We start from the raw sequence: 144179 nt of genomic DNA on the forward strand, positions 1-144179 counted from the left end.
CATTAAACTGCTCTTACATGTCTTTGTTGTGCCATTCTGCATAATAAGTACTATATTTTGCTAATAGTACTTCTGTACTTTTACTTAAGTAACATTTTGAATTTAGGACTTTTACCTGTAATGGATTATTTTTAGACTGGTATTTCTACTTTTACAGTACTTAAGTAAAGTATCTGAGTACTTCTGTAGGTACTGTAGTCCATGTACAACAGTCACCATAGAGCCCAGAGAGGGTGAGAAGGGAGTGTTGTGTGTTACTACATTTGTACTTTTGCTGCTACAGTATTCTGCTGTTACTATTGCTATTGTGACTATAAACAACTGGACTGTAGTACTAGTACTACACTACTACTTTACTAGTACTAATACCGCTATTGCTAGTAGTGCTGGTGGTACTACTAGGGGAGTAGTAGGAGGAGATGACCTGTGCTGGGGAGGTTCCTACTTTGCCAGTTTCTGTTTTTTTTTTTTTCTTTCTTCTTTCTCTTCCTAGATTAGAGAGGAAAAGACGTGACGCCAGCAGTCGCTCCAGCCTCTGTGGCTGCTCTCTGCCTCGCCGGACACATAGCTGAGAGTTCATTTGTTTTTGTAATTCGTTTGTTAGCTCCTATACAACAGTGATTGTTAATGAGCAAAGACTACTGCTGATAATCCCCAACACTGCCTGGATCCACCCTGTACAGTAGTTTTTACTTTTTTTATATTTTATGAGTAGACCTTAGACCTATATTTCCAGTTTGTGCGTCTATCATCAGCAGGTTGCTTTCAGTTTCCATACATCTATTACTGTTTAATCAGAGGTCTTTTGTTTTCTAATAGTTTTCTTTTTCCTGCACAGAGGATGTTGTTATCTGGGTGTTCTTTCCTGTAGTTTGTAGAGCAGGTTGTGTTTGAGGTTTAGAATCGATGTGAGAAGAAAAAACTGATGTCAAGATCCAACGCTGCCTAAAAAAACATTCCCTACTTTTTCTACTGACTGGGGAGGACGCTGGGTTGGTGGATTTATTCTTCCCCTCCCTGGATGTGACACTTGGAGCCATGCTGCTGCTTCTTCTTATTCTGCTCTGCCTGCAAACTTCACTGCAAGAACAGGTAACACACCTCCTACTCTGTTACACTGAGATAATGTTTCATCTGTTTAATCTCTTTAGAGCTTTAAATTATAATTTGACATGCTCACAGTGACAATGCTAACATGCCGAGCAGCTGATATTGACCTGGTTTGTCATCATCTTAGTTCAGCCTGCTAACATTTTCTAATTAGCACAAAACACAAAGTACAGCTGAAGTTGATGGGAATGTTATTAGATTTGCACGTTTTTGGTCGTAAACCAAAGTTTTGGGCAAAACAAATCAAGGGAAAACAAAGTCAAGGGATCACCAAAGAATTTCGAATATCCTCTTGAATATCTGTACCATAGAAATAGAATGAAATTAGAACAAGCATTCCCATCCAAATCAGCATGGCAGGGTAATCAGAGCGGCATCCATTTTTATGCGTTACAATTCCATTGCAAAAAACTGTGACCGTTGTAGCAGGATAACTTTCACATAAACATTCGTATAAACCAACTTGTGGAAACTCGCGGAGTCACCGAGGCGAAATATTGCGACCAATAATCAGTCGAGAAGTACGAAGCATGAAGAGGCATCTTTTGTGCACTATGTCCGTTGGCTTGCTGCTAGAGAGGAGGATTGCCGGATTAAATTTTTTTCATATTTCTATTGGTAAGTCATCAAGAAAACAGGGTTCTCAAACTAGTGACTGTGACACACTTTACGTCCGCCGATGACGTGCGTTTTCACCATAACAACTAACAACAATCTCTTGAACTGACCATGGCAAACAGTTCAATGTCCGTTCTACTCACATTCTATTTCTATGGTCTGAACCAAATTTCATGGCAAATGTATCCAATAGTTGTCAAAATATTTCACTCAAAACCAAATGCATCAACCTGCTCTCTGCGCTAGATGAATGGTCAGGGGATCACTAAAGTCAGTAGGATTCATCCTCTGGAAACCATGAAAATATGTATAAAATATTGTGCCAATCCATCAAGTAGATGTCAACCGTGAATAAGTGAAAACTTTGACCTGCTGATGGTGCTAGAGGAAACCTCAGGGGATCACTAAATTCAGACGGCCAGATGTACGTACATTTGCGAATGTAGCGTTATCTGCGCCGTGACCAACCCGCAGAAAGCGCACGCTGTGATACTTCAGCTTACGTCGTATTTACCAAACCTGCAGTTCATTGGGTAATCAGCACATTTCTCCGCCCACTATACCGTAAATTGCGCTGTAGCAAAGTGTTAAGTACTATGATATGGCTGAGTGCAGACTGCGATATTCCCACTGCCGATGCTATGACTATGTTTGAAATGATCCTGATGCCAATATTTGTAATGTAGCGAGGAGTTTAACAACTGCTGGAATGGAATGTGAACGCTGAGTCGGAGATTCAATGTCATCTTTGATTTTTTCCAGTAACTGTAATGTTGCATGGCTGCTTAATCTGTAACGCTTAATGACTTTGTGTTCACTCAACTGAAAAAGCTGCCATTTCACCAGGAGGCATATGCGGGGAAACCCGCTTCCAGGTTTACACCTGCTTTCAAGAGGTGGAGAATTTTCACCGCAAAAATTTCACGGGCGATTTTCGTACACACCGCGGAATACATAATTAGGCGCACTTTACGCTTCCCCTCCCATCTCTTTATGGGAAACTCCCACTTTCCCCTTCACCCTCCCGTGAATGCATATGCATGACACGGAAAACAGCGACAGGCAGTCTGCGCTTTTCTAAATCTCCATGGTTTAAAAACACGGTTGTGATTGGGGAAGTTTATGTCTAGTGACGTGGGAGCACGGTCTGAGATCACAATGCTATGGTAATCGCATGATAGAACGTTCGACAGCAGTCTGTCATCTATAAGAAAAAAATCTATTCGAGAAAAGGTGCGGTGGACATGTGAGAAGAAAGAATTCAGGGAATTTACGCCTCCATGGGTCAGACATGCCCAGCTCTTCTGCAAAAGACGCTATCAGCTTGCAGACTTCGTAAGGGAATGCGGTCTATGGGAAGATCTGTCCAAATCAGCGTTCCCCCAATGATAATATGGTGTGTATCAATATTAGGAATAGAAGTAAAAATCTTTGACCTAAATTGTTCATCATCCCAATTTGGTGCATAGATGCTAGCTAGTACGACTTTGATGTGACAGAGTGTCCCTGATACAATAATAAACCGGCCATTTAAATCTGCAATAACATCATCTGCTTCAAATGGAATATTATTTTGGATCAAAATGGCAGCACCCCTGGCTCTTGCACCAAATTTGGAGTGATATACTTGGCTAAACCTCCTCCTTTTGATGCACATAATCTCACCACTATGTAATTGGGTCTCTTGCAGAAATACTATATCTCCTTTCAAATATTGGAGGAGAGAAATAATCTTGTTTATTTTAGTAGGTTGGTTTGCCCCCTTGACATTCCATGATATGAAGAAAATGTTATTCATTGTTTGTCTAGTTTCCATTAAGGCAAAGGTGGGTTAAGATTATACAGTGTAATATATATGAGTAATATGCTTGACAAAAAAAGGAAAAACAGACAGGTGTTTGTAAATAAAAGGAGAAAAGACATTAGAAATGTAGGTTAGATTGAAATTACATATATGAAATTAAGTATATATCAACGAAGCATCACACAGAAAAGAAAATAGCCTATCTGAAAACGCATCAGAGAAAAACGCATGCCAGGAAGAGAAAAAAAAAAAAGGAGTAGAGATAAGAGTAACATGAGTAGCAAATCGCCTGTTGTAGGGATCAGTCACCAGTCGCCATCGAAGATCCGGATTTCTGGTATGATGCCAAAAACTGCTGAGCTTCCTTCACTGAAAAGAGGCGCCGTCTCTCCCCGTCATCGGCCTTGATGAACAGTCGCGCTGGATACAGTAGTGACGGCTTGAGCTTGAGATTGAACAGCTGACCCATGACTTGTTTGTACTCAGCTCGTTGGTCCATCACTTCAGGACAGTAATCATCGTATAGGTACACTGACTTGCCATCATATTTTAGGTCGTCTCGCTTCTTGCGGACAGCACGAATTACCATATCCTTGGTCTGAAATTTGTGGAAGCAAATTATCACTCAGGTTATCACACACCTCAGCCGGTCGGGGTCTCAGTGCACGATGAACCCTATCAAGCTCCGGGGGAGAAGCCAGCACATCTTTGCCCAGTAAATCCACCAGGAGATTAGAGAAAAATATTGTTGGTCGTGTTCCCTCAGCAGATTTGGGTACTCCGATGAGACGCACGTTGCACCCTCTGGGGAATGTTTGAAAAGATTTCATGGTAACCGATTGAATAGTTGTTGAGGCTTTTCAGCCTCAACCAAAGTGTTGGACTGACTTACTGCCTGACATTGCCATCCATAGAGTCATGCTGCTATGGCCAAAAACACTGGATCCCAGATCAACTCACTAGAGTCTCTGCATTAGACCCTCAGGGCCTGATTTACTAACACTAGCGCAGTTTGCGCTGCGTCTGTTTATGCGAGTTCGGTAATAGCGCACGCTATGCTTCCACATTTTGCGTAGTATTTATCAACCCTGACACCCATCAGGCAATCAGCGTCTTTCTCCGCCCACTATACCGTAAATTGCGCTGTAGCAAAGCAGTACTTGTGCTATGATACGGCTGAGACCAGACTGAGATATTCCCACTGCTGATGCTATGACTGTTTGAAATTATCCTGATGCCAATATTTGTAATGTAGTGAGGAGTTTAACAACTGCTTGAATGGGATGTGAACGCTGAGTGGGAGATTCAATGTCATCTTTGATTTCTTCCAGTAACTCTAATATTGCATGGCTGCTTGATCTGTAACGCTAAATGATGTTGTGTTCACTGACAAAGTGTGATTCTTGTGTTAAAATATTTTCAGCCTCGCCTATGTCTTCGTCTTGCTCAAATTACTGTTGCCATTTCACCAGCGGCATAAAGGTCTACGAGGAACTCGATTGCGGCTGGTTTAGACCTGCTTTTAAGAGGCGGAGAATTTCCCCCGCGGAATAGAGGCGCGCTCTTACTGACAGTCTTTGTAAATACCACGGAATATATTAATTACCTAGTGCGCCCTGTTTGTAAATAGCCCGCATCGGTTACGTCCGTCTTTGTGACCAATTAGCACCTGGAAACAGGCGCAAACGGCTTGATAAATCTAGCCCTCACTGTCTGGTAAACGGCAACATCTTTCAAACTCCACACTTAAAGAAAGCTTTTTGTATTCAAGCTGAGATAACCCTGATGGCATCACTGTGACATCATCAGGGTTATTTTATAAAAACTTGACAAAGCTCCTTCAGAGCCACAGAATACACTTTGCAACTGTTTTCACAGGCTGAGGTTAACCATGGCAACTGTAGCAACCTGACTTTGTGGTGTAAAATTGACAGAGTGTTCCTCTAAAAATTCAAACTAACTTCCCAAGTCTGAGACAAAACCTAACTAATCAGATGAGGCAGTTGCATACTGTGGTTTAATCATTGGCTGTTAACAACCATTAAAACTTGGTGTTGTTGCTGCATGGTCTATTCCTCCTATTCCTATTAAGATACTGATGAGAAAATTGACATCTCCAGAAAAGTAGCAATTTGTTTTTCAAATTTGAAATTCCAAACCAACAATCAGTGACAACCCAGTGTGTATTTCTAGTCAGGTGTAGAGAGGGATCAGTCAAACAACTGCCTGTTCAGCCTTATTGAGATGACATCTGTCCTGAGCTGATTCAGCCACAGACCACAGACATCAGAGTGAAACTGGTGCTTTACTGCATCATGTTGTCGTCCTAGTTGAGACATTTTCAGTTTGATTCATTTTATATGGCAATAATGCTGACTCTTAATTGACATTGTACAGATCTGACCCAGAGTCAGCCTCTCAGTCCTTCATTAAGCAGCAGATTGCTGGCCAAGCTGTGTAGTGGGCAGGTGTTCCTCAACTGAACAAAACTTAATGCTGATATTCTTCCCTTTCAGTTCAGGACGCTCGATGGTGTTTTAAGCCCCCAACGTCGACTTCAAGGCAGCGCTGCGACCGTCGACTTCAAGACACCTAACCTTAACCCTAACCCTAACCCTAACCATTGCCTAATCCTAGTGCCTTCAAGGCAGCTCTGCCTGGAAGACGACGTCGGGGGCTTAAAACACCAAACACCGTTCAGGACACACAGTATCTTCTTCCCTTTTTAAAGAGAAAATACACAATATAACATAATTCTTGTTGTATATAATTGGTTCTGGGTAGAAGTAAAAGTATCTGTAAATCTGAGATAAGTAATGTATCAATATTCCAACCGACGACACCATCAGGTTTTAGGTTTGGTCCGCCGATGAGTTTGATTTGAGGTGTGAATCAGACACATGTCCATATCCCAGTAAAACTGGCATGGCTGCTATAGTACATTCCCAGTCTGTCCAGCATTCACTGTCTGTGTGCCACACTACTAAAACACTTTTGCGTAAACATGCGTTACTCAAGTACTTCACTTGCATGCAGATTTGATGTACTTGTACTTCCACTTTACACTTCAGAGTAAAGAAACTTTTTACTTCACTACATTTGTTTTACACCTTCAGTTTCTAGTTACTTTGCAGGTTAAAATTTACATGAAACACATTTAATTCAAGAAATAAAAGATAATACATTTTTATAGATTTTTTTTTATAGAACTACCCAACAGTATACAAAGTGGTTACAATTAACTCCTCCTCAACCAGCTGCTACATTTAAATACTGCTTACACACACATATTATTATTACGCATCAATAATAATAATCTGATTTATATGAAAACTAGAGGAGCACTCACACAGGACTCCGCCAAGGCATGCCTAATCTCACGATGTTAGTGCAGTGTGAATTTTCAACATTTTCCCAATTGCTCCGACACCACATGAATGCAGCAAAATCGCCCTATCTCGAACTGTTAACTAAAGTGAAAAACAATTTGTGTACACGCCTTGTGATTCGGAGCCGCTCCAAAATGTAATGGGTTCTTCCTTGGCCCATGCCAAGTAAGGCCTATGTAGTCCTGCTGACAAACAAACGAAAACATAACTTCCTTGGTGAAGGTAATAAAACGCTCTTAACCACTGGTTTTATCAACAAAATGACTTGACTACTACTACTTCTGCCGCTGCTGCTGTTGCTGCTACTTGTATAAGTCTTAGATTTAAGTTTCCTGAAAATGTCTTTCAGTCTGTTCGACATAGCATATGAGCGTCAACTTCAGCATTTGTTTGAATACACATATGGATTTAGAATCACATGTACTGAATTTCCCTGCTGGGGATCAATAAAGGTGTATCTTATCTTAGCGTGCTTGTGTTTTCTTTTATCTATTTATGTATTGTTAGTATCTTGTAAGCTCATGACATGAGAAGAAAAGTTTTCATTCATTCACTAATAATGCTGCTGCCACCATATTGGTATTATCACATTCAGTGTTACCACTGCTGCTATTAACAGTATCAGTGGAAGTTTGAGTAGAAAGTGTTGCTTATTTAAAAACAGGGCTGGGCTGATACATACACTATTGTCTGGTGTCAGAAGAACAGGTGTTGAGAAAAAGTGGCATCAGATTGTAATAGAATGGTCTCCACTGCTCCCTTAGACTGCTGCTCCTGGTCGGTGTGATATCTCACAGAGGGTGGAGGTGCACACCTCCTGCACTTCCTGTGCTGCTGTCTCCACCAGCAGCTGCCCCCATGGCTTCAGCAATATGGGGCCGACCAACTGCAGGTACACACCAGGTTACATAACCACAGTTCTCCAAATCGGTGCAGGATTGTTTCCAAAACACACACGAACATTAGCTTCATAAATGTGTCATGAATGTAGTGAGCTGTGGTTTTGTGGTATTAGTAGTAATGTTGTGTGAATGAAGCAGTTCCTACGCCTCATGTTCACTGTGTTCTGCAGTTACGTGGTGGAGATCGGTGGCAGGGACATGGTGCTGGATGGATGTCAGCACATCTGTGTGAAGGGGTTCATGCAGCCACGATGCTGCCCACAGTCCTGGGGACCCCTTTGTGTCTGTAAGACACACATGCACGCGCCACACACACACACACACACACACACACACACACACATTATGTCCGGTATTTGGATTTTGGACTGATGGTCAGACAAAACAATATATTTGAGTACATTTGAAAAACATCTATCTCTATTTTCTGACATTATATCGGTTAATCGAGACAACAATCACCGTATTATTCCCTTTTGAGGGTTAGGCTGCTTTATTATAGCTAAGGTGGGACTGTTCGCTTTTTCTATAGTTCTGATTGGTCCTTTCATTGACGCTTCACAGCACAGCTCTAATCTCCTGTCACAGGTAGAAAGAAGTAACGTTAGTTGTGCGGTCAGTTGTGTGTGTATGAAGAGAAGTTAACTTCTTTCTGTAAATAGAGGGTTAACTTGTTAACGACCAGTTTCTGAAAGAAGACGATGTATAGCTCGTTTATTATAAGTCAGTGTGTTAGCCATAGAAATTGAAATATATTCTATTAATAATATTTCATTCAACCCTTTGATGCTGCTGCTGTGAATTTCTGTGAATCATTTAGCTGTGAAATGTCCAGATTGCACTAGTTGCACTACAACTACTGTGACTCACAGTGAAAAGTGAGGCAAAGAGTGACATTACTGTGCAGGTGTTACCAATGAAAGATTAACATGACAAAAGTAACTAGTTATAAGACTGTAAGCACCATAGTCCCATAAAAGACACTCTCAACAAATAGCTTTCTTGCTATATCTACATCACTTTCTTGCAAGTGTTTCCCATCCTCCTCCTGGCTCTCTAACCAATCAATAGGACAAATGACAATCATGTGATTGTGATACATAAACCTGCAAGATCGCTTGCCTTTAAACAGAAGCAAATTGGAATCCCAAAAACATTGAGTAGCATTCATTTCTAATCACCTAATCGAATCTCTTTACCTGTCTGTCTGTTTGTCTGTCTGTCTGTCTGTCTGTCTATCTGTCGGTCCCCTGTAGCCTGCCCCAGCTGGTCAGGAAAGACCTGTAACTTCCATGGAACCTGCCTGGATGGAGACCTCGGCAACGGGACTTGCGTCTGTGATGTCAGTATTCTGTCTGACTGTGACTATCCTACCTGTTTGTCAAAGACTTCAGATATCCATATTCTGTATGCATTTATAGGGGTTTATAGGCATTTACAGTGCCCTTAACTAACCATTGACAATAATGACCACTGCTCAAGTCTGTGACAGGAGTTTTGGATGTTTTTTTGGTGTGTTTATTTAAAAACAAATCTCATTTAGGTTGTCTTGGTATTAATATTGCAAAAATAATAATTATAAGTCGTATTTTTTCTTTAGGACGGCTTCTCGGGCTTTGCCTGTCAGGAGTGTAAGAATGAAAACATCTTTGGAGAAAAGTGTGATAAAGGTAGGCTCTCTCACATCTCGCCTCTGGTAAAAAAAAAAGTGGTCATATATGACAGCGTCAGTCAAAAAAACCCAACTTGTTGTGTTAAGAATGTCCCACAGTTGTTACTCTATACTCTACTCTGTCTGTGTGTCTGTACAGAGTGTGACTGTGTCCATGGAGTGTGTAATCAAGGTCCAGATGGTGATGGACAGTGTTTGTGTCAGCCACCGTACACAGGGAAGCGCTGTGACCAAGGTAAGACCATGACTTGCTGGATTATCCTGAATTAAATAATAACATAAACAATATAAAGATATATCAGCCCACATTACTGCATGTCATTAGGATAAAATACCATCCATGAATACTCAGTCAGACTGGGTATCCTTTTAAAAAAAATAATATTAAACAAAATAAAATGGTTTAAGACCAGAAGACCAGAAGAAAAATAAAATAACCCTGGAACTATTTAAATTGTTTTTGCTGCATTTTGACACATATTGCAGTTTCAGTTTGTTATGACTGTCTGTATGATGTTAAATGAGCTGCTGTTGTGTCTGGGTCTTTGGCAGTGAGTACCAGGTGCAGCAACTGCAGCCCCTACTCATACTGTAAAGGAGAAGGAGATGCCGCCGACTGCGAATGTTTGCCCGGATACAGAAGGACGCCACAGGGCAAATGCGCAAGTAAACACACAACTCAACTGTGATCTCAGATTTCTCTGTTTTATTGGATCATAACTTATAGTTTAAGCTGTGGGTTTTTGGGTCTGTTGGTTCATCAGCCCAGTTTGTGTTAGTGCTAATATTAGCAGTCAGCTCCAAGCAGAGCTGAGACTGCTAACATAGTAACTAGTATAGTATAATAATAAAGTTCTTCTTAGCCTGATGAAAGTTGAGCTAAGTCTGAGAGTATAGAGCTGATATTAGCAAGCTGAGTCTGGGATGTCCTAAAATGGCCACCATACAGCGTGTTAACTCATTTGCTGTAGATAGCATCTTGACCTTTCCTCTGGCGCCATGCTCAGGGCAAACTTTACAAAAAACTGTGATTCATCAATATTTGATAATATCTGTCAACTTTTGATGGTGTCTCCAAAGTTCTGAGAGATTGTCTTTATATTTTTGTCTTGTGGGAACAGGATTCTGTATTTCATGTATGTTACATTCACCAATTATCTCTAGAAATACAGTAGATCTAGATCTAGATCAGCACCAAATCCAGAACTACAACTAGAAAAAGGTTTCTCTCTTCGCTCCTATGACCTTGACCCAGAACGAATTCCTTTCTCTCACTGCCTGTTTATCCTAGAAGCAGGAATTGCTTTTGAGATTTCATAAATGTAGAGGCTCGTTTGAATTTAATTAGATCTTTGTTTTCCTGTTCAGGTATTTGCTCAACGAGGGACTGTGACGTCAACGCCCAGTGCTCCTCACAGGGGTCAAAGGTCAGCTGCGCCTGTAAGCCGGACTACGAGGGCGACGGCAAGATCTGCATACCCAAAAACCCTTGCTCCGTGAACAACGGAGGGTGTCCCATCAACTCCACCATCTGTGTCTTCAAAGGACCCAACAAGGTTAGGATGCCTCCAGAAGCAGACTTCCTTGACTAGAACCAGGAGAGAATCGACATAGAGAGTTGATATCAGAACAAGTATAAACAAGCCAATATTAAAGGTCCAATATGTAATAATGACAGCTAGTGTATAAAATGGCTGCTGGAGTCCAAATTCAAAATACTGAAAAGAGTCGTCTCCCCCGGCCTCTCCTCCCCAGCCAAGTTATTGGGAGTTGCCAGGTTGAGAAAGCTAAATCCAATGTCACACATTGTCAATGTTAGCTTGATGCTAGTTTCGCATTGCCAGACATTACTCCACAGTGCAGCGGAGTTGCTAGATGCTGCTATGCTGACGGTTATAAAAGCCTGTGCTCTCCCGGAGCTCTGTACCCGGCTGACAGTCACCTTTTATTGACTAACCGTAACAGCAACGACCGCTAAAAAGGCCGCAACCTTGCCGAGCTTTGTGCCCGACTGCCATTTTCTCGTTTTAACATCACTGCAACATCCGCTAAAAAGACCGCCACCTCGCGGTCGTCTGTACCCAGGGCACAGTCAATGTCTGTCGGCTACTCCTGCTGAACAGAAGCAGGGGAACAATTTTGGCAGGGGGGAGATTGTCGGTACTACTACTTCCAGACCCATTACGCAGCTTGTCTATATACTGTACAGTCAGTACATTACACATTATGGTTGCATGCCAGTTTGTAAGAAAGTGGGAATCATCTTGCTTTCCAACATATCATAACCTTGAAGCTGGCGATGGTAAGGTTAGCCACAATAACGTAACATAACGTTTCATACATTGCAAAGCGACCTGTAGAGAACACTGTGTCCCAATCCAACAATGCAGGCTGCGGGGTGTTTTGCCAAAGTTAAATGGCATGTTTCCATTATGAAGAAGTCAAACTTGCGGTTTCTGGCATATGTCATGGATCCTACATTAGCAGTTAGCGTGTATTAGCATGGCCGCGTTAGCACCAGTCAGGATCACTTCACCGGCTGTGTCTAATTTTTTTTTGATAGCAACTAACTTGAGTACTCTATATAATTTAATGCGAGCACGTGAATGTTGAAATTAATGAAAATTACTATCCTTACATTAGCCATAATACAAATGAATGAAGCTCAATGCTTACCTTTAGGAGGAAATTAGTCAACTCCTTGTCCTTTTAGGCTCTAAGCTGTCTCCATCTTTTAAATGCATCTCCAATATTTACCCGTGTTTTACCTTGTCTCTGGTTATGCAACAGTTTAGAAAGGTGGCAAGTTTCTTTTTTTAGGGCGGGTAGAATGAATCCATTGATCCTGATCGTTTGTTTGCTGCTTCCATGGCTGTACTACTTTGTGTTTTTACAGGTATATCTGGCAACCCGGTTGTCAAAATAGGCAGTTGATACCAACACACAGGCCAAAACACAAACAGACATTCCGTCACGGAACGGAAATTTCAAAAAGAGAAAATACTGGCTAAAGCATTGTTGTCACAAAACATAGTATTTCAGCTTAGCATGTTTCCTTAATATCTGATGACACATTGTGGTGATTTTTTTGATTAAATACAGTAAATATATTACATATTGCACCTTTAAGTCCAGAATCGAAACCAGAGCTAAATCTTGAATCTTTCTCTGTCTGTTTGTCTCGCAGTCCAGCTGCGAGTGTATGCATGGCATGTCCCCTGTAGGTGGCAACGCTGAGTTTGGTTGTCAGCTGGTCTCTGCCTGCTCAGCAGACACCTGTGACCCCACAGCTGACTGTCAAACTAAACTGGATGGACAGGCCAGGTCAGACACACAAACACTTTGTCTGTCTTTTGCTCTCTAGAATTAGAGCTAGATCCAGATCTAGACACAAGACTAGAACTAGACAAGGACTACAACCAGAAATAGACCCAGAGCCAGTTTCTTTGTTTTTCTTTGTCTTTCTCTCTTGCTCTCCAACAAGGCTTCTCTCTTTCTCTATGTTGCTCTCTAGAATTAGACCTATACCTGTAACCAGATCTATAACCAAAATCCCAAATATATGGCACACACGCCGGATGTCAGGCAGTTATCTTGAAAATACAATTCAGACTCAAGACTAGCCAAAGTTAGACACTGTTACTCTATCTTTAGCTTTTTGTCAGTTTGTCTGAATGTGTGTGTATTTTTGTACAGTAGTGTCATTAGTTTCCCCCTCTCTCTCAGGTGTGTATGTGATGCGGGTCGGATTGGTGACGGATGGCGTTGCTATGGTAACCTGATGGAGCGGCTGATAGAGCTGGACAGGAGTGGAAGCCAGAGAGAAAATCTGACCGGCGCCGTTGCTATGTTTGGTAAAATAACCACAAATACACTGTAAAAAATGTTTGTTATACTTGGTAATATGATTAGATATATATAATATGATAAGACCAAACTATAATTTTTCTTTCTGGATTATATTTATGAAAGCACAATTACGACCAAAACTGTATTCATTGAAAAAACAGTGACACCACAGAATTATGTCTTTAACATTATTTGTAAAATAAGACTACTTCTACTTGCCTCTACTCTACGACCTTTGACCTTTGGTATATGTGTGTGTTTTCAGAGAAAGGCTGTTCACTGCTGCTGAGTCACAACGGACCATTCACGGCTTTCATCCCCCTGCTGAAAACCCCTCTGACAGTAGGTCGTCTGTCTGTCTGTCTGTCTGTCTGTCTGTCTGTAGATAACGCTCTGACTGTCTATTTCACTCTACCATTTCGTAGTTTCATCAGCTGTGACGAGCAGCTCTAGAGCTCGCTTTGTTTGTCCATAGAAATGTCCACACCCTTTGGCGGCCACATTTCTTTTTAGCCCTAAGAGGCTGAAATTTGCCATGGAGGTCACGTGTGAGTTATGGTTGTGTGTGTGTGAATGCATGAGTCTACGTGGTCGCAGCTATTGCCAATTTGCGCTTGTTTTAATGATCTCGGCAATGTTCCTCTAGCACAGAAACACAGAAGTGCCCTAGATATTGTAACCATACTATAGATTGTTGAGCTTTTTGGCTCTAAAGAAGTGTCGATCAAAGCTGTTTCAAATTCAAAATGGTTGGCTCAAAATAACTTCTCACACTTTACTACTTTTGTCTGAGGTGTTGCTCCTCCTCGCTGTAAGACACGTTCATCCATTTCTCAACATCAGCGAGCTGCTTTGCACCTCTGATGCCTCACTGTGCAGCAGGTTTCCTTTGAAAATGATTGAAATCAAGCTGCTTATTCTCTGTTTGCAGCTGAATGTACTATAATGTAGACCCAAAAATGTAGCTAGATTTGTACCTAGGCCTCTGGAAGCATAAAATATAATGAAAAAGCGTCAGCAGGTAAAACAAAGAATGTCAGATGATAACACATTTTTTGCGCCTTTTCCCATCTCGATCTATTCACACACACACACACACACACACACACACACACACACACACACACACACACACACACACACACACACACACACACACACACACACACACACACACACTAACAATAAAATGACCTGAACTGATGCAAAAAAATTAATTCATGCAGTGACTATAAAAGGAAAGCGAGACCATATACAAAACCAGACAAAGCTACTGTCCACATCAGGACCACACCAGAGGCTGCTGAGAGAGGCTCCACGTGGATATGGAGTGATCTCGGGTGCCTAATTAATTCTGGGCAAGGCACAAAGTTAAAAGACCCAAAACACCCTTTGATCCCAGATTAAATCTCAGCTGTAGCTCAGAATAATTTGGGCCTTTTATGTCTCTTTTTACTGTGAGTGAAATGCCAAGTGAAATGTATTTTGTTGCTGCATCAGTTGGACTTCTTTTGGAGTTCCCTTCATTCACAGTTTGCAGCTTTGTTTAATCTCCCAGTTTTGAGCCTTTAAAACATTTGTCGCTTTATATATTTTGGAAAAGAGGGAGTGCAGCAACTAGAAGGTAGAAAATGAGCAATAAATAGATTCCAGTGTATTGATCTACTCACCTACACTGTCTCTACAGGGGGTAAATGAGGAGCTGGTGTGTAAAAACCACCTGATCCTGGGTCAGCATCTCTACAAGGATTTGGAGGGACATGACTTCAACCTGTATGGAGGAGCCACGTTGAGGAGCAAAGACAACAAGGTAACACAACTCTTTGACCTAGATAAGTTAATGACATAAAACTGAAACAGTTTCTTCCTCACATACAGTATATAATGTAAAGATTTACAATGATGTGAAGTTTGGAGTTCAGAGGACATTGTTTAGTTTTAATGTACTGATGTGACTGCAAACGCTTCATGTCTTTGACCTGCGTCTTAAAAAGTTAAAACCGTAGTATTATTATTTGACATTTATTTATTGCGGAGGAATAACCCCTTGAGATGAACCATCTTGTTTTCGAGGGGGTCCTCGAGTCCAGGTACAGAAATAGACACTGACCTTGCAGTGGCAGTCAAACAGAAGAAAAAACAAACAAACAAAACAACAACAATAAAAAAAACTTAGTTAAAAGTTAAAACCGTAAAGTTTCCAGTGATCCTGATGATGGAAAAGTCATCATGAGGTACAGTATACATGTTGAAACTGCCTAGATCGTTGAAGAGGACAAGGACACAACACACAATCAATAAAAACGGTTATTTTTTAACTTTCATAATTTTGTCGAAGTCAAGTCAATTCTATTTGTATAGCACAAAACCACTAACCCCATAATTTAGTGTTAGACAGTATTTTAAGTTCTAAAATTAAACATTCATTCACTGTTTGTCTTATTTTGGAAAACATAAAAAGGATTTTGTTTAAAAAACATGTTTTAATGATTTAAAGAATATATATGAATAGAACAGTTCCATTCCCATACAAATTTCCCATTTGCATTAATTATTTAAAGGTGCTTTCCTCAAAAACAATATATAGACTAATACAAAAGTAATCCCTCTCAATCATCACATATGTAAAAGTCTTTGACCGGATGTCCCTCACCTTCTGCTTTCTTTGTGTTGCCATCCTAAACTCTGGTCGATTCAGGAAACTAGAACTGACAGTCAAATTATATTGATCTAGAGTAAAATTCTCATCACACACTCTACAGCCATTTTTATTCCAGAGCTTTCCTCCCTACGTGCACATGTTCCACCAAAACAAGTTCCTTCCTGAGGTCTGGCAATGCGAGACTACATATGTAATGACCCACTAGAAGTGTGTGGTGGTGTCTGTATCTGCAGAGACCCTGCCCTCTCCCTGGATTTGATCTTTTCTTCTTATTTCGGAGAGCCGTGGCCGTGGTCGGGACGCTTCTGGCCGTCAACAAAGAGCCTTTGGACCCCACGTGGATGTGTTACCCCCAGCCAAAAACAGCGTTTTAATTTTCCAACCACCATTTGCCCTTTGTGTCTCATGCTGACGCAAAACCTTAACTTGACACAGACACACAGAAACAGACAGGATGAACCTCTGCATTCACTCATAATCCAACAATGCCGCGATAATGCCAATAATTGCTGCGAGACAAGAAAAGAGACGTATATTGCTCTGATTAACTCATCATATGTAAATATAACCTGGGGGTAGGACTGGGCGATATGGAGAAATCAGATATCACGATATTCTTGATCAAATACCTCAATATCGATATTGCGGCGATATTCTAGGGTTGACAATTGGCACTTTAACAAAATATCTTCACACTTAGATTTTAGATAAATAATCATGTGTAATGTAGATAATGTGTAATGTGTAATATTACGATATCCAAAATCTAAGACGAAATCTAGTCTCATATCACAATATTGATATAATATCGATATATTGCCCATCCCTACCTGGGGTGTGGGTTAGGTATAAAAAATCCCTAATCACAGTATACACTATTTGATTTTGGGAAATCTCTAATGCAACACAAGTTAATTTCTTTGTGATTTTTGCAAAAATGATTTGCCACATTCCTACCAAAAGTCATAGCACACCATTCCCTATACTGTATATCCTGCCATCCTAGTATTTGTATAAGCTTAGTAATATGTGCCTTGACAAACAAGCACACAACTTGTGAAAATGAAATCATTGAAATTCATCACATTGATCCAGTAACCCTTTAAGTCCAACATTGCCCTAATATGCAACAGTGTACAACCAGAGATATTTATAAAAGACACCTTGGTAAACGGTCCCAAAAAAAAAATCTGTGACAGTTGACAGACTTCGTCTCAAAGTACATATTGTCATATTGGTCACCCTGTCATATTAATCTCTAACTCTGATTCACCTTCACTGATAAAATCTTCAGTGGAAGGGGATTCTCAGTGTAAATGTACGGAAACAGGGTGCCAGTAAAAGTGTGTGTGAAGGTGTGTAAGTGTGTGTTAGTATCAAGATTAAAGAAAGACAGCTTTCCTTCGTCAAAGTCGAGATGAACTCTGATCCTCTGGAGCTGCTTCTTCACCGGCAGATCTTCCTCTGGATCTGACGTGGAGAATGCTGTGAATTTACCGTTAGAGAACAAAATTCTCCACAATCCAGACTGAAGGCATCCGTTCATCTGGACGAACTCGCCCAACATGCCCAGTTCCCAGTCCTTGTTGTCTCCAACCTCAACGCTCCAGCTGTGAGTCCCTGAGTTAAAGCCTTCCGAGCCCAGGACAGAGCAGGAGAATTTGATCCTCTCCGGGTTTTTTGGAAGCCCTCGTCGCTCTCCAGATCTCACACTGGTCAGATCTCCAGACACGACAAGTTCTGGGTCAGCAGTGTTAGGATCCAGAATCACAGGAGTGTAGGAGACCCTCTCCTCCATCTTGTTCCAGATGTTGAAGCTCAGGTTGCCCAGGTGTTTAACCACGTCTATCAGAGCTCCTGAGATCAGCTGTGGATCATCCAGCGGGGGCTGCCGCTGGACTCTCTCCACTGCAGCCTTGTAGTTCTGCAGGAAAGAGACGTCTTCAGCTCTCAGCCTCTCCTCTGTGGCTCTGACTGTGTCTGAAAGAGCTGCTATCTCTCTGCTCAGAGCCTCAATCTTCTCCTTCATCCTCTGACTCTTCTGCTTCTCTTCCTCCCTCAGAGCACAGATCCTGGCCTCCTCTTCCTCTTCTAGAAATTGGTGAAGCTTCTTAAACTGCTCCCTAATCTGCTTCTCTGTGTGTCCGGCCTGGACGTTAATGTGCTCTGCTGTTTGATCACAGTTTCCTTTAACTTCTTTAAAGAGCTTCAGTTTCTCCCGTAAGGGCTTCAGGGATTTCTGGAGCTCCTCTTTGTGATCCTGTGCAGCTTCATCGATGGGTCTGAATCTGTGGTTATGGTGAGTTTTTGAATCTCTGCAGATGACACACACTGGCTGCTGATGGTCCAGACAGAAGAGTTTGAGTTTCTCAGAGTGCAGACTGCAGAGAGTCTCAGACCCTGCTGAACCTCTCTTTCTTTCTTTCTTCAAAAGGAAGGTCTCACACAGGTTCTTTAATGCAAGATTACGAGGCGGATCGCTCTTTGAGGATCTTCTCTTACAGCATGGGCACTCACGTATTTGTTTCCCCCTCCACCATTTCTGCAGACAATCTTTACAGAAGCTGTGGCTACATGACAGGACAACAGGGTTTTTGAAGATGTCATGGCAGACAGGACAGGAAAGATCCTCCTCTTGTCTGGAAGACATTTTGTCTCTGAGTGAAGCTGAAAACAGCAAGCAGATCGGAACGTCAGTCAGTCTAGAAATTTACTTTCACTTTGAGTTGTGCCTCGCCCAGGCGATTATATGGAATGAGTAGCAGGTTGAAGTGCAAGTATTCAGTATACAAGTAATTCCAGTGTTCCCAGTGTTCTCACCAGCAGCTGTCCTCTCAGTGGACGTGATACTTTTGGTGCTAAGATATTAATATTACTGTCTGCCTGTCTGTCTCAGTGTGCGTCTCCTCTCAGGAACACAAAATGATAAGCTGTTTCCTGATTGTCTGTGTTGAGGCTGCGAGAGGTGGAGCTTTGTCAAGCCTTTTCGCCTGACTGAAAAAAAAAACAGCTAGAAACCCCCTAAGTGGGCCCCCTTCTAGCAGCTAAAAGGGGGCCCATTTAGGGGGGTTTAGGGGCAGCGGGTGGTGCACTGTATAGTTTAGTATAGTATAGGGCCTTCATGGGTTTATTGTTTAAAGGGGTTTATAGTTCTCCTTGCAAAACGTGCCAATATGTGTGGCCATCGGGGGCCTCTTTTTCTGGGGGGCCCCAAGCATTTTCCTGGTTTGCTTCTTCTGATGGTGCGTCCCTGTTTTTGGGGAACAAAAGTGTTCATTAAAAAAAGTTACATGGTTTATTTCATTTTATTTTATTTATTTCATTTAGTGAAGATTTGACACTAAAAGATGTTAATTTAAATATTTTTTCACGATTTGTTTATAGTAATATTTGTCTTTTGGTAAAACAGAGCCTCTGGCGGCTGTCAGCCTGCAGAGCCCTGAAGCCCCGGCCTTGCTGCTGCACAGACTTACGGTTTATTATTAATATTAATATTGAACATGTCACATATCCACCTGCACCAAATTTGGCACTGTGCACTCAGCTATACAATTGCAAAGTGTGAAGTAGAAGGGATGAATGGTTCTTGAGATATTCAAATGAAAAATAACACACACACACACACACACACACCCCCCTTTGTTTTTTGTTAGCTGACCGATCATGTTTCATTAGTTTCCAATGATTTTTGGAGATATGTGAGTTTTCTGCCACCACTCCAATACAAATTGAATGTGAAGTTAGTTGAATTTAGTTTGTACTGCTGAGATCATGTTTACATGCAGCTGATAACTAATCCGATTTCTCCCCTCACCACTAATACGTGACACTGTTGCACATTTGGACCAACAAAACAATGAAATTAAATATTCTGGATTTAATTGTTTTGACGCACAGTCAGCAAATTGTACTATACAGTAATGAGGATTCCTTTTTACCCTGCCACACTGCTACCATATGTTCCCTATCTGAAGTTTCTGTCATACACATTTGATGTAAAAACACCCGTTAGAAATCGGACTACATGTCTACACATTTACTAAGTTTACAAGGTTCATTTATTGCCATTTTGCAACTCAGGGTTGCACAACAAAATGCAAGTTGTCGCCCCTTTATGCCAGTGGTTCTCAAAGTGGGGTCCTTGAAGGGGTTCTGAGGGGTCCCCAACAAAAAGGGGAATCATTTATTTTCACTATAATTTCATCCATAAGTAACACAATGACAGATTGAATGACTTTCTGTAATAAAACATCTAAAAGCAAAAATGATATCAGGTAGAGGACAAAGTCTTATCAGATGGGGGTCCGTGGTCTAATTTGTGTCAGTTTAGGGATCCTTAATGTGAAAAAGTTTGAGAACCACTGTTTTATGCTACACAATAACAAAACAAAAGCTATTTATAATGATGGAGTACGAAGGATGATTTGAGGAGTCTTACAGCCTGAGGAAAGAAGCTGCTCTGTATTCTGTTGGTACAGTGGCCCGCGACAGTCCTTCAAAGGTGGGGCAGACTTGGCAGCTGACTCTGTTGCCGAGATCAAAGCAAACATTAAAGGTGTTAAGCTCATCTGGCAACGTGGCCTTAACCTGGATTCTTATGTCTATGTCTAAGAAATCAGATAATTGCAGAAAGTCTCAATAACCATGTCACTTGAATACACATAAACACACTGCTTTTGTCTGTCTGGTTGATGTAGAGGTTCATCCTGATGGACAACCCCAGCAAACTGTACACCGTCATCCAGGAAGACCTGCCAGCAGCCAATGGGATCATCCACATCATCGACCGGCCAATCACAAACACACTTTCTGACAGGCCTCTTCGTGATGAGCAGGTGAGTTAAAGGGTCACTTTACCAAAACCTCCACACTGAGGTTAACAAGGTGCCTTAAGTGAGCTAGAGTTGTCGCTAACTTGGGGGCTAACACCCTTCACTTTAATCAGCAGGTGGCAAGCAAGACACTGGAACTCTGCTTAGGTCTGGAGAAGCTGTACTGTAGCATTTATTCACCGAGAAATAGCCTAAACTGTACACACACTGCACTGCTACATTTACAGCTATAACGTTACTGCTAACTTCTCTCTCTCTCTCTCTCTCTCTCTCTCTCTCTCTCTCTCTCTCTCTCTCTCTCTCTCTCTCTCTCTCGATCTTGACACACACAACATACACATAAGTTATTCCTTCAAGGAGTTTGCTACTTGTATAACACATTTAAGTTTTTAATATTCACATCTTTATGCCAGAAATTACCCAATGCGGAGGAAAACCTAAACATGTTATTTGTATGTCCAGTTAAATGTATACCAGAGGATTCCCTGCTAACTGCATTAGGGTTATTAAAACAATGCAGTCTGCATAGCAGCCTATTTAAGTAAATGTCATTTGATTATCTTCTTCTTGTGTCCAGTTTGCTGATAAGACTATCGGAGAGATTCTGACTAAGGATGAAAAATACAACCGCTTCCTGTCTCTGGTTGATGTGAGTATTTTGTTCTGGCCAATAACATACAGATGTTTGGTTTTATTCCCACATGAGAAGAAATCAGTTGAATGTTATTGATCAGTAAGATGAAGCAGTCCTGATTCTCCTCTCCTGAACAGTGATTGTCCAGTACAGACAACATGCCACATAAAGAAGCATAAGAAGAGAAAGGAAAAAAAAATTAAATAAAACCTATGCAAAATGAAAAAGATAAAAAAAAAAAAAATTGATAATTAAATACAGGCAAGTCATTTAGTTAACCACAAGGTAGCACTACACCTCTTCCCAGTCCACTGCAGAAACCTCATCAAAATAGTCCATAAAAGATCCCCAGGTAGAATAGAATTCTCTCACGTTTCCTCTGAGTGAGTATTTCATCTTTTCTAACTTTAAGTGATACATGACATCTTTAAGCCACCTGGTGTGGGATGGAGATTTTGGGCCTTTCCAATTCAGCAAGATAAGACGTCGGGCTAGTAAAGTTGTAAATGTCACCACTGTGTGAGATTTTCCTGACCACCGTGAGTGGGAGTCAACAGGCTTGGTCCCAAATAGGGCCGTGACTGGATGGATTTCAATAGCAATGCCTAAAGTGTCCCTAAGTGATGTAAATACCGCCTCCCAGAATGTTTGTAAGTGAGGGCAGGCCCAGTACGTGTATTAAGATAGCTGGAACATTTTTCGCATAACGGATCTAGTGAGGGGAACAGTTTTGCCAGTTTCACCCTGGAGAAATGCAATCTGTGAACAATTTTAAATTGTAGCAAGCCATGTCTAGAGCATGGTGAAGAAACGTGCACCAGTCTCAGAATTTTGCTCCATTCATCATCTGAGAAGCTGGAGTCCTCCTCCCAAAATGCTCTTATGTTAGCTTATAGTGTTATTTTTAATGACAATAATATCTTATGTTTAATGATATCATGTATGAACATACGTTTTACAAGATCCTTGTTTGAAAGGAGTCAGCTGGAAACATTAAAAACTCAGGCCGGTTAGGGCTTAAAGCCATGTTTAGTAGCCACAGTGTTTTCAACCAACTCATGGCACTACTGTGACATTGCTTAATTAGCTAGCTACAACTGATAACTGCTTTTTTGTTTACTTCTATCTGAAATCAAGGACTCATTGTTTCAAAAAAAAAAAATCAGCCACCGTTATCATTTTAAATTGCATAGATATGGTGCATTTTATAAAATATTCAGACCCCTTCACTTTTTTCACATTTTGTTATGTTGCACTTTATGCTAAAATTGGAATCTTTGCTGTAATGGCTGCCAAAGTTGCTTCAACTAAATACTGAGTTAAGGGTCTGAAATTGTATGTCAATGTGATGTTTCAGGGTTTTATTTGCACACAAAAAAAAATCTAAAATCCTGTTATCGCTTTATCATTATATGGGGTATGAAGTGTAGATTGATTAGGGTTTGTATTTAATTAATATAAATGATGGTTTAAGACTGCAACATTATAAAATGTGAAAAAAGTGAAGGGGTCTGAATACTTAATTAAAGTGCCCATATTATGAAAAAAAAACACTTTTTCTGGGATTTGGGGTGTTATTTTGTGTCTCTGGTGCTTCCACACGCATACAAACTTTGAAAACTTTTGAAAAATGAATTTAAATTCATCCATGCTGTTTTGAGTGAGATACGGGTTTCTGAATGTGTCCTGCCTTCAGTCTCCGGGTGAGCTGGTCAAAATCTGCACGGCGCTCACTAGCCAAAATGAGCTGGCTAACCTCAACCGTTAGCATGCTAGCGCTAGCATGCTACCTCGTTCTCAATGGCAAAGCACTGCTACCACACACACAAATTCCCCATAATCTACAAAAGAACTACTTACATGTGCGTCCTCGTTTAGAAGTCTCCCAGCTAATCCCGCCTTGTAACTGACTGAAGTTGGAGAAACAGCCTTTCTTTTACTGTCTATGGAGCTAGCTAGCTGACATGATCTACAATCTGAGCTACTGCGCATGTGCGAGTGCAATCAAAGATAGTACAGAAGAAAAGATGTCTCACTCTGTAGCTAAAACAGAGACCTGAACACAAGGTGAAAAGAGAATCTGCAGCAGAGAGAGCTGTGCAGTACAACAAAAATATGGTGTTTTTTGAAAATTAAACCATGTAAACCTATGCAATTATGAACCTGAAAATGAGCATAATATGGGTGCTTTAATGCACTGTATAAGCACTGTATGTAGTAACTAAGGGGAGGCAGTGCTTAGCAAACAGTCAACTGCCAGACAAGTTGGAACCAGTAGGCTACTTAATAGGAATTATTACTTAATCCTCGGCTCTGATCAGAGACGATGTGTGTGTGTGTGTGTGTGTGTGTTTGTAGAACTGTGGGTCACCGCCCCCCTTTCATGGTCCAGGGCCCCTGACTGTGTTCGTCCCCACCAACCAGGCTGTGGACAAATCCAGAGACGGCAGCATCTTGTACATGCTCAATCACGTAGGTGTAAATAGTACTTATCATTTGTTTAGTGTATTTGTAATTAGTGCAGATAACATACAGGTCACTTTAAATGATAAAGAAGATAAAAACCGTTAACTCTTTAACTTCCTGACACTGTCTGTGCCTCTCAACCCCAAAACCATTGGTTCCTATTGAAGATGTAAATCTCAAGAAATGGCGCACCAATATTCTGCTCTTTTTTACAAGGCCAAACATAAACTTCAGGAACTCCTCAGACACCATGTTTTCTCCCGGGCTGTGGTAAGACACACACACACACACACTCCCTCCATCAACTTATCCATCCATCAGTTTTCCCTTCCAACTTCTTTCTTTTCTTTTTGTCTTTTTTACTCTGCTTGCAAAGAAGGCGTAGAAAGAAATGCTTTTCTGTTCAACCCGTTGGTCCAGAGCAAGATATCTCATAATCTAACAGGCCACATCTACACGAATTATTCTTTCTTTCCTGATCACATTCTTGCTCTTCAGAGTATAAACCCTTTAGATGTAATGCCCCCATGACCTTTCCTTTAACGCCACCATCAGGACAACTTTACATTTTTAGTTCCGTTGCTGTTGAGGCACTAAAAATAAAGTTTTTTCTGTCCAACATGAAAGTTTTTGTTGATGATTATTTTTTCTGTCTGTAGCTGACAGTCGACGAGTTGGCTACTCTCCCTCAGATTCAGACGATGGCCAATCAGATTGTCACCATCACTGTGTCCACTGATGTAAGTGTCCCTGATTGGTTCTTCATTGTGTCTCTCATAATGTGACTTGTTTCCTGACTAATTTACTGAAACATTAGCAGTTTCCATTAACACTAGGTCTCTCCCCCCTCCAGGGTGAGATCCTACTGGGCGAGAAGGGCGTCCGTCTGGCGAGCACCAACATTGTGGCGTCCAACGGGATCATCCATATGATTGAGGGGATTCTGTACCCGCCATCCATTCTCCCCATCCTGCCTCATCGCTGTGATGTCATCGAGAGCAAGATCACCGTGGTGAGCAGCGGGAGGCAGGGAGTCAAATCAAACTCTGACAACAAACAAACAAACAGTAACAAACACAGACTCTGAATTAGAGGTCGACCGATATGGGTTTTCTCAGGCCGATGCCGATCTTTTGAAATCAGGGTATATGCTGCCGATTATTTTTGGCCGATATTTGCTTGTTTTTAACCTCTATTTGAAAGATAAAATTTAACACTAATAAGTACTTAAGATACACAAAATTTCTCAACAAAAACATTTATTGAACACTTGAACACCAATCTGCACTTGTATACTTACATTAAACATGTATAATGTAAAAACATATATTGTATAAATAAACAAAACGGGTAAGAAGAAAGAAAGAAAATAAATGTAACTTTGTCAAATAAACTTTTCAATTAAAAGATAAAGTTTAGTGCACTTAGCAGCATTTATCAAACAGCTGAGAACAATAAAATAAATTGACCATTTTAACAATAGTAGTGCTGACACACAGTAGCAACCAGCAGCATTTCTTTGTTTTGGTGTTGGCTGGGTGAAGCGCTGCCATAAGGGGGTGGTTTTCTTTTCAGCATCAGACTTAATGACTAAAAAAGGGGGAAAATACAAGGTTAAGTTAGTATTTTTGTATAGTGTCTTCTTCAAGTCATTTTATAGATAGGTATAGATATAAAATATAACATTTGTTTTATAAATCAGCTAATAATTCAGTGCATTGTAAGTGATACAAGGCTAAAATGTTTCTATCATCTTCCCAAAAACTGTCCTGAAACATGTATTTTTGGTTTGTTTTGTTTGTTGACAGACAAAGCCAAATGGACAAAACCTAATTAAGGGGGGGAAACAACTTTAGACGATATGGTCAAAATTAAATGATTTAATAATAATGTAATAACTATAACAATAACGTATTTCACTAGTAAATTGCTGTTGAACGACAAAAACAACCACCATGGCAAAAGGGTATTTTACAACAACTTTGAATGCACCGCGACGCACCGTCTGTGTTGTTCTTCAGACAAGTAGCTAAACAACGGCAGCAGCACACTGCTTAACATACTGCTGTTGGATCCTATACAGTGAAATAAATCACACTTTACACAGTTTAGCTGTCAGCATTTTAATCCATTTGCTAGCTTATGGTAGGCTAACGTTAGCTGCTGACGAGTGTAATGTTAACTAGCGTCACATGCTGCGATGTTTCTGTTATTCTAACATTCGTTTTCGGAGCATCAGAGAGCAACGCAGGCATATCAGTGGCGCCGAAATGAGGTACAGAAATCCGCGTTGCTATTCGGTCCGGTAGATACGGGCCGTTAAGGCACAGGTGCCATATTAGCAGCGGGTCTACTCTGGTCTAACCCTAGCAACGACGCTAGCAAAGCAAAGCCAGTCCTTCACTAGCCTATGGTGCGGTGGTCTCTTTTAACTACAACTTCTTTCTCTGCATTGAGTTGACAACCCTCTCAAATATAGACACACAAACAGAACAGATAATAAAAGTCTCAGATCCACTGTCTGGGATTGCAAAATTCTAGCTTAATTATTGTGACATGACAGCATGACACGACAGCTATCAATATCCAAAGTAGCCGAACGTCATGTTGCCTGTTCATGTTTTTTCTCGAAGTTGGCAGTAACATGTCATACGTTTTTCATTAAATATATACGACTTATAAGAATTTAATCCTTACCGTTTTCTCCGAGGAACAGCTCCTTCCTTAGGCACTGGATGAGCCTGCTCACTCTGCTGGTAATTAGGCTCGTTCGAGATGAGCCAGATCTGCGCAGAATCGATCACCGGCGATCGGCGCCCAATGCATGCCGGTTAGATTTGTGTCCGACTTGATCCCGACTTGCTCTGACGTCATGCACACGTGGGCAACGATAATCTCACGAGACCAAGGCGGCCGCAGTTCTGAGACGCAGGTAGCGCAGTTGCTTTTCACCAACTGCAAGAGCCAGGCGGACGCAGGTGGACCCAGGGCATGCTGGGAAACGCCGGCCTCTCAGCTGATCAAACAGCTGATTGGTTCAGAATCGACTCAACATGATGACGTTTTATATAAACTTTTTATTGATTTTCAATCGGAGGGATTTTAACTGTGATTTGTCTGATTTAAAAGTTAATTTTGTAAAGAAAACTTGTTGTGTGGCTTTTTTTTTTTTTTAAAAAAAAAAAAAGGTAAATCTGTTCAGATTACGGATCATCTACAGTCTGTTGTTTTATTAAAATCAGCAACAGACACATGTAAAAAATACCCCCCCCCCCCAAAACCCGGGGGGGAAAAAAAAGAGGGGGGAAAAATATTAAATCGAATCGGACCACCCCAGTGTTTGTGTCACTTCCTGTTCAGCCTGAAGGCTGCTGGAGTCAGCTGGAAAACTGTCCGACTTGAGAGCGGACTTTTATCACCGCCCCCTGCTGCTGCCGCCTGCTCTCGTCTACTTTATAGGCGAGGCGCAGTTCATCTCGAACGAGCCTTTCGACTCTAGGGGCAGCGTGCGTCGAACACGTGTTCCACAACAACAACAACACCAGGCTGCCCGCAGATGCGCCTGCCTATTAATCGGCTTGATATTAGCCGATGCCGATTATGTAAAAAAAAAGCCAAAAAAATCGGCCGATTAATCGGCCGACCTCTACTCTGAATCAAACTCAGTGAGAGCTGCAGAGTTAACAGGCCAATATTAAGATTTGTCTAGTCTTTTTGACGACGTTTCATTTCCGGGATTGTTCAAATGCCACCGGAAAATCCCTAATTTTGGACCGGATGTCTGTTACCTTCCGCTTTCTTTTCTTATTTTATGAGGCATTTTATGAGGATTTCTGAGGACTATGGTTAACTACGCCTCAGATCTCTGCAGGGTAAATCCAGACACCTAGCTAGACTATCTGTCTATCTGAGTTTTTTGTTGCACGACTAAAACAACTTTTGAACGTACACATGTTCCACCAAAACAAGTTCCTTCCTGAGGCTATTTTGCAGAGGCACCGTTGCTCCGCCTGGTGCTTAGCGCCCCCCAAGACGATTGTGATTGGTTTGAAGAAATGCAATAAACCTGAGCATGTTTTCCTCCCATCTCAGAATACTGTGTGGGCTAGCCAGACCCTCCTCTGCCGCGCTGTAGAGGAAGGTCTGGCAATGAGAGACTAAAATCTGTCCAACAGTAGCTAACTAACTCACAGTGGCTAACATTTAAATTTTTTATTTATTTTGTTTTACATACAGTGTTGTCAGATTAGGCTTTGTTTGCCTAGTTCAGCTACATTTCATTTGATGAAATGGTTTTAGGGTGCTTGTGATAATTCTTTCACCATTTTGCCGTTTTCACCTGCTGAAAAATGATCGGTTTCATTCTAATGAATCTGCCTCCGCCCCCTCTCCTCCAGTTAGAACAGGTATAATTAAAACTGATGGGGCACGGCTCGACACGCAATGACTGCTTGCCGATAAAATCAATGGTGTTTTAGTTTATTACAACTAGGCTAAAACCTTTTTCCTATTACAATTATTATTTGGGTACGGGGTTACGGTACTCCATTGTACCTCGTCTCTTGTTTGAGTCTGACTGGGCACCTGTTGCATGTCATACCCCTTACTCTTCCCCACTCTAATTTACTGTCAGCTCTCTAATTAAAACAGAACATTTTCTCAGAAAGTCATAGCTTTGTAATACAAGCCTTGGTAAAGCAACATAACATCTATTCATATAAGTGAAGATGTTTTCTGTTTAAAGGTCCAATATGTGGGAATTTCTCCCATCTCGAGTTGAGATCATATATCGCAATCAACTTTCTCGCGCCACGCAGTTCAAAGTACGTATTACAGCTACAGTAACCTTCGCGCTTTTTTCTGATGATGCCAGTCTCTTGCTCTTGCTCTTGCCCTTTCCTTTTTCTGGGCGAAGAAATTTTGATTTTGAATACGTGTGGTCCTCCATGTTTCCTTCTTCAAACTTGCCGGGGCCGGGAAGCTACGATACCCATTAGCAGCGTTAGCAGCACCTGTGAGTTTATCATGGGACAGCGAAAACGCGAAAGGCGGAGCGGTATGTCCTGTATGTCCCTTACCGGCTATTTTAAGATTGGCGCATGAATATGGAGCGTCTACCCACAGTTCATGCGAATGCAAATGTAAAATTTCAAGCCAAAAGGAATACTTGGAATTGATGGTGGTGGTAAATATTCATGAAAAAGGACAAGTTTGTGAACGGGCAACACAGATTTTGATTATGAACAACTAAAAACATTACACACTGGGACTTTAATGTGACGTCATTCAAAAACAAATTGGTGGATATAGCTTTTCATGATGTAACGCTGGATTTTGGGTCCACCTAAACTTACTACGTACTAATAAACAGAATACTAGTGGCACTTCTTAGGAAAAACACTGTTTATTTTGCTTCATAAAATTAAATTAAATAATTTCAGACATAACAGAAAAGTATTTAATACAATTCATGTGTTGGATGGACAAAAAAAACATTATAAACCAAATAAAAATGGGCTTTTAAAAAGTGTGCACATCTGTCAAGGATTGTAACTCTAATCCATCTACCAGGTACGTCTAACTGACTACTTTAACATGTCAGCAGTGAAAGCAATACTTGTCTTAGACAAGTTAGACTTTAATCAGCATCACCAGATTTACAATAAATCACATAGAGAGAATAAACAGGCCGATAGAAACTTAAAGCTAACAGCAATGCTAACAGTAATGCTAACAGTAAACGTTTTAATTTCTTAATTTTTGTGTGTTTTCAGAGTCCATGTGTTCACTGCAGTTACCTCTATGAGACCGAATGTCCTGATGGCACCACTGAAATGGTACGAACACATCATTATCACGGCAACATTTCTATTCTATTCTGTTCTTTTCTACAGAGCCCCCAGAGGGACCATACAGTAAATAAAATATTGATGTGGAAGTCTGTGCAAACGGATTGATACATCGCAAGTCAGTTTGACAATCCATGAGCAGAGATTAATTAAATTAAAATATATGGATGAGCTTTCAGTAAAGTTGTGTTCATGTAAACAATAACACTTGTGATGTGACCTTTGATGTATTTTATTATTTATATATATTTATATGAATGAAAGCACAGATTATAATTGGTGTCAGAAAAATAAAATACTGTAACACCTGTCCTCTCAGAGTGACAGCCAGCCAATCAGAACAGAGTATAAATTAGACACTGACAGCTCTAGCAATCAAAAAGGAATTGTGCAACAGTACAGAATATGGGAATTTGGGTTATTTTCTGAAAATGAAATACTGTATTACATTCTTCTTTTGAAAGAATTACAATTTACCTGATTTTGTTCTGATTGCCAGATCCATATTCCAGAAGTCTTTAAAAAAGTTTTAAAAGTTCAGCTAAATCATGCGTTCAGTTCAGCATTTTCGGCACAGATTTTTCCACAATACTTTTCTAACCAATGACACCTGCTGGGTGATATGGACGAGAACAGAAAGCCAACAAATCTGTGTGTCTGTCTCCAGGACAGTCATCAGATCGGCTGCGAATACGTCACGTCCCCCCTCAGGCCGACACTCAGTACAGGCTGCGCCAAATTCTGCAACGCCACTAGAAAGGTGAGTTTTATTTTTAGCTTCATTCATCTAGATTCCAGCTGTCTTTACTACTAATGGTGCCTTCACATGACAAGGTGTTCACTGTGTTCCTTCCTCTTGCTGTAGAACAGGCAGAGACTCTGACAGAGTTTCAGAGATCACTGGTTTTGACATTTACATTTACATTTATATTTGACACTTTCAGAAAATGGTAGAACCCGGTGGAGCTGGACATTTTTATTTTACACTCTCTTCTTGTTCCCTTAGATTGGTGTTAAAATGGAGAAAAATACAGTTCAGAATTTTGAAAAACACAACCATGTTCAAGTTAGTTTTAGTGAAAATATAGTGTCTGTTGATTTCTGCCAGCCGTTGTACAGCTTCAGCAGCGTCCCAGACAGACATATGGAAAGGGACAGGTGAATGCGTCCTGAGCCTTACTCTAGACAGCATAACTCAAACTCTGTGCTTCAGTTTACATTAACTGTGTCGGGCTCGGGTCAGGTTCAGACCTAAACTGATTGCCTATTGTGTGTGGGTCGAGCTTGGTTACTACTCTCGTTGGAACTGAAGTATGGGGCCTGTGCCTCAGTTCGCTCTGACTATCGTTACTCCCATGCTCTGGTTCCACTGGCTCCTCCCACAGAACGTCAACCTCGCTGCCTGGAGGCTTGCTATTTGGCACCATCTGTTGTGAATGTATATTGACATTTATAAGTCTAGACCACGAATATAAGACCGCTCATACTTTTTTATACATATTTCCAGGAAAGAAAACACAGTTTATATTCGGGCAAATATGGTAGTTACATAGAAACAGAGAAATACAAAATTAATCCTTTAGTGACCACCTACCAATCCCCTTTACACTAGAATCTCACTGAAATCTAGGATGAAAAAACAATTAGATGACAGTTTGGTTATAAACAATATTTTTCTATCATAAAAAAAAAAGAACAAAATGACTACTTGTATGTGAATAGGGTCACTTGTAATAATGAAACCAAAGATTTTTATCACTCTCTACCGAGCTTTGAGATGTTTTTCAGTCCATTGTTTTGGTCTTTGCTCACAACAACTAGAGGGAGAGCATGGTGTGACCACAACCAGAAGGTCAGAAAAAGAACAACACAGCAATTTCTAAAAGTAGTTCACATCTCTACATTCCCAATACAAAACAACAGAAGGGAGCGTTAAGGCATTCATTTTTTTTTTTTATCGTTTCTCTAGAATTATTTTTTAGTGTCAGGCATGTTGTTTCTTTGAATTCCCATGTCAAAAACCTAAAAAAACTCACATGTGCTATTTGAAGGTAGAATGAAGTCAAACAAAGAACCGCAAAGAGTCAATGGTTTTACTGTGCAGATCCCAGTGGTCAAATGGTGAAATAGTGTGTGTGTGTGTGTGTGTGTGTGTGTGTGTGTGTGTGTGTGTGTGTGTGTGTGTGTGTGTGTGTGTGTGTGTGTGTTTGTGTGTGTGTGTTTGTGTGTGTGTGTGTGTTTAACAGGTAGCACAGTGTTGTAAAGGTTTCTATGGTCCGGACTGTAAACCCTGTATTGGAGGATTCCAGCATCCCTGCTACGACAAAGGAACGGTGAGCGAAAAAACAACAACTCTCACTAGAGCATTTGTCAGCTGATGTGTTTTATTTATTTTACAATTTTATTTTGTTTACCACATGCAGTGTTTTGACGGTATCCACGGCAACGGCTCGTGCAGCTGTCTGCCAGGCCTCAGGGGTGTCGCCTGTCACATCTGCGCGGATCCATCCAAGCATGGAGACAACTGTGATGAAGGTTACCGCTCCTCCGCATTTGGAGAGCAACTTAACACTTTAACGTTCACATTTGTCCAAAATCACTCTCTCTTTCTCTTCATTCACTACTTCCTATATAATAGACACTCAGTAGTTAACTCTATAGGGAGTGACAGATGGAGATTTCAGACACCTGTTAATCATTATTGTTTTGTGTCTTGTCACTTACAGCTGTAGAGTCTCACAACGGTAATTGTCCCATCTATACAATGCAGAGCATTGCATTGCCCATGCCATGGACACTACTTTATTTGTTCCATTGTATACTGTATATTTCAGGGCACTATATACTGCAGTGGATACATTTACAAACTCAGAATGTGGACACTCAAATAAAATAGGGGACAGTAAATATAGTGTGTGTTTTTAGTGCACGGACTAAAAGTCTAGAGCCATGCTAATGACTTGTTGTATCTGTACTTAGGCACAGCAGTGCTTTGAGCTAAATGCTAACATGCTCACAATGATAGCTTATAAGCATGTTAGCATGTTCACCATCATACTATAGCGTGTTAGCATGCTAACATTTGCCAATAAGCACTAAACACAAAGTACCGTACAGCTGAGGCTGATGGGAATGACATTAGTTTTTGGTTATATGGTTAATAAATAAAAATGTTAACCTAATGATGGAGGTGCTGTGTTTTGCATGGTGTGACATTATTCCACTAATACACACTGACTAACCTGAAATGATCAAACGGTCTGTGTTTGTGGTTCTTCAGAGTGTCGCTGCGTGCACGGTGTGTGTGATAACCGTCCAGGCAGCGGTGGTGTGTGTCGGAGAGGATCCTGCATGGAGGGATACTCCGGAGAAAACTGTGACAAGACGGCCACGCCCTGCAACTCTGACGGACTGCAGGAACACTGTCACATCCACGCATACTGTACACACACAGGACTGCAAACTATGTAAGATACTACTATTACTACAACTGCCAGTGTTCATTTTATCTCCTGATTTACCTTTTACCGATTTGGCCTCGCAGATGGTGTGATCCCATGACAAGATGGTCTCTAGTTTTGATCTATTGTTAATCTTTTAATAAAAAAGTGTGTATTAGTTTGAGTCACATTTTAGTAATTTCATTAATGTTATGTGTTAATGTTAACACATTTTGGTCTTTAGTTTTTGTCTGTACATTTTTTATCCATATATCTCAACAGCTATAGGATTAATTGCCATGCCATTTTGTACAGACATTCATAGTTTCTAGAGATTCCACCATGACGTTCACATTTGTGAACTGGACAAAATATCTGTTTATTCAATCCTTTGGTCAGCCTCAGCTGTGCTCTGCGTTTTGTGCCAGTTGGCACATTCAGCCTGCATACTAAATATCAACATATCAGCATTATTGTGAGCATGTTGGCATTTAGCTTAAAGCACCACCCGACGCGGGGCGACATAGGGTGACGTAGGTCGACGTTGGCCGACGTAGAGTGACGTGAGGCGATACCACAGTCGGCCTTTGTTGACACTACTTCTTGGCCGTCTGCTTGGTATGTCAGGGCCTTAACAGACATAAATAATAAACTGCTTGTTGTCTTAAAGCACCTAAAGGTGTAGGGTTCACTTCCTGCCAGGCAGATATCTCAGAGTGCAGGTCAAGGCACCACTTAAAGTCTTTTCATGGGAAAAGATGCTCGCAGAAAGACCTGTCCATCACCGTGAGAACACTGGGGTGATGTCAGTTTGGACAGCGAGAAAGCTGGGTGTGACCCTGTCGTTCTTACCACACATGGCAGAGGTAGCTTTTGTAGATTCCTACTGTACAACATCAAGATGATCTCCCACCTGGAGCACTGCAGCTTTTTCCTCTCTGATGTGTAATCAGGGAGGCCATTCTTCAGTGGTTCCTGCAGCAGGGATTCACAGGTGATCATCACCAGCCACTCTCCTGTTACTTCAACAGCTGCTGAGTTTGTTCATCAAAAATCTATGTTTGTGTGTGCTCCACCAGGTGTTTGTGTAGGGATGGATATGATGGTGATGGTCACTCCTGTTCTCCCATCAACCCCTGCCTGAAAAACAACCGAGGAGGCTGCGACACCAACGTAAGACTCACTGCTTGTGTGTGTGTAGATGGAAAATAACTATTTAAACCTCCCCAGGGTTCAGCGTTAATGTTTTTTTTTCACTTGCCCAATCGGGCTTGTGGGTTAGCACATATTGTTTTGTTTATGAGATGTTATCAAATAACAACAAAGACTAAAGGTAATTGTCATGTTGAATCTTAATTCACGTAAATGAGCACACAAAGAAATATAGGAGCAAGGTAATATAACAGAAAACACAGAACATTTTTCAAGTATGCAGTTCATTAACAAACTTGCGTCTATCGTTTTTTTCCAACCCAATGAAATGAAACCCATAGATGTATAATAATTAGGTTGTCACAATACCAGAATTTTAATCTTCAATATAATGCTAGTATGAAAAAATACGATACACAATACCTCTTTCGATACCACAGTGTTGGGAATTGGTATGGGTACAGATTCAATTATTGGCAAATTACCAAAGATGTTTTATCAATATTAATAAAGTTATGAATATATGTATTAATAACTTTACCAAATTGACAATCAATCAAAACGGGGCACCACCCTGGAATAAGGGACCAATAACTGAGCTGTGAAACAGTCTCATTGGTGGTGTTCCCTTTAAAATACAGATCTGAATTAAATGGATTAATTTCTCTGGTATCTTTGAAGGAACAAAAGAAGGGGGTGAATTCGAGCACCGACCTGTAGCAGTTATTACAACAAATACCAATAATCACAAACAACTGCTATTTAAAGTATAATAGAATTTATTTAGCTTCAAAATCATTAATTGTCAATCGATAATTCTTCAATTAATAAACCTATATACTACTACAAGAACTAAGAGAGGAGGTGTCTCGGAAAGTTTATAGCTCGGACCCCATGCTGTGTTTAGGGTCCAGCTGAACCAATGGGATGAATCAGAGTTCTTGAAGGCGTGAAACACATTTCTGCAGCACCTCCCTTCGGCCATTTTGTGAACTCTTCTCCCTGTAGGAGTTTGGTGAAAAAGGCTTTGGAATTTGTTGGTCATGTCTCAGAGGCTTGATGCTCTGTGATCTCCTTTATTCCAGAGATAGTTTGATAGTTCAATTCCCTTTTCTGTGGTCCCAACAACAGAAAAAAGGGGAAAAAATGTTCTAGGCACACAGATTATATCTATATTAACAACCTGATCTTTTTTTAGAAGAATACATTGGGTGTCTGGTAACTGGATAGGTGGTGTGTAGTTTGGGTGGGGTTTTGAATAAAATGGCTCTCGGTCCACAAACATTTGTATGTGTGTGTGTGTGTGTGTGTGGGTGGGTGTGTGTGTGTGTGTGTGTGTGTGTGTGTGTGTGTGTGTGTGTGTGTGTGTGTGTGTGTGTGTGTAAGTGCGTGTGTGCATGGTTGCAGCTATTGAGAATTCACGGTAGTTTTTACAATAAATCTCACATGGGACAAATTAAATAAAACATTACTACTATATGGGGTGAGAAAAATCAAAAGGCCAAAGCCCTGCTTTCCAAAATAGTCTAAATAAACTGCCTGGATGAATTCATCCCCCTATATCAAATATATCATATTAATAAACTGCTAGTTTCTGTGGTGGGTTGTTGTAAACCATTTAATATTTAAACTTACAGTAGGACATTATAAAACTGAAGACTACCTGTCTCTCTGCCTTTATAACACATCCTCTCTCTCTCTCTTCCTCTCTACAGGCAGAGTGTGCGTATGTGGGTCCAGGTAACGCGTCGTGTGTGTGTGTTGAGGGTTGGACAGGTGACGGGAGAGTGTGTGTTGAGATCAACAACTGTCAGCTGGAGAGTCGAGGAGGCTGCAGCGCCAACGCCGACTGTAACCACATCGGACCTGGACAGGTCAGTCAATAACAATTAACGATGGACATTAAGCATTAGTTAATATTCATTCAACTAAACAGCTAGTGACGTACTAAAAAAAGTCCTCGTCTTACTAAAGGTCAACTGTTACTGTCAGTGTTTTCTAAAGCATTTTTGATTCAATTAAATTTTTTATATAGTGTCAAATCATAACAGAAGTTATCTCAGGACACTTTACAGATAGAGTAGGTCTAGACTAGAAATGGTCCGATACCGATACCAGTACATACCTGTATCGGTATCGGCTCCGATACTGCCTAAAACGCTGGTATTGGTATCGGGAAGTATTGGAGTTTAGGCACCGATCCGATACCACGTAATAAAGCCCTATAGAAAATCTACGTTAAAGTAGTTTATTTATGTTCTTTTTCCATTATAACTGACGGTCAAACTGCATAATAAAAGAAAGTTCTACGGCATTAATTGTTTGTATTTGTTCATGTTTCACAAAGAGTTTAACCTGAGTCAGACCGACAACAAAGATAGAAATAATATCACATCCATACAGGGATACTAGTATACAGTTGTTAAAACATAATAAAATATATGACACTGGTATCGGATCGGTACTTGGTATCGGCTGATACGCAAGTTCAGGTATCAGAATCGGTATCGGGAAGCAAAAAATGGTATCGGTCCATCTCTAGTCTAGACCACACTATAATTGAGAGAGCGAGAGAGAGAGAGAGAGAGAGAGAGAGATGCACAGCAACTATAATAATATCTAACTATATAATTATAATAGTGGGTATAATAAAATGACATGATGAATAGTGGCAATTATAGTAATAGTAATGATAATAGAACTTTGACTAATAATAACAATAATACTAGCAGTGCAGGGCATATCAGGGCGTCGAGCAGGACCACGGCAGCAGCTGCATCCACGATCCAGGTGCCACCACAATCCAAGGAAAGGCAAGAAAGTAGGGCTGCACGATTATGGCCAAAATGATAATCATGATTATTTTGATCAATATTGAGATCACGATTAATTATCACGATTATTTCTTGTTTTATTGTCACATAATTATATAATTATAACTGCTTTTGCATCCATATTGTGCTACATTCCTACTAATACATCCATATTGTGCTACATTCCTCCTTTATTGAAGGATACTGTGAAGGAGTATGCCATTTCAGCTGTTGTGTGACCGCTTTCCACACATGCATGTTTGCCGTGAAAGATACAGGCAACGCAATTTTCTGTTCACGTTAACGGCGCATGTGGTGACTGGTATGCCTGTTATCTACCAGACGAAATTATACTGACACTTACATGTCTGCGTTGCGCTCTGATGCTCCAAAACCCACGTTAGAGGCAACCTAAACATTGCTGAATGTCACGCTAGTAAACACTAATAACACGTTACACAGCAGGTAACGTTAGCCTACCGTTAGCCACAGTAGTAACTGGATTAAAACACGGCTAAAATGCTGACTGCTAAACAGTGTAGTGCGTCTGTTTTTCACTGTAGGATTCCAACAGCGGGACGTCCAACAGTCTGCTGCTAAAGCAATGAGCTAAAAGACACAAACTAGCACCGGTCACTGCTGTTGTCTGAAAAACAACACAGAAGGGACAAAACGTTGCGTTTACTGGTAAACTGGTAAACATTGTGTCTGGCTTATGATGACCGACTGCTACCAGTTGTGGAATTTTCCTCACGTTACTCTGTCCTCTGTGACTGTCTACATCTAGAAACTAAGCTGCGCGGTCCAGGCAGGGAACAGCTCTGATTGGCTCATGGAGACATGTGATCAGACAGTGGTTTATGGAGCACTAGATTGGCTTTGCAAAAACTGTTCTATGAAGAGAATGACGCATTTTAAATATCGCTCAATCACGCAAATTTGATCGTGGGAAGCCAAAATCGTGATCGTGATTAAAATTCGATTAATTGTGCAGCCCTACAAGAAAGCATAAGGACTCCGGGGAAGAAGCTACTATAGTAGCATGCATTAATGTGACATGATGGCACCCAGATGGAGAGGGAGAGAGAGAGGAGGAAAGAGGAGCTCAGTGTGTCATAGGAAGCCCACCGGCAGTCAAAGCCTATAGCAGCATAACTAAGGGCTGGTCCAAGGCAAACCTGAGCCAGCCCCAGCTATAAGCTTTATCAAAGAGGAGAGTTTTAAGCTTATTCTTAAATGTGGAGATGGTGTCTGCCTCCTGAACTGAAACTGGGAGCTCGTACTACAGGAGAGGAGCATTGTAGCTGAAGGCTCTGGCTCTCTTGTACTTTTGGAGACTCTAGGATGTTTGTACTCTTCTGTTTTACACTTATATTTTAACAAATGTAACCATCCACATCAACTTAGGGATGTGTGTCACTACGCTACCCCCAGTCCAAGTCTATTCTCTTTTTATTCTCATCATCTTGTAGTGTAACTAGTTACTAATCAGCTGCCTGAGCGTTGATTTATGTGTGTGTGTCTGACTTGTCTGTGTGTCTGCAGAGTGAGTGTGTTTGTAAGACAGGTTACATGGGGGACGGTATCATGTGTGACCTCATTAACCCCTGCCTCCAGAAGAATGGAGGCTGCCATGACCTGGTAAACACCCCACCACCCACCCACACACACACACACACACACACACACATATACGAAGAAGAAGAAACAATTTCAAATAGGCTTCAATTTTTACATTTTTATTTCAAATGCTTATCTCGGTACAAACGTTCATAAACATACAATGTATGATCTCTGCTGCTGAGACTTTTGCCTCCATCTTAATGGTGATAAATGGTTTGTGGTGCTCAAAGCCCCAAAAGTTACAGCTGAAACAATGTCCTGTCTACATCTGAGTGGAGATAGACAGTTTTTGGTTGGTAATAGTTATCAACTCTTACAATTACTGTAATGTCTGTGGAGTAACTAGGACATTGTTTCTGGAGAATACATGTTGCTTTTAAGTTTTTTTAAAGGTCATTTTCAGACTTCTGGAGATTAAAGTTGAGATTTTTCTTCATCTGAAGACTTTGATGTGCAACATGTTTATTTGTTTTACTAGTGATAACTAATTTATCAAAATATGAGAACAGAGAATTGGTCATTGTTGCGTAATTAGTGCTGTCTAAGTAGGTTAGATTCATGTCCCATGATCCCTATCTGCTGCACACTCTGTCAGGCAAAGTGTGAGCGCTCTGTGAAGGGTGGAACTCACACATGTACCTGTCCTGACGGCTACGCTGGAGATGGAACCATCTGCTACGCATCGTTACTGGAGGTAAGTTTTCAGGACCAGTATTATACAGGGAAAACCCAATCAAGTTTTTTTGGCCAAGTCTGATCCATTACTCATATCTACATAGCAGCAGCAGATATAAAATGTGGATTAAATATGTATCTGACACATTGGAATCAGCTGTTTCCTGACTTTGGCACATCATATTTTACACAAGCAACATTTTATATTACCTGCAGCTGTTTGCCATTTTATCAGGTGAAAGTGACAAATGAGAAGCTCTTAGCATAATAACATAATGTGTGTGCATGTATGTTTGTAGGAGCTGGACATGAACCCAAAGCTGTACGGTTTCTACCGACTGATTCAGGTGTGTAAGAACCACACTCAAAAAAAACAACCTGTATGATGCATCCTGTTTTCACTTTACTTTAAGTTCTAAGTGTAACTACCACACTACGTTCAAACTAAGCTACAGTACATTTAAACTTAGTAGTTCTGAAACAGCAATATGGCTGGTTTAAACAAATAACAATAAGGCCAACGGTGGCTAAGGGCAGGGTTGGGCTCAGCCGACCCTAATGTGCGTCTTGCCCGGCGGCCTCCAATTTTGGCCACTGCCCACCCCCTTTTCTTGTGTCGTTCAGGCACAAATAGACAGAACTCTAAAGAAGACCTGTCCATCCCTCTGTGTTCACTCCCTATGTAATAGAGATGAGCAGCGCGGCTTCCATGGTCAATGTAGCAGCATCAGTTGATTATAATGGGCCCACTGGAGGAGGAGATGCAAGGGTGATACCTCACATTTAATCATAACTCAACATTGCATAGTATCTGGGAGGCACGCCCCCTAGGGGAGGCCTGGAGTTCTAACGGGGGGGCACGGCGAGGCTAAATATAAATAAATGATGCATTGTAGTGCACTGCTAGCAAAGCATGGAGACGTTTGTGAAATGACAGCCAGGTAAAAGCAGATAATTAAGATATACCAAATGCCTCAACTACCAAAACAAAACCCAGAAAATATGTACTGGTGACCACTATTCGATCTATACAGCCTGATTCCACTGCCAATCTCCCAGTTGAATCGTCACACCCCCTTCTCTCTCTCTCTCTCTCTCTCTCTCTCTCTCTCTCTCTCTCTCTCCTCGTCCCTTTGCAGAAAATCAGCTGATTGTCATCTGTGTGTCCTGTGTCTAGTATCAATTGTATGGCTGAGTGTGAGTGTGTGAATAGAGGGGGGAGGGAAAGGGGAGAACATCCTTTCCTTATCCAGAGGTGTCATTTATTATTCCCCGATGTCCTGGAATACGGTATTTCAGTTTTATGCAAAATTCAGCTTCCAGGGTTGTTATATCTAGATGGGGCCTGGGCTAAATATTCTGTGGGGATAAAGTCACTGTCATTGTCCATTGAACTGTCCTGATGAGTTTTGAGAAACAGATATCAGAGTACCCTGCAGTCTCTGTTGGAAACTCACCCATGTTCTTTTTTTTTTATTTAACAAGCTCAAACTGCTCCATTTCTACCAGCCCATCCTAATGTAGGAGGCTAAAACCGGCCCTGCTCAACACTAAAGATAACATAAGTTGTTTTTGTGTGTGTGTTTTTGTGTTGTCAGAAATACAGACACCACTCTGAGGACCTGAGTGGGAACCTCACAGTGTTGGTTCCGTCCCGAGACGCTATGAGGAACATGAGTTCAGCTCAGGACTTATTCTGGAGCAGCCGGCACCATCTGCCTCACTTCCTGCGGTCAGTCACCTCACACACTGTTCAGACATGTGACACACACACACACACACACACACTTCGCTCACTTCACTCTTGAACGCTAGAACGTAGCAAGAAATTTGAGTTTGTGTTGGTTTTGGTCTTTTAAAGAGATTTGTTGACAATAACGGAAAATACAGTAGATGTAATTTACTGCTCAGGAAGCCTGCTGTTTGTTGTATGTTGATGCTAATCATGCTTGAACTGGATCCACCAGGAAGTAGGGCAACCAGTATTCACTGGACATTTTGACCCATCTGTCACTTGATGGAACGCAGATCCTTCTGGCTTGAAGCCACATCTCCAGTCTCCCAGGAGCACGTTGCGAGTTTGTGTTTAGTGAAATTAGTCGTAATCTTTCCTTTTTGCTCTTCCTGGTTGCAGGGCCCACTTCCTGCAAGGGATCTACTCTGTAGAAGATCTGGATAGACTGGTGGGGAGCAGGCTGCCCACCCTGAACCCCCCCACCTCCTGGAAAATCAGCAACAGCAGTGGGGTAATTGTGATTTACTGTGTGTGGATTTAAGACTCATGCAACATCAGTTCTGTGTGAAAAATGCTCCACCTCTGAAGAGCAGGTACAAATACCACAGGTGTATTACTGTAAGGCTGTCCGAGTCATTCTTTGTGCCATCTGCACACTGTCTGCAACAATTCATGAGTACATACTCGTCCATTTGGGAGTGGAGATTTGTTTGATTTGTTTGGGCCGCATCGCGGCTCAGCTGTCTTCTCTCTCTCTCTGTGAGCGTGGAGAAGTTTTTCGTTCAAAAATCAATCCCTTTGTTCTTGGTTTTAGGATCTCCAGTGTGTGTTAGTTGATACAGTTCATGTCTCCAGAATGTGGACGTTTTAGCAGCTATCAGGTTATGGTGAGCTCCTGAGATCGTAAATTGAGCCTTCTGTGACTAAGCATCCATTTACATCACTTTAAGATTTCACAGGCCTGTCCAGGCCCAGTAAGAGCTGAGGTTAGTCGTTTCACTCCTGGGCAAACAAAATCCTGATCCCAGGGCTCAGTCCCAGGTGTAGATGGTGTATCAGCAGATCAGACATTAATTACACACAGTTTGCGAGTGTTTGGGAAAAAATATATTACTATTACACCTGACGTTTTCGGGCCTTGTTAACACACACACACACACACACACACACACAAACACAAAAAAAAAAAAAAAAAAAACACACACACACACACACACACACACACACACACACACACACACACACACACACACACACACACACACATATTTAACTGTTGCCATTTCGTTTCAGGTGATCCAAATTGGAAACGCCTCCATCCTCACCCACAACCTGCCTGCAATCAATGGCTACATCCACATCATAGACCAGGTAAGAGTCTTAGCAACCAGGAGGCTCAGTAGAGCAAACAGCACAATGGTTATTTTTCTTCATCCTCTAGGGGCCATAAACATCCAGAGAAAATATCATGGCAAACTGACCAGACGGATAAAATTATTCTTAAAGGCCCAATGAAACACCACTACGTGTCATTTGGTATAATTTTTAGAGGGATTTCATAAAATTGTTCAGGAACTTTGTTGGAATACTCAAAAGTGGCTCTGTGAACAAGTCTCTGGAGAATACAGAGTGATACGGAGCAAAGGACTCTTCACCTCCACACACACCTCCCTTACCCTTGGGAGTGAATGGAACCTGCATGGGTCCCTGCAATCCGACAAAGGTTATCATGTATCCCGGTCCAAAATTCCTGGACCTTATCACAGGACCATGACCTTTTCCATAGTTCATCAACACCTTATTTAAACATTCTGGTGCCTGCAGGGCTGAAGTACTGGATCCAAAAATCCCTTAATTACCTGAAAAATTGAGACCTATGGATTCCAAATTGCTGTACCACATCATTAAACAATTTCAATTTGCCACCAAGATACAAATCCCCCAGCGAGTCCTTTTGGTTTCTACAAAAATATTTAATGAACTAAAATCCTGTCTGTCTGTCTGTCTGTCTGTTTGTTGATTTGGGTGTGGTCAGATTCTGGCTCCATCCCACTCAGACCTCCCCCCCGAGCCCCCCACCCTGATGGCCTTCCTGAACTCCTCTTCCACCTTCACTCTGTTCAGACAGTACGGTCTGGTAAGACAACTGTCTGTCTGTTTATCTGTCTGAACTCAACCTTATTACTTTATATATTACGTTTTAATATATGTGTGTGTTTTTTCACAGATGTACAATCTGTCAGAGGATCTGGGTGTGGTTGATTTCACCCTCCTTCTGCCAACAGATGATGCCATCCGGCAGCACCTCAGCAGGACTAACTCCTCCCTACTGGTAGGTCCAGGTGATATGAGCCAGTGCTGGCCTGCAAACCCTCCACTATGATCAAAGTAACACAAAAATATCTGCTTTGTAAATTACATGTCCTTTCTTTTCTTTATTGAGAAAATGATCAGAAACCAGAAGGAAGAAATTTGTTAGGACTGTACTGATTTTTTTTTTTTCTCCATTCGAAGCTAACATTGAGGTTTTCAAATGAAGATTTGAATATCTGGCACATGATGAAGATGTCCTCTTTCTTAATTCTGCCTAAAAAGCTGTGATTTTGCACTTGTTTTTCCAACCAGGGAAACAGCTGCCAATCAGCACACCAACAGAATACATACTGTATCAGAGCTGTGGGCTGTGATAATCCATAAACCAGAATTATTCTTTAACTCACTTCCTCTCTGTGTTTGTGTATCTATGTATTTGTCCAGGACTCTGATGTGTTTAAGTACCATGTGATTCTCAATGAGCTGCTCTTCCCTGACCACCTGTCTGACGGCATGCTGAAAAGCACACTGCTGGGCAGCGACTACCAAGTCCAGTTCCACTTAAATGACAACAACCAGGTAACAAAATCTGGCCCAGCACAAGCTTCACAGTCATGTGACAACCTTCCAGAAATGGTCTCACACTAGAGGCCTGGAATACGAAGCAGGATTAAGGTAACTTTAGGGTAAACCTGGGTTTACAGAGTTACGACTTCTAGTTCACTTCTTACCAGGGTACATCACCATGGTAACTTATGCTGCTCCGGAGCAGGTTATGTTCAAGATAACAGATCAACGCTTATACAAGCATCATCTCCTAGGGCTGCATAATAAATTGTTTTGTTTTTATCGTCATTGCGATATAAACTTGCTCAGTAAACACATCACGAAAGACACTTTTAAGTAAATTGAAAGATAGTACTGTAAAGAAACAGCACTTTAAATGTAAATATTCTTTTTTTAATGCTGCCTTTTGTGTTCATCTCAATGTTCAGTTTGTTCAACAAACTAATGTTGGAAATAATTTCCTTTCAGTTTTTTTTTTATTCAATAAGCAATTTGTTGTATTTTAGCAGAATGCTAAAAGCAGCAGAAAGGCAGAACAGACTACATTTTAATATATGTTTATTTATCACAAGTAATATCATTGACATTAAACGTTATAGCATTTTTTCCTCATATCGTGCGACCCTACCGCCTACTGACCAATATGACCAATTATATAAGAGATATAGGTTTTCAGACTGAATGCATTGCCTTGCGTTACTTTGCTACAGGTACTTTTATGTATGCTGTGTGTGCTTTTGTATACCAATATCATCCTACAACATAGACTGATTGAAGCACCAAAGCCATGTACTTGTTTTACTTAGAATATATGAAAGTAAGCCTACAGTACTTAACCGCTTTGAATTATGTTTTATATTTTTCTTTTTCTTTTTTCTCCCAAGTCTGTTTCACACCGCTGTGGTTGAAGCTGAGAGACTAAGGCTAAAATTGTCATACACACCATTAGAATACATCTAAGCAACACATTCATTTGAAGCTATAGTCAGATATACTTGTGCCCTAGATGGGGCAGTTATAAGCCCATTTGATTTGATTTATTTGATGCATCAAAAAATATATATTTGACTGGTCACCGCGACTAAATTTTTTATAATAAAGGATAACTTATTTCCATTGTGGTCCTCTTTCCCACTTATTCTTATTAACTTACACATTCAAACAATCGGCAAATGTTTGCCAGATGTCCTTCCTGCATTTGGCAGCTGCAACTGTGTTGCCTTTAGCCTAGTTTATGTGTTCTTCATAATTGTCTAAAATTATAGTTTGCTCTTCGTTCCGCTGCCAGTGGACTAGTCCATGTTTGTGATTGGTCATATGCTGCAAAAACCACCCCTTTTATGTGAACATGGCAATTGTGTGACCACTTAGCATGATTGTGGTTGACAGGGTTAGTGAAGCCAGATAACAAAAAGCTATCCTGGATATTTTGAACTTGCTTCGTAGGACAGGCCTCTGAACATTGAAGACTTGTCTGTTATTTAAGAAACATACTGCTGCTTTTGCATTCCTGTCAGGTTTTAGATCAATTTCCTTCCAGGCAGCCATACATTTCTATAAAAATTAAAAGGCAGAGAAATAATCCATCACATTCAACATGTAGACAAATTAATGTATGGTCAAATTTACATGAGGCCTGAGATTCATCTGAAGAACAGCAACATGAATACAAGAAACAAGTAAATTAGTATTACCCTTTTTACAAGGTCCATATTTTATATTAAATTATATTTTATCATTTGTCTTCTGAGTTTGATTTGATTGACAACAGTGATTGTCAATAAAATCCTTTAAGCAGCTGACTGTCAGTTCTTTGATGAACGCTCCAAATAGGAGAGTTCCTGCCAGCAGCTGCATTATCAGGTGATGATGCTAAAACATGGACTGAAAAGTTAAGCTTCCTAGACTGTGATGGACTATTTCCATGCAGCAAGTTTCAAGTCTTTTGAAGTTCATTTTCACAGATATGAACTGGGACTGATTGGGTAAAAGGAAATTAATCTAAAAACCAATGGGATGATATGAAAGACAACAAACATTTTTGTGACGTTTCAAAATTCATAGTTTATGTGCCAAACATGCAACAGTATGGTCTCCTAATAATGTGTAAATCATTAACCAGTCAGGCGGAGTGAAGAGTCTGATTTGTTTCTCGTCCTCCAGACAGTTGTGAACGGCGTTCCTCTTGACGGCAGTTTCATCGAGACGCAGAATGGTGTCATCATAGTCCTCCCTCAGGTCCTCAAAGTCCACCGCAACAGATGCAGCAAGCATGTCACCCTGCAGGTCAACGTAAGGATGGAGGGAGTGATGGATGGAATGGTGTATCGGCAAATTAATGAATGGAAAGAAAGCTAGATGGATGAAATAATGGATCAGTGACAGGATGGATGGATAGAATGATAGACAGACGACGGGTGGATGGACGGACAGACTGATGGACGGCTGAATAAATGGATGGATGGGTGGTTAAATTGAAGAATGAACCTTCTATTTTGGTTCTTGTATGTGCAGCAGTGCAAAACAACTGAGCGAATGACAGTGAAGTATACCGTCAAGACGCGACAAATAAAGAAACGGCTATCTCCAGGAACTCATGTTGTTGCGGATGCTGCAGAGCTTCACAACATCATTTTTTATTTTTTTGCCAGAGGCAGTTGGTGGGTTTTCTAGCAGTTATTTTGTACAATGACGATAGAAATAGGCAAAAAATATCGATGAAGCCGTTTTTATATGAGCGCATCATTCAGATGCTATTTCAGTTTTAATTTTACTGTATCTCATGTGACAGAAGGGTTTGCACCATAATGCAGAACAAGAATTAAACATTTAGGGCCCTATCTTGCACTCAGTGCAATTGCCTTTGTACACCGACGCATGTATCATTCCTATTTTGCACCCGACACACACCGGACTTTTCCCTCCACAGACGCATGTCGGTAAATTAGGGAATGTATTTGCGCTGCCGGGGGCAGTTCAGCGAAAAGAGGAGGCGTGTTCCAGCGCAAATGTTCCCTGGTACTATTTTGCAGTTTCAGAAAACAATTCCGCCACAGACCAGGAAAAACCTGGTCTAAAATCAGTGGCGCTAGTCTAAAGTCAGTAGCGCATTATTAAGATGCTATTTTAGGGGTGCATGCTTGGCCATAATGTAGCGTGTGCACAATGCGCATACACTTTGCTTCTCATTTCCATGAATCATGGATGTGTTGATGACATAAATGAGGAAATATTAGAGGAATTAAGAAGATGTGATGTTGAACTACGGTGGGATTGGACACTCCGGCGGGATCTGGTCCGGGAGTGGCAATGCACGATGCGCTCCTGGTGGAGCGGGTGGACGGAGATGGAATTGGGGGGGGGGGTGTTTGGACGCTCCATGGCTGCAACATCGCCACCCGGTCAAGACGGGCATTTATTAGTTTGCCGCATCCCAGACAGCTAATAGCAATCCGCCATGGAACAAGCGCGCCTGCTTTTAAAGGGAATGTGAGATGATGCTCTGATTGGTTTATTGCACGTTACGCCCAAACCACACCTAGCTACTTCAGACCAACCCATTTTAGATTTGCATCGGGCGCAAGACTCATTTATTCCGCCGGTATAATAGCAACAGCGCCTGAGATCCGCCCACAAAGCTACTTGCGTTTCGCTTTTGATACTTGTGTTTCAGATCGTTATAATAGGGCCCTAAATGTAAACCTGGTAATCTGAAGTCTCCCTACATAAACAGGCAGAATACTGAGTTATAACACTCTAGTCTGATGTGTGTGGTGTGTATCCTGCTCTGCCTTTAAGAAAATGAAAGCTCAGATGACCCGATCTGGAATCTTGCTCCTTATGAGATCATAAGGAGCAAGGTTACCTCCCCTTTTTCTGCTTTGCCCGCCCAGAGAATTTGGCCCACCTTATGAGAGAGAGACATCATGGCTCTCAAACGAGCAAAGTGGCAGTTGGTCAAGGCCACACCCCCACCCTCTGTCTTGTCCTCCCCCCCCTCTCTCCTCCTCAATAGCTACAGACACAGAAATGGCACATCCTAAGGAAAGCTCACTGTGGGACTGGCTCTAGTGGCTGTAATTCTGCACCAAGGCTGAATTTCGGGAAAGAGACTTCAGATACAGTATTAGGGGACCACTAAGGTCTATATAAAAGCATCCAAAGAGCACCATGTCATGGGACCTTTAATTTGCTCTTGTAGACAAAATCATTAACTTGACAGTGGAGAAACGTTATGCAGCAGATACAGATGTGGTTCTGAGGAGTTTATTGTGAAGATGGACCGACGGACAGATGCCAGTTATTCCAACCCCTCTGTCCCTCTCTCTCTGTCTGTCTCTTGTCTCCAGGGAAGATGTTCAGACTGTAAAGGACCACCTCGATGCCTATTCAACTACAAACCAGTAAGAAAACTGTTATAGTCCACAGGGGGTGGACACAATAACATGAACACCAGTGCAGCTTTATGCAGAAACACAATCTACAGCCTCCAAAAGGGACCTTGATGTTAACCCAACTACCAAATTCTAACATTCACAAAGTTGTTATTATTTGCACCACACACTGGTAAAAATCTGTCTCTATGAGTCATGTGTTTACTTTTTGAGCAGGCTCTACAAAAGTCAGAGTTCTATTTGGGTGTACAGTTTTCAGCCATTAGTCTACTTTTGATTTCTGAAGGTGTCTGTGTTCTCTAACAACTCACAGTTTAGGTGTCTACTGTCTTTTTAATATCTTCTACTGCAGATCATGGAACAGTTTCCAGCCAACATGCGATCCAACTGTAAATACAGTAAGCGAATCGGATCCAGGAGGAAGAAAATGCCAGGCTGTGTCATCAAATGTCTTCGGTTAACCACGGTCTGCTGACACTACTACTAGCACAGTATTTCTACTGCTATAACTAATACCAGTACTACTTAGTGCTGTAGGTTGGGTATTGAGAACTGGCTTTGAATTTGGAGTTTTAATTCAAATGTATAGGCAATTATAGTCTCTGTTTTCACTCAGTCCCAACCCAGTTTTAGAATCTTGTCTTGACTTAGTCCAATTGGCCTTAAATATTCTTGACTACAGTCTTGCTACTAGTAATAATAATAATACATTTAATTTGTAATGCACTTTATATTTACGCAAAATCCCAAAGTGCTACACTACTAGTACTTACACTAGTATCAGAAGTAGGAATATTATTGCTCTAATGACTGCAAATACTACTACTATACTAATACCTGAAACATTAGCTGGTGTTAGGGTCACCAACTAATACTAGCTGACACCACACTAGTACTACTGTTACTACTCAAACTGCAGCCGATTCTTCATACCAAACTGAATATTACCATGAAGTTCAACGTTTTTTTGGATATAAATATAATCTTTTGTCAGTATGATAATTCTAATGTAAAGTTATCCGTATGGTCTTTAAGGAAAAAAAGGCGTTTTCAATGAGAATACACTAATCAGGTAAATACAGGGCGATAATAATAATATTGACAACCTTCAACAGTGACCGAAATACAGATTATATAAAACAAAAGTGTTTTATGTACTGTATAATATATTAATATTAATTCATTTTAGATAATTATTTCATTATCTTTTAAAAAATACTAATTTAGTTTTAGTACATTTTTCTATTGATTTAATCTTTTAAAAAATGATATTTAAAATGTTTTTATTATATATATATATATATATATATATATATATATATATATATATATATATATAAAATTGACATCCTTACTGTTAGTTTGTTTCGATTCGATTCGATAATACTTTATTCATCCCACAATGGGGAAATTCACTTGTTACAGCAGCAGTTTTTCTACAATAAAAACAAATCAACAAACAACCAACAAACAAACAATAGGCAAACAACAGACAATGTGCAAAAAGTACTGAATGAATGTAAAGTGGCATTATATATTATACAAAATATTGTAATGTAAGTAAGTAATTTTCTGGGTAGGACCATTCCAAAGGATGCCAAAAAAACATCACTTTACCAAACAGATGTAGTGATCAGTGTTACAGATTCCATATCTTAGTAGGGCTTACTAATAATAATAATAATAATAATAATAATAATAATGATAATGATTGTGATTGTCTGTCCTGCAGGATCATTCCTGTTGCCCCGGTTACTATGGCCACGAGTGCTTCAAATGCCCCGGAGACGTTGGCAGCTGGTGCTACAATCACGGAGAGTGTCAGGACGGTAACTATGGAAACGGGGAGTGCCGTTGCTTTGAGGGATTTCACGGCACCGCGTGTGAGGACTGTGAGCCAGGACGATACGGAAACAACTGCTCCTCCAGTGAGGAACAACACGCACGCACGCACGCACGCACCCACGCACGCACGCACGCACGCACGCACGCGCACACACACATACATACACACACACACACACACACAAAGGGGCTTTACTTTAAGCCCATGTTGCAGGTTAACCACCACTGTTGATTAATAAATACATATAGCACTCAAGATATGTATATCATTTTTAAAATGTCTCCAAATAGTGTTAAAGGCCAGTTTTTGTCATTTTTGGTATTAGCGGGTTTTGTTTTTTTACGCAATTCGGTGATGACGTCATGTTGGGGAAACGTGCCTCAGCCTAATACTAGAAATATGGCGACTGACTGGGATGAGGAAGAGGTGGAAAGAACCACTAATAACGTATTTTTACTGTCAGTGAATAGCACTGAGTGAAAGTCAATGTTTTCTTTATATCTAGTGACAGTGATCATGTCGTTAGTTCAGATAAGTACTGGTAAACTTATCTAGATCTGAAAAATAGAAGGCATCATGCTAGCTATGGGCTAATTTGCCAGTCCCACCTGTGAACCCCAAAGATAATCCCCAAGATAATCCCTAATTAAATCTTTCCCCCAACGTTGTAAACACATTTTTGATTAGATATCCCACGTTTTGATGGTAGCCTACAGGCTTTGTTAGTTGTTCAGTGCTTACAAAATAATTGTTTTTAATCTTTGTTAACCCAACAATGTATTCCAGTTTAACTGTCGAGTACACTAGTGGTCACTCATTTATTTTAGATTATGAACAGAAAACATTGGGAACATGTTTCTCAGATACCCCTAGCGTCACGTACCGCTAGTAATTGGCGGCTTGATGCTAAAGGGCCAGACACACCGAACGGACATAAGAAAAATAGCAGCGACTGTTGCCTCGCAACAGTTAGCACAGCCTGGTGTTTTAGGGTTTTAACGCATCAAGACCAACAAACTGATGAATCTCGTGAGTCTTACAAACAATCAACGCTAATAATCAATGCTACCAAAACTATGATGCTAACCAATGATGCTAAGACGCCTAAGATGATATGAGTCATTAAACCTGTGTATGTGTGTTGCAGAGTGTGTGTGTGACCACGGGAAGTGTGAGGACGGTCTGGCAGGAAGTGGCAGGTGTATATGTTATAAAGGATGGAAAGGAGCTTCCTGCTCTATAGGTAAGGCACACACACACACACACACACACACACACACACACACACACACACACACACACACACACACACACACACACACACACACACAGTGAAATTAGAACCACACTTTTCTAACTGGTTATCGCCTGAAATCTTTGTGTGTGTGCGTATCAAGATCAAGATGGCCGCGGGGTGGTGGAGCTGTGTGGTGTTGCTAAACAATCAACGCTGTGTAAGTCTATGTTACAAAGTTTGTTTATGTTAATGAATGTGTGTGTGTGTGTGTGTGTGTGTGTGTGTGTGTGTGTGTGTGTGTGTGTGTGTGTGTGTCTGTATGATCGGATCAAGGACCACTGGGTTTGGAGAAGCTGTGAATTTACCAAGAATACACCTGGCTGTCTGTATTTGTTTACTCTTATAGCATGTTCACTATTTTGTAGTGATGTCCAAATGTCTCGTGAGAATTATTAAACCCTTTATTATTGGACCTGTGTTATTTATCCCACAAAAACCGCAACGTAAAATTAAGTCATGATAGTTACTAACTACCGTCATGTGTTGTACAGACAGGAAAAGCAAATTGACGAATGTTTAACAAAAAGAATGACTTGAGGATAGTGTCTGCCAATTACACTCACTGGCCACTTTTATAGGTACTCCTGTACCATCTACTGCAATTACAACAGCTCAGCCATAAATTCTACTTTTACAAAGCTCATAAGTGTTTAGTTTTTGTTGACACTGTCTGAAAGGTGATAATTCTACTTCATGATTTTTATTGAGGTTGTAATAGGTGGTGGTTTTGTACTGAATTCATTGTATTGAAAGGTGTTTCTGATATTTTGGGACAGATATTTGAAACATGAGAATAGCTAATGACTGCTTAAAAGTCAGGTTAAAATTGAATATGTATGATATAGCTGCACAATAATGATGTGACATGAGATTAAAAGTTTGAAAAAAAAGTATACGAAGACTGTCGTATCGGATACGGATGGTAAATCAAATGAAAAAAATAAAGCCAGGTAAAATAGTCCAACTAAAACTTAACCAAATTAACAATCAAAAAAGAAGAAGGAACTCCCAGGTCAAATCGTTAGGAGCAGAGGTATGCACATTAACAGCTCATTCATTGTATGTTGTATTATAGAATAACCTTAGTCGACTTTCTCCAAGGGATAGTAGCTAATATCTGCCCAAGAAGTCACTAGATTTGTGACATGTGCTTTAAAAATGGTCAAAGAAATTTAAGACAAGAGTATTTCCTCTGCTGCAGCTGTATTACAGGACCCAAGGGTTCAGCTCCTGCCTGTGTGTGCGTTGCTGGATATGAAGGCAATGGAACTTACTGCAAAGGTATAGACACACACACACACACACACACACACACACATATTCTGTACAAATGTCAAATCTGATCAAAAATGTTTTCTCTGTGTCTCAGAGCTGGATTTGTGCCGCATGTCTAACGGTGGATGTTCAGAATTTGCCGTCTGCATGAAGGTCTCAGCAGGAGAGAGGACCTGTACATGTAGTGAGGGGTACACTGGAGACGGGGTCATCTGCCTGGGTATGTAGTTCTGACCCCTGACCCCACATTTCCTAACCTGAACCTCATGACCTGGCAAAGTCTTAAAATATCTGAAATTTTGTAAATTCATAGCCTTAGAATATTTCTAAATATGGAGTCCCCCAAAGGCTCACAGTGGGAATGTGTTTTTCAGAACTACTGCATTTGCAATAAATGTTGAGTTACATCGCAACATTTTTTGCATCCCTCCCTGATCCATAGGAACAGCTATTGTGTTGGTCCAGTCCAGTTATTATGCACTGCCAGCTGTCTGATTTACATGTCATATGTTCACAGAGATTGACGGCTGTCTGGTCAACAATGGAGGCTGCCATAAGTCAGCAGAGTGCATCAGAACAGGCCCCAACATTGTAAGACAACACAGTATTGCAGTAAAATATCAGATTTCAATGGCGCATAATGTTAGACCTGACCCAACACTGAGCCATCACTGTACCTGAGACTCAGTTTCATTTCAGATCAGGGGAGGTTTCAGGGGAGGTCTCATTTTAGTGAGGACCAAATAGCATCTGGGTGGTTCTTTAAAGTAAAGTATTTGTTTTATACTTTTGGCCACCATTAATGTTGGTTATGAAGTTCAATTTACCAAATCATAGTACCTCTACACTAATGTAAGCTGCCCTATGAGGGCTGGGGTCTGTGTGGCAGTAAAGTTAAGGAGGATTTTTGCCTCTAACTTTCTCCGTGGTCGTTCATTTTAATGTCTGTACAGCCGAACACACAGCAGAGCTGTCATTGACCAATATTTATATTTATTATTTTGTCAGGCAACATTGTGATTATAAAATAAGGACTTTATTACTGCAGCGCAGCAGCTTGGGAATAACTGCTGGATATAATGTAGTGTTTTATGGACCACAATTAAATGACATGAGAAAAACATGTAAATGAGAACTAGAACTTAAATTTAGCTGCATTAAAACACAGTGTAAGTGACCACAGAGAGCAGACGGACACTGAACGGATAACCTGCTGTTAAGCTGCCAAGTTACGGTGCACTGTGAGGTAGGGAAGTTAAGAGGACGACTCTAACTTTCTCAGGGATCACACATTTTAAGTCGATATAGCTGATCATACAGCACAGCTGTTGTCATTAACCTCCTACCAGAAACAACCAGTGCTGTCAAAATTGGCAAAAAATGACGTTCTAAAAAAAACAACAACATACAAACACATAGGTTTGTCTATATTTCGAAAATCTATCTTTGCGCATTATGTCCATAAGAGGGTAAACCAACAGGAGACATAACTACTTGTATAGGCACATTTATTTTAGCATGTATTTTAAAAGATCTACAAACCTCCACATTAGAAAATAAATTGATAAAATAATGTCCTATATAATGTCAAATTTAAACACTGTAGTCCTCTTTCCCTCTCTCTCTCTGAAGCGTACAGGAAGCAGCACATGACGCGGATTACACCGCTGAATGTTTAGGGAGCAGCGGCACAGGCCCACGCGAGAATGCGAGAGGCAGACAGCCGCAGTAGTGCTGCCTCTTTTTTTTTTTTTTAAACAATTTCTTCGTTGTTTTTTTTTTACAATTAAAATATGTATTTAGAATATTTAATGACAGCTCTAGAAACAACAGTACTGTGTTAACAGTATAACAAAAGTGATTTTGATTTGTTGAGAAATTATTATATGATTTGTTGATTGGCAGAGCACAGCGGGTGGCAAGAAAGAGATGGATGAAGTGATTGAATATTCTCTCTGTTTGCTCTGTTGTTGTCTCCAGACAGCCTGCAGGTGTCCTACGGGCTTTCAAGGATCAGGGAGGTTCTGTTACCCTGTCAACCCCTGCAGAAATGTATGTCAATTTGCTTTATTCTCCTTATCAGGATATTGAACTCTAAGCAAATCTCCAAATTGTATTTCCTCTGGGTAATCAAAATATATGGTAACACTTTATTTGAAGGGGGTTTGCATAAGCCCGACATGACACCATCATAACCATGACATGACACCGGGAATGAACATGAAGGAGTCTTTATGAATGTTTATGAATGTCAGTAAATGTTATTCGGTAAATTATAACAATTTTAATGCAAAGCTAGTATTGTTTGAGATGTTTCTCTTATGACAACTTGACATTAAGCAAGACAAAATAACCTATTAATGTCTTTGTTAGTACAACTTGCCATTAATCATTAGACAACATAACCATAAGTATGTCATAGCAGGCCTTATTATTGACATTACATTACATTACAAGTGGTTGGATTATACACTGGCTTTCATGTGACCATTATAATTGTATCATGAATATTTTCCGTGACCTAAAGTAAAGTGAAACGATTTGGACTTCATAAAGACGTCATAAAGTTTGATTACAGTGTCAAATGCTTTTATAACGGTGTCATGAATAATTCTCTTGACCTCAAGTGAAGTGAAACTAGTTGGACTTTTCATTAAGATGTCCTAAAAGTTATAAGACCACTTTGATGACAATCAATACAGTACCGAGGTGATTTACGGAGTTTTGGATAGATAACATTAGCTTTAGGCTACTTGCTAATATAACCGCTAACTGTAGTTAGCTGCCGTTAGCTAGTTAGCCTGGTTAGCTGCACAGCTGTCCAATTAGCTGACTCAGCCCCTGGGTTCAAGGAGCCAAACGCGGAAGAAAAAGACATCTCAGGAATATATTACCTGCCGTACCATTACACACATTTGTTGCAGACACACTAATTGATGACTCAACTAATTAAAAAATCTCATCTATGATTTTATAAAAAAATGAATATGATTGCAGGGCAGTTATCATCAATTAAAAATATTTTTTTTTGTGTATGTGTGCAGAACAATGGCGGCTGCAGTAAGCATGCTCGCTGTGAGTATATGGGTCAGGGTCAGAGGAACTGCTCCTGCCTCAGAGGCCACGTGGGCGATGGCTTCGATTGCCGGGGAAGCACCTACAATGTGAGTCACATGACCTCTGACTTCCCCCTGACCTCTAGCATCCCACTGCCTCCCCCCTCACAGGAAGTTGTGTTGTCTGTCTGTCTTACAGGAGCTGTTCCGACAATCAGAGAACATCGTCTTCAGTCGAATGTTATCTGTAAGTAAATAAAACTTTGCCTCCAGTTATTAATTTGATGCTGCTTAGTAAACACATACATGGTTTGTAATATACATGGCCGCAAGGAACAACAGCTGGCAAATCAGAGCTCCTGCTGCTCTGTGTGTTGGGCTTCTTATTATTCTTATTAAAGCGATCCCAAAATGTAAACTGATGGTGATGTCCAACTGAAATTAAAATAATTTTTTGCCAAAAAAATTAGTATATATCTCCTTTTATCTAACTTTGTGTCTTCATTTGGTTAAAGTTGTCATTGCCAAAAAAGAAGAGATTCAAATAAAATATATATAATATATAAGTATATGCAGTGACTGCATCCCCTGTATGAACTTGCTTCATAATACAGGCACCTGATCCATCATTACAGGAGTTCACTTTGTTTTCTTTGCGTTTTTCTCAGATGTCAGGCTCTCGTGGTCTTTATGGTGAGGGACCGTTTACTGCCTTTTCACCTGTAAAGGAAACCAACAACGACTCCTCTTCTGTGTGTATAACACCTGCTGTTTGTATATTATATAATGCTACAATAAGAATATTACCATGTTTTGTTTATCTTTAAGATTTACTGTCTTACCTGGAAAAAAGCTATACAGTCATTTAAAAGCTAAATCACAATATTAATTAATAATATATACAGTGTATATACATATACATTTATATACATTGTTGACTGGTGTCTCGCTGTTTGTGTGTGTGTGTGTGTGTGTGTGTGTGTGTGTGCATGTGTGCGTGTGTGTGTAGTTCGAGAAATGGAAACAGTTTGGCCGTCTTCCTGACCTGGTTCGTTACCACATCGTTTCCTGTGAGACTTTGACCTTAAGTGACCTCAAAACCACCAAGCTTGCTGTTTCAACGTCGGGACACACACTGCACTTCAGCCTGCAGCAGGTAACACACACTGCACTTCAGCCTGCAGCAGGTAACACACACTGCACTTCAGCCTGCAGCAGGTAACACACACTGCACTTCGTCCTGCAGCAGGTAACACACACTGCACTTCGGCCTGCAGCGGGTAACACACACACGCGCACACTTGTTCATTTGTGGAGGACAGCAGCTAAATTCAACTTCAACTAGAGACCATCTTGCAATGGCATCACACACGCCGCAATGCCAAATTGGGCCAGGGGAGTAAAGTGTGGGGGGGGGTCCCTTCCCTATTTTCTACCCCCCTACTTCTGGCAACGTTACCCGGACCACACCCATCTTCTTCTACAGCAATCCCCATCAATTCGTCGTAAAACTTCCCAGTTAGAGAGTAAACATATTCTTTGTAAATCTTTACAATCGTTTTTTTCAGTCTTTTTGGTCTATATGTCTTCAGATGTCTCACAATCCACCTTTCCGCTCTCCTCGTCTTTGTTTCTACCTACAGTACAGGCCAAAAGTTTGGACACACCTTCTCACTCAATGCGTTTTTTTATTTATTTTCATGACTATTTACATTGTAGATTCTCACTGAAGGCATCAAAACTATGAATGAACACATATGGAATTATGTACTTAACAAAAAAGTGTGAAATAACTGAAAACATGTCTTATATTTTAGATTCTTCAAAGTAGCCACCCTTTGCTTTTTTTATTAATAAGGGAAAAAATTCCACTAATTAACCCTGACAAGGCACACCTGTGAAGTGAAAACCATTTCAGGTGACTACCTCATGAAGCTCATTGAGAGAACACCAAGGGTTTGCAGTGCTATCAAAAAAACGGGTGGCTACTTTGAGGAATCTAAAATATAAGACATGTTTTCAGTTATTTCACACTTTTTTGTTAAGTACATAATTCCATATGTGTTCATTCATAGTTTTGATGCCTTCAGTGAGAATCTACAATGTAAATAGTCATGAAAATAAAGGAAATGCATTGAATGAGAAGGTGTGTCCAAACTTTTGGCCTGTACTGTATCTGCCTCACCTTAGGCAGCATGGTGGCTCAGTGGTTAGCACTTATGCATCACAGCAAGAAGGTTCTGGGTTTGAATCCAGGTCGTTTCTGTGTGGAGTTTGCATGTTCTCCCCGTGTTTGCGTGGGTTTTTCTTCCGGGTGCTCCGGTTTCCTCCCACCATAAAGACATGCATGCTGGGTAACTAGGACTACAGTTGAAAATTAGCCGACTAACACTGGCGCATTTACAGAAAGGTTGATTAATGTGCATTGTCCTGATCAAATAAATCTAAATCTCACCTCTCTCCCTGCAGGGTTCAGTCTGGATCAACAACAGATCGAGGATCGTGAAGAGTGATTACGTCACATCTAACGGAGTCATTCACCACATCGACACGCTGTTGATGCCCTACAGGCTGCAGGACAAACCAGTCCTCCTGTCTAACATGGTTTGCGGAGTTTGCTTTAAATTAATATATAGTTGATAATCAATCAGAATTGACGGACAGGCAGTGTGAACTCTCTCTCTCTCTCTGTTTAGATGAACTTTACGTCAGCAGCGAAGTTTTATGGCTACAGCCGCTTCTACAAACTCGTGGAGGTAAAAACAACAAAAACGCTGCACGTCCTGGTTTTATTTCTATTCCTACAGCCATATCTCCCATACTGCCTCCTCCTTCTCACTCTGGAATCCACCTCCTCTTTAATTTGTCCTTCCAGCACTTACACATCTACATCTATCTCTATCCTCTTATTACACCTACTTTTTTTTCCTTCTTCACATCTTTCTATCACTACTTATCCTTCTACAACTACTTCCTGATGCCAACTTCTTCTTCTACTACAACTCTCTCTGAGAACACACAACTTATACTGTGAGTGTGAGTACTACTGACCGTAATCTTGACTCTTTGTTCAGGATGCAGGGTTACTTCCTGTGCTCCAGATGTCCATCCACCAGCCGTTCACCATGTTCTGGCCCACTGACAAGGCCCTCAACTCCCTGCCAGCTGAAAGACAGCACTGGCTCTCCAGCCCCGATCACCGAGACCAAGTGGCTGCCTTGGTGAAGGCTCACATCATACGCAATTCCAAGGTAGGAAGAGGAGGAGGAGAAAGGCATTAGGAGGATGACTGGATCAAAAACACTGTTTGCTTCTTTGATACTCAAACGTAACTCCTCTAATTGGGCCCCTAAAGGATGAAAAGTTCATTGCAGCCCAGAAGGAAAATATGCACCTCTGTCGTGTCGGATTTAACATTTATTTTTATCATTAGTTAATCTGTCATTTATTTTCTCAATTAATTGTTTTGTCTATAAAATATAAGAAAATAGTTAAAATGTCGATCACAGCTACACAAAACCATTGATGACGTCTTCAAATGTCTTGGTTTTTTTCCTGCCAAACAAGCAGTTCAAAATACAAAACTCTTCTATTGACAATATCTGTCTTAAAGTTCTAAGACGAAGAAAGCCGCAAATCTTCAGCCGTTTTGCTTGAAAAATGACTCAAATGATTAATCAGATATCAAAATAGTTGCTGGGTAATTGCCATATGATTGACTTATCCATTAAACGATTAATTGTTGAGCTCTACATCTGTGATCAGTGTTAGTGCACATTATATATCAACTTTCCACAGTTTTTCAGCAAGGCAAACAATGCATGAACAAACATAGACATACAGTAGGTAAGATGTCCTGAATACCGATGGGCTAGAAGACCAACAACAGTAGTCACTCGTGTCCAACATTCACATTTCCAATGTACAAAGCCCAGCATCAATAACATAAAAAAATTAATAAAAAATGCAGAGAGATTAAATAGCGACATAATGACCAAATAAATACAAATAATCTAATAAAGTGCATAGTGACCAGACATGTTAAATATAGATTCAACATGGTTATGAAAGAATCCGATCACGATTGTTTTGTGGTTCATATTCTGTCATCTACTGGCTTGACTTCTGTGAGTTGACTCTGAAAGCAGTTACGCTCTCGGAGAACAAAGTGACATGAAGCAGGGTTCAGTTTACAATGTTCTAAAGGTTTAATGAGACACAAAAAAATATATATATTTTGTAACAATCGCTTCATTCACTTCGATGACGTGAGAGTAGATAGATAAGAAAGGGGCACCAGATGAGAGGAGGATTGGTTCAAGGTAGGTTCACGTAGATAAATCTTCAGGGAGGAAAACAGTCTAACTAATTTATGATACCGATACCAATTGAAACAGATGAGAAAGGCTTGGTTTAGAGTTTTAACAGAATTTGAATGTCACAGCTTCACAACAATGCTTCTGCCCACTGCTTCCCTGCTTACCAGCAATGGAGCTGAGGAAAGCTCATAGGGTCACCACAGTCGTGGCATGAACATGAATACATATCCAAAACAATAATATAATATCCAAAATCCAAAATCCATCCAAATCCGAAACTGTAGGCTTCTTCAAAAGGAGGAGGAAGGGTCTGACTGACTGAACAGATCACTATGAATTTCTTTGTGTCTAGGTGATGGGTGTCAGTCAGCCGGATAAATACTCGTCCTTTCGCACCATGCATGGATCAACCATCAAGTACAGCTGTGACAAGACGCTGGTGGTGAGAAAAAAACACACACACACACACACACACACACACACCAAAAAAAAGGAGCCATGTTGGCATCTACACCTGGCAGCTGGCTGTTTTATGTCTGCAATGTCTGTCATTACAGAGGTCCTTATTTTTTTACTTTATTTCTTTTCTCATTCCTAGCCTATGTTATTGAAAACGTGAGAAAGCACTCAATATGTGTTCTATTTTATTTTATTCTGTTCTAGGTCTGTGGCTGTATGTTGGCTGTTTTTAAAATGTTATTGATTGTGTGCCTGTGTGTGTGTGTGTTCAGGGTGCTGTATTGATTAATGAGAACGCAGCCCGGATAGTGGAGCGCTACCTGGACTTCAAAGAAGGTGTGGCCTATGGCATCGACCAGTTACTGGAACCACCTGGCCTGGGAGCACTCTGCGACAGCATGGAGAACAGAACCACTCACGTGAGTAGTGCTAATACTATTACTTTTAATACTGCTTTAAAACTCACAACATAAATGCTAATGTTGAAATTAAATAATTACTATTACAACAATTTTTACCTCTGTTTTGGTTGGATAGTCTGTTAAGTTTATTATATAAACACATTTGGATATATATCAGTACATATTTTGGAATTCTTTGGATGGAGTGATCACAAAACCAAAGCTAAGACACATTCAAATGTCAGATGACAGTGTGACAAAACAAAAGCAAGTTGATACATAATGTGCCACTAGAGTGGCTACAAACTAGTGATACTACTTAGATCTGCCACATTTACTGCTCATTGTAACTTAAATCAATTCAATGGAAATACTGTGATCAGTGGATTTCTCTCGGGGATGAAGAAAATCTCTTTAAATCTTCGTGCTGTTGACCAAGAGCATGCTGTCTTGCCATTGCTAACCTTTGAGGGAACAAAGAGCCAGAGAGTTCAAAAAGGAGGAAGCTATCGCTTTATTTTAATTGTGACTCTAGCGCTAGCATATTAGCGGTCACCAACTATCCCTGCAAGGTGTCCCTACGGCTGCAAATAGGGCTGCAACTAACGATTATTTTCATTGTCGATTATTCTGTTGATTATTTTCTCGATTAATCAATTTGTTTGTTTAGTTTATAAAATGCCAGAAAATGGGATCAAATGTTGATCAGTGTTTCCCAAAGCCTAATATGATGTCTTGTTTTGTCCACAACTCAAAAATATTTAGTTAACTGTCATAGAGGAGTAAACAAACTAGAAAATACTTTGATTTAAGAAGCTGGAATCTGAGAATTTTTGACTCAAACCAGTTAATCGATTATCAAAATAGTTGGCGATTAATTGTAATAGTTGACAATAGGGGTGGTACGGTTCACAAAACCCACGGTTCGGTTCGTATCACGGTTTTAGGGTCACGGTTTTCGGTTCAGTACGGTTCTTATTTTTTCTTTAACACTCCAGAATATACTTCAGCATATAGCTAAAATTAGCATATTGAATGCATGTTGCACAAAACGTGCACACAGTGGCAGTTCTATATTGTTTTATTTCATCATAGGTAACGTGAAATCCCAAATGTTCCCACACACCAGACTATAAACGACGCTGGCGCATCCTCCAGCTCTGGGCAGCCTCTCTCCCACTTGACATTTCTGCAGGTGACGTGACCTGCAGCGGCACCCCACTCCACTTGAGGAGCGGTCGGCTCGGTGTCTCTCAAAATCTGATGAAAATCTTTTAAACTGACCTTTGTCGATCTTAAATGAAGACAGATTCAGCAACTGCATGGCCTATTTCTCGCTTAAAATGTTTTCAGAAACACGTTTCGGTGAACTATTTTAGTACAATATGAGATCGTATTCTGAACGAGCCGCCATGACAGTCTGTTTTGAAATTTGGGACCAGCCAGACCCATGTGACGCAATCGTCCAATCAGCTGCCATGAGTTGCGTTTGTCACGCCCATCCCGCTCGTCATATCCAGTAACTGTTTTAACATAGGTGTATAAAGTGGGCACTACGGCAGTAAGAGGTTAGTGCACATTAACAGTGTACTGACGAACCGTGCGGTACACACACGCTCCGAACCGAGACTAGCAAACCGAGCGGTTCGGGTGTTTTTTCATGAACCGTACCACCCCTAGTTGACAACTAATTAATTAATTAATCGATTGATCTTTGCAGCTCTAGTCACCAAGCTTCTAGAACAAAACATTTCATGAAGACACATGGATGTGACTGGGCCTTAACACAGCTACCCCAGTAACTATTGTTACTAATACCACTGCCATGGTTATTACATTGATTACAGCCTTCCTACTTTTTTTGGTAGCTGGACTAAAGCTTTCTGTCTTAAAATGTCTCAGGGGCGCTGTGGACACTGCCTCTTCCCTCCATCCTGCCCCTTCAGACACCAAGACACGGTAAGATCTGCTAAAAATTCTGAACATTAGCAGCTTGTACAATACGTAACCTATGTCGAGATAAATGTCAGTCTTTCCTTCCTCCAGGGAAAGACAGAGCAATGTTCGCAATTTAGGTCCTTCAGGTATGGCCGCCGCTACCCATCTTTCCATGACCTGGATGATCTTGGGGGCCGGCCGGGCTGTAAGAGAGTTTGTCAGTTTCCTTCCTGGGTCCAGAAGTGCTGCAAAAACCACTACGGCCGAGACTGTCAAGGTAAAGAAGGCAAATAGGGAAGATGGTCCTCTGGTCAGACAGTCATCTCATCCTGCCCACAGAGGTCTGGAGAAAATTTTGCCCCCTAGAGCTATTCTTAGAGCCTTACAATTTGTGGAGCTACAAATGTTAAGAGTCCTGAGGGTGACAATTAATGAAAGGATGATGATTGAAACAGATTGAACAGAACAGAGAGAGGCTTTTTTCAGAGATTTCACAGAATGGAATGTAACAGATTTACAACAATGCTTTTGCCACTTTTGGTCAACACACAAATGTATTAACTCCACTAATTACATGATCCATCTTATTTTTGGTGTTATCGTTAGCAATAAAATACTGAGAGTAGTTTGAGTTTCTAGATCCGTTTGTAATAATGCTCTTCAACAAAATACATATGCCTTTAATGCTGTGTTCGGCCAAGGAGGTTATGTGTTTGTTCCGTTTTTTTTGTCGGTTTGTTTGTTTGTCAGCAAGATTACAGCAAAACTTGTGGCCCGATTTTCATGAAACTTGGTGGAAGGATGTAGCATGGGCCAGGGAAGAACCCATTAAATTTTGGAGCAGATCCGAAACACGGGGCGGATACACAACTTATTTTTCCCTTTCGTGAACATTACAGTTTTTCACGATCGCTATGACAATTTTTTCAATACTTTTAACAACTTTCCTAAACTCTTAACGCACCAACACACCTACAACACACGATTGGCAAAACAGTTAATTTCATGCTCAAAATCACACTTTGTAAACTAATCTCCAACACTGATTTTCAAAATACAATAATTCACTTACACAATACACTATGTCTACCAAAACAATGCAATCATGTCTCAAAATCAAATAATTCTTCCAAAACACTAACACATGTTCTCTCCCAACAGGAATATTTAGTCAATCACTGCACAATGACATAAAAAACACTAACATCAGATGGAATTACAGAAACTGCATCATTTTAAATGTGTCAGTCAGGTCTGCCCTTATAGAACAGACAATAGTATATTGTATTGATCATAGATTGTGTTTTGGACTGCAGTTTCTCTTGAAGTCTCTCTGCATTTTTGTTTTGTTGGGTTTAGTAAATGCATGCATATTTTCTTTTACTGTAAAGATAATTTTTTGGGCTTTTCCACCTTTATTTGACAGGACAGCTAGTTGAGAAGAAGGGAGACATGCAGGAAATCGTCACAAGCCAGATTTGAACCCTGGACCTCTGCGTTGAGGAATAAACCTCCAAGTATATGTGTGCCTGCTCTACCCACTGATCCAACCCGGCCACCATTTTGTTTCTTTTGCTGCAGAGATTCAATACAAAAAATGAATGACCCATGTCAGAGTAGCTTTATAGAATGTACGGTTTATGAAAAAAAGGAGAAAGAGACAGAATTGTCCTGGTACTCCTCTTCCTCTCCCTCGTGAAGGCATTTTTCTTATTTTCTGTGTTCATCTACAGTATATTGTTCAAATAGGTCCTCTTTTACTGTACTACCATATGATCATGTGATTGAAAGAACCTCAACACCTGAGTGTGTTTCCTAGAAGGGAATCAGCTGGGATTGATCTACGTATTTGCATAACTTCAATCAGCTGTTTCCAATAAATGCATGTATAAAATGCAGGGGATATATTTGTGTTTTAATTTACAATTTGAACAGCTGTTCACTTTGACTTTAGCCTATAAGTTAGGTTTAGAACATGATGTTATCTGTTCTGACATACAGTGTGAAAGCATTTGGAAATTTGGCAGTAAAAATCCATTGTTTTGGTTTTGGTGGAGCTTGTGTGTAAAAGAAATTTAAGCATTTAAAATTTGTGTTAACTGTATGCATTTTGTGTCAAAGCAACAAGAAATGTGTTAATTGTATAGCCTACACAGACGGATGTTGTGCTAACTGTGTTAAGAGTTTAGGAAAGTTGTTAAAAGTATTGAAAAAAGTGTCATAGTGATCGTAAAAAACTGTATAAGACATAAGCCGTCTGTGCTGCATTCATGTGGTGTCGGAATAATCGTAAAAATGAGTTCCCAACTGGGAAAACTCACACTACATTAACATTGTGAAACAGGCCATGCCCTGGCGGAAATCTGTGCCCACCGATTGCCCTTTCAGTTTATTCTTACATATCATACATCTTACACATCCTCATCATATTAGTAAACTTATTTGTTTTGTTTATTCTGTGCATCTATAGTTCTATACTTAAATTAATTGTTTTGATGGAGTATTTTTTCTTTTTGAAGGCGTTTGTGATCCATGGACTAGCATATATTTTTTTTTCTGCTGTATTTTTTTTTTTGGACAGTTTTTGTAAGACCATGATTGGAATATTTAAAAAAAAATTTCATATGCTTTCTTTTGTTTGTCCTCTATCATTTTTTTGACTCCACCTCTTCTGTGTGTTTTAGTTTGTCCAGGTGGCTTAGAGGCCCCTTGTGGTAACCATGGTGACTGTGACGATGGGATGCGTGGTTCAGGAAGATGTAGGTGCCATGAAGGTTTCAGAGGAACAGCCTGCGAACATTGTACCACCAACCACTACGGCCCCAATTGCACAGGTAGACCAAAATCAGGAAACACAAAACTCAACCAAAACTAAAACGGCCTCTGCGTTCAAATACCCATACTACCATACTATTTAGTATGCGAGAAAAATATTTAGTATATCAAATACAGTATGCCAAAAATACTATGTCCTACTGCATCCGGTCACATTTTGCAGTGTATATGAGCGAGAGGGTCAAAGTTTAAGGCACAATGTTATGTAATTATGTAACAATTGTATGCATACTGTATGCAACAGTCTATACTTTTAAAGGCAGCTGCAGTACATACTAAAAGTAAAAAGAAAAAGTATGTGATTTGGACACACTGTTTTTGAACCCAGACTATAACCAAGACTTTGTGAGATCCTCTTTTCAGAAGAAAATACCAGAATAAAGTAATGTCATTTTTTATGGACAGTTTTCACAGTAGAATATGATATGAATATATATATATGTTTTTTAGCATCATGTATTAGCTTTTGAAAGGTTGATAAATAAAACTCAATTTATCTTGGCTTGTATCAGAGATGCTTACAAGTCTGAGCTAGAGTCCAAGTCAAGTCTCAAGTCTGGTGGTTATAATGAGTGTTGTATCACCTGCTGCATTCCATCCAGGCTGCTTAGAACACTGCATAGCTATATATAAGGAATTCAAACATTGCAGCCAGTGGGACGTAAATGGTTATGTAAATCAAATACAAAAGTTTGGCAAACAAACAAACAAACGATCTTTTCATAACATCTTGCGGACGACAGTCGGAGTTAACCTCCCGTAGGTCGTGACTAAAACAAAAAGCAAGCTAATGTTAGATGGACAATGCTGAGCTAAACATGTTTGCTAATCCTTTTTGCTGATACCACATATTTAGCATTCAGCGCTTCCTTTGTGGCACAGCAGCTGCCAGTGCGGCCAACATGTTTGTTGTCATCTCTCATGTGTGGCCACGCGCAGCAGATACCTTAAGTATTACGTGTTACATAGGTAGGTTATGGTTACGCAGGTAGGGGAATAACATTCAGCTCATTAGACGTTTCCTAAAAATGAAGTCCCGCACCTGGAGTCCGAGTGGCTTTTGAGGACGAGTCAAGTCTGAAGTCACTGTGTGTGCGACTTAAGTGCGACTCGAGTCCGAGCCTCAAACTTGAGTCCCCATCTCTGGCTTGTATATCTCCCTGCTCTTTTATTAGCAAAGACCTATGTTTAAAATATTCACGTAGCAGCTTCTCATTTTTACTTTCCATTACTTTCACCGGTTGAAATGACAAATATCCTCGGCAACAGATTTCAACTACATTATTGAATATCAGACTACTGCTGTGCAGTCGTAGTGAGTGGCGATCACGGCAGGTAGGTTTGCAGTGGAGATTGCTTTGTCAGATATGTGTCACTAAAAAGAAGTAGATAACTTAATTTGAACGGCAGCTGGATTCTCACAATATCACAAGATCACGTGAAAATCCATCTAGTCAGGCTTCAAGTAATGCGTTTGTGTCCTAACAACCAGCTAACTGCATCAATCAGCATCCGGTAAGGAGCTACTGGCAGCTACGGGTGCGGCTTAGGTGCGTGTGGCGGCGCGACTGTTCAAAACAACAGTGGCGGCATGATAGACAGATGGTTCATTCAATCACCTGCCAGGTATTTCTTTTGAAGGATCCTGCCCTTTTACAAACAGTTTCCAATGACGGCTTCTCTGATGGTTCTGTGTTAACCAACCATCTGGCGTGTCAGGCTAGTAGATTACCTGTTATAGCTTGTTTTATGTTGTTTTCACTACCAACAATCTCTGAAACACAAAGCTAGATGAGTTGACCAATCACAGTTCTTTTTATCTTGTAGCCTCAATGTGCAGTTAAATTTTTGAGGAGGCGAGTGTTAGCTACAGTGTAGGAACTGAGCCTACGCACATAGCCGCCCTACCTTCAGTGTCACCCCTTAATGCACAATTATGAATACAGCTACAGGACCACAATGGGCATGAGAACTTTTCTTTATCCTCAAATAATGTATTTTTATTCCCTCACCCTCACATCCACCCACCCACCCAAAAATAATAATAATCTGGTTAGCAGACGCACCGCCATCTCTCCCCTATCAGCTCTCCTGCAGTCTGTCGCCATAGCAACGCTCCACACTCACCATCACAAAGGTGGGTGTGTTTCCAGCTCAGGACAACCCTGCCAGCCGTCTTCGCTAAGAGTCACCCAGCCGACTGGGTTAAAGAATATCAAACAGCTGCTGATCATCCGCTGTTTCTGTTTCAAAGTTCTCATTCAATGATCTCCTAAAGGTTCATCAACACAGGAGAAGAGGCAAGTCAGAGGTGTAAATCAGAGCTATGGTGGTTTTAAAACGCTTCGTTGTTGCAGTGAGGAACAGAACCCGTCGCCGTGGTTACTGAATTAATCCCAAACTGATCCAGAATGAGAAAGTGAACTGATTTAAACTGCTTAAAATCAGGTTTCAGCTCATCATTAGCGGAGCACACGAATATGAAGGTATGTGATTGAAGTTGTGGGGTTGTAGCAAACTTCCCTCCTTCATGTTTTATCTACACAGGCTTCTATCTTAGACTTTCACAGAGTTCTTCTGCACAACACAGTTGTTCATGTTGCGTTCTGATGTTTCAACCAAGAAGGGTTCATGTCGATCAAAGCATCAAAGAGCTCCAACTGTCCCTCACCTAACGTTGTCTGAGGAGAAGGTTAACCAGACTGCTGTTGCTGCCTGAAACCCTGAAATTACCTTTGTCGTCTTCACAACTCTATTGTGAGATTATTATTCAGATTGCCACCTCGGAAATATGATACAAAATTATAATACACTATGCAAACTATAAACAACACAAACTATTCAATTAAATGAATTATTTCTTATTTTTGTAGGTATTTTGTCATATACAGATATACAATGATGATTGCTGGGTAGTTTGTATGTTGATGTTGTCCAATGTCAAGTCTTTATTTGATCATGTGACAAGATGATGCAATATGTGGTATGTGTGTTATTTTAAGTGCAAAATCTGTCAAGACTTACAAACTGAGCACACCTGTAAACTGAGCAAGCAGTCGTGCCTAATGAACATTTAAGGGCCCCTCATAATAGCATGCACTGAGGCCTTTCAGACCTACGTTACGCCAATGGAGGTTGACTCATGTTTTTTCTCTCTTACAGTCTGCAGTTGTGGGGCGCAGGGAAGGTGTGATGAAGGCATTGAAGGTTCTGGACAGTGTGTCTGTAACCCGGGCTGGGAGGGTGATTACTGCCAGATCGATTTAGGTGAGTTTCCCTCCTGAATGTGACCTGAATGCAATGCATTCGTGTTTAATTAATGCAATAAATGTATGTGAGTCCAGGATGTTAAAGGATGTTTAAAGGATATGTCTGGTATTATTGTATGTATTCTTGTTGTTGTTGTTGTGATTAACATTTTTTTTTATTATTCTTTTATCAAAATACAAAAACGAGCGCCGTGCAAATGAGTCTGAGATTCCCATACTGTCTATGGAGATTCCATGTTGCACGGCGTTCGACTAGTCATGACTGGTTTCCAAGATGGCTCCCGCAAGTAAACATGAACGCAACTGTCTTTTTTTACTAAACTATCTGTACACTTACAATGTTGTCAATGCTTCGGTTCACATTTAGGGACCCTCATTATGCTAACGTTAAGGTGTGGTGATATTTCGAGCCTTTTTAGTGGAATTAAAAAACAATTTAATTTGAGTGTCCACATGCCCCAAATACTAGCATTGTAAGCTAACCAGCGGTCTGCGGTAGCCTCGTCAAAGCTCCAAACTCATTCGATTAGCATGAAAACATGTCCCAGAGAGCAACAGAGTAGGTACATATCAGTTAATAACCCCTAGGTTCGTTTTGCGCCGGAATTGTCCTTTAATTACAGAGAGCGACTTTGGTGAGTTATGTCATTTCAAGACGTTTGTGTGACACTGTACCCTGTACCAGTGTTAGCTATACAACTAATTTGCATGTGTGGTCCACTATGTAAATAGTTTATTTTATCATTCATGTGTTTGTTTTTATATTTCTATATAAAAACCTTGCCAGTGCAGTTTGTTTGCACTTTTTTATCAAAATCTCTTAGGCGGAATAGAAGAAAAGTCTTTTGACTTCAAATCGTTTTCACTATTAAGCTGACACATGTGGCTATGGCCTTGTGTTGTCTGTATCTCACCAGATGCGTTTACAGCAGTGTATTTTAGTCAGATTTTACAGATGAATGACTTGGACGGAAATAAAAACCTCCATTCCAGCCTCTGTAACTCTGTGTCAGTAAGGCCTAGAATCACCCTGACACTTGTAAATGAAACTCAAGAGTGTTTCCTTTCCAATGACACCAGGCACACCCCTGAGTCTCAAAGTATGTGGGACCTGTACCCCTTTTAATTTGAGTTTGTCGTTTAGACCAAAAATCAGCCGTTTCTTAAAAGCACTATTGCAGTGCCCGTTCAAAATGTGCCTGTTTGGAACGGGCTGATTGCTTGGCCTGTGGTATTGCTGCTTGTAGAATTCATCAAAACCAAATTGTACCCCAAAATTACTTACAGAAGGACCCCAAACCACTTCAAATGCAACTCCCCTGTATAGCCTACTACTGACTTATTGATTTACCTGACAGAGAACGTTGCAGATTCAGAATGTAATCACAAAATATATCAAAAAAACATGGAGTAATCAGACATTAGCCTCATGGACTCATGGCAGTGCGCTACCCACCCGGCCCGTAATAAGAGCTAATCACCATATATCTGCGTTAATCAACCACCAGAACTGGACTGTGTGTGTGTGTGTGTGTGTGTGTGTGTGTGTGTGTGAGAGAGAGAGAGAGAGAGAGAGAGAGACAGTGTGAGAGAGAGAGAGAGAGACAGTGTTGTCTCGTGTCGGATCGTTAACAAATTTAACATTTCGGCAGAGGTGTTAATTTCCATACAGGTTTAGTGGCTTGACAGTTAACGGTGAAGTAGGGGATTTGTTTCGCGGGGTATTTTGGCGACGGTAATGTTATTATTTAGCAGTTTACTTAATTAACCCGGGGTGAGTCTGAGTCTGCCCGGTTCAGCTCTGAGATTTTCTCGCATTGCACAGCGCTGTGAAGGAATAATCTCCGAGATTACTTTATATTCTGCCTCAGGTTAGAAGTGGTGAATGTAGGCTACAGCTCACAGCAACTTAATACTATATAGTGTCTGGCTTTTGTTTGATAATTAATATTGGCAAATGTGCTCCAGGAAAGTGAAGAAAAGTAAGTTTGGTATATCTAGCAATCATGTAGCTAACGTTGGAAGCAGGAAAAGAGTCAAAGGCAGTAAACCCCCTTGTTGTCACTTGTTGTCTGTAGCTGGTTGTGCTTTGCATGTGTGGGATTCTGAAACGTCCTTAAATTCAGGAATTGTCGTTTGTTTATTCAAAGACAGTCCAAAGTAGTGCTACTTTTCACATTTTTTTTGGGTCTGAGGTGTATTTCACATTTTAGCTGCCAAAGCTCCGCTGCTTTCTTCGACCCTCTCTGTGTCTGGTCCTGCCCTGTGCTAACTCATTGTTGCAGTGTGAGAGGGGGAGTGGCCAATGTGTGCTTCTTTTACTGATATATATTTAACGATATCTTTTGCATTTCTAATCCAACCAACGTCAAACTTGGCACTGCACTCGTGCCCGTAGGAAGACACTTGTCAAGTTTGAAATCCATCGGACTAACGTAATAATACAACATCTTTGGTAGACCCAAACCTTCTCTATCAATCGGTCTTGGTAATTCATTAAAATGTAGCATATTTATTTCTGTCAAACCATTTAAAATATGACAGGGGGACCCCCAGAGGAAGCGCTTGGATCAGGTAATTCAGCTTGGGATCACAAACCATTTTTGTAACATTGACCTTCCCTGCTATTGAAAGATTGACCGTCGCCCATCTATTAACATCACAAGAGATTTTATTGAATAATGGATCCATATTAACTTTAACAAGGTCTTTTAACTGTGGAGGGAATAAGATACCCAGATATACGATACCCTGCTTTGGCCACTGAAGTGCACCTGATTGGAAGGCTGTTACGGGGTACTGAGCTGTTAAAGGTAACGCTTCTGACTTGGAATTTACCCTATAACCTGAAAATTTCGAGAAAGAGTCAATGATCCCGGGTAGACAGGGTATTGATCTGCTAGGTTCGGACACAAAAAGTAATATACCATCTGCATAAAGCATAAGTTTGTGCACTACACCTCCTACCATAACACCTGGGAAGTTAGTCTTCCCCCTTATGGCTAAACAAAACAACAAAGGAGAAATTGGTGAGCCCTGTCTTGTTCCGCTTCCAAGAGGAAAATATTCTGAAATTAACCCGTTAGTTTGCACCGTAGCCTCTGGGTGCTTATACAGCATCTTAGTCCACTTATAAAAATGCTGCCAAACCCATACATTTCCAAAATTTTGAAAATATAGCCCTATTCAGCCATATCAAACGCCTTTTCGGCATCAAGAAATAGCAGCTATTGGGGATTGTCTATCAGCTACAGACCATGCAATATTAATGAGATGCCTGATATTATCTGGCGAGCTACGCCCGCGAATAAACCCCACCTGACCAGGATGAATTAGAGAAGTAATAACATTATTTAATCTATTTGCCAAGATTTTTTAAATAATCTTAACATGTAACTGCATTAGGGAAATTGGGTCTCCTGGGTCTTTCCCTTTTTTTAGGAACCAAAGTTATTCTTGTTATTGTTTATACTTATTCTGAAATACAAGGTGTACATGGGATTTGACAATCGTGTGATTTCACTGGTATTGGTATCGACTACTAAATTTCTGGTATCGTGACATCCCTAGTGGGTAGTTGTTTGGTTGAGTGGTTCTCGAGAAAGCTGCAAGCAACAAAACTGGAGGCCAAGCAATTAGCCAGTTTCGAACAGGCGCGATTTGAACTGGCACATCACTAGTATGAATAAAATAGTAGATACATGTAAAATAAATGTCTATAATGAAATTTTGTAATATATTTTTTTATGTAGAAGTGATGTCTGTCACTCTACTCTTACGATAGAAGGACTAAGATAAAATGAAACTGAATTAATGACTGCATACTACATATCAAGCCTCATGGGATGTGTGCAAATAAAAAAAAAAATAAACCAAAGAAACCAAATATTTACTACTGAATATATAGAAAAAACAGAAAAAACTCTATTTACAATACTGTACTTACATAATGTGCATCTTTTCATGTTTAATTCTTTCAACTGCCATGCTGTGCTGGCAACATCACCTGGTCTTGGCTTTGGCAATATTCACACCTTCTGTGAACCATGGTGGCTCTCTCTCTGGGGCCTTCTGTATGGACATCAGCGATATGTGCAGGATGATGACCTGCAGGTGCCCGGCAGGAGCTGTGCGGAGAGGCTTGCCACAGACTATCTCAGCAGTCAGTTTCCTCAATTAAAGCTTTGTGTGTCATGTTTTTTTTTGCTGGGACAGACAGAATTCCTTGTGTAGAATGAGCCATCTCATTGTTTTACCGTCCTCTGCACAGTTTTACAAGAGTGTGCTGTGGGGTGCAGACTGATACTTCACTCGTGTCCATCCATTTCACATAGACAATGGGGCCATCCTGGATCCATTTTATGGAGCCTCTTTCTGATTTGTTTTTTCCTTTCATCCACAGCCAGGTCTCTATGGAGATAATAAAATGACCTGCATGCATTTGTGATGGTGTCCATCAGGGGTTTTAGTCGGAAGAGTTGGTCATGGTGGGCTGTGCCCTCTTTTCTGTCATTATGGACATCTCATTAGGGTCGCTAAGATGAAGGTTTCAAGATATTGTTCTGTATCTGTCCCGTGGCATGATCTGTGATGGAAGAGATAAATAATCAATGATACTGTTGAGTTTTACCATAACTTGTCTGTGATATCTGTTTAGCAGCCAACACACAGAACCAAACAATGTCGGCATTATGTTGCTCCGTTGCAACACATTCTCACTCCCATCGCGTAAAATACAGACGCTTGGTCAGGTGCCTTTGGGTGCTGTTATTGATGCTAAAAGTCTTCTTTAGCATCATATCTAAAAGGGCTTTATCTAAACTCGCTTGGTTGGGACTATTGGCGCCACTTTTGACGCAGTTAGGTTAAGGAAAAGGCCGTGGGTGGGCTTACGGTTCCATGATGTGTGGGACAAGAAGGGGACGGTTGGGTTTAGGAAAAGAAGAACGGGATAGTTGGGTTTAGGAAAAGAAGAACGGGACAGTTGGGTTCAGGAAACATGACACGTGGGACACAAACCCCAGTCTCCTGGGTGAAAGTCCTGTGTTGTTTGACCCATCCACTACCCCAGCCAACCTCTCTATGCAGATTTCCGGGCTTTCATACTACTCGCTACCGTCACGCTACGTCATCTTCAAGCGCCGTGTAGCTGCTGCTCTCCCCGGTGCGTTCTACACACACGCTGAAGGGTGCTTTTTGCATCGTATCTGACGCTGACAGCCACTGCCCAAGCGTACGTATTTTACGAGTTCGGAGTGAGAACGGGTTGTTGCTCCAGTGTGTGATTTCAAATAGCGTGCTGGCATTTAAGAAGCAACAGAGTCTCAGCCTCAAGTGTCTGTGTGCATGTAGTCCATGCTGGCTTCCCTTTTACACATATTACTGGTTGCAGGAAGAGAAGGAGGTGGTAGCTGCAGGAGAGCTACACTACATGTGGTTCACTGTAGTTTTTTTTTTTTTATTATTATTTTAATCGATTTTCATTTAAATGATCTAGAATCTATTCATAAAATACAAGAATCGATCTTTGTCTGTCTCATATGAAACTAGACGACCTAAGGAATTCCATTAGTACCAACTATGTAATGCTAGCTTGTCGGCAAGGGGGTTAAATAACTCTCCTAAGAAAAACTGGCATGGCCATTTTCAAAGGGGTCTCTCTGTCACCTCAAGATATCTGAAAGAAATGTCACTCAATAATCAGAGCTGCACTTTATTGTGTGTTCATGTTATATAAAAAGGAAATTAATGTAACTGCTTTGGGGTCAGTTCTTAATGTAAACCTTGTACAATTATAGAATATCTTTCATATCCAAGCTATATTGGTTTTGTAATTGAAATATCCCTAATTTAATTGATATCGAATCGAAAATAAAATTCAATCGGGAATAAAATAGTATCAGCAATAAAAAACAATTCAGGACCTTGTGAAGCGGAATATTGACGATACCCAGGCCCAGTTCACTGGGCCCTGGCAGCTGTGAATCCTCTCTGTAAAAAAAGAGAAATTTAGATCATTCATTAGTACTAAGTTTATTGAAAGAAAGGTATCAATCCCTTTCTACTTTTTTCCTTCAGATCCCCCACACAACAATTCACACCTAATAAGAAAGACATACTGCTAATAATCCCCAAGGGGAAATTACATCTACACTCTATTGTTGTTGTTGTTGCCATTGTTACACTTTACATACAGGCCTGAAATACATACATACATGCAAAAACAGGACCTGATACATGCATTAATGGAGAGATGTCAGAGTGAGGGAGTGAGGGGGCTGCCCCAAGCAGTTGTCCCTGCCCCTTGACCTACTTCTGCCCCTAAAGTGGGCAGAGTTATGACAGATCCCTCTTTCCCAATTGACAACCATTTTTTGCACCAGACTATAAACATTATTTCTGCTGTAAAATTGGCCATTTTAACATCGGGGTCTATGGAGATTGAATCATTTTTAGAGCCAGCCTCAAGTGGCCATTCAAGGACCTGCAATTTTTGTCACTTCTGCGTCATTGTGACATCATAATGTTCTGGCCATTATATAACACCATCACTCAGGAACAGAAGGGGAGACATTTGGGCAAATACTGAATTGGTGACACTAATCTTGAAACTTTGTTTAGATCAAGGGTCAGCAACCATTGGCAAGCGGTAGCTCAACCAATGGCACACTAGCTATAGGTCTGCAAGAGAGTTTTTTGAAGTGTTCCAATCTGAACAGAATGCAGCACAAAGGAAAAAAATTACACTGCCTGAGCAAGCTTGGAAGATGACGGCAGGCTTAATGCTGATATGGCACACTGATTAACAAGAACATTTTAAAATGGCACTTCATATTAAAAAGGTTGCTGACCCCTGGTTTAGATCTTCTGTACAATCTGCAGGGTTGAAGATGTGTGTGAAGCATTCATGTTTTAGAATTTGTAGCTTCTTTGCAGCAACATCCATATTTGAAGCATTGTCTCCTATAATGGCTACAACTTATCTATCCTGTTCCTCTGGTAGTCCACCACAAGCTGTGGTTTTGATGCTAATGAGCTTCAGATTGTTGTTGCACCATGTGACGGAGCTCTTCATCAGTACTCTGTGCTCTGTAATAATTGTCTCCAAGTAAAACCAGCATGTTTCTCACTGGAACTTATTCACTGGTATACATGTCAATGTAGTGATAACTCCCATTTCACCAACAAATACACTTAAAACGTGACAATGTTCCTTGTCAAGGTGAAAAGTTGTCTTGCGATATCAGTTAACAAATGCAGAGTCACAGCCAGCATGACAGAGTCTGGCTTTGACCTCAAAATTAGCATAGAAGATCCCTCCCCCTCCTGCCCATTCTCCAAAGTTGACTCAGAGTTAACTTTTCCAGAGTGGTAGCGGAGTTGCAGTTGGAAAAAAGCTGCTTGTAAAACCCAGTGTCAGAATGTTACAGGGTCCCGCCACTCTCCCTCTTGCTCTAGTCTGCAGTTCAGTGTTGCTGCTGGCTTGTGCAAATCTCCCTTTTATTCACTGTCTTTTTTCAAATGAGTCGGGATTAGCAAAGTCTAACTTTACTTTAAATGATATTAAACAAAGACAAATGTTCTCCCCTCGTCTTAAAATTGTCATAAATCGATACTAGAGAAGGGACTTCCTTGTTGACTGCTGCAGTGAATGAAATGCAACGGAGGAGAAAAGAGCATCTGTCTCCACAAAATCATCTGTTGAGTGTTTGATATTTATTTGTGCTTTAGAACATAATCACTGTAAAATGTGACCATATCTTAGGCTGAGCAGTGTATCATACTCAAAGAAAAAAAATGTTCAGTCTCTGTTTGCACTTTGATTATTGAGAGAGTACTACTTTGATTATTGTTTGCACTTAAAAAATAAGACTGTGGGTGTGGACAGACATGGATGTAAACTGCAATTTGACCGGTTGGTGGAAGCATACAACCACAAGGTGTTATTGCTAGTTTAGTTTAGAGGATGTACAGCCTTGGTGGATATTTCTGCTCTCTTAATGCTTTCTAGTTGTTACTTGTTGTCATACAGACATGTTGCTAAAATCATTTTACAGTTTTAAAGCCCCATTTACCTTATTAACTTCCTTCTTTGATGAATTATCTATCCGTTTGCTGTCCAGGTTCCATCCCAGAGGAGTGCCGGGGGTGCCATGTTCAGGCCGACTGTGTGCCAGGTGTTGGTTGTCAGTGTCAATCTGGGTTTCAAGGGAACGGCACCTTCTGCAGTCCAGAGCCACGTGAGTGTACTACAGACCAGGACAATTATTCACCAGCCAGAGATACTGAATTTCTGCAGCTTTTTGTCAGCATCATGATACTGATTCTTGTAGCAACAAAATAAGATATATCAAACTAAACAGAGCATGATGATGGTGTCATATATTAATAATAACTTAACTTTCTGCAACACAGTTGCAGAAAGTGGCAGCCTGCTGGGCTCCATACTCAGGGCAAAGTCACCCTTTGTGGATACTGCACTACCGGGGCTCCGCGGCCAGCTGCCGGCATAACTATAATATATTTACGGTTTGAATTTTGTCACGCCACTTATATAACATCTACCCCAATGTCTTATAAAGCTAACCGTTGTGTCCGATTTTATTTTAAGGCATTTTTATGAACGCGAGGCGTCTTGTTAGGACGAGCAGCTAGCTAGCTATATGTCCCATTCAATACAATGGGAAACGATTGCAGCTAGCTAGCTACACTTTCAGCATAACTATAGTATATTTACAGTTAGAATTTCGAAACGGCATGTATATTACAGGTTCCCCAAGGTCTTACAAAGCTTAGCTAACACTTGTCCGATTTCGGATTTCAATTGAATGCACTTTTGTGAATGTCAGAGGTCTCGTTAGGAGGAGGCTAGCTATCTCTCATTGATGGACTCCAGCTCACCGCGGCTCTATCAATGAGACTCGCGGACAAGAGGCGTTTATTTCCCTGATTGTTTGTTTAAATAACTCAACACACATATCCATTATAAGATTAACTGGAACCTGCGGTAAGAGATTGCGGGCGTAACAAGCTCGCTTACCGCGCTCTCAGTCACTCACCGGCCGACCATTTAGCAGGAAGAGGGGAGGGAGAACAGCGAGCTTCAGGCCCTGGAGCTCTGTCAGGGCAGCAGTGTTTGGTAGTCCAGTCACCCAGAAAAGGGTGAGTTTGCGCGGGTATTGAGCACCGGGCTCCTGGCCGTGATAGAGCTCAATCGAGCTCACAGCAGGCCGGGGTCTGTGAAGGAGGACAGGCAGCACTGGCCCCTCTACTCCGACACACAGTCGGACAAAATTTGCAATTAGCCATCCATTTTCGTAAAACGGCCCATATTTTAGCTTTACATGGTTGATTTCTCACATAAAAAAGTTTCAGAAGTGAATTTTGTAATGGAATAGCAGAGATCTGCGTGACCTAGATTCAGAAGACTACCTGATCTCAGGTCAGTTGTGTAGCCTATGTAAATGTTGGGGCGTGACCGTTCTCTTAATACACCCATGGGCGTGACAAAGGTACAGGTCTTGAGATGCTTACGTAAGCTTCCAGCTTTGTTGAGATTCGCCCGTTTTCAGTGGCAGTTTTAAAATATGAGATTTTCATAGTAAAGGGGTGTCAATGGGATTTTGAGCTTCTATGTATGTCCTATTTACCCACCGAACTGTCGTTATTCAACTATGACAGGGTAAAATCGGTTTTGCTTTCTATCACCCCTTTAATGACAGATTACACATGTCTTTGCAGCCATGAAAGAAAGAGAAACTGACAGTATAGTATATAGACAGAGTATAAAACTTTGACCTTCAACACTTGATAACAATGAATACTTTACAACTAAATTCTTGGCTGAAGACCTGCTACAGGATGTCAGATCACCCTGACCCTACTGTGGCTCAAATAAACGACTTTTTTCTCATTCAGATAAACAAAAAATGTATGGAGTTACAGTTTTGACTTACAGCTTAATTTGAGTGGGTTTGTGATTGGGTATGTAAATGCCTACCTACCTAATTTTCAAACATCAGGGGCAAAAATCACCCAAAATTGCCCCGTAAAAAATTATTTTATTTTCTACCCTGGATGTCAGGTCTGGACTACAGCCAGCTTCACTTCCTGCTTGTTTTGGGGAATTTTGCCTTCAGTCTGGTCTGTAGCAGTGAAACACATGATCAGGTGGTTTGAGGTAATGTGCCTGACTTAATGATGTGGGTGTTATGGGGGAGGCTTGCTTACTTCAGAGGCCTGTACTATGAGGCAAGTTCAACATACCCAGGATACCCAGTGAATGTGTAAGTTAATAGTCTTTTTAATTTGACTGCCCCATCTAGGGCACGAGTAGATCTGACTGTATATTCCATTAAATGAATGTGTTGCTGAGATCTATTCTCTATGAACATTTTAGCCCAAGTCTTTCAGCTGCAACCCAACAGGTTCAAGGCTTAAAGCTACATTGTGTAAGAATTTCTCCCATCTAGCGATGAAATTGTATATGACAACCAACTGAATATTACTTTCTAGCCCCTCCCATTCTGAGCGCATTTTAACTCCTACGGTGGCCGTATTATTCCAAGAAGTATGACGTCGTCCGTGAGTGTTCCTTCAAGTGTAATAATAGTTTTACGTTATTTTGGTACCATTTCATTGCTAACATCAGCTATCAGGTTCCCAAACATATGCAACCTAATGTTAGTAAAGTATCAGTGCTATCGTTATTCTGTATATTGTACGAGATTAATAATGTAAGGCAATGTTTACAGCGTAGTAGAGAAGCAACGGAGGTTTGTGTTTTTAATATATTTCTCTGAGCAGTATGAACAATCATGTCAATGAAACACTTTTCATTTCAAATCCAATGTAATTAAGTGCAGAGAAAAGACAATGAAAATATCTCAAAACCGTATATATTTTCCTTAGGTTTTCATTTATTGAAGATTATGTCAACAATTATGTAACAAGTTATAAAATTTTAAGAAAAATGGTTGGCAAAGAAATCTGTCTCATGCTGTATGCTATATACTGCACATGATGAGAGGGATATGCAAATAATAAATATCAATCAATCAATTAATTTTATGTGTCACATGAAAGCTAGGGGGAGGGGGTGGGGGTACAATTCCAGTGAAATATAATCAGACGAAACTTTTATGAAACTCTCTGCAGCTCCAGACCTCTGCTCCGAGTACAATGGTGGCTGTCACCAGAACGCAGACTGTAACCAGACGGGACTGCTCGTCAACTGCAGCTGTCACAGCGGTTACCAAGGAGACGGCTACTCCTGTGAGCCCATCAACCGGTGGGCGTGGCCAATCATTTTCTCTGAATTATATACCTGTTTCGCTTCTATGGTTTTCTCTTCTTCTTCTTAAGGCGATTTTAAATTCAAGATTCAAAGTCCTTTGTTAAAATGGGGTAATTCGCTGTAAGAGCTGTGGCATGAGGCTGCTGTCTGTTTGGATTCCAGGTGTATTGAAGAGCAGAATGGTGGCTGCAGTGACTTTGCCACCTGCAAGTTCACTGGTCCAGTGAGTAAAAACCTTTGTTTATCTTTTTTCTTCAAAATCTTGTTTTTTTTCATCACTGTGTTTAACGTTATCAGGATTAAGAATGAAGACGTTTTGGGTTTTTTGTTTTGTTTTTGTTTGGCAAGATCCAGGACAGAGAAAGTTCCAGTGTGGCAGGCCAAAAATTAAACTAAAGAAGCCCAAACACGTTTCTTAATGTCTTATATGACATAATATCTTAAAATACACATAAAGTATATCAATACTGGTTTAGAAAACTAGTTCAAGAGCGGAGAAACAGATTCACTGACCAACCGTATATAAACACATAACCTGATTTAATCTGAGCACTCAGTAATTTGTTTCCTCCAGAACGAGCGTCAGTGCGAGTGCCTGCCGGGGTACTTGGGTAATGGAGTCCAGTGTCTGGAGAAGGTTGTGCCCCCTGTTGACCGCTGCCTGGAAGACAACGGAGACTGCGACCCTGTGGCCATCTGCAAGGACCTGCATTACCATGGTAACACATCTGAACTGACTGTTATTATAATGATTATTACCCTGGTAACACATCTGAACTGACTGTTGTTATAATGATTATTACCCTGGTAACACATCTGGATTGACTTTTTTTTACAATGATTATTACTATGGTAACACATTTGGACTGACTTTTATTACAATGATTATTACCATAGTAACACATCTGAACTGGCTGTTATTACAATTATTATTGCCATGGTAACACAGCTGGACTGACTGTTATTACAGTGGTTATTACCATGGTAACACAGCTGGACTGACTGTTATTACAATAGTTATTACCATGGTAACACATATGTGCTGCCTTTTATTGCCATAGTAACACATCCACCATGACTTCTTCTACCATGGTAACCAATCAGTAAGAGGTTGATTGTGTCCATAATATCCATCCTGTAACACCAGATCTCTTGAGTTACCATGGTGACACATCTGAAATGAACCATGTGCTGTAGTGTCATCATGTGATGTATTGCCTCTGCTGAGCAGGAGCCATGTTGACTCCACAGTCCTACTCCAAGTTGCTATGGTAACTGTTGATTCTACAGCAGCTGACCTTTTTATAGCGTTCATGTTCCCATGGTGATGTTACGTAGAACATTGTTTATTATAGGTCTAGGTTTGAATAGTTTTTTTTTTCTGGGATTGGTAAACAAACATCAACAAGCACTCAGCTGGAATACAGCAGGCAGCTCCCAGAGCTCGTTAGGGCCATGAGCTCGTTAAGGCCATGAGCTCGTTAAGGCCATGAGCTCGTTAAGGCCATGGCTCTTTAGAGGGGTGGGGGACAGGGGATGTTCAGAGGCAAATCAAAGGTCAACAGTATATGCCACATACAAGTGGTGTAAATCATCTGAAAGCTGGGGACCTGAAGATTCATTTGAGATTCAGCACTGTGTTCTAGTCATAAATCAGAAACAAAAATAAATGTCAAAGGGCTTAGAACATTACATGTATGATGGAAGTACATGATGGTTATTCCCATTCTCACTAATGTGTTTCACTGATTTGGTGCTATATTTAACAATTTTTGACCCCTTGAGTTTAATTGATTTTTTGATTAAAAAATGTCAAAAAGACCCCCGAAATACCACATTAAGACACCAAGACCTTGAGGAACACCATAGAAAATGCCATGCTGTGATTTGGTATCACAAACCTTTGACATTTGGAGATTTCTGTAAGAATTGCATTATTTGCCGATTGGTTGGCGAGCACTTCATGGTTATCAACTTATCTTAAGTGTTTCAATTGTCTGAAAATCTGAAGTGAACTTGCTGAGATTGACCCTTGGAGGGCTGAGGAAGTGCGGTGGATTTCACCCACAATGCATTGCAGTTATTAATTTGGTGCAAGAAAATACATTTAAGGTGGCAGCAATATACATCTGGTAAAACTCATATAAACTCATATAACTAATGTCAGTTAATATTTACTTAGATTGTTGTACTGCTCACATCTGTAAACGCATGGGAAAAATGCTGTTTTTGCAAGATATTATAAACCCGTAGCGATAACAGTTATAATCAATCACCATACAGATCACTAACTCATGCAGCTTTGCCAAGCCTCAATGAAATGAGTCTGCAGGTATTTTTATTATTCTATTATGATTTGTAAAACGGCAGTAATAATAATAATAATACATTTTATAAATAATATTTGTATAGCACCTTTTATATAAGAAATGCAGCACAAAGTGCTTTTCAATGACAAAATTGCATGACATAAACAGACAAAATGAACATTAAACCATTCGACGTCTTCGCCGAGGCAACAGAAATTCCACACGGTAACAACGGTATCCAATCAGTAAGAAAACAACGAGAATTCAGATTTTTTCAGACTGTAAATCACGCAAGGGTAATATGGGAGCCTATGTCTAAACCTAAAGGCATTTTGGGTGGACACTTGAACATTCGGAGTATATTGCCAAAATGTCATCAGATTCAACATCTGCTAACTGACTCTAATTTAGACTTTTTTGGCGTTGAGCGAAACATGGCTGCACAGTAACATCCCGACCAGCATGATTGATGTCGCCAGTTACACTTGTCCCAGAAAGGACAGAACATCTGACAAAGGTGGCAGGGGAGTACTATTCTATATTAGAGACACTCTGAATTGTAATGAGATCAAATTGGATACACCATTAGAATGTTTGGCTTTGAATGTTGTATTATCCCCTAAGATGAATTTTAACATTGTAGTGCTGTATAATCCACCATCCCATGATGTTTCATGTTCATTTTATGATAACCTAGATAAACTTTTTAAATATGTAAATAGTTGCACCGAATCTATCTTTTTTGATGATTTTAATATTAACTGGCTAGAGAAAAAACGCAGAAAAAACTTAAAGAGGCTGCTGTCAAAACACAGTTTTCAGCAGATGATGAAGGGCCCAACAAGGATTACGCGAACAAGTAAAACTATGATAGATGTGATAGTCACTAACAGTCCCCAGCGAATCATTAGAACGTATAATCTACTAACGGGGCTCTCTGATCATAATATGACCATGGCTGTCCTAAAAACGTACTAAACAGCGTTTACCAAAATTCGCGAACGAAAGTAAACCAGGGAACCCGGGTATCCCCAAAAATAAGCTGACACAAGTTGAAAATTATTTAAATAATTTAGACTGGAATAACGTTTTGCAATCGAATGATTTAGAAAATTGTTGTAACTCCCTGACGAAAAACCTCACAAACCTGATTGGGAAATACACAAAGACATTTAAAGGTACGCAACGAAAAGCGTCAGCTAATGAAAAAAAGAGACTATGCATTGAAAAAATCGCTGCTCTCTAAAACAAATACTGATCTCCTCATCTTTAAAGGATTGAGAAATGCAGTAGTTAGAAAACTGCGTAAGGTAAAGACAGCCTATTTTATGCAACTGATTGAGGAATCTGAAGGAAACAGCGCATCCCTTTGGAAGCACCTCAACAGCCTTACTAAACTCAAGCCTAGTCAACAAAAAACAATAACAGAATTAGAAGTAAATGGAGTTACCAGTACTAACAATTTAACTATTGCAAATTAATTCAATAACTTTTTTGTTCAGTCAGTGGAGGAGCTTGCTGAGAATTTTGAACCAGCAACCCTATCAAGTCTAAGGCAAAGGATGCGTTTGGGTTGGACACTGCCTTCATTAGAACTCACTGTTCTGCCCTGGTTAAACCGGTAACCCACCTGGTAAACCTTTCCATAAGAATGGGTAAATTCCCACAAAGTTGGAAACAACCCATCATTACTCCAATTTTCTGGTGCAAAGGATCAAGCAGTCAATTATAGGCCAATTTAAATATTGCCTGCTCTTTCCAAAATTTTAGAAAAGATTATCACAGAACAGCTAGTAGAGCATCTTGAAAGTAATAAACTTATCAACTCTAAACAGTTTGGATTTAGACAAGGGTACTCTACAGATATGGCTAACTGCTACCTTACCGAGAACATCAAGAGTAAGTTGGACAAGGGTAAAGTTGTGGGAGCTGTGTTTATAGACCTATAAAAAGGCCTTTGACACCGTGAACCACAATATACTCTTGAATAAACTCACCACCTTCAACTTCTCTGAACATGCTATCGGTTGGTTTGCATCATATCTGGAGCATAGAGAGCAACGTGTTAAAATAAAAACTGAACTCTCAATGCCACTACAATCCACAATGGGTATCCCACAGGGCTCCATCTTGGGGCCTCTGCTCTTTAGTTTATATATAAACGATTTACCAACATGCTGTCAGTCAGCTAACTGTCAAATGTATGCTGACGATACAGTAAGTTATGCATCAGCTAGGACACCAAGTGCAGTAGCAGAGACCCTGACCAAGGAAATGGAGGGTATATCCCAGTAGCTTAAAGATAACCATCTGACGCTCAACATCAAAAAGACTGTATCTATGTGCTTGTCTATAAGAGGGAAAGCCAGGTGTACTATCAAAATAGACCAAGAGGCCATAGAGGAAGTTGAGGAATTAAAATTTCTAGGTATTACTCTGGATTCCCAAATCAAATTCAATAAACACATTAACAAACTCTGTAAGACTGTCCGGACAAACCTGAACTGTTTTAGAATGATAAGGCATTACATACCTGTTAAGGCAGCTTTATTGTTTTTTCATGCCATGATACTCTCTCACTTATCCTACTGTGTTACTGTATGGGGCCAAGCTTCCCAGACAATAGTCAAACCCATCATATCATTATACAAACAGGCACTGAAAATAATGGATCGGAAACCAACAATGTGGCAACACTGTTTGATAGTACACAAATACAAGCTTTTAAATTTTGATAGCTTTATTAAGTTTTTTTTTCTTAAACTGACTTTCAAATGCACAAATAATCTAGCTCCAGCCGTACTCTGTCCTTGTGTGAAAAGAACCAATACAAGGAGAGTGGCCACTAGGGGAGTAGTGGGTGGCAACAGCATAGCAGAGGGGCACAAAACCACTTTCGGCCAGTCATGTTTTTCAGTGATAGGGACCCATTTTTTGAATAATTTACCAACTGAAATAAAAACACAAACTGAACTGAAAACATTTAATAGAATGGTGAAATACTGGCTGAAAGAAAACCAAACATGTAACCACTGAGTCAGTTGTGTTGTAGTAATGTATTGTCTGTTAATGCATGGCTGTTTGTATATGGCTGCCAAGGTTATGGTTAGGGTATAGGTGAGTGAGTGTGAGCGTCTGGGTGCTTGGGGTTTGTGTTGTTACGTGATGTGCTGTTCTGTGTAATGTGGTCACATACCAATATCATATGATATCTTTCTAGCTTTAAAACAGAGCCTACTACAGCCTCAGAAAGAGACAGTATGTCAGCCGGGTTGCTGGCGGGCCTTGGGATTGTTAAACATGGAGCTTGTTAAGGCCATGAGTTTATTAATACCCAGAGATGTTTTTTACCTGGTGCTCCAGTGAGCAATATCAGGGTGTGTTGGTTATACTGAATTCACGAATTGATACATACAGCAGTTTTGTTTGTCAAAGTCTCTATGTTTTTAATAACAAACTGACATCCAATGAGAGACCAGGTTTTTATTTGGCTGTGGTAGAATCCATTTTAGTCAGTTACAATTTTTCTTTTTTAATTTCAGTAGATTTTTTAGCCTAAAATAAATACATTGCATTTTATTTTCACCTGTAGAGATTAAATTGTTGCAATGAGCTGTCTGAGGGTAAGGTAAAGGTAACATTGTTATTGTGGTTCAGCCAACACAGCCGGAGTGTTCCACCTGCGCTCTCCAGACGGGAAGTACAAGATGAACTTCAGTCAGGCCGACGCTGCCTGCCAGGCCGAGGGCGCTGCGCTGGCCAACTTTAAACAGCTGGGAGATGCACAGCAGGTAAACCTACCTACTGAAGGGGTTTCCATAGAGACACAGACCAATTAATACACATCATGTATACACAAACAGCGTGCAAACTACGGGGGAGCTAGGGGGAGCTCGGCTCCACTTAATAAGACATGGGCTCCCCTGAAAACGTGATTTGTGAAATTTTGGGGGGTCTCTAAAAATATTGACAATGTGTCACTTTTATGTGCAATTTCAATTTTGTGTAATGTGAACATCGTGGATTATAATGTGTACAATTGCAAAAATATCATTCATTCATGCATGACGGTGATTTGAACCTAATTCACTTCAGATAACTATTCGTGTAATGAGCATCGAGGCGTGGCAGCGCTGCAGTGCAAATTCAACTCATGTTTAGTACATGTTAACTCAAAGATTCGTAGGAAAAATATAAACGTTGGAAGCCATTAATCGGCGCGCAAAGTCCTTGAAATCCATTCTGCAGTTGTCACGGACGACCAGGAGACAGACTGGAGTAGTGAAGCAGATCTTTATTAACAATGATCCAACAAAGAGCAGGAAGCAACAGGCAGGAATCCAGTAGCTGAGTAGGCAGGTTTAGAGCAGCAGCAGACAACAGGATACGAAGTACTGGTAAGGCAAACTTGGATAGACTAGGCATAACGTGTGTGAGTCAGAGCGTCATGTAGAAACGAGACTAGACAAAGAGTGTGTGTGGTTGTGCTGCTTATGTAGGTGGTTGTTGATTAGCTGCAGGTGGTGAACTGAGGATGTGGCTTGATGAGGTGCAGGTGTGTGTAATCAGTACTGAGGGGACTGGGAGCGACTGATCTGCGTGAGTGACGAGGAGTATGAATCAGTGGGAGGAGTGTGTGCTGGAGAATGAGAGGGAGGACTGAGTGCTGGTGCCGGTGGGACCCTGACAGCAGTAAGTATCATATAGCCATTGCAAAAAGAAAACAAGGCAGTTTAATTCATTTTGGTTTTACTAAGAAATTGTGTAGCGATGACATTAATAGCACGACCGATTCATCTGCTGCAAGCCCTGTTGGCACACCTCCCTCAGGGGTGACAACGCAAGAAGAAGCTGAAGAAATAATGTCCTCTCTGGCTGAAGATGGTGGTGTAACAGCTCGTCAGAGGCCGGTCACCATCCTAACCCCTCTTGCTCCTCTCTCTCGTTAAATTGGAACAGCCAGCAGTGGAGAGACTGGAAGAGCCCATATACATGGTTGTTTGTTACGGATGGAAGGGTGCGTCGCTTCATTGAACGGAGGAATTATGGTATTCTTCGGTAGCCTGAGTAACTTTAACCGTTGTTCATGTGAAATCTCAAAGATAGCCTGCTACTTTCTTTATAGACTATGTGTGGGTGGCTGTTTGACCTATCTATTTCTGTTGATAAAGTATAATAGGGTAAATCCTGTGCATACACTTGTATGCACACTTATGAACCTTGTAAGTCATTGTAAGTCACAAGCGCACAACCCCCCCCCCCTCCCCCGTGAAAAAAAAGGGCTCCCCCGAAGGCCACGGTATAGTTCGAACACTGTACACAAACATATATATATATATATATATATATATGTTTTTTTTATATGTTATATATATATATATATATATATATATATATATATATATATATATATATATATATATATATATATAAAAAAAAAAGGTTGGAGATGAAGACCATTGTGCAGCTACTCTCTCCTAAAAATCTGTGAGTGAGAGCAACACGCACCACCTTTAATTCTTTAATACTTCCCTTTAGTCGTTTTTAACAAATGTTACTAAATGTTCAGCTGTTATTGAACCATTAACTTATTAATACATGAGTATAGATAGATAGATAGATAGATAGATAGATAGATAGATAGATAGATAGATAGATAGTCCCGTGGGGGAAATTGGTTTTCACAGTCTGTTACATGCACATGGGTAATATACACTACATAATATTATAGATACATAGAAAAAGTACATTAACAACAAAAACAACAGATCTATACAAGGTCAGCAAGATAGATTGTTCAGTAGCGATATGGCAGAAGGTATAACACTTCTGCCAAAGCGAGTCCTTCTACAGCTCAGAGTCCTGTATCTGCGTCCAGATGGCAGCAGTGTGAAGAGTGGATTTAGAGGGTGAATCAATCTTTTCCCTCTCGAAAAAGACAGCAAAAAAGTATTTTTCCTTAAATGAAGCCAGAGTTTTGCTTGAAGCAAGGGGTAGATGCCGTAGTTACCTACACTGTCTGATTTTACCAGTTCTAGAACCGCCACAACACCAGACGGATGAATCCACACATTATAACCTCTTCTAGTTATTTGTAAAGTTTTATATTTCAGCAGTGCATGCTGGTACCTGTGATAAACCATTTATCCTGCTATCGTCGTTCTTCTCTGGTCCCAACAGCTGGGGATGCATCTGTGCGTGGCCGGCTGGATGGAGGGGGGGAAGGTGGGATACCCGACCCGCTTCCCCTCGGTCAAGTGTGGAGACAACCACGTAGGCCTGGTTATCTACAAAGAACCTGTGGACCAGAGCAGCATGTACGACGCCTACTGCTACAGGCTCAAAGGTACTACAGCAGCACAGTCTATGAGTTCAGGCAGAAGCAGGTCCGTTGTTCTTATCACTGTAGATTTCAGATCCTGAACAGCCTATGTTGCTTTAATTTGTTGTTTAGTCTGCTGCAGCATCACAGAGATCCCTGTGGATTCAGTTTAACGCTCAGTCTCAAACAGGCTGTTTGTATTGGCTTTATAATCCAGGGCTGCAACTAACAATTATTTTAATTATTCATTCTGTCACATATTCTTCAACTAACGCATTCATTGTTAGTAATATTATACTGTATTTTTAAAATACAGCATATCTATAGATAAAGTTCTGGACTTATTTATATCATGGCTCCAGTTGATGGAGACAAACTTTCAATGTCTGACATTAAGAAAAACTTGAAAATAAGTACTAAACCAAAAACTAAAATGTTTAATCAGAACTGAATTATAAAAGGGGTGATAGAATGCAAAACCGATTTTACCCTGTCATAGTTGAATAACGACAGTTTGGTGGGTAAATAGGACATACATAGAAGCTCAAAATCCCATTGACACCCCTTTACTATGAAAATCTCATATTTTGAAACTGCTGCTGAAAACGGGCGAATCTCAACAAAGCTAGTTGCTTACGTAAGCATCTCAGGATCTGTACCTTTGTCACGCCCATGGGTGTATTAAAGGGGTGATAGAATGACTATATAGGGTATATCACACTGTTCCTTGTGGTCTCCTAATGGGGTATGTAACATTGGTTGGGCTGAAAATGGCCTGGTTGATATTTTATTGCCCCTTATGCATCCCTGTGTTTTGGCCCTATTTGTAACAAGAGCTTTTCTTCCAAATATGGTATGCTCATGAATATTTAGATGAGCTGCGTGCTGATTGGTTGAGCGACTTGCCATACGCACACATTAGAGATGTGCGCTGATTGGTTGAGCGAATCCCCAATACACACACATTAGAGACGCACGCTGATTGGTTGAGTGAATCCCCAATACACACACATTAGAGAAGCGACAGAATCTCATATTCCAGACACTGCAATGTTTCCTTACCAAATTCACTTCTGAGACTTTTTTATGTGAGAAATCAACTATATAAAGCTCAAATATGGGCCATTTTACGAAAATTGATGGCTAATTGCAAATTTGGTAAGACTGTGTGTTGGAGTTAAGCGGCGGTGCTACTGCCTCGCCGCCCGGCCTGCCTTCCGTCACAGACTCCGGCCTGCTGTGAGCTCGATTGAGCTCCGTTACGGCTAGCAGCCCTGACACAGCTCCAGGGCCTGTGACTCCCCTCTTCCTGCTAACTAAATTGCCCGTGGTGTGAGAGTGAGAGCGCGGTCAGCGAGCTTGTTACACCAGCAATCTCTTACCACGTTACACACGTCACGCCACTTATACAACATCTAACTAAATGTCTTATAAAGCTAACAACGGTGTCCGATTTCAAGTTAATGAATATTTGTGAAGATTAGCTAGGGGTTTCGTCAGCTGCGACTGTCCCTTCAATCCTAGCTGTGTGTAGCTAGCTACAAATCACGGATAGTTAGCTTCATTTTCGGCCTAATTCGAGTATATTTACAGTTTGAATTTTGTCACGCCAGTTATACAACATCTAACTAAATTTCTTATAAAGCTAACAACGGTGTCCGATTTCAAGTTAATGAATATTTGTGAAGACTAGCTAGGTGTTTCGTCAGCTGTGACTGTCCCTTCAATCCTAGCTGTGTGTAGCTACAAATCACGGATAGTTAGCTTCATTTTTGGCCTAATTCGAGTATATTTACAGTTTGAATTTCGTCACGCCACTTATACAACATCTAACTAAATGTCTTATAAAGCTAACAACGGTGTCCGATTTCAAGTTAATGAATTTTTGTGAATTCCAGAGGAATTCTAAGAGGAGGCTAGCTAGCTCCATCCAGCCGCAGGCTCTATCACATCCAGCCGCAGGAACTGGATCCTGTGGTAAGAGATTGCTGGCGTAACAAGCTCGCTGACCGCGCTCTCACTCACACACACCTGGCATTAGGAAGAGGGGAACTGCAGGCCCTGGAGCTCTGTCAGAGCAGCTGCATTTGGTAGTAGTCCATTAGCCCACAAAGCAGTGACTTTGCGCGGGTAGAAGTGCCGTGGGTTGCCAGCCGTAACGGAGCTCAATCGAGGAAGGAAGGCAGGCCAGGCAGGCCAGGCAGGCCAGGCAGGCCAGGCAGGCCAGGCAGGCCAGGCGGCGAGGCAGCAACACAGGCAGCACCGCTGCTGAAATCCGACACACAGTCGGACAAAATTTGTAATTAGACATACATTTTTGTAAAACGGCCCATATTTGAGCTTTACATTTCTCACATAAAAAAGTTTCAGAAGTGAATTTTGTAATGGAATAGCAGAGATCTGCGTGACCTAGATTCAGAAGACTACCTGATTTCAGGTCAGTTGTATAGCCTATGTAAATGTTGGGGCGTGACTGTTCTCTTAATACACCCACGGCTGTGACAAAGGTTCCGGATTTTGAGATGCTTACGTAAGCAACTAGCTTTGTTGAGATTCGCCCATTTTCAGCGGCAGTTTCAAAATATGAGATTTTCATAGTAAAGGGGTGTCAATGGGATTTTGAGCTTATATGTATGTCCTATTTACCCACCGAACTGTCGTTATTCAACTATGACAGGGTAAAATCGGTTTTGCATTCTATCACCCCTTTAAGAGAACGGTCACGCCCCAACATTTACATAGGCTACACAACTGACCTGAGATCAGGTAGTCTTCTGAATCTAGGTCGCGCAGATCTCTGCTATTGCATTACAAAATTCACTTCTGAAACTTTTTTATGCGAGAAATCAACAATGTAAAGCTCAAATATGGGCCGCTTTACGAAAATGGATGGCTAATTGCAAATTTTGTCCGACTGTGTGTTGGAGTTCAGCGGCCGGTGCTGCCTGTGTTGTTGCCTCGCCACCTGGCCTGCCTTCCTCCACAGACCCCGGCCTGCTGTGAGCTCGATTGAGCTCCGTTACGGCTGGCAGCCCACAGCACTCCATACCCGTGCAAAGTCAGCCTTTTTTGGGCTAATGGACTACCAAACGCCGCTGCTCTGACAGAGCTCCAGGGCCTGCAACTCCCCTCTTCCTGCTAGCTAAATGCCCGGTGTATGTGAGTGAGAGCGCGGTCAGCGAGCTTTTACCACAGGTTACAGTTAATCTTTTAATGTGTGTAATTATAATATGTTGAGTTATTTAAACGAAAGGTTGGGGAAATAAACGCCGCTTGTCCGCGAATCTCATTGATCGAGCCTGCGGCTGGATGGAGCTCTATCAATGAGAGCTAGCTAGCCTCCTCTTAGAATTCCTCTGAAATTCACAAATATTCAATATATAACTTTGCAGTGTCTGAAATATGAGACCTGTTGTCGAGTCTCCCATGTGTTTCTATGTAGTTTGCTCATACCAATCAGTGCGCAGCTCATTCTAAATATTCATGACCATACCATATTTGGAAGAAAAGCTCTTGTTCCAAATAGAGCCATATTCACAGGGTAGTTAAGGGCCTAATAAAATAGCACTCGGGCAATTTTCAGACCAACCAATGTTACATACTCTATTAGGAGACCTTAAGGAACAGTGTAAAATACCTTATATAATCATTCTATTGGGAAAAATCTGAACATCCTTACATTTAAGAAGTTGGAACCACAGAATATTTGGTGTTTTGGCTTTATAAACTACTTGAATTATTAAATTATGAATCCATGTCAGAATTGTTGTTGACTAAGTTTCTGTCCACTGGCTAACTGACTGATCTAATTATTTAAAATATGTGGGCCCCTGTGCTGCAATACACTTCAACAACAAATCAATAAATTACATTTCTGTGAATCAGTGAGTCTACTATCAATTACAGTTTATTCCACTGTAGAAGAAATTCTCCAGAATATTAAAGTCTGATAGATTGAGGGTTGAGCTGAGACCCAAGACTTCAGACCTCAAAACTGAGTGTGTATAATGTGTGTGTGTGTGTGTGTGTGTGTGTGTGTGTGTGTGTGTGTGTGTGTGTGTGTGTGTGTGTGTGTGTGTGTGTGTGTGTGTGTTTGTGTGTGCAGATGTTTCGTGTGTGTGTCCCGCAAATTACATTGGAAACGGAGACTTCTGTAACGGCGTCCTGACTAGTGTCCTCGCAACATACAGCAACTTCTCCATCTTTTACAAGGTAAGTTTGACAGTAAATAGATAATTCTGGTTATTAAAACTAAAGCTTTTTTAATATCACTTCGAATTTTAAACACATTATGTTATGGATTCACAATGTCAACTCCAGAACATCAAACAATTCTTATAACTCTGCGATCTTTTTATCAGCGAAGAACAGAGAGGCTCTCGTAAGTTTTTGAAAGGCTCTGAGTTGCTTATTAATGAGGCAGTTTTTTTTTGTTTGAGTTTACAAGATCAAGTGACTGATCTACTGATTTTATATGACATACAGTGTGTTCATAACTGGAGTACAGCCCTGTGGTTGCATTAGCCAACCAGCTGTTTCATTTCACTATCAGTGGCTCATTTGTCAACTGTTTGGTTGACTAGTTCTTTTTTAATAAATCCCAATTTAAGCTCAGAAAGTTTTTTTTCACAAGCCCTTTTTTGTGTGTGTATGCAGTGCCTATACATGAGGCCCCTGGACTCCCAAAAAACAGATTACCTGACCGGACAAGGTCCACAAACTCTTATCCACCTCTGTGGTCTATCTTTGATCCAGTTGTGTTCTGTGGACCTCAATCAAATAATCACCTAAATGCACAATTGAATTTGATGTATTTGTCTGGTATTACAGTTTTAGGATTTTCTAAATATAAGCATGCATCACAGAATGATTGGGTGAGTTTTAAGTTTCGACAGGATTGGGTGAATTTTAAGTTTCGAGTGTAAATCTAAATAACATCACTGTCCTCTCTCTCTGTAGTTGTTGTTGGACTATAGCGGCCGGTCCTCAGAGGGCAAACAGCTTGTTGAATTTATGTCTCACAGGAAGTCTGAGGTCACGCTGTTTGTTCCTCACAACGCCGGCTTTGCCTCAAACCAGGTGATGTACCCTTCAATAATTACTTATTAATTACTAAATGCATTACAAATTACCAAAACTAAGTACTAATTACAAGGATGTTGACTAATGGAAACATCTAAAAGTAAAAAGAGGCCCAAGGTATGAGCCCTGAGGAACTCCACACATCATGTTGGATCAGTCATAAGGAATGGCAGTAACAACAGAAAGTACTTTATTTTACCTACCTAAAAATGTGGCATAGATCATTAATTTATTTAATAATACATATAGTATATTTCACATTTAGTTAATACATATATTAGCCTTTAAGGAACAGTTACAGTAGGTGTTGAAAGTAACGTTTTTTATTATTTTCAAATTTGAAATTTAAGCTAAAAACAAAGAACATGGTTTTATGTTCAATAATGTGTCAACTATGCTTGGATTTTCGAGAAATAGACACATCAACACAAACACACATATTAACCTTTACTTAATAGTTCCTAATTAAGTTTGTAACATTTCGAAGTGAATTAGATCAATCAGAATACCAGCAGGTTCCAACTGACCGAACTGTTAATGATATCAAATCTGTTTCTTCTGCGTGTGTGTGTGTGTGTGCATGTTTGCGCGTGTGTGTGTGTGCGTGCATGCATGCACGTGTGTGTGTATGTCTTTAGACTCTGTCTGATAGAGATCTTGAGTATCACATCTCAACCAATCACAGCAGACGACCATTCAAGGATCTAAGACACCAGGAAGTCATCATGTCCAGGCTTGGGTTCAACCTGACTGTTACCCACGGCAACAATGAGGTCAGAAACGCACACATACACACACTGCTCAGGTCCATGAAAAAACAACAATAAAAGTAAATGATCAAAGATGTTTATTAAAGGAGAACTCCGGACGATTTTTACCTGAATCTTGATCGCTGAATGTCACAGAGTACTGTCGATAGGAAAAACGACCAAAATCGGTGCTATAGCAAACTGCTACTCACCAACGCCAGATCCATCAATATACACACAACATCCAAGACAACACAGCGATACTGCTGGGCTCTCCGTGGATTGTTGTTGGGTCTAGGAGACGGCGCAGACGGAGGAGGGAGAGGAAGCAGAAGCGGGGCTGCAGGTCCGGTGTTATGCTAAAGCTAAGAAAACAACCACACAAGCCACCTGTATCTCTAACTTGGAATTACAACTCGCTGGAAATCGCTATGTTCGTGACTGCTGTGTTTTGATTATCACTGAAACCTGGCTTCACCCGGGGATACCGATGCTAGCATGCAGCTAGCATAGGGTGACCAAACGTCCTCTTTTGCCCGGACATGTCCACTTTTTACGTACTGTCCGGGGCGTCTGGGGGTGTTTTATAAATTCATGAAAATGTCTGGTTTTCACAGTTTTTCATGGGACCATTAAGCGTGTACTTAAATTCACACAAGGTACTTTGTTGTGTGACGTAATTCCCAAGGTGCTGCTTTGTGGGCGGCTCTGCGACGCGCACATAAACAGGGACCAGAGCAGACAGTGGAGCAGCATTGCACACAAAATGCTGAAGCGTTTCCTGCTAAAGATTTCCCACAGTGGTCAGAAAACACAGGGGAGATACTTTGTTTCTCTCACTATGACTCTAGAGTCGTACTCGCTCGCCGTCACTCTCTCACTTAATTCTCCCTCGCTCTATCACCCACTCCCCACACACACAGACATGCCATTAACATTAGGCTACGGCGAAAGCTCTGCGTGGATCCTGCGTACAACCATAAAACAAGACTTAGTGCAGCTTAACAGTTGAAATGCAAAAAAAAAAAATCCCACGTACCGTCCCGGTCGGGACCGGACAAGCGGGAGGCGGAGTGCACCGTGTGCAAAGCTGGCACATATGTTTCAGTGTCTTTATTATTTATCTTATTACATTGAAAAGGTATTAAGAGATATTTTGTTGAAGCTGGATTTTCTAACACAGAAGAGGTCATATTAAGAACATTATTTCATATTATTTATTTATTTATTTTAAAAGAGAGATATTTTGTTACAGATTTTATTTTATTACAGAAGTTATTTTTGCACCATTGAGGCATAATAAAGCATGTTCATTAACCGTTAATTAAGCCAGTCTGAATTTGTGTCTTGAGGCCGGGCCGAGTGTCCTCTTTTTTGGAAATCAAAATGTGGTCACCCTAAGCTAGCAGGTTGCACTCTGCTCCACTGGGACAGGACTGAGGACTCCGGTAAGAGCAGAGGGGGGCTCTGTATGTACGTTCATGAGAACTGGTGTAATAACGGGACAATTATAGATAAAGACTGTTCCCCTGACCTCGAGTACATGTCTGTAAGATGCCGGCCTTTTTTTCTACTGAGAGAGCTAACAGTAGTGATCGTCACTGCTGTGTATTTTCCACCTGACAGCAATGTAAACACGGCGCTCTCTCTCCTGCTGAACACCATAAACGAACAGCAGCGGACCCACCCCGACGGTGTTCATATAATCGCAGGAGACTTTTGTATGCCTTTTGTATCTGTTAAGATGCACAAATGCACTCTTTAGAACATGCCCCCACAACTGGCATTTTAGCTAACTGGGAGGTCTGGCCATTAGCTGCAGCAACTCCAGTTTGCTAGCTCCGATTTTTGGTCATTTCTTTTCCTATCGACAGTACTCAGGGACATCTAGCGATCAAGATTCAGGTAAAAATCGGCCGGAGTTCTCCTTTAACATTAATTTATTAATTTTGTGTCTTTTGTTATTCTTTTTAATGGTATCTCCTCAGAGCTCTAAGCTGGTGAACCAGCTGCTGCTGTTGGAGTGGGACATTCCTGCTGTAAATGGGATCATCCACGTCATTGAGGCCCCGCTGACAGCACCCCCTGCACCGGTGAGTGATGGTTTAACCCAGAGCTGTTAACAATTAGGTCATCCTTTTCCTTTTTATTCTGAACAATCATGTCATCTGGTAGTAGCTAATGCATTACAGATTTTTTAATGGTGCAGATTCACCAAAATGAGGGAATAAATAAAACTGGACTCAAGGTTTAGCTCACAGATAACTGAATGACCTAACACTTTGTGTTTACATCTCCCAAATGATGGCAGCTACAGTGCCAAAACTTAAAATTACAAAGGTTAAGAAAAGGCCAACAGGTGAGACTCAATAAAAATACATTTGTGTTTTAAACCATTGGAATTTCCTTTTTAAAAACACAAAAGCTCTATAGATTATAAATTAAAGTAAATTGAATTGAAACGTTTTCCATGACCCAAGGTGCTAACACAAAAATCTACATATACACAAATATACACAGATAAACAAAAGCAACATAGACATGAAAATATGTAAGTAAAAATGACACGTTAGAAAACAGTGAAATTAACTTAGCATGCATGCTTGTCAGCAGAAATGCCCTGTTAATAGTTACAGTCAAATTAGAGAAATAAAATTACAGGAACAGAGTCATGAACAGTGATCATGTTGTCATGCATGTGACTAGAGGGAAGGCATTATTTAGAAAAAAACTAATTTATGTTTAACCTTCAGTAGTTGAGTTGCTGCTAAGATTTTAGTTTAATTCTTATGTTCCTGCTCTGACTCTGAACATTCATCTTAAACAGAAAACTAATTTAGTCCTGCTAAAACCTTCCTGGTCTCTGGGAGTGGACTCAAATTTTGTTCTGAAGACAAAACAGAACAATGAGATGAAATTTTTGCTGTATCATGAACTGCTACAGTTGTCACGGGGAGCCAGAGAATTGTAGGACCTAAATGCAGAGACAGCCAGGCAATGTAGTGAGCTTGAAGATTTAATAAACGAAAATCCATACAAACAAAAGGTGTCCAGAAAACAGCAGGCAAGGTAATCCAAAATGTGGTAGCAGTCAAAAAACAGGAATCACAAAACCGGAACACTGAAACAAAAGACTATCACACAGAATCCAACACAGAAATACACACAATGACCTCACAACAGACAAAGAAAACAGAGAATAAATACAAGAGGTAACGAGGAAACAAGAGACAGGTGACACAAGCACACGAGAAAAGGTGAAACAAATCAGGGTGGGGCAAACAATCACAAAGGCTGGAAAACACAAGGCAGGAAGTAAAACAAGACATGACATGGAATACCAAAATAAAACAGGAAATGGAAAACCAATAGAAAACATGAAACCAACTAAACACAGAAATTTGACACAGGGACTAGACGTGACAGTAACCCTCCCTCAAGGGACGGCTACCAGAAGGCCCTAAAAAAAGTCCATAGAATAGGGCAAACAGCCCAGGGAAGGCGGGGGGAGGGACGAATAAAAGTCACAAAGACACAAAAATGGGGGCGACACAGGCGACAGCGGGCTCAGGAACTGAGAACAGCAGGGCTCGGGGAATCAGGGGCTGCTGGCAGCTAGGCTCAGGTACCGGGGACCGGTTGCTGCAGGCAGCGACGAAGACGGAAACCCTCTGGCGACCGAGCAGGACGGCGAAGACTCTCTGGAGGCCGGTGGCGAAGGCAAAACCCCTCTGGCGGCCGGCGGCGAAGGTGAAAGAGGAGCCCCTCTGGAGGCCGAGCAGGACAGCGAAGGTGGAACCCCTCTGGATGCCAGCGACGACTCCGTCGGCAAAGGCTGACTCCCTCTGGAGGCCGAGCAGGACGGAAAAGGCGCACACCCTCTGGAGGCCGAGCAGGACGGCGAAGGCTGACACCCTCTGGAGGCCAAGCAGGCCGGTGTCACAGGAGGCTGGACAGGCGAAAGATCAGCTGGAGATGTGCTGGAGCCAGGCCAAGCATCCGCTGTGCTGGAGCCAGGCCAAGGGTCCGCAAACAAGGTAACTGGAACAGTGACAGGAAACGAGGCAACAGGATCAGGAGTCGTCGAGTCCGGCAACAAGGTACTGGAACAGTAACAGTAACGGCAGCCGCCGACTGAACACAGGGAGCTTTAGTCGGCCGAGCCGGCGACAGGACACGGGGGGCAGGAATCGGCCGAGCCGCCGACAGGACACAGTGGGCAGGAGTCAGCCAGGCCGCCGACTGAACACTGGGGACAGTCTCTGGTTTGCCGGACAATGACAAAGTCTCTGGGACGACGGACAACGGCAAAGTCTCTGGGGCAAAGTCTCTGGGGCAAAGTCTCTGGGGCAAAGTCTCTGGGGCAAAGACTCTGGGGCAAAGACTCTGGGGCAAAGACTCTGGGACGACGGACAACGGCAAAGTCTCTGGGGCAAAGACTCTGGGGCAAAGACTCTGGGGCAAAGACTCTGGGGCAAAGACTCTGGGAAAACGGTCATCGAAGACTCTGGGAGAAACTCTGGTCCGCTGCATGGCAACAAGGGTTCCGGCTGGTCGACTGCTGAGGCACTGGAAAGCTGCGCGTCAGCTGGGGTTCTGGAAAGCTGCATGTCAGCTGGGGTTCTGGAAGGCTGCACGTCAGCTGGGACTCTGGAAAACTGAACGTCAGCTGGGACTCTGGAAAGCTACATGTAAGCTGGGGTTCTGGAAGGATCCACGTCAGCTGGAGCTCTGGAAGACTGGACAGCTGAGGCCCTGGAAGACTGGACAGCTGAGGCTCTGGGCCGCTGCACAGCACGGGCTTGGGGCTGCTGCACAGCACAGGAACCGGGCAGCTTGCCAGTGAAGGCTCCGGGGTGAGGAGAGGTTGAAGCCAGCTTTCCACGTCCCCTCTTGCGGCCTCCATGGTTTCCAGGAAAAATAGCCCGGCGGGTACCCTCAAAGGACTGCTGGTCTCTCTGACCACGTTGCAGTAGGGCATTCTGACAAGAATTCTGGGGAAGCAGGCAAGGAGGCAGGCCGGGTCAGGAACAGAGAGCCTGTAGCCAAGATGCTAGCAGGCCGAGCAACAGGCAGGCTGGTGGTTGCTAGCTGGCATTGACGTAGGCCAGGGATCCGATGAGGAGCTGGTAGCTGACTGTGAGAAGCAGTTGTGGAGCTAACAGGCTTGGATGAACAAAATCCATTAGTAGGTGGAGAAGCTGGAGTGAAAATGAAGCGGATAGCCCAGTTAGGAACAGAGTCCTTTAACCACGAGCTACCGACAAATATGCCTCCTGGCAATCACTGCTAGCCCTCCTCCACATGTACTTAAGCTCCACCAGGTCACAAAGTTCATCGGACATCTCTGCTCTCTCAGTCTCTACTGGGTCCATGATAGGTGAGGTCATTCTGTCACTGGGAGCCAGAGAATTGTAGGACCCAAATGCATGCTACTGTCACATCTAGTCCCTGTGTCAAGTTTCTGTATTTAGTTAGTTTCATGTTTTCTGTTGGTTTTCAGGGTGGGGCAGACAATCACAAAGGCGGGAAAACACAAGGCAGGAAGTAAAACAAGACATGATCTGGAAGAACAGAGAAACTACCAAAATAAAACAGGAAATGGAAAACCACTTAAATACAGAAACTTGACACAGGGACTAGACGTGACAGCAGTTCTGAGCGCAGCCTCCAGGAGGAGCAGTGAAGACCATTCGCGGTTGATGCTAGATCCCACCCAATACACGTGTCAACGTCAACACGAGCATTAGTGGTGTGCGATACTGAAAATGTTTGTATCGATCCGATACCAAGTAAATGCAGGGCCAGTATCGCCGATATGGCTATGATACCGATACTTTTTAGTAATTAAGGTGGATGATCATTAAATTGCTAATGAATGAATGAATGAATTTGCATGACCTTTAAGTGGTTTTGTGAATTTTCCTTTGGATTATTAATAAGTTAAAAACCAGGACAGAATTGTCATATGCTTGTATAAATTTGTTGTGTTCCCACTGTATTTTACAGCCTTTTTACAAATTATACAGCTTGCCGTTGTTTCATTTTTGGCCTGAAAATCTAGCCACACGGTGTTTCTCTTCCTCTCTGCCATTCTTCTGCTCCGTCTCTGTCCTGCTTGTGTGTGTGTGTGTGTGTGCTGCTGGCCTCTGCCGGGCCTGGATACTTGCTTGCTTGTTTGCCTGGCGCTGCTGAGTCACGTGACTGTACAAAATCAAATCACAAGAGGGGGGAGGAGGAGCAAAGTATGTCTGATCTGCGCTGTGACAGCATGTGTGACAGGAGCGGCACTTGAAAGCAGCGGCACTTACACAAACACAGACAGCAATGTCGCTTCTCTGAGGAAACTGCAGCAGTACAGGAGAAACTAAACTATTGATCTCACTACACTGGTATTGATCAATATCAATACCAACGTTAGTATCGATATTATTGATATTTGGATCGATCCGGCCACCACTAACGAGCATACTGTGCAGGAATCAACACTTGGGCTTCAACGCCAGCCATCAGACACTACTGCAGTGTTTATATTTTACATGTTCTCTTGGTTTCCGATGTTGTTAATCATTTCGCATTCTTGTTGGAACATGTTCGGATGTGTAGTTTTTGGTTTCATTCCACTGCTACATGTAGCTACATGTTAACGTCAGGAAAACCTGTTAACTTGGTTGCCAATGTTAATTTCTCCCCAATTTCGGATCACATTGCTTCCGGAACATTACCAGTAGTGTTGTTTTTGGTTGAGAAGCTTTTACTGGTGATTTGTAACGGTAGAAAGTGCTGCTATAGAGCTCAACAGTGTGGTTCTGGAAGTAAAAATCCCATTCATTTTCTCCATAACGATTTTGATAATCAGCCATAATGTCTAAACTATCCAAGGTAGATTGACCACGAGCTCCGAGGTTGTGAAACAAAAGCTAGAAGTCCGTGTGAAATCAACCTTGTATTAAGAAAAACATGTTTTATTCGCGATCTTATGGAGAAATACTACACTACCCACGATCCTAAGCGTAACAGCAACATCTCTGATTGGTGGAACTCACTGTTTTCCATGGAAATGTTTACGAACAGCTAGAGCAAGGTTCTACCATTGAAGTTTATGATAGTTTATGTACACAGTCATGTACCTTTGATTTCTTTGCCGTTTTCAAAATTGTATTTTGCGCCGAATCTAATGTTTTATGGTCATGATTCATCTTGGAGCTGGTTGGCTTGGTTCCAGGCTTAAAACTCTTTATATAAGCATTTTCTGAAACGTCAATGAAGATATTGAATGGGGAAAAACACTCCCAGAACCAGAGCCGTTCAAAAAGCTCACTGTTGAGCTCTATACTCGTTATAGTCAGTCTACGAATGCGCTCTAGCATTTACCACCGTTCCCTCTACGGTCTGCAGCGCTTCCTAGATAGAATGTTCTGTCTGTTGTTGCTAGGCAACAGATACAGCTGTGGGCAGGGAGCAGCAGATGGCTGTTTAATTTCTTTGCAGTTTTCAGGAAATGAAGATTCAATCAGCCGCGTCACGATTCAACATCACAACTTTGATCAATATTTATGATGTGGGACACAAGAAGATGATGAAGACTATTTTATTCCCCAAAATGACTTAACGTTCAGTGGTCACCTTATTTCCACTCCTCCTCGTCCCCTCCACGTACTGACTGTGGACGGAGTCAGTTTAACAAATTTAGATGTGAATGTTCTTTAGGTTTTGAACCTAGACAGTAAAGTTCTAATCTGTTTTTTAGTTGACTACATAAATTACGAATTGGCGTCTACGTGCGCCCACTCGTTTTTTTCTATTGGCTTAGTACACCCACATTTTGTCTGAAAACATCTTTATAGTTCTGTATCAGAAGAATTTGGATAAGTAACAGTGATGTTGACACAGCTGAAGGTGGAGACCGTCACATTATATCACAGGTCACGTGGTGACATCCTGCTGTGATGTGGAGAGAGAAATAAAAGAGGTTCAGCCTAGTGCAAACACACTATATGGCATAATTAAAGTCCTGGTAAATCCAACATAAATGTGTTCCAAGTCCGTCACACCACAGGAAAAAGTGTTATTAACCACCCAGCCAAATCTGAATGATTAAAAAATATCGCTAAGTATATAATATTAGGTTCCAAAATCGTGAAAAACTAGTATTCTCTGAAGGCACTGAGCTAAAGAACGAGCCACAGCCATGGGCCACTGCCCATCGACACTCTCGTTGCAGCTGTATCAGTTTGCTAGCACATCAGTAGTAGTAGTCAAGGGGCACACAAACAACACTGATACTCTCTAACATTGTTGTTATATGGTAAGGGTTCGAACCATGATTTCAGGCTGCCCAAAAAAATCCTGGACACAGAAATGGTGAATAAGTTTAACTCCACAATTGAGTACTTCACAGTTTACAGTATTTTCATGTTGTAGTGTTTTCTAACATGTATAATGTGTTGAGAAAGAAGTCACTAATTTTGCTTTACCCAGACTTTAAATAATTCAATTACTTATTACACTGCTGTGCATTAGTACAGTCCAAGAATAGTCATTTCCATGTGAGTTTTTGCATTTAGAATTCATTCTATGGGTGACGAGTGGTAAATTAAGTTTTTTGGTTACTCTTTGAACAAGTGTTTTCTTTGACATCACGGAAACCAACTTTATAGTATAAAATGGTTGTTTCACTGTGAAATCAGTGAAGACACATTTAATCCAGTTTGTCGTTCAAACTCGACTTCAAAGTTGTAAAACTCTTGATGGTTACAGTTAAATCACTTGAGAGACACATTTATTTATTTAAAGCCACAATTTAATAAATTTGAGGAAACAAATTATTTAAAAATGTTTAACATATGGCACATTGCTGAGCTTTTTGGTATCAAATGAATCTATATAAACGTGTCTAAAGTCTGTGGAAAGATGAGAATGAAGGAATAAACTGCAGATTGAAACAAACGCTCCACATGATTCCCAAATGCCAAGATATTTATTTTTATTTAGAGCACATTCCCAAGTGTCAGAGTAGAGACAACATGGAGCCTTGAGAATTAACCAGAAACAGGCCTGAAAGCTGCTGTTTTATGGTCTCCTCCTTTGAGTGTCGTCGGGTTATGACACATCTACACAAGGTCACAGATTTCTCAACAACACTGAGAAACCACCAACAGTTTACTGAACAACCTTCAGTCAGGGAAAAACAACACAATGTCAAAATATACTCCCACAAAAACACCAGCTCAGTGTCAAAAGATTCTCACTTCTCAATCTAGAGAAGTTTGTAAAAGGAGCCTGACCATTTGGGAATTCCAAACAAAACCTTTCTGACCATGTTGAGTCCACCAGGATGGTTTATTTCAATAAATTAAAATCCTGATCAAAACACTGACCTAACTAACCTAACTTACTTCAGATTTTTTTACATTAAATCTCACAAGAAAGCTGAAATTAAATTTAAACCTAGGATGAGAAAAAATTAAAAGACTTTTCCCTGCTCTCCCAAAAGAAGTCAAGTCTTGAAAGCAACAGCCTCAAGTGTCAGCCGGTGAAAGGGCCCATTATGCTAATTTTCAGGTTCATATTTGTATTTTGTGTATCTACTAGAACCTGTTAAGATGCTTTAATGTAAAAAAACAAACAAAACAAAAATTTATTTTTCTCTTACCACCCATGGCTGCTGCACCTGTATTCACCCTCTGTCTGAGACGCTCTGTTGGAGCGCCTGTCTCTTTAAACTGCTTCCCAAAAAAAACAACCAGTCAGTTCTGACTGGTCAGCGTTTCCGGGTCTTTGCATCTGTGCTCCGCACTCGCTGTCTCGATCCGTATCATCCGTTGCAGCCAGGGATGACTGTGATGAAGTATAGCGACTCTTTCTAGGAGGATTTTCCAGTTCTGTTGTTTCACCGTCATGTTCGAAAGGTGTTGACGGGGGTTGAAAGGTGTTTTAAATTAATAAAAATAAAATTGCCATGGTGTCTGGTAAAGTGCAGCTGCAGGATACTGATAAGCATTATGCTGTGTCTTTATATGCATGCTACCGGCCAGCAAGCTCCGCTGTTTGGTCTATGTGTGTTGTTCTTTTATAGCTATGGTACTTTCAAATACTATTGAATAATAAACTATTGTTTTAAACATGTGGTATCGTAGAAATGCTGCTGGAAAAAATTCCAGAGGAAACTATGCACTCTTGTTTCTTTTTTTGTTGGTTCTTTGCAATGCTGGAAGTTCAGTTCACACATCTCTTCCAGTTGTTAGTACTATTGTTTTAACAAAAGATGCTGCTTTTTCTGGGCACTTTTACTATTATAAGGCGAGAAGCCAGATCTGGAGAAAAATAGCCTCGGGAAGGAACTTGTTGTGGTGGAACATGTGTATGTTCAAAAGTTGTTTTAGTCATGCAACAGAAAACTCAGATAGTCTAGCTAGCTCTCTGGATTTACCCTGCAGAGATCTGAGGAGCAGTTAACCCTAGTCCTCAGAAATCCACCGCAGTTTAGAATGCAAACACAAAGAAAGCAGAAGGAAACGGACATCCGGCCCAAATAAGGGACAAAGCGATCCTTCTCCTTTCCTCTCTAAAGAAAGTATCTCTCTCTCTCTCTCTCTCTCTTTTTTTTTTTTTTTTTTTTTTTTTTTTTTTTTTTTTTTTTCTCTCCCGGTGAGTGTGTGTCTTTGTGTGTGTGCGTGCACACGTCTGAATCTCTCTCTTCGTGCCTGATCGCGTGTCTCGATGTAGAAACAGCTGAGAAGTTAAGACAGCCAAAATCACCATAAACCTGTGTTTCATTTTGAATTTGTTTTATTTGTAAAGTACCCGGATGCACTGTGGCTTTCCTGTATGTGATTACCTGCCTGGCTTGACACATTCGCTCACGGCTCGCTGAAGAAATAGAGGCGACGCCGATCACTGCAGCGCACGGGCCGGTGTGGCCGGGCAGACTGAATAACATGGGCGTTGTTGCATTTTCTTTGAGTTTTGAGGAAAGAGGGGCTTTGTCCAATAAAGATTAACAAAAAGATTTAATAAGAAAATGGCATGACAAAAATAAGTTTTACGCTGCAGCGGACTGAAAAGATGGCCTTGTCGATTCACATTTTACAGTGCCAAACATTTCTAAGTTTCACCAATACATTCCCTTGAAGTTGGAGGTGGTTCCTTGGATGAAAACTCTCTCCATTGGTCTGTCGTCCCCCAAAAGAAGGCGTTATTTCCAAATCCATGTGTTTTGAGGTTACTTCCGGTAACAAACAAGATCCTACCATGTGGGTGTCAATTATTTTCAAGCTACAGGAATAAACGTTTTTTCGTTCTGATCTAGTCTGCACGCCAGCAGGGGTTGGCTCCAAGATGGATAGACAAAAGGTTTCTTCCTGCCGTGTGACAAAAGAAGGTTGGGAAGAGTAGAGCTTAGGAGAGCAGACAGACATGATTCAATTAACATGAAGAAGCTATTTTTTTTTTTTTACTGCTCAAGTGAAATCAGTATGAAATAGAAGGATATTGATTGGGTTGCAATTTTACTGTCTAACTCAGCTGCAGCATACATTGTGAATACATCAAAACATAAAAGTACACTGATATCAAAGATCAGCATTATTTTCAGTATTGCGGCACGTACAGGTAGCCATGAGCATCGGATTCACGCACCAGATCTTCAAAATCCCCTTCTGCCATATCATCTTCAAAATCCCCTTCTGCATTATCATCTTCAAAATCCCCTTCTTCCATATCATCTTCAAAACTACCTCCCGCCATCGTGGTTAGCCTACTACTATGAATTTTTGGAAATTTTGGGAGGTTCCACCCCCTATAGGCGGGTTGGAAACATGCAGAACTAGCTCTTACTACTGGATGTAGTCCATAGCCTCTGGGCAAAAATGCCTCAGATGACGCACAATACAGAGATCTCTCATCCCAGGGGGACATGAGGGAGGGAAGCACAGTCAATCGAAAATAGTACCGGGTTTCTACTGATACAAAGCTTAATGCTAATCTGTTAAGTATCCCTTTAATTATTCATTTTAATTGGTTGACTTTTCATCTTCCTCTTGGCTGGGGAAATAAAACTGAGTCATGTCTTCATGGCGACAGAAAAAGAGTCATACAGTATAGTATGCCATAAAAATGTCATAGTGTAGAACATCATTAAGAAAGTCATAAAAACCTGGAACAGAGAGTCATGTCTCCATGGCGACAGCGCAGCAAAGTGTTGCTTTTGCCATTGTAATTAGAGCTGGACAGTGTGTGTGTGTGTGTGTGTGTGTGTGTGTGTGTGTGTGTGAGCGAGCAGACATCCAATGTTGAGGATTAAAGGTTTAATGTGATGCCATCATATATGTAGTAATTATTGTGTGTGTTTGTCATAATCTGTCATCTCCAGATCTCCCATCATGCTTCCCAAGGCCACGCCCACTCAAGCGGCACGGTGTCGGCCATCTTGGTGTCGGTGTTGCTGGTGTGTGTGTTGGCTGCACTCGGCTACTATGTCTTTAAACACAAGAATGACGCCTTCCGCTTCCACTACTTCAGGGTGAGACACACACACACACACACACACACACAGCAGGTTAAAACTGGACTAAATAGGGTTTGAATGTGAAACTGTTTTTTTATTTATTTATTTATTTATTACACATTTTTTCAATAGTATTTTTAATTTTAAATAATAAAAAATGCTAGTTGTTGGGAGTTCCGGTTAGATGAACAATGGTGTAGGCAGCAAACCAGGTGAGCTCTGTCACCAATCACTTTCTAACCAGAATCACGTAACATCCAGCTCGACATTGTTGGAAACAGAGGTAAAAAAACTCCAGCATGGGAGCAAGGACCATCGCAAAGACGGGCAAGATTGCGACATAGCAACCGGCATGGAAGAGCGGATTATCACTAATTTAACAACACAAATTGCTTCCAAACATGCAGCCATTGCCAGACATGACCAGACAATTTAAGCAATTTGAAACGTTAATGAACGACTTCGAGGGGAGAATAACTACGCTGGAATCTACAGTCAGCAGCCTTGTCAAAGAAAACGAACAACTAAAGCTGAAGTCAGAGGACCTCGAGAACAGATCCAGGAGGTGTAACATCCGTATTACGGGCATACTGGAGGGAGGGCACTCATCCTACCTCCTTTATCGAATCCTGCCTTGGAGAGATCTTCGGGACTGACGCCTTTCCCAGAGCCTTGACCGTGGACAGGGTGTCTATCCAGAGGAGACAGGGCGGCACACCTCGCCCCTTCATAGCGTGTATACACCACTTGCAGATGAAGCAGAGGATAATGCAGCTTGCACGAGAAAAATCACTATTGTCGTATAGAGGCTCGGAGATCCACATCTATGCCAACTACGCTGACTACTTGGGGGTTAGTTTTCTTTATCTCGCAACCTAGATAAAGTGGAGGCACAGCTCGCCAAGTATTATGTTTTCAGATTCCTTTTCATATATATATATATATATTCAAGACGGAGTTCAAAGTGCTGAGTAAGGTTAGGCACTAAGTGTATGGTAAAAAAACAACGGATAGGGTTTAGTGTTTACAATGTGCATGCGTCTGCTAACTTGCCAATTATTATTATTATTATTATTATTATTATTATTATTATTATTATTTTTTGTGTGTGTGTGTGTGTGTGTGTGTGTTTTATTGTTTCATTCACTCAACACGCCCGTTCTCTACTGTGCAAATGGACCACAGGCTCCAGAACGCGGCATTAACCCTCTTCTGCTGTCAGATGATAAATTCATAGAGTTCATTTCAGCCCAAATACAACTTTCTTTTAGAGACAAATACTTCCCCAGAGATTTCATATGCTACATTGTGGAAGACACTTAAAGCATACCTTTGAGGTCACATAATAGCTTACTCTTCCACTATTAAAAAAGAAAAACATTCAAAATTAGATAGTATCTCTCGACAGATCTTAGCTATTGATATGAAACACGCTCAGTCACCGACCCCAGATCTCTACAACCGAATTCAATCTCTTGTCCACAGACAATGCAACATGTCTTATCTTGAAAACCAGGCATAATGTCTATGAGTTCGGAGATAAAGCAGGTAAGCTACTGGCTCTGCAGGCACGCCATACTGCTGCCAACCACTCAATTATTAAGATTCAGTCACACTCAGGTGAAATATTGACAGACCACGATGACATAGATAAGGCTTTTTTGCAATTTTACTCACCCTTTACAGACCTCGACCCCTCACATGCTTTTTTTGAAGGTTTAAAAATGCCCACTGTCCCCGAGAAACAAAACTCTATGCTGGCCACTGATATCACAGTTCCCAAAATTGTTGCAGCTATTAAATCCATGCAGAATAACAAATAACCAGGCCCAGATGGTTTTACAATCACATTTTATACAAGGTTTTTCTCTCATCTGGCACTCACCCTTCAAGCAACGTTTAAAGAAGCCCTCACCACAGGCATCCTCCCTGTGACCCTAAGACAGGCGTCAATCTCTTTGCTGGCAAGAAAAGATAAGGAGCTACTCCTCCCCCGTTGCAGCTGTGATCTCTAATGGTACCTGATCTGACTACCCCCCCTAGGCTTCCCTCCTCCTGTTTGCCCTAGCGATTGAAACCCTAGTGTGGGCACCTGTGTGGATTTTAGAGGCATTCGTCAGTCTGGACAAGAATTCAAGGTCTCTCTTTATGCGGACGATTTCTTATTATAGGTTTCTGAGCCAGCTCAATCACTCCCCTGCATTTTGAATATTTTAAGCCAATTTGGCTCATTTTGGGGTATAAGCTAAATTTGCAAAAGAGCAAGCTTTTTCCTCTGAACCATGAAGCAATAGCCCTTCCCTCCTGCATCTGTGTAAACAGGATATGAATCGCTGGGCTTCTTTACCATTGTCCTTGGTGGGGCCTGTTAATTTGATTAAAATGGTTGTATTGCCAAAGTTTCTAGCCTATATCTTATTTTAAAATATCCCAATCCTCATTAAAACATCTTTTTTTTTTTTTTAAACATCCCAATCCTCATTAAAACATCCCAGTCCTCATTAAAAAATCTTTTTTAAAACACTTGATGGAATTATTATACCTTTCATATGGGGGAACAAACCTAGTCGAATTGGCAAGACTCAGTTTCAAAGGTCGAAACACATGCTTTGCCTAACGTCCTTTTTTGCTACTGGTCATGAAATATTCAGAAACTACTCCACTGGTTTGAAGACAAACCAATCGCTGAAAAGGCTGACTGGGTGCATGCCGACACGATCTGGGCTCAGTGGTCTGTGCAACTCTGCCCCTTCTTAGCAAAGACTTGAGTTCAAACATCATAGTTAACCACTCGATACGCATATGGGCTCAATTTAGGAAACACTTTGGGCTGCAAGGAACCTCTATCCTATCCCCTATGAGGTCTAATCACGTTTCCCCCCCTCCTGCATGGACCCTGCATTCTTGCTATGGTTCAACAAAGGGATTAGAGACATTCATAATTTATACATAGAAGGTACATTTGCAAGTTTTTCCCAGTTATCTGAACTTTATGACTTGCCTAAGAAACATTTTTTCCGTTATTTGCAGGTCAGGAGCTTTACAAAAAAGACATTTGGTTCATTCCCAGATAAACCCATCCAATCACATATTTATAATATCCTTGCGTTGAAACTAATCAGTAAAGGATTTATCTCTTGGATTGATGATCTCATCGACATTATCAGCCCGTACCCCACTGAACACTTAAAAGAAGCCTGGGACTCCGATCTTGGAGTTGTTTTAACAGATTATTTACCTTTTTTTTCTCCCTTTCTTTCTTTGTTGTTTTTCTGTTTTATATACATATATTGTTTTCATTTATTTTACTTATTGATTGTTTATAATAATTGGTATAATGATGTTGTCTGTGGAAAGGCGGTATTGTACGTTTTCTAACCCTGTAGGGGAGAGGGTGGGTGGGTGGGAATTTGGTATTAACCTTGTTCAAAATCAATAAAACATATATATATATATAACAATGCTAGATGTTGAAAATGAATCTAAACAAATGGGCATACCAGAAATGCAATGCACCATGACGTAGTTGCCCCTTCCAGGCTAATGTATGAAATCCCTCTAATGGACAGAACGTATGGCAACAACCACCTGCTGATAGTGACATTGGCAATGCATAAGCCTAGTGTAGTAGATATTCATAATAGGCTGAATTTGAGCCTTAAATATTCATGATAATGAATGAAATTCGAATAGTAATAAAGAGGAAGATTACTAGCTCTATTATAGGGCAGACTAAGAAGCTGGTTACATGTACATGTACCAAAAAATCTGTGTTCTCCAGTAGAAAACCAGTAGCGGAAATCAGGTTTCTCTAATCCCTGCTTCACTCACCAGCCAAAAAACAACGGTAATCTAAGTTATGTGTTTCCTTTATGACAGAATGAGGATGAGGACAGTGCGGCGGGCGGCAGAACAAAGCCCACGCTGGTCTCCATCCCCAACCCTCTGTACAGCGGCTCCAGAGCCTTCAGCGAGCCGTTTGGGGTGAGTTGACCAATCAGAGGCTGACCAAACAGATTAGGGATGCACCGAATCTAGATTTTTCGGCCAAATACCGAATCCACTGGTTAAGAATATTTGCGTTTTGGAGGCATACTTCAGCATCAGCAGAATGACTGATTGTGCTAATAGAGCTAACAGGGCTAACAGCTAACACAGCTAAACTCACAGCACTGCTGTGACTGCAGTACTGAGTTTCTGTTCAGAGGAACATGAAGCATTAAACAATGAACTGCAGTTTAATGTGACAACAAGCAGGTTTAGAGTTACAGACACTTTCCATCAGTGTTTACACTTTACCAAACTTCTATCAGATGAAAGTAAACCCAATACATTTATACCCAGTTCTGTATGTGCTGAAGTACACTGCTATTTATTGTACACTGTTATTTGTTACAAAGTGCTCTATACTTAATATACAACAATAAGAAACAGATATCTTTTAGTGTGACTTTTTTTCCATAGGGCTAGCGATAATAATATGTCATAATGATATTTCACACAAACGGTTGATACTATGAGACAGGATTTTACAACTCTGGGAAGTTATTACAGCAGAAAATATTTTATCTTTTGTCACAATGATTTTGAGGTAAACCATACATATACTTTTTCATGTTACAAAGGCCATAAACTCTCTTATGAAACTATAAACGTCAAAGGTAAAGAGAATCACATTTCAGAATCACCATTTTCTGTTCTCCTGACCTCCTCTTTAATTTACGATCCTTAAACACCCTGAGGGGATGAATCTGGGTTTCACTTTACGACCAAAAGTATCCCTTCACATGTTGTTGGTTTCTGGTTTGACCATTTTCTCTCTTTCCTACAGGATGCCAGTCAGGGGTTTGAGCCAGCAGAACCTGAAGAACCTCCAAAGATTCTGGACCTGGACCAGTAGAACCATTCAAACTGGCTTTTTTCTCTTTTCTTTTTCTCAGTTCATCTGTATCCAAATAAGAAATAAAATATGTCCGTTTACTTAAGCCGGATGCTCTTTCTTTTTTTTTAATCAGCAATAGATCAAATGATTCTGTGTAATGTGAATATGTTTCTGGTGGTCAAAAACACTGCAACTCAAGTGTGCACTGATATCTGGCTCTTTAGCTAATACATGTCTCTACGTGTCTGCTGTTTAATGCAGGTAGAGTACAGTTAGCTTATGTTAGCTCGTGAGCTGAGAGCAGCAACCAGAGGTGCAGAGTGTTCTTAATTCAAAGCCCAAGCCTGATATATCATCTTAGTATAGTGTAGTATGTCAAAAAGTCATAAAAAAGCATAGTATAGTATCTCAAAAAAAAGTCATAGGATAGTATGTCGAAAAAAGTCACAAAAACATCTTAGTATAGTGTGTCGAAAAATGTCACAAATACGTCAGTATAATATTTCGAAAAAAGTGATAGTATAGTATGTTGGAAAAAGTTAACAAGTCATGGTATAATATTTAACAGCATACTTAGTATAGTATGTCGAAAAAAGTAAAGTCATATAGTTTGTCGAAAAAAGGTATAGTATAGCATGTTGAAAGAAAAAGTGTAGTGCATCGAAAAAAGGCATAGTATAGCATGTCAAAAAACGTCACTAAAACATCTTAGTATAGTATGTCGAAAAAAGTCATAGTATAGTACATTGACAATTTTAGACCCTTTTTAGGGGGGCTCAAGCCCGGTATAAACACACAGTATAGTATGTCAAAAAATCATGAAAACGTCATAGTATATCATTTTCGAAAAAAGTCGCGAAAACGCCATAGTATAATATGTCAAAAAAAAGTCACAGTATAGTATGTCGAAAAGTCATAAAATGTAATACTATAGTATGTCGGAAAAAGTCACAAAAACATCATAGTATATTATTTCAAAAAAAAGTCACAGTATAGTATGTCGAAAAAACTCATAGTACAAAATGTCGAAAAAAAGTCATAAAAAGTCTTAGGGCCATATTTTAACGATTTAAGCGCTATATATATATATATATATATATATATATATAATGTCAAAAAGTAAAAGAATTCATAATATAGTATGTCAAAAAAAAATCATAGTATAGTACGTCAAAAAAGTAAAGTCATAGTATAGTAGATCAAAAACAATCATAAAAAAGTCATAGTATAGAATGTCGAAAAAAATCATAAAAAAGTCATAGCATAGTATGTCCAAATAAGTCAGAATGTCACAGTATAGTATGTCGTAAAAGTCATAAAACAGTCATAGTGTGTCGAAATAAAAAAAAAGTAAAATGTGTAATTTGTATGTCACAAAAAGTAATTAAAAAGGCATAGTATGGGTGCCTGGGTAGCTCACCTGGTAGAGCGGGCGCCCATATGCAGAGGCTCAGTCCTTGACGCAGTGGCTCGGAGTTCAAGTCTGACCTGCAGCCATTTGCTGCATGTCTTTCCCCTCTCTCTCCCCCCTTATCTGTCTACAGCTGTCCTGTCTATTAAAGGTTAAAATGCCCAACAAATTATCAAAAAAAAAAATATTAAAATAAAAAAGGCATGGTATAGCATTTAAAAAAACGTCACAAAAACATCTTAGTATAGTATGTAAAAAAGTCACAAAAACGTCATATATATTATTTCGAAAAAAGTGATAGTATAGTATGTCAAAAAAAGTCATAGAATAGTAGATAGGCGATTTTTAGGGGGGCTCAAGCTTGGTATAGTATGTGGGGTGGTCATGGCGGTGAAAGCGCATTGGATATGACGGGAGACTCGGATTCGATTCCCACTGTGATACATCAACCAGTGTGTCCCTGAGCAGACACTTAACCCCTAGTTGTTCCAGAGGCGTGCAACCTCTGACATATATAGGAATTGTAAGTCACTTTGGCTAAATGACATGTAATGTAAAACAATCATGAAAACGTCATAGTATATAGTTTTCGAAAACATCATGGTATATTATTTCAAAAAGAGTCAAAAAAAGTCACAGTATAGTATGTCGAAAAATCATAAAAAAGTCATAGTAAAGTACTTAGAAAAAAAAGTCATGGTATAGTATGTTGAAAAAAGTCATAGTATAATAAAAAAAAAGTCATAGTATAATAAGTCGAAAAAAGTCATAAATAAGTCAAAGTATTGTTTGTCGAAAAAAGTCATGGTATAGAATGTCAAAAACGTCAATATAAAGTCATTGTAAAAATCATAAAAAGGTCCCAGTGTAGTATGTCGAAAAATCATAGAAAAGCCATAGTATTATGGCTGCACAATTATTAGAATTTTAATCACGATCACGATTTTGGCTTCCCACGATCAAATTTGCGTGATCGAGCGATATTTAAAATGCGTCATTCCGTTCATAGAACAGTTTTTGCAAAGCCAATCTAGCGCTCCATAAACTACTGTTTGATCACATGTCTCCATGAGCCAATCAGAGCTGTTCCGCTGCCGCGCAACGCGGGTTTAGTTTCTAGATGTAGACAGTCACAGAGGACAGAGTAACGTGAGGAATATTCCACAACAGGTAGCAGTCGGTCATCATAAGCCGGTCACGATGTTTACCAGTTTACCAGTAAACGCAACGTTTTGTCCCTTCTGTGTTGTTTTTCAGACAACAGCAGTGACCAGTGCTAGTTTGTGTCTTTTAGCTCATAGCTTTAGCAGCAGACTGTTGGACGTACCGCTGTTGGAAACCTACAGTGAAATACAGACACACTACACTGTTTAGCAGTCAGCATTTTAGCTGTGTTTAATCCAGTTACTACTGTGGCTAACGGTAGGCTAACGTTACCTGCTGTGTAACGTGTTATTAGTGTTTACTAGCGTGACATTCAGCGATGTTTATGTTGCCTCTAACGTGGGTTTCGGAGCATCAGAGCGCGCAACGCGACATGTAAGTGGCAGTGTAATCAGCCACAGAAATCGGTTAGCTATTTCGTCTGGTAGATACCAGGCATACCAGGCACCACATGCGCGTTAACGCTGAACAGAAAATTGCGTTGCCTGTATCTTTACGGCAAACATGCATGTGTGGAAAGCGGTCGCACAACAGCTGAAATGGCATACTCCTTCACAGTATCCTTCAATAAAGGAGGAATGTAGCACAATATGGATGTATTAGTAGGAATGTAGCACAATATGGATGTAAAAGCAGTTATAATTATATAATTATGTGACAATAAAATTTTGTTTTGGCTAAAATCAACAAATAATCGTGATAATTAATCGTGATCTCAATATTGATCAAAATAATCGTGATTATCATTTTGGCCATAATCGTGCAGCCCTACATAGTATAGTATGTCAAAAAATCATAAAAACATCATAGTAAAATATATTTTTTTGAAAAAAGTGATAAACAGGTCATAGTATAATGTCATAGTATAATGTCGAAAAAAGTGATGGAAAAAGTCATAGTATAGTATGTTGAAATAAGTCATAGTATAGTATGTCAAAAAAAAGTCATAGTATAGCATGTCGAAAAAAGTGATAAAAAAGTCATAGTATAATATGTCGAAAAAAGTGATAAAAAAACATCCACGGTGTCGAAATTGAGATGGTGGAGACATACAAATATCTGGGTGTTCACCTCAACAATAAACTGGACTGGTCCAAAAACACAGACGCCCTGTACAAAAAGGGCCAAAGCCGTCTCCACCTGCTGAGGAGGCTGAGGTCCTTTGGTGTGTGCAGGACTCTTTTAAAAACATTTTAGGACTCTGTGGTTGTGTCTGCAATCTTTTATGCAGTAGCCTGCTGGGGAGCTGGGAGCACAGAGAGGGACAGGAAAAGACTCAACAAACTGGTGAAGAAGTCTGTTCTGGTCTGCCCTCTGGACACCCCCCCCCCTCCCCTACATGAGACTGTGAGTTCCCTGAGCAGCTCCTTCAACAGCAGACTGCTGCGCCCTCAGTGCAAGAAGGAGCGCTACCGCAGGTCCTTCAGTCCAGCAGCAGTCAGACTCTTTAATGCAACATCATAAAGTAGTAATGCTAGCTGTTTCTGCAATATGAGCCATCACTGGACAATATTCTGCACTATGCATATTTATTTATTTATTACTCTGTCACCTCCAACTGTGCAATATGTCATTTCTATGAATCTGCACCTTACTCATCTGTATATCTGTGTATATTATATAAGGGTGTTTATTGTGTAAATATGTTTGTTTTATTACTATTATTATTATTATAACTAATTCTATTTTTTGTATTTCTTATACTTTATGCATATGTTTTCCCCTATGTCTACTTAATGTGTATTTGTGTTACTCTGATGTGTGTAATTTTTTTCTTTGGAGCTGCTGTAGCAGAGGAATTTCCCCAGTGTGGGATTAATAAAGTCTATCTTATCTTGTCTCATCTGAAAAAGTGATAAAAAAAGTCATAGTATGTTATGTCAAAAAAAGTAATAAAAAAGTCATAGTATAGTATGTCGAAAAACGTGATAAAAAGCCACAGTATAGCCACAGTACAGTACAGTATAGTATAGTATATAGTATGTCGAAAAAAGTCATAGTACGTCGAAAACAGTGATAAAAAAAGTTCATAGTATAGTATGTCAAAAAAAAGTGATAAAACAGTCATAGTATAGTATGTCGAAATAAGTCATATTGTAGTATGTCGAAAAAAGGTATAAAAAAGTCATAGTATAGTATGTTGAAAGAATTATGGAAAAGTCATAATAGTATGTCGAAAACAGTGATTAAAATAGTTCATAGTATAGTGTGTCGAAAAAAGTGATAAAAAGTCATAGTATAGTATGTTGAAATAAGTCATAGTATAGTATGTCGTAAAAACGGATCAAAAAGTCATAGTATAGTATGTCGAAAAAAAATCATAAAAAAGTCATAGTATAGTTTGTCGAAAAAAGTGATAAAACAGTCACAGTATATTATGTTGAAATAAGTCATACTATAGTATGTCGAAAAAAGTGATAAAAAAGTCAGTAAAGTATGTCGAAAACAGTGATAAAAATAGTTCATAGTATAGTGTGTCGAAAAACGTGATAAAAAGCCACAGTATAGCCACAGTACAGTACAGTATAGTATAGTATATAGTATGTCGAAAAAAGTCATAGTATGTCGAAAACAGTGATAAAAAAAGTTCATAGTATAGTATGTCAAAAAAAAGTGATAAAACAGTCATAGTATAGTATGTCAAAATAAGTCATATTGTAGTATGTCGAAAAAAGGTATAAAAAAGTCATAGTATAGTATGTTGAAAGTATTATGGAAAAGTCATAGTATAGTATGTCGAAAACAGTGATTAAAAAGTCATAGTATAGTATGTCGAAAAAAAATCATAAAAAAGTCGTAGTATAGTTTGTCGAAAAAAGTGATAAAACAGTCACAGTATATTATGTTGAAATAAGTCATACTATAGTATGTCGAAAAAAGTGATAAAAAAGTCATAGTATAGTATGTCGAAAACAGTGATAAAAATAGTTCATAGTATAGTGTGTCGAAATAAGTCATAGTATAGTATGTCGTAAAAAGGGATCAAAAAGTCATAGTATAGTATGTCGAAAAAAAATCATAAAAAAGTCGTAGTATAGTTTGTCGAAAAAAGTGATAAAACAGTCACAGTATATGATGTTGAAATAAGTCATACTATAGTATGTTGAAAAAATTATAAAAAAGTCATAGTATAGTATGTTGAAAACAGTGATAAAAATAGTTCATAGTATAGTATGTCGAAAAAAGTGTTAAAAAGTCATTGTATATAGAATGTCGAAATTAGTCATAGTATAGTATGTCGAAAAAAGGTATAAAAAAAGTCATAGTATAGTATGTCAAAAAAAGTCATAGTATGACGAAAACAGTGATAAAAAAGTTAATAGTATAGTATGTTGAAAAAAGTGATAAAAAAGTCATAGTATAGTATGTCAGAAAAAGTGATAAAAAGCCACAGTATAATGTTGAAAAAAGAAATAATGAAGTCATAGTATAGTATGTCGAAATAGATCATAATATAGTATGACGAAATAAGTGATAATTAAGTTGTAGAATAGTATGTCGAAAAAAGTCATAGAATGTCGAAAACAGTGATTAAAATAGTTCATAGTATAGTGTCGAAAAAATTTATAAAAAGTCATAGTATAGTATGTCAAAAAAATGATGAAAAAGTCATAGTATAGTATGTCGACATTAGTCATAGTATAGTATGTTGAAAAAAAGATATCAAAAAGTCATAGTATAATATGTCGAAATAAGCCATAGTATAGTATGTCGTAAAAAGGGATTAAAAAAGTCATAGTATAGTATGTCGAAAAATGTGATAAAAAAGTCGAAAATACATGTCGAAAAAATTTTGAAAAAGTCATAGTATATAGAATGTCGAAAAAAGTGATAAAAAAGTTATAGTATAGTATGTCGAAATAAGTCATAGTATAGTATGTCGAAAAAAATGATAAAAAGTCAGTATATGTCGAAAAAAGTCATAGTATGTCGAAAACAGTGCTAAAAAAAGTTCATAGTATAGTATGTCAAAAAAAGATATAAAACAGTCATAGTATAGTATGTCGAAATAAGTCATACTGTAGTATGTCGAAAAAAGGGATAAAAAAGTCATAGTATAGTATGTCGAAAAAATGATAAAAAAAAGTCATAGTATAATATGTCGAAAAAAGTCATAGTATGTCGAAAAATGTGATAAAAAAGTTAATAGTATAGTATGTTGAAAAAAGTGATAAAAAAGTCATAGTATAGTATGTCAAAAAAAGATATAAAACAGTCATAGTATAGTATGTTGAAATAAGTCATACTATAGTATGTCAAAAAAAGTGATAAAAAAGTCATGATATAGAATGTCGAAAAAATTATGAAAAAGTCATAGTATAGTATGTCGACATTAGTCATAGTATAGTATGTTGAAAAAAGATATCAAAAAGTCATAGTATAGTGTGTCGAAAAAAGTGTTAAAAAAGTCATAGTATAGTATGTTGAAATAAGTCATGCTATAGTATGTCGAAAAAAGTGATAAAAAAGTCATGGTATAGTATGTAAATGAGGAATTTCCCCAATGTGGGATTAATAAAGTCTATTTTATCTGGTCTCATCTGAAAAAGTGATAAAAAAGTCATAGTATAGTATGTAAATGAGGAATTTCCCCAATTATTATTTCCCCATAGTATAATATGTCGAAATAAGCCATAGTATAGTATGTCGTAAAAAGGGATAAAAAAGTCATGGTATAGTATGTTGAAATAAGTCATACTATAGTATGTCGAAAAAAGTGATAAAAAAGTCATGGTATAGTATGTCGAAAAAATGATGAAAAAGTCATAGTATAGTATGTGGACATAAGTCATAGTATAGTATGTTGAAAAAAGCCTTACTCATCTGTATATCTGTGTATATTATATAAGGTGTTTATTGTGTAAATATGTTTGTTTTATTACTATTATTATTATTATTATTATAACTAATTCTAGTTTTTGTATTTCTTATACTATAGGTTTTCCCCTATGTCTACTTAATGTGTATTTGTGTAATATTTTTCTTTTGAGCTGCTGTAGCAGAGGAATTTCCCCAGTGTGGGATTAATAAAGTCTATCTTATCTTGTCTCATCTGAAATTAGCATGTCGACATTAGTCACAGTATAGTATATTGAAAAAAGGTATCAAAACGTCATAGTATAGTGTGTCGAAAAAAGTGATAAAAAAGTCATAGTATTGTATGTCGAAAAAATTATAAAAAAAAGTCATAGTATGATATGTCGAAAAAAGTCATAGTATGTCGAAAACAGTGATAAAAAAAGTTCATAGTATAGTATGTCAAAAAAGTGAGAAAACAGTCATAGTATAGTACATTGAAATAAGTGATAAAACAGTGACAGTATATGATCTTGAAATAAGTCATACTATAGTATGTGGAAAAAATAATGAAAAAGTCATAGTATAGTATGTCAAAAAAAAATGATAAAAAAGTCGTAGTATAGTTTGTCGAAAAAAGTGATAAAACAGTATATGATGTTGAAATAAGTCATACTGTAGTATGTTGAAAAAATGATAAAAAAGTCATAGTATAGTATGTTGAAAACAGTGATAAAAATAGTTCATAGTATAGTATGTCAAAAAAAGTGATAAAAAAAGTCATGGTATAGAATGTTGAAAAAATTATGAAAAAGTCATAGTATAGTATGTCGACATTAGTCATAGTATAGTATGTTGAAAAAAGATATCAAAAAGTCATAGTATAGTGTGTTGAAAAAAGTGTTAAAAAAGTCATGGTATAGTATGTAAATGAAGAATTTCCCCAGTGTGGGATTAATAAAGTCTATTTTATCTTGTCTCATCTGAAAAAGTGATAAAAAAGTCATAGTATAGTATGTCAAAAAAGTGAGAAAACAGTCATAGTATAGTACATTGAAATAAGTGATAAAACAGTGACAGTATGATCTTGAAATAAGTCATACTATAGTATGTCGAAAACAATGATAAAAAAAAGTCATAGTATAGTATGTCAAAAAAAGTGATAAAAAAGTGATAGTATAGTATGTCGAAATAAGTCATAGTATAGTATGTCGTAAAAAGGGATCAAAAAGTCATAGTATAGTATGTCGAAAAAAAATCATAAAAAAGTTGTAGTATAGTTTGTCGAAAAAAGTGATAAAACAGTCACAGTATATGATGTTGAAATAAGTCATACTATAGTATGTTGAAAAAATGATGAAAAAGTCATAGTATAGTATGTCGAAAAAAAAGTTATGAAAACGTCGTACTATAGTATGTCGAAAAAAGTGATAAAAAAGTCATAGTATAGTATGTCGAAAACAGTGATAAAAATAGTTCATAGTATAGTGTGTCAAAAAAAGTGATAAAAAGTCATAGTATAGTATGTCGAAATTAGTCATAGTATGACGAAAACAGTGATACAAAAGTTAATAGTATAGTATGTCGAAAACAGTGATAAAAAAGTCATAATATGTCGAAAAAGGTGATAAAAAGCTACAGTATAATGTTGAAAAAAGAAATAATGAAGTCATAGTATAGTATGTCGAAATAGATCATAATATAGTATGACAAAATAAGTGATTATTAAGTGATAGTATAGTATGTCGAAAAAAGTCATAGAATGTCGAAAACAGTGATTAAAATAGTTCATAGTATAGTGTGTCGAAAAAATTTATAAAAAGTCATAGTATAGTTTGTCAAAAAAATTATGAAAAAGTCATAGTATAGTATGTCGATGTTGAAAAAAGATATCAAAAAGTCATAGTATAGTGTGTCGAAAAAGTAATAAAAAAGACATAGTATTGTATGTCAAAATAAGTCATAGTATAGTGTGTCGAAAAAATTATAAAAAAGTCATAGTATAATATGTCGAAATAAGCCATAGTATAGTATGTCGAAAAATGTGATAAAAAAGTCGAAAATACATGTCGAAAATACATGTCGAAAAAATGTTGAAAAAGTCATAGTATATAGAATGTCGAAAAAAGTGATAAAAAAGTCATAGTATAGTATGTCGAAATAAGTCATAGTATAGTATGTCGAAAAAAATGATAAAAAGTCAGTATAATATGTTGAAAAAAGTCATAGTATGTCGAAAACAGTGATAAAAAAAGTTCATAGTATAGTATGTCAAAAAAGATATAAGACAGTCACAGTATATTATGTTGAAATAAGTCATACTATAGTATTTCAAAAAAGTGATAAAAAAAGTCATAGTATAGTATGTCGAAAAAATTATGAAAAAGTCATAGTATAGTATGTCAAAAAAATTATAAAAAAGTCATAGTATAATTTGTCGAAAAAAGTCATAGTATGTCGAAAAAAGTGATAAAACAAGTTCATAGTATAGTATGTCAAAAAAAGTGATAAAAAAGTCATGGTATAGAATGTCGAAAAAATTATGAAAAAGTCATAGTATAGTATGTCGACATTAGTCATAGTATAGTATGTTGAAAAAAGATATCAAAAAGTCATAGTATAGTGTGTCGAAAAAAGTGTTAAAAAAGACATAGTATTGTATGTCAAAGAAAGACATAGTATAGTATGTCGAAAAAAGTGATAAAAAAGTCATAGTATAGTATGTTGAAATAAGTCATACTATAGTATGTCGAAAAAAGTGATAAAAAAGTCATGGTATAGTATGTTGAAAGAATTATGAAAAAGTCATAGTGTAGTATGTCGACATAAGTCATAGTATAGTATGTTGAAAAAAGCCTTATATATATCTGTGTATATTATATAAGGGTGTTTATTGTGTAAATATGTTTGTTTTATTACTATTATTATTATTATAACTAATTCTATTTTTTGTATTTCTTATACTTTATGCATATGTTTTCCCCTATGTCTACTTAATGTGTATTTGTGTTACTCTGATGTGTGTAATTTTTTTCTTTTGAGCTGCTGTAGCAGAGGAATTTCCCCAGTGTGGGATTAATAAAGTCTATTTTATCTTGTCTCATCTGAAAAAGTGATAAAAAAGTCATAGTACAGTATGTCAAAAAAGTGATAAATAATTCATATTATAGTATGTCGAAAACAGTCAGTATGACGAAAACAGTGATAACAAAAGTTAATAGTATAGTATGTCGAAAAAATTATAAAAAAGTCATAGTATAATTTGTCGAAAAAAGTCATAGTATGTCGAAAAAAGTGATAAAACAAGTTCATAGTATAGTATGTCAAAAAAAGTGATAAAAAAGTCATGGTATAGAATGTCGAAAAAATTATGAAAAAGTCATAGTATAGTATGTCGACATTAGTCATAGTATAGTATGTTGAAAAAAGATATCAAAAAGTCATAGTATAGTGTGTCGAAAAAAGTGTTAAAAAAGACATAGTATTGTATGTCAAAGAAAGACATAGTATAGTATGTCGAAAAAAGTGATAAAAAAGTCATAGTATAGTATGTTGAAATAAGTCATACTATAGTATGTCGAAAAAAGTGATAAAAAAGTCATGGTATAGTATGTTGAAAAAATTATGAAAAAGTCATAGTGTAGTATGTCGACATAAGTCATAGTATAGTATGTTGAAAAAAGCCTTATATACAGTGCCTTGCGAAAGTATTCGGCCCCCTTGAACTTTTCGACCTTTTGCCACATTTCAGGCCTCAAACATAAAGATATAAAACTGTTAAAACTTTTGTGAAGAATCAACAACAAGTGGGACACAATCATGAAGTGGAACGAAATTTATTGGATATTTCAAACCTTTTAAACAAATAAAAAACTGAAATATTGGGCGTGCAAAATTATTCAGCCCCCTTAAGTTAATACTTTGTAGCGCCACCTTTTGCTGCGATTACAGCTGTAAGTCGCTTGGGGTATGTCTCTATCAGTTTTGCACATCGAGAGACTGACAGTTTTGCCCATTCCTCCTTGCAAAACAGCTTGAGCTCAGTGAGGTTGGATGGAGAGCGTTTGTGAACAGCAGTTTTCCGTTCTTTCCACAGATTCTCGATTGGATTCAGGTCTGGACTTTGACTTGGCCATTCTAACACCTGGATATGTTTATTTGTGAACCATTCCATTGTAGATTTTGCTTTATGTTTTGGATCATTGTCTTGTTGGAAGACAAATCTCCGTCCCGGTCTCAGGTCTTTTGCAGACTCCATCAGGTTTTCTTCCAGAATGGTCCTGTATTTGGCTCCATCCATCTTCCCATCAATTTTAACCATCTTCCCTGTCCCTGCTGAAGAAAAGCAGGCCCAAACCATGATGCTGCCACCACCATGTTTGACAGTGGGGATGGTGTGTTCAGGGTGATGAGCTGTGTTGCTTTTACGCCAAACATAACGTTTTGCATTGTTGCCAAAAAGTTTGATTTTGGTTTCATCTGACCACAGCACCTTCTTCCACATGTTTGGTGTGTCTCCCAGGTGTTTGGCAAACTTTAAACGACACTTTTTATGGATATCTTTAAGAAATGGCTTTCTTCTTGCCACTCTTCCATAAAGGCCAGATTTGTGCAGTATACGACTGATTGTTGTCCTATGGACAGAGTCTCCCACCTCAGCTGTAGATCTCTGCAGTTCATCCAGAGTGATCATGGGCCTCTTGGCTGCATCTCTGATCAGTCTTCTCATTGTATGAGCTGAAAGTTTAGAGGGACGGCCGGGTCTTCGTAGATTTGTAGTGGTCTGATACTCCTTCCATTTCAATATTATCGCTTCGACAGTGCTCATTGGGGATGTTTAAAGCTTGGGAAATCTTTTTGTATCCAATCCGGCTTTAAACTTCTCCACAACAGTATCTCGGACCTGCCTGGTGTGTTCCTTGTTCTTCATGATGCTCTCTGCGCTTTACACGGACCTCTGAGACTATCACAGAGCAGGTGCATTTATACGGAGACTTGATTACACACAGCTGGATTCTATTTATCATCATTAGTCATTTAGGTCAACATTGGATCATTCAGAGATCCTCACTGAACTTCTGGAGAGAGTTGCTGCACTGAAAGTAAAGGGGCTGAATAATTTTGCACGCCCACTTTTTCAGTTTTTTATTTGTTAAAAAAGTTTGAAATAGCCAATGAATTTCGTTCCACTTCATAATTGGGACCCACTTGTTGTTGATTCTTCACAAAAAATTACAGTTTTATATCTTTATGTTTGAGGCCTGAAATGTGGCAAAAGGTCGAAACGTTCAAGGGGGCCGAATACTTTCGCAAGGCACTGTATATCTGTGTATATTATATAAGGGTGTTTATTGTGTAAATATGTTTGTTTTATTACTATTATTATTATTATAACTAATTCTATTTTTTGTATTTCTTATACTTTATGCATATGTTTTCCCCTATGTCTACTTAATGTGTATTTGTGTTACTCTGATGTGTGTAATTTTTTTCTTTTGAGCTGCTGTAGCAGAGGAATTTCCCCAGTGTGGGATTAATAAAGTCTATTTTATCTTGTCTCATCTGAAAAAGTGATAAAAAAAAGTCATAGTATAGTATGTCAAAAAAGTGATAAATAATTCATATTATAGTATGTCGAAAACAGTCAGTATGACGAAAACAGTGATAACAAAAGTTAATAGTATAGTATGTTGAAAAAAGTGATAATGAAGTCATCGTATAGTATGTCTAAAAGTCATAGTATGTCGAAAACAGTTATAAAAAAGTCGAACAAAATTATAAAAATAAGTCAGTATTGTATGTCGAAATAAGTGATAAAAATGTCAGTATACTAAGTCAAAAAAAGTCATAATATAGTATGTCGAAATAAGTCATATGTCGAAAAAAGTAATAAAAAAGTCATAGTATAGTATGTCGGAAAAAGGTATTAAAAAGTCATAGTATCAGGAGGAGTGAAATAATAATAGTTTGGATATTAAAGAAAAATGGGAATTAGAGATGAACAACATTATCCCAGATACAAACTGGGAATCATCATCCAATAACAAATAGTCCCGTCTGGAAGGAATTTGAATGGAAAATCAAAATGAGATTCTTCAGGACTCCTCTTGTCGTATCAAAATTTGGTGGTGCCTTGGAATAGTGCTGGAGGGGCTGTGGCCTGGTGGGAGACCACACGCACACATATTGTACAAATATTGTACAAATCAGGATATTGGAAAAACATACAAAGTGAAATTAAAACATGTTTGGAAATAGAACTGCCATTAGAACCATCTTATTTTGTATTGGGATTACTACCAGTAGATGTAGAGGAGAATTAGTCAGGCATCATTACTGAGAGTCCTTCTTCTAATTGCTAAAAAGATGATAACAGTCTCCTGGTTGATGCCGCAGCCCCCCACGGCAGCGCAGTGGAGGGAAAAAGTTAAGGAGGTATACCACATGGAATATATAACCGCAAGGTTACAACTAAAAACAGAAGTATTTCTGACTAAATGGTCTCCGATTACTACGTACCTTTTCAAATGATGTAACCTAAGTGTTAGTGAAACCATTTTTATGAATGCTTACTTAAAAGGGAACACTACTATTTAATTATTGTTATTATTATTATTATTATTATTATCATTATTATTATTATCTGTATGTGTGTGTATGTATATATATATATGTATATGTGTATGTATATGTATGTTTTTGTTTTTGTTTCAAATTGTTTACATTTGTCTCTTCCTTGTGTTGCTGGAGGATTGTCGCTCGTCCCTGCGAACTGTGAGTGGATATTAAGGTGATGCTGAAATCCATGGACTGATTTCCCAAGACATTTATGCCTGTATTGTGTCTCTGAAAGGTTGACTGTACTGTCTGCTTGATTGCAAAAGAAATAAAAAAGAAGTTCAAAAACAAAAAAAAGTCATAGTATAGTATGTCAAAATAAGTCATAGTATATAATGTGTCGAAAAAAGTGGTAAAAACATCATAGAATAGTAGGTTTAAAAAATTTATAAAAAAGTCGAACAAAATGATAAAAAAGTCATAGTAGGTCGAAAAATGTGATGATAAAGTCATAGTATAGTATGTCGAAAAAAGTCATAGTATATAATGTGTCGGAAAAAGTGGTAAAAACGTCATAGAATAGTATGTTCGAACAAAATGATAAAAAAAAAGTCATAGTATAGTATGTCGGAAAAAGTCATATGCCGCGTTCTATTTACCTCGGAACACGGAAGCCGGTGTGCCAGTTTAGCTGGTGATCCTGTTAACTGGTGATATTTGCATGAAATCAGTGAATATTCAACAAGGCCCTGCCCTGCGTTCTGCTCTGCCTCCGCCCCTCGAGTGCCAGAGGTTCACATTTTCACAAGGTGTTTGCAAGTTAGACCAAATAATGGATATCACTGAAAACATCACCAATTTATGTGTAATACATGTCAGTTTAAGCATTATCCACACAAATACGACACATACTGTATGAATGAAAAAATAAATAAAACGAAACACACGGATCTAGCTGGGATTCGAACCTAGGATGTCATGGACAAAAAAAGTTAACAGAATACCTTCTCCACCATCTATACTACTACACTACACACCGCTGCAATGATGTTGTGATTTCTATCTATATATTGGACTTTTAGTCTACGTTAACACAGGTTAACATAGGAGAGAAATATACGCCCATGTTAACTGGTGATATCACAATTTAACATGGGCAAATGCAAGCCTGGAAACAGTAAAGTAGGTTCATCTTTGCCTCACATATCGAAAACTAACTGATGTACAACAAACGTGTATGACCCCACTTAACACTTTATTCCGTTTTGGGGGTAAAAATAAAACACATCAGTCATGCACAAACGTGATCATTTATCATTGTTAGTGTGGGCCATCTCATACGAAGAATGTGTAGGTCTATCTCAGCACAAACAGTCTCTTTCAACCTGGGCCACAAGTCAACTGATTATAGTTGTGTTTAATGTCATTAGAGCCATATTAGGAATCTGAAACAGCAACATATGAATGTTATCAAACTCTCTCAGTACATCAAAGTTTTGTAATCATATACCATAATGACCATTTTGTGTCATCAAAGTAGGTCAACAAATGATGTGCGGGATAAATAAAAGTCAAACTGAGAAAATAAGCTTCATATGTTCTTCACTTCAAACTTCACTAGACTTTTGCTGCAACTCCCTTCATAACTTAACCACGACTAAGATAACACTAAGCACTTTGCTACAAAACATTAATGGCCATATGGTCATAACAATAGTGTATAGGCTACTATAAGACAAAAATCGCTAATAACCCTAATATGGGTCTAATGAAATTAAACACAACTATAATAATTTTGAGAGTTTGTGCTGAGATAGGCCTACACATTAATAACAATGATAAATGATCACGTTTGTGCATGACTGATGTGTTTTATTTTTACCCCCAAAACGGAATAAAGTGTTAAGTGGGGTCATACACGTTTGTTGTACATCAGTTAGTTTTCGATATGTGAGGCAAAGATGAACCTACTTTACTGTTAAATTGTGATATCACCAGTTAACATGGGTGTATATTTCTCTCCTATGTTAACCTGTGTTAACGTAGACTAAAAGTGCAATATATAGATAGAAATCACAACATAATTTCAGCAGTGTGTAGTGTAGTGGTATAGATGATGGAGAAGGTAGTCTGTTAACTTTTTTTGTCCATGACATCCAAGGTTCGAATCCCAGCTAGATCCGTGTGTTTCGTTTTTTTTTTTTTTTCATTCATACAGTATGTGTCGTATTTGTGTGGATAATGCTTAAACTGACATGTATTACACATAAATTGGTGATGTTTTCAGCAATATCCATTATTTGATCTCACTTGCAAACACCTTGTGAAAATGTGAACCTCTGGCACTCGAGGGGCGGAGGCAGAGCAGAACGCAGGGCAGGGCCTTGTTGAATATTCACTGATTTCATGGAAATATCACCAGTTAACAGGATCACCAGCTAAACTGGCACACCGGAACTGGGAATGACGTCATACCCGAGTTGAATGCGTTCTGTTTAAAAGTCGGATTTTCATTGTTTTCATTAGCTCTAGCCCGGTTAGCTATTGTTAGCAACCAGTTGATAACGCATACAACCCACTGATTTAGTGACACAAATAAGACAGAAGTGCTTATAACTTTTTGTTACTGCAGCTTTCACAACTGTTGATACAGGGGACAGCCATGTTGAATTTTGAACTCGGGCTACTGCGAGGTTGTACGAGTTCCGAGCTCATAAATCCGAGGTCAGGGGGCGTGTTTCAGACTTTGACCTCCTTAAAACCGAGTTCCGAGGTAAATAGAACGCGGCAATAGAAACGAAAAAAAGTGATAAAAAAGTCATAGTATTACAGTTTTACTGTAGTAATGCTAGTGTTTTACAATTTTTTTTATAGCTGTGTATGTAAACTGTAGACATCTTACCTGAACATATTGGTATCTTTGTTTTTTTTTTGTTTTCCTTTTTTTTTTTTTTTTTTTTTTTTTTTTTTTTTTTTTTTTTTTTTTTTTTGTTATAAATCAAAATAAACACTGTTAATCATAAAAAAGAGTCAAAAAGTCATAGTCCAGTATGCCGAAAAAGTCACAGGTTAGTATGTTATAAAAATATCATTATATCTCATAGTATAGTATGCCATAAAAAATCATAAAAAGTCATAGGATCGAAAAAAGTCCCAAAAATGTCATAGTTTATATCGAAAAAAAACTACAACAGAATCATTCTGGATTTATATATTAAAAGCTATCCAATATCCTGGTTTGATGGTGAACCTAACTTCTCTGCTTTTCTATAATGGTCTTTCTTGTTTCTCTAGGCATGAGCACCTTTTGTAAAACAATGTGCTGTTTGGCCTGTGTGTCCTTTATACTTAAATATTAAGACGCATAAAGATGTTTTGTATATATTTTTCTATTTTTCTTTGTATATTGGTACTTTGCACTTACACTGTGTTAGACCTTTGATGTGTGGTTTCCTCTGCTGAACATGATCTATCATGTGACACTAATCATGTAACTACCTACTTATCCATGCTGATCATCTGACTACTTGCCAACAGGTGAGGAAAAAGGCCCAAGCGTAACAATTTTGTATTTGCTGCTCTGCCTAAAGATGCTGCTTGTTTATTGCTATTTTATACTTATATTGTTTTGGACTTTTGATGTCAGATTTCCTCTGCTTAAAGGAATACGCCACCGTTATTCACCGTCTCCTCTATATTTATATAGGTGGGCAAACGCATTTTTGTCTCAGCGCATGCACTGCCTTAGTCCGGCAGCCCCGCCGCTAGCTTAGCTTAGCGTATTGAATGGAATGCTTTGTTGCCGTTAGCATGTCGTTAGTAAAAGTGACCCAACCCACCAACAACAAAAACAAAACCAAATTACTTCTTGTGGCCTGCCTATTCACAACGAGTACAAATAGCAATGCAGATTACAGTTTTTCTCCATTGGTTTGGCTCATTTCTTGAAACAGAAATTACATTCTCAAAACTCTAAGCTCATTTGGCAAAACAGTCTTACAGTTCAGCACAACACTATAGCTCCCTTGCAAAAGCTCATATATCTCCCAAAACTGTTCACTCATGCTTCAAAACTAAATTCCTTTCCCATATAAAGAGTCAGTGCCACCAAAATGGCAAAGATCCTTCTCAATTGCTTTGGCTCATTTCTTGAAACAGACCGGACGTTCTTGACACTCTTGGTGCTTTTGTCAAAACTAGTGCTGTGCCCGTTGAAAACGGGCTGATTACTTGGCCTGTGGTGTTGCTGCTTGTAGAATTTATCAAAACCAAAGTGTACCCCAAAATGACTTACAGAAGGACCCTGAAGCACTTAATATGCAACTCCACTGTATCCTACTATCTATTGATTTAGCGTAGGCTACGTCTACATCAGAGGAAGACATAGGCGCCAATACCGTGGGTGCTCCAGGAGTTCGAGCACCCACGGAAAATACCAGCACCCACTGAGCACCCACGTGTGCCAGACTGCCAGTAGGTTCCATTTATTAAAATTAAAAATTGCAATTGGTGCTAAGTGGAGCGTCTGTCATAAATTGATTGGTTATGTCGCTGTCAGTCCCCTGCTCCATATCCTATCAACCAATCACAGCGTTTCTTGGATGAAAACCCCACAGTGCGTGCATGTGCGTCAGGTAATCAGAGTGAGAATTAAATGGACAGATTTGTTATTAAAAAAGCAAAGCTAATGATGCAAGTGCATCGACGACATCCACCACCAGTGCAGAGTTCTTAATTTCCCACGAAGCTGATCGCGGTGGATAGGCTACCCCAGATCTCGGGCCGGACCCTTGATCAAGCGATTTGTTTTGTTTTTTGTTTTCTTTTAAAGCCTAATTGGGTGGGGAGCAGACCCGTCGCCAGACCTCAGTCTTAAGGGGGGCATATGAAATACATGGGAGGGCACAATTATTATTAGCGTACAGTACGTATATTTATAATAATCATATACTCTTGTTATACTATTCGCACGTAATAATCACGTTAAACATAACCAACAGCAATATGACCAGGTAGCCTATATAGCCTAGCTACAACACATTACATAGAAGCAATGTTATGAATATCCATAAAACACTTGACTATACAACATATTAGATGTAACACCAGAAGCATCTCTCAAACATTGCATTTTAAAGCAGTCAACAGAAGGATATGCATTGCTATGCATGTGCCATGAGACACACACGCACGCACGCACGCACACACACACACGCACAGAGACTTTGAACCTACCGGTACTTTGAGTGGAGGCAGCATGTCCTCTCTTCAGTCCCTCCTGTCATTTGAAGCTGCATGCTTATTTAAGCCCTTAATAAAGAAGGTCGCGTCCGATGATATAGATGTGAATTTCCTGCAGGCATAACAAAATGCGGAGTCCTTTTCCACCGAGTAGCCTACGCAAGCCAGTCCCTGTTGAAATACCAGCTAGAGGAACTTTTTTTTTTTAACCAAACATTTTGACTGGATATTTCCTAAACACAACCTGTTTGGGTTTCTCCGTCACACCCCCTGATTCAACAGTTAGTTGTGGCCCAAATGCTGCCCCAGTCGCAGTTGCACTTGACCTGCAGGTCCTGCCAGGCCCAGGGTCGGGCTCCACGGAGCTACTAGCATCAGACTCAAACTGTCGTCGGGCTCCACGGAGCTACTAGCATCAGGCTCAGACTGTCGTCCAGGGGCTCCTTCTCCAACGACAACATCAGGAGGCGTCGGTGTCGTATCCAATTTGGCAGAGGAGAATGTTGGTTGGCTTTTTAACCACTTACGGATATCCATGACGAACTGAAGCGAGTTAAGCCGGCGAAAACTCATCCAGCTTTCAAAAATGTGCGGTAACTGTTGAGCGGCTACACTGACGTAGGCCACGTCACGTAGTAGGGGAGACCAGGGACAGTTGTAACAGGGGACGGTTGTAACACCTTGAATTCCTCCAATCAGAAACAACCTAGAGTGATGACACTCACTGTGCTTGTGCTCTGTCAGTTTCCCTCCATTCTCCCAAAGAGGGAGCCACATTTGAAACTTCCTGACTGCCTTATCAACAAAAGTTGTTTTTGAGGTAAAAAAACTACTTTTCTTTGTGATGTACTTTTTTGGATGCTGTTATGAGATCAAGTGTCTATGAATTCATACAAGTATTATTAGAATCACTGTTTTGTAAGCTAAAAATAGAAATGGCTAACAAGTGTCAAACTAGCATTTTAGCTAGCTCACATGAGATGAAAACATGGTTGGTGATACTGGGACGGTTGTAACGCATGCACGTTACAACCCCGTCCCAGTATCACCAACCAACTTTCATTATATCTTAAAAACTTATCAAGCTAAAAAACCTGCATATTTTGCTGTGACACCAGAGGTTCTGTCAACCTCTACAACTCCTTCACCCATTGTGGCCCGGTGGCATCCTCCATGCCACTTAGAGCATCATCCCCTGTCACACCTATGGTGTCTGAGCCTGAGCCATCCTCCTCTGCTATGGACACAACTTTTTCACCCGTGTCCATCCGTCCACACCCAAAAGCTGGGCCAAGAAAGCAGACGACAAAGGGCAGGAAAAGAAGGGAAACCGCTGTCCTAACAGAAACTCCCGTAAAAAAACAACTGGAGGCTGAGAAAAGCAGGTCTGCAGCTAAAAGAAAAGTGAATTTCGGCAACAACAAAAAATCCAAACCGAAGAAGCTGAAAATTCAGGACTCGTCTGATGATGAAAATGAATACTGCATTGTGTGCTTGGAGAGCTTCTCCAGGCCAAGGGAGGTCTGGCTCCAGTGCTGGTCCTGTAAAGCCTGGGCACACAAGGACTGCACAGATGGACGTGATTTCTACACTTGCCACAACTGTGACTCGGACTAGGCCTACCGAGCCCCCCATCCCCCCTCTCGCTGTTGTTAAGAATGTTTGAGTTCATGTTTAAACTTTATTTTGGTGTTCTACCCAAGAAATCATTTTATTGCATTCTAATTTGATGGCTTTACCTCTTTTTTGTCATGTAGTATGAAAAAAATGTAATCACTACTTAAACACATGAAATGAATAGTCATAATAACATGACTGATAAATAATATTTTCCATTTTGAGTATATGATTGATTCATTGTGTATATTTTAGACATGTTACAACCGTCCCTGACATGTGTTACAACCGTCCCTGTACACTGGGACAGTTGTAACAGCGGAGAGACTGTATTCAAATCCATTTTGCAACGTGTACATATTTCATAAAACCAATTAAATACATTCTTTCAGCAATTGACAGATTGAAGTTTATGATGTAACACATTGGTTATTCCAGTGTAAATGGTTTTTGAGGTATTGCTAAAAATTGAAAAAAGTGTTACAACTGTCCCTGGTCTCCCCTAGCCTAACTTTCTTTTTAGTAAGGCCGTGATAGGCTGTTGCAGTGTAGATTCCCATCAATCATACAAAAATCACACCATTGTTTATTTATATTTTTAATGTTTTAATGATAAAGAATGCAACATTAATGCAACACAAAATTAGCAACTATGATAATATAAAATTAAAGTAATTTTTTTAAGAGGTCTGTGCCTCAAGTGGCACAGACCACAGCCACAGCCATGTTGAATTTTGAACTCGGGCTACTGCGAGGTTGTACGAGTTCCGAGCTCATAAATCCAAGGTCAGGGGGCGTGTTTCAGACTTTGACCTCCTTAAAACCGAGTTCCGAGGTAAATAGAACGCGGCAATAACGTCGAAAAAAAGTGATAAAAAAGTCATAGTATTACAGTTTTACTGTAGTAATGCTAGTGTTTTACAATTTTTTTTATAGCTGTGTATGTAAACTGTAGACATCTTACCTGAACATATTGGTATCTTTGCTCTTTTACCTGTTCCCTGTTTCTCTTCTCCTGTGTTCATGATGTGAGTTGTATGTTCTGTATTTTGTTATAAATCAAAATAAACACTGTTAATCATAAAAAAAGAGTCAAAAAGTCATAGTCCAGTATGCCGAAAAAGTCACAGGTTAGTATGTTATAAAAATATCATTATATCTCATAGTATAGTATGCCATAAAAAATCATAAAAAGTCATAGGATCGAAAAAAGTCCCAAAAATGTCATAGTTTATGTCGAAACAAATGACAACAGAATCATTCTGGATTTATACATTAAAAGCTATCCAATATCCTGGTTTGATGGTGAACCTAACTTCTCTGCTTTTCTATAATGGTCTTTCTTGTTTCTCTAGGCATGAGCACCTTTTGTAAAACAATGTGCTGTTTGGCCTGTGTGTCCTTTATACTTAAATATTAAGAGGCATAAAGATGTTTTGTATATATTTTTCTATTTTTCTTTGTATATTGGTACTTTGCACTTACACTGTGTTAGACCTTTGTGTGGTTTCTTCTGCTGAACATGATCTATCATGTGACACTAATCATGTAACTACCTACTTATCCATGCTGATCATCTGACTACTTGCCAACAGGTGAGGAAAAAGGCCCAAGCGTAACAATTTTGTATTTGCTGCTCTGCCTAAAGATGCTGCTTGTTTATTGCTATTTTATACTTATATTGTTTTGGACTTTTGATGTCAGATTTCCTCTGCTTAAAGGAATACGCCACCGTTATTCACCGTCTCCTCTATATTTATATAGGTGGGCAAACGCATTTTGTCTCAGCGCATGCATTGCCTTAGTCCGGCAGCCCCGCCGCTAGCTTAGCTTAGCGTATTGAATGGAATGCTTTGTTTCCGTTAGCATGTCGTTAGTAAAAGTGACTCAACCCAACAACAACAAAAACAAAACCTAATTACTTCTTGTGGCCTGCCTATTCACAACGAGTACAAATAGCAATGCATATTACAGTTTTTCTCCATTGGTTTGGCTCATTTCTTGAAACAGAAATGACATTCTCAAAACTCTAAGCTCATTTGGCAAAACAGTCTTACAGTTCAGCACAACACTATAGCTCCCTTGCAAAAGCTCATATCTCTCCCAAAACAGTTCATTCATGTGTCAAAACTAAATGTCTCTCTCATTTAAATAGTCAGTGCCCCCAAAATGCTTCATCCCTTTGGCACTGCAAGTCAAAATGTTTAGATGTTTTGTCACTATGGCAGAGGACCATTGAAATATCCCTCATGTCCACCTTTCAGCCCAGTTTTTTGTCTAGCTAACAGAATACAATTGTGTATAAAACTGAAAAAAATCAAAGAGGATTTTAGGGTAAGAGTAGCCTCCAAGGTTTGACATCACACATTGCACTCATACTGCCAAGGAAATTGTAACCATTTTTATTCACACAAAGTAACTTCCATACATCAGAGTAAAAAGAAAATATATACAGAATAATATACTGCAATATAAACACAAAAATAAACAAGGAAAATTATATGTAGCCTACAGTGCTGTAAATAAAGCTGGAGTTTCACAACTAACAGTTCTTCACTGGTCGCTGTCCTCACCCTCCCTCTCCTGGCCACCGTCCTCACCCTCCTGGCCATCCCCACGCTGCTGTCCGTCTGGCCACAGATTCTCGTCCACGTCACAGTGTATATTCTCCCTTGCCATGCAATGAGGGAAGAAACAGCATGCATGTCGCAACCATCCCCTACACTGATCTCCTGTAATATCGTCACACGCAGCGTCCATTGCATGGAGCAGGGACCTCTGATCTTGAGCCCGATGCTCATACGCTCTCCACCTCCAAGCAGAGAAAAACTCCTCAATAGGATTGAGGAAAGGAGAGTAAGGTGGTAGGAACACCATGACCATCCTTGGATGAGAAGTGAACCAGGCCCTGATGAGCAGGCCACGGTGGAAATTCACATTGTCCCATACAATGACATATTGTGGTAATTGAGGCCCTACGAGACCTCTCTCTCATTTTCAGGGATCAAATCAAATTGAAGGCGGTCCAAGAAGACGAGGAGCTTCTGTGTATTGTATGGGCCAAGACTGGGGTGGCCACACCATTCTCAGAAATGGCAGCGCACATAGTTATATTGCCCCCTCGCTGTCCTGGGACATCCACCGTGGTCCAGTGGCCAATAATATTACGGCCACGTCTTCGGTCCTTGGCCAGGTTGAAGCCAGCTTCATCCACAAACACGAGGATGTGAGGGGTCTCGTTTCCTTCCAATGCCATTATTCTCTACTAATAGAGTAAAAAAACATAAAATCAGTCATACAGAAGAGTCATACACTACAGTTACAGACAGTTACATAGGAATGTTCTATGTTCTCCACAAGTTCAGTAACTGACTTACTGACATACTTGTACCGCAGCTCTTTCACTCTATTAGAGTTCCTCTCAAATGGTACCCTGTAAATTTGCTTCATTGTCATCTGTTGCTTCCTCAATATCCGGTCTATTGTGGAGATGCTTATAGAGTTGACATTTTGGAATATGGCATTGTCTTGTAGGATCTGTCTCAATGTGATGGCATTATTTGCAATCACCATGTTACAGATCTCTTGTTCTTGTTGTTCATTGAGAAGTTTTCCTCTGCCACCCATGCAAGGTTGTCATCCAATCCTAGACATAGAATTCAAAGGACAACACTCCATTCGTAATGTATACCTTATGTATTCCTTACAGAATGAGTTACCAATATAATTGTATTGTTGTTTTACTTACAGTAACTTTACCAAAATTCTAATGCATCACTGGACAGTGACTGGAATACTACTGTAAACTGTATCATCAATACTGTAGTATAACTGTAATACTGTAGACAATATTTTTCTTGTCATTTTTAGTATCACAACATCCCATTGAGGTAAGATAGTACTGTAGCACACACACACACACACACAGAATAGGTAAATGAGTAAATAAATATATTTCTTGCTCTATGCACAGTGTCCTGTCCTATACATACCTGTTTTCCCTGTGAAAGGTTTGGATAATGGAGGAGACTGTAGAGCGAGGCACATTAGGCTGCACTCAGCGACCTGCCTCCGCCACTGTGAGGCCATGGTTGATGAGATGATTTATAATTGTGGCCCGAATTTCATCCGGGACAGCATGGTGTCTTTGTACTCTTCGGCCTCTTCCCCCTATTCCACCACCACGCACCCTTACTCCTCCTCCTCCTCCTCCTCCTCCTCCTCGAGCAAGCAGTTGCCCTTGTTCGTTTACTTGGCCAGGTGCCTCCATGTTCAGAAATTGTACTAGACCTGCATGGTGAAGCTCTATATATACATGTTTGGCAGCATTCACAATCCTGGACAGCACCTGTCAGGTAACTAAACATACTGTTTGATTGGTCATCTGAGATGTGTGAAACTCCTCCTTCGTTAGTCAAGTTCTAGTTTCACCTGACTGTCAATTGCTGAAATCAATTAATCAAATGTTCCAAGAGATTCATATATGGTATTCATGGTATTATGTTCTTGACTAATTTTGACAATTGAACAGACTATTGTGCATGTGATGATTTATACAATGAAATGACGCTGACACATTTTGGAGAGAACAACCATTAGACTGAGAATCAACAATCAGTTTAGATCAACAAGATCTATTCACTTGGTAATTGTGCTAAATGTAGGCTACCTGTACTTAATCATTTGCAAAGATGTACTGAGACATTGAGACATGTTCTAAGACATTTGCAATTTGATGAAATTCAATTTTGTTGTGAACAATTGCCAAGTGGTTTGGAGATTTGTCCATGTTGTTTTGAGAATGTCATTTCTGTTTCAAGAAATGAGCCAAACCACTGGAGAAAAACTGTAAGACTAGACGATTTCCTAGGCAGATGTTGATTTGGGACTATATTGGGTGGAAGCACAGCCGAAGCACTGCTACTCGGGCATAGAGATATCACGCAGCAACTCTGTGTGAGTAAAGGACTAATAGACCTTTTTCACGGCAGACATGTTGACAATTAGGACAAGCACCATCAATGATGGCTGCATTCCACTCAGGAGAGACCCTGGTATTGTGCATGCTGACTCACTGAAATAGCTCACTGGGACACTTGATGGAACTGAGTCATCGTTAAGGTTATCAATTTCAGTTGCGCTTTTCCTACTATGACAGGTCAACATGTCTGCTGTGAAAAAGGTCCATAAGGATCGATCTATCCCGTAAAATAACTATGCGTCATGTTTACAATAATTACTTACTCTGTGGACAGCTGTTAATTGGGTCCATTCAGCGTTTTTTCGTGTTGACTTTATCGCACCCAAAAAAAAGTTCGAGGACTGCAGGATGGATCAACGCCGAGAAATCCTCGTTAGCTGTGACACAACTGCAGGCACGGTCATTTCAGTCGGCATATTGGCATATTCCCCCACACTCACACCACCAGTTCGTGTTGGCTCTCATCCTCACGTCCTCAGGCTGTTGAGCAATCGCAACCTCCTCCTCCTGTCGTTCTATTTCCAAAGCACGCAGCTCCTCTTTTGAAAACTCTGGTTTGTATACTTCTGGATCTTGACTGTCAGAGAAGTCATCCCCTTCATTTCTCACAAATTCTGCCATGTTCATCGCCATTCACTGTCTACTAGTGATGGTACGGTTCACAAAACCCACGGTTCGGTTCGTATCACGGTTTTAGGGTTACGGTTTTCGGTTCTGTACGGTTCTTGTTATTTTTTCTTTTAATCTTTAACACACCAGAAATATACTTCAGCATATGATATATAGCTTTAATTATCCACAATGTCGGATACAGTATTAAATAATGACATAGTTATATCATGTAATATATATATATATCATGTCACTTTAAAGTGATGGTTCGAGTAATTTCACTCTAGGGTCCTTTGCACCATGACCTCGAGCCAAACACCCCCAGAGCTTTTTCACCTGGGTCTAACATTGGGAGAATAGCGTGAAAGTAGCGTTAGCCGCTGAATAGCTTAAGCGCAGAGGCTAATGGATCGAAGTGTCTCTTAACATTACCCCACTAATAATGCCCGAAATTATACCAAAGGTCTACACTAGTATATATAGGTTATGCACTCATAAAACGATGGATTGTAAAAGTTTGTAAGTACACCAGAAGGTTATGTGAATAACACTTGCCTGCTGGCTTCTGCTCTCTGCTGTTGTTGTTGCTGCTGTAAGACGAGTGCTTAGGGACATCTACAAATTACAACACCGAAAAGAGATGCAACAAAAATATTTTTAATTTAACTTATTTTTTTAAAGTAAGTGCTGTAGTATAACTAGCAGGAGACAAGTAATAATTGAGGTAAGTTTGGAGACATTACCTTATTTAATCATTAAATTAATAAATATTTTTGTTGCATCTCTTTTCGATTGTTGTAATTTTGTATTGTCCCTAAGCACTCTTACGCCCGGTAGTAACAGCAGCAGCAGCAGCAGAGAAGAAGCCAGCAGGCAGTGTTATTTACATAAACTTCTGGTGTACTAACAATTTTACAATCCATCCTTTATGAGTGCATAACCTATTTGTACTACTGTAGACGTTTGGTATCATTTCGGGCATTATTAGTGTAGTGGGCCGAATGCATTAACCTCTTCAGTCATTGACGCTATTCAGCTATAACGCTTCCGCTCAAACCCAGGTGAAGCTAAAAGTTTGGTGGCTTCGAGATCATGGGTGCAAAGGACTAGGGTTAAATTACTCGAACCATCACTTTTTAAGCACATTATTGGGACCATCTCTGAGGAAAGCTAGGTGAGATTTTGATACAGCAAGAGGGAAGACGTTGATGATTTCAACAAGCTTTTCATTTATTTAGCAAAAAAAGGAAAATGTGTATTGTCATCTACAGGAATGTGCCTTTTTAGCACATGAAGATTGAAATATTATAGAATATCAATTGAAATAACTATTAACTACTAATTATCAAACTGCCAACTTCAGTGTCGTTCTTACAAAAATGTATCCTTTAAAAGAAAAAGAGATGAACTCTTAAAGCTCCATCTTTTGAATAAGTCAGAATACGTTAAACATAAAAACAGTTTACATTGTTAGTTAATTTCCTATCCTGGCCTGGGCTGGGACACACAGTACTTATTGGAATTATCATTGCATTCACAATAACAAGCGTAGCTGTCAGGTCCTCCTGTATACGTCTCCTCTCCGTTTTTTCCTGCATCCACCGTGTGTTTGTGTGCGCGCACGTCAGTCGCGGGGAGAACTGAGCAGCCCCGCCCGCTGCAGAGACATTACGTTACAGTACATTGATGATAAAAAGTATACAGGTTGGCAGGACGGCCTGAAATGTTGCACGGTCTTTCGCTGTACGTTTTGTTGGTAACTTGTCCACACCTCTTCTTTCGCGCGAAAGGGAGACACAGCTGTCTGAGGTCACATACGGGCACCTGATGGGCAGGCCGAGACTCATTACGCGTCCGAACCGTTGCGACACCGTTACCACTGTCTACTGTAGGAAAAATAGCCAGCTAATATTCACGCCGGTATGTTGACGGAAGTTGGGGGTTTTCAGATGCTGCGTGATATCTCTGTGCCCGAGTAGCAGTGCTTCGGCTGTGCTTCCACTCAATATAGTCCCAAATCAATATCTGCCTAGGAAATCGTCTAGTCTTAATCTGCATTGCTATTTGTTCTTGTGAATATGCAGGCCACAAGAAGTAATTATTAGGTTTTGTTTTTGTTGTTGTTGGGCCACTTTTACTCACGACATGCTAACGGCAACAAAGCATTCCATTCACTATGCTAAGCCAAGCTAGCTAAGGAAATGCATGCACTGAGACGTGGTCAGTCACGTGACTTTACCTGGGCCACGTTCACCCCCGACAAAACGTAGCAACATGTTTTTTTAAACTGAAACGGGGGGGTGTTGTGTGTGCAAACGCTCTGCCTTTTTATTACCACGAGTTTACAGACATGTCTCTGCTGATTGGGTATCACCTGTGACACAGCCAATAAACAAGAGACACACCCACCAAACAAGAGAAAACCGTGTGTGCGATACTGCAATATTTGGTATCGATCCAATACCAAGTAAATACAGGGCCAGTATCACCGATACCGATACTATACCGATACTATACTGATACTTTTTAGTAATTAAGGTGGATGCATCATCGAATTGCTAAATTTGAATGAATTTTCATGACCCTTAAGTGTTTTTGTGATTTTAACTTTCCATTATTGATAAGTTAAAACCCAGGAGAGAATTTTCATTCAATTCAATTCAATTTTATTTAGAGTATCAAATCATAACAAGAGTTATCGCAAGACACTTTACAAATAGAGTAGGTCTAGACCACACTCTATAATTTACAAAGACCCAACAATTCCAGTAATTCCCCCAAGAGCAAGCGTTTAGTGCGACAGTGGCGAGGAAAAACTTCCTTTTAGGGAGAAACCTCGGACAGACCCAGGCTCTTGGTAGGCGGTGTCTGACGGTGCCGGTTGGGGGTGTAATGAACAGTGGCGATAATAGTCACAATAAAGATAATGGAGTGGATGGATGGTGTAGCAGGGCACTGCAGGGCGTTACAGGGTGTAGCAGGACGTAGCAGGGCGTAGCAGGATGTAGCAGGGCTAAATTTGTTGTTACCACTGTATCTTTTTTTCCAAATTATACAGCTTGCCGTCATTTCATTTTAGGCCTGAAAATCTAGCTACACAGCGCTCCTCTTCCTCTCTGCCATTCTTCTGCTCCGTCTCTGTACTGCTTGTGTGTGTGTGTGTGTGTGTGTGTGCTGCTGGCTGCCGCCAGGCCTGGCTGCTTGCTTGTCTGCCTGCCGCCGCTGAGTCATGTCACGGTACAACATCAAATCAGAAGAGGGGGGAGGAGGAGCAAAGTGTGCTTGCTCCGTGCAATGACAGGAGCGGCACTTGAAAGCAGCGGCACTTACACAGACACAGACAGCCAGGTCACCTATTTCATGAAACCGCAGCAAAGCATACTGGAAAGAAACTAAAACTAAAGTATCGATCTTATTACACTGGTATTGATCAATATCAATACTAACATTAATCAATATTATCGATATTTGGATTGATCCGCCCACCACTAGAAAACATATCTTAAAGCCCGTTGCACACTGCTTGACACGGTTCCGAGGAAACATGTCGTTCAACCAGAAAACTGTAGCAAAACGGTGCACACCTCTTTGAGATTGTACGTGCCCCTGTTTACACTAATCATGTGTCTTCTTACCTATGCATATTGACCAGGTGATCACTTGCTAATGACTTATGAGAGACAGCCTAAAGGTGACCATTTTGTACTTGCCCTGATTAAGGTCTTAACGGCTGAAATGCATAGGCATGTTTTGTCATGCCAAAAATAAATTAATTCTCTTGATTGCCTCAGTTTCCTTCAACCGTTTTAAACTAGTAGGATCCCCAAACTGAAAAGCACAAGAGAGACACTCTCTACACACCTGAGTAGCAGTCCATGCAGACTGTTTAACGACAAAGTAATTTTTACAAAAAAAAGTTTTAATAAAAGTCATAGTATAGTATGTTGAAAAAAGTAATTCAAAAGCCATATGTTGAGAAAAAACACAAAAACATAGTACAGCACGTCAAAAAAGCCATAAAAATCTCATAGTATAGTATGTCATAAAAATCCCCAAAACGTCATAATACATATGTCGATAAAAGTCAAAGTCATGGTCCAGTACCGAAAAAGTCAAAGGTTAGTATGTTGAAATAGGTAAAAAAGTCATAATATAGTAGGTTGAAAAAAAAATTATAAAAACGTAATTTCATAGTATGTCAAAAAAAAGTTTTAAAAAGTCATAGTATATAATGTTGAAAAAATCAAAAAAGTCATACAGTTATCACGCACACGAGGAAATGGACCCACAAATGCATGACTCAGGTGAGTAAAGTTCAATGGTTTTATTAGCACGCTTAAAACTTTCAGGCAACAGTGTCCAAGAAACGACAGGTAAAGGGCAATCCAAAAACAGGCAATAGTCAAAAATCCAAGGGAAACAGGAACTCAGGAATACAGGAAACAGGGAGAAACGCTTGAAGGCTGCACACTAGGAAAACTCTCGCACAGGAGTAAAGGAAAGACTGAACGTAAATACACAAGACAGGGGAGACAATGAGACGCAGGTGCAACACATAGGGGCGGGGGCAGGTAATCACAGCGGGAAGGAGAACAAAGACCAGGAAGACAACGAGACTAGACTGTAAGTTTCAAAATAAAACAGGAAATGGAAAACTAAACAAAAACATGAAAAAAACTAAAAACAAAAACTTGACACAGGGACGAGACATGCAAACAGTACGTCGACAAAAGTCATAGTATAGCATGCCAAAATGCTTTTTTTTTTCACTCATTAAGAATTAAATGCCAAACATTTCCAGTTTCTCAAATGTAAGGATTTGCTTTTTTTCAGTTTTATCATTGTAAACTGAGTATCTTTTTTTAAACTGTTGGTCAGACAAAACCAGGTGTTTGTCGTGTTGGACTGGAAACATTCTGCCTGTGTGTTCAGGCAGAATGTGAATCAGGTGGTACAATCGCATACAAAGTCTAAGGAAAAACTCAAATATTCCTCAGGCAGTGCAACTTCAAAATGTTTCACTAATCATAAATATGTGCTTATCCTGGGGCTGTTTAGCCTGACGTCGTCATACTCAGATTCTAATCAGAATATGAGTCTGATACTGCTCCATTGGGCTGTGATTATGGGATGTGTTTCAACCGAACCAGGAAAGAAAATGCCTCTGCACTCAATTGGATAGACCTACAACCAATCAGAGCAACGGAGTCGTAAACAAATTCAACCCAAGCTCTCTTTGGTGATGTGTTGATTACGTCACTGTTGACCATCTGTCCATCATCGTATAAAGCCCGTCCTGACAATTTGATTGGTCCGAACAGTTCTGGTTTGAGCATAGTTGCTCCACAACGGATCAAATCCAGACGCACAGGTATTGTCATAGCATTAAACAAACATTAAGTACAGTTGAGGCTGATGGGAATATCATTTTAATATTTAGTTATAAACCAAAGTAT

At 39.9% G+C, this 144179-nt stretch overlaps 2 protein-coding genes and 2 long non-coding RNA genes across 4 annotated transcripts; 1 reads left to right on the forward strand and 3 right to left on the reverse strand.

The window, feature by feature from the left end:
- Nucleotides 1-490: 490 nt before the first annotated feature.
- On the forward strand, nt 491-112445 carry stab1 (stabilin 1). Its single transcript, XM_039797369.1, has 69 exons — nt 491-1092; nt 7686-7813; nt 7994-8109; nt 9080-9165; nt 9424-9493; nt 9635-9730; nt 10048-10161; nt 10864-11051; nt 12683-12819; nt 13222-13349; nt 13610-13686; nt 15032-15154; nt 20704-20841; nt 21416-21487; nt 23831-23944; nt 24155-24208; nt 24598-24678; nt 24792-24950; nt 29713-29775; nt 30455-30547; nt 32034-32120; nt 32211-32322; nt 33068-33254; nt 34307-34400; nt 36095-36253; nt 38738-38833; nt 39411-39509; nt 39790-39837; nt 41089-41222; nt 41625-41736; nt 42519-42596; nt 43261-43362; nt 43453-43557; nt 43983-44117; nt 46269-46397; nt 48455-48508; nt 48852-48965; nt 50232-50427; nt 51493-51588; nt 52825-52923; nt 53012-53137; nt 53435-53508; nt 54898-54969; nt 55962-56081; nt 56173-56220; nt 56642-56725; nt 56983-57129; nt 58443-58577; nt 58670-58729; nt 59048-59224; nt 60645-60734; nt 61024-61170; nt 63055-63111; nt 63199-63367; nt 65775-65924; nt 69088-69192; nt 77318-77434; nt 80352-80484; nt 80653-80713; nt 81065-81209; nt 86457-86590; nt 88980-89145; nt 93227-93333; nt 94081-94200; nt 94842-94976; nt 96941-97045; nt 107326-107475; nt 111340-111444; nt 112292-112445. The coding sequence occupies exons 1-69, from the start codon at nt 1039-1041 to the stop codon at nt 112358-112360; spliced, it is 7635 nt and encodes a 2544-aa protein (XP_039653303.1). The 5' UTR covers nt 491-1038; the 3' UTR covers nt 112361-112445.
- On the reverse strand, nt 16772-18943 carry LOC120557234 (tripartite motif-containing protein 35-like). The gene is made up of 2 exons (XM_039797368.1): nt 18827-18943; nt 16772-18673 (listed from the first exon to the last, which is right to left on the reverse strand). Exon 2 carries the CDS (start codon nt 18654-18656, stop codon nt 17265-17267), a length of 1392 nt encoding a protein of 463 aa, XP_039653302.1. The 5' UTR covers nt 18657-18673; nt 18827-18943; the 3' UTR covers nt 16772-17264.
- On the reverse strand, nt 73149-77343 carry LOC120557237. Its single transcript, XR_005638945.1, has 3 exons — nt 77270-77343; nt 75119-75185; nt 73149-73779 (listed from the first exon to the last, which is right to left on the reverse strand). It is a non-coding gene; the product is annotated as an uncharacterized LOC120557237 (long non-coding RNA).
- On the reverse strand, nt 105946-109428 carry LOC120557236. Its single transcript, XR_005638944.1, has 2 exons — nt 109138-109428; nt 105946-106315 (listed from the first exon to the last, which is right to left on the reverse strand). It is a non-coding gene; the product is annotated as an uncharacterized LOC120557236 (long non-coding RNA).
- Nucleotides 112446-144179: the final 31734 nt, after the last annotated feature.

Source organism: Perca fluviatilis, chromosome 4 (genome assembly GCF_010015445.1).
Source record: "Perca fluviatilis chromosome 4, GENO_Pfluv_1.0, whole genome shotgun sequence".
In the NCBI taxonomy this organism is placed as follows: Eukaryota; Metazoa; Chordata; class Actinopteri; order Perciformes; family Percidae; genus Perca; species Perca fluviatilis.

Bases quoted from the DNA above. Each gene is read 5' to 3' on its own strand.
- stab1 (XM_039797369.1), top strand. From the start codon at position 1,039: ATGCTGCTGCTTCTTCTTATTCTGCTCTGCCTGCAAACTTCACTGCAA. The intron at 43,558-43,982 runs GTAGGTCCAGGT...GTATTTGTCCAG, and splicing joins GGACTAACTCCTCCCTACTG to GACTCTGATGTGTTTAAGTA. The intron at 89,146-93,226 runs GTACTACAGCAG...TTGTGTGTGCAG, and splicing joins CTACTGCTACAGGCTCAAAG to ATGTTTCGTGTGTGTGTCCC.
- LOC120557234 (XM_039797368.1), bottom strand. From the start codon at position 18,656: ATGTCTTCCAGACAAGAGGAGGATCTTTCCTGTCCTGTCTGCCATGAC.